At 42.6% G+C, this 121,896-nt stretch overlaps 2 protein-coding genes across 4 annotated transcripts; both read left to right on the top strand.

Moving 5' to 3' along the window:
* The first annotated feature begins 1,829 nt into the window (after positions 1 to 1,829).
* On the top strand, positions 1,830 to 87,281 carry PPP2R2A (protein phosphatase 2 regulatory subunit Balpha). 3 transcript variants are annotated; one of them, XM_060250465.1, is made up of 10 exons: positions 1,830 to 2,112; positions 4,575 to 4,652; positions 66,043 to 66,140; positions 78,973 to 79,138; positions 80,436 to 80,548; positions 80,952 to 81,129; positions 82,992 to 83,156; positions 84,128 to 84,297; positions 85,265 to 85,356; positions 86,239 to 87,281. In XM_060250465.1, the coding sequence occupies exons 1-10, from the start codon at positions 2,106 to 2,108 to the stop codon at positions 86,516 to 86,518; spliced, it is 1,347 nt and encodes a 448-aa protein (XP_060106448.1). In that variant the 5' UTR covers positions 1,830 to 2,105; the 3' UTR covers positions 86,519 to 87,281. The 3 variants fall into 3 exon arrangements, with proteins under 3 accessions (XP_060106448.1, XP_060106446.1, XP_060106447.1); XM_060250463.1 differs by lacking the exon at positions 1,830 to 2,112 and adding an exon at positions 3,689 to 3,914; XM_060250464.1 differs by lacking the exons at positions 1,830 to 2,112; positions 4,575 to 4,652 and adding an exon at positions 50,919 to 51,065.
* Positions 87,282 to 91,302: 4,021 nt separating this feature from the next.
* BNIP3L (BCL2 interacting protein 3 like) lies at positions 91,303 to 118,609 on the top strand. Its single transcript, XM_060251877.1, has 6 exons — positions 91,303 to 91,580; positions 98,071 to 98,251; positions 101,534 to 101,606; positions 108,223 to 108,326; positions 108,999 to 109,148; positions 116,276 to 118,609. The coding sequence occupies exons 1-6, from the start codon at positions 91,496 to 91,498 to the stop codon at positions 116,322 to 116,324; spliced, it is 642 nt and encodes a 213-aa protein (XP_060107860.1). The 5' UTR covers positions 91,303 to 91,495; the 3' UTR covers positions 116,325 to 118,609.
* Positions 118,610 to 121,896: the final 3,287 nt, after the last annotated feature.

The following is a 121,896-nucleotide window of genomic DNA, read 5'->3' as shown; positions in this document are numbered from 1 at the left end:
TGATCATTTGCTTTCAGATGTAATGTACATGCTGTGCAAGCAGAAAGGCAGTGTGATACAGTGGTTAGTGTTACCCTAGGCTTGGGGAGGCCATAGGCTTGTTAGCAGACCCAGAGAAACTTATCCTGTGCCTTTCACAGAAGTTTAATGTATGGAAATGGACAGTTAAAGCTTTTAAAGGGATTAAAAGGGATTAATTATTATTAAATAGCATTTTTCTCCAGGCTTACTGGCAACCATAGAAAACCAAGGTTCAAATTCATGCTCACTGAGAAGCTTCCTGGTTGATATTTAGGTTCATCAGTTAGCCATGATAATTAACCACGTTCAGTGGCAGTCTACCTCTGAATTACAGTTCTGGGAGGGGGAGGAACTGGCAAGGAAGGCTATTTCTTTCATGCTCTGCTTATGGGCTTCACTGGGGTGTCTGAAAGACCACTGTTGGAAGCTGGATGTTGGTCTAAATGGAACAGAATCAGCAGGGCTGTACTTTGGTTCCTTCTTTGTTCAGAAAAGCTTAAACACTTTGAGACCCTCCAAATGGGTAAGATTGCTGCCTGTATGCCTTCATTCTCTGTTGTGGGTTCCACTTTGCGAAATAGCCTGCCTGAGATGATCAAGGAAGGCTCCCATACTTCTCTCATTCTACATTATGGTATGTCATGGTTTCTGTTTGCATTGCTTTCTGATCCCTCAATCGCTGTCCTATTGCATTGTTTACTGGCTATTTTAAGCAGTTTGGTTGAATCTTCAAAAATCTTTTGTAATCGTCCATGAAGAAGGAAAATGGTATGACATAGCTTGACCCCAGAAACTAAGCAGCGTTGATACTTTGATGGTAGACCTCCAAGGAAGGCTTTGCAGAGGAAGACAATGGCAAACCACCTCTGCTTTCTGCTTGCCTTGAAAGTTCTTTGCTGGGGTTCCTGTAAATTGACTGCGACCTACATTTAATCTTCCTCGAGTCTCAAAAAGATGAGTTGTAAATGAACAAATAAATGCATTACTGTGTCTGCTACCCAGATTAGTGAGGAAATAATCATATTTTGTTCACTGTTTCAAAAAGCATAGTAGCAAAATGCTAGCATTCTCCAGAGCCTCCATTGTTTTATGTTGGGCTTGTTAAATCTTGGGACACTGCTGAAATTACAGCTTTTCCTTGTGAAAGATGTGATTCATACGACAGGGGCATTTATTAACCAATATGGCAATGCTCTCTCAAGTTCATGATTCATCTTTATAATATGAATACAAAATAAATACCTGTTTTGCCTTAAAAATATGGTGCACAGGGATTTGATTTAGAGCATTTTATTTGCAGAGCTACAAAAAAGTACATTTCTGGAACTTCATGGGGAAATCTAGGAAGTTTGCAGTGTGCTCATTTTTAATGAACTTTCATACAATTAAAAGTGTTCTTTTAAATGATTTTTTTAAAGTTAAGCTAGAAGCACCCCACAAGTAATCATTATCCAAGAGAGATTTTTTAAAACATAAAATCAGCATCGGGTCATTATCAGTGTCAAATGATAAAGTGGCACTACACAGGCCACGCCCCCCTTCCCCCGCTTTAGATGCATGCAATCACTGAGGTACGACAGGATGAAGACAGGCAAGGCGGCCCAGCTGCTATTGGCTTCCATAGGTATGCTCTGAGCTGCACGCACCGAGCGACTCCACCTTTCGATCACCTGGAGAGGGGCGGTGAGAAGTCAGGAGCGGGCGCGGCCCGCAAGGAGCCGCCGCCGCTCAATCAGCGCTGCCCTTTCCCCAGAGGCCCCGCCCCCTTTCCCACTCCCTCCTCCCCCTCGGGCCTTCGGGTCCCGCCTCTTCGCTACCCGCCCTTGCATCCGCCGGTGACGTCACGTTCGGCTCAGCCGGCGCCATTTTGGAAAGTGGAACCTTAGGGGGGGGGGGTTGGGTAAGGAGAGGAAGCCAAGAGCGGGGGAAGCCCTGGAAGTGAAGCCGGCTTTACCCTTCCCCCCCCCCCCCGGGCGTGATCCGCTGCCATCCTTCCTCTGCGTTCTCTTTGAACCTGGCACTGGGATATTTTTGGAAAGCGAAGAGGCTGCTGCAACCCACCCTGACACCACTGGGAGCCGAACATGGCAGGTAAGGGCGAAAATCTCCTCTCTTATGCCGGGGCGGACCGGCGCCTGACTCTGGAGCCTCCGGGGTGGTGGCAGGTGAGGCTGTTGCATTGGCATGCAGAGGAGCTTGCAAAGCTGAACTGCTGTGGCGTGCAGCTCTTTGCAGACTGGCCCTAGGGGGGGGGGGTGTCTCCGCTCTCCTCCCTTCGTTTGCCTATTTATTACCTTCTGCAAATTTCTTACCGCCTTGTCGTTCCCCGTTGCATCCTTATCTGCAAGAATGTAACTGACCAGGCAAGTGGGAGCTTTTATTTCCCCTCTTCTAATTTTCCCTCCTTTTTTACATGCTCATCTCCTTTTGCTTCCTACTTGGACCAAAAGGAGAGGAAGGGCAAAAAAGCTTCACGTGTGATTTAAAAAAAGAGAGAGAGAGAGAAAGAAGGGAGCTCTTCATTTCTAGGGGGGACAAGTTGAGGGAGTCACGACTGAAAGGCGGGTTATTTTTTTTTTTGCAGAGATGGGTCAAGGGTCTCCTCCGCTTCTTGTCCATGGAATGGCTTTCTGGAGGGGTCTGTGATCGGGCCAATGAATTACTTGGTAGAGTAATTCTTGGAAGTGTAGATTTGGGAAGGGAGAGGATGGTTCTTACTTGACGAATGTTTCAGAAAGTGCCATTGCTCTGGTGAGAGGAGAGGTGCAGTTTTGCCTAACCTGTAGGCAAAGCCCAGTCGGGATATGTTGCATGCGGCTGCCTTTTTTTTTTTTTTTGGAACCGTCTAATTCCTTTGCATGCGGAGTGTTTTTCCGAGCGGCTTCTACCGGGAGAGCTGTCCCACGTTGCAGTTTGTTAGAGGTTGCATTCCGGCTCCTTAGGTGCAGAGACCAAAAGTGCTTATCCTTGCATGGGGCATGCATGTTCTCATTCTTTTTGGGGGGAATGTCTTCACGCGCGTTCTGCTAGTGGCATTGCCTTTCGGGTGCTTTACATTATGAAGAGTGGCATGTGAGGCTGGGTTTAGGATTTTCCCCTTCTTTCTCTCCCCCCCCCCCCCAACTCCTGATGTATTATTTCCTTCCGTTCTGTCCTTGCCTCATTCTCCTTTTTTTATCAATGGAAGCCAAGCCTTGAATGTAACAAGTTGTGTGGGTGGGTGTGGAGGGGAAACATGCCTGAGTTTTCATGCAACCTGTTGTATTTTTTGCAAGGCATCTGTGGCGGAGAGAAACATAACTGAGACCTAGGCCTTGGGATGGCACATTTCAATCATGTGCTTATCAGCCGGCATCCTTCCGCATTCCCATTCGGTTCCTAGATATGGTAAAATGATTCTGGGCGAGGTAACAAAGGGAGATTAAAATAGAATGCTGGATTGTTTGGGTTTTCCTGTGCTCCCAGGCTGCTGTCTCTGCTGTGCTTTCAGAGCTCTTTCTGTCTTGAACTCTCCCCCCTCTCCTTCAAACTTACTTAACCTTGTGTGGGGAGGGGAAACTTGTGTCCGTCCCCTCCCTTATCCTTTGCCAAGATGAAACTGTTGCACTGCCCTTAGGGAGGGGGAGAGAGAGAGAGATTGATTTCTAGAGAAGTGGATTAGAGGGAAAACTCCATTTTGACACCGTGTTTCACAAGTCGTTCTGGAGTTAAGAGTTGGCGTTCTTCATCCTCTTTTCCTGTGTGAACCCAGCCCTGTGACTTGCTCTGAATGAAATGCCAGAAAGATGGGTGGTGTGTTTTGTACATGTTCTGGTGCCAGGGTTCAAATGATTCATCGCCTTCTGCTGAACCAGTAATGTTCTTGAAATTTTCTCTCCGGTCCGTCTTCTACGGTAGTGTGTCTGAAATTTATTTCCTTAAAAGAACCCGTTTGAGTTTCTGGGTGGTGTTTTTTTCTTTTGTTATTCAAACTTTGTTGACTATACAGTAATGTACTTAAGTATAATTTCTGTAGCTTCCCTAATGAGAACTGGGGCACTTTTAGGATTTGTTTTAAGAAGTGGCATGGTTTCGTTCCTGATTTGAACATCTGGTAGCCATGTTTGAAAAGTTAGCTTGGAAAGTGAGTATGGTAGGAAGAGGTGGTGCTTAAACTCCTTGGGAAGTTACAAGCAGGCATTTGTGATGTATTTTCTAAAATATGTTTTGTGTCTTTTAAAGTTTCTCTATGTGTTTTGAATGTGGCAGCAGAGAACCTGAAGATTTAGTTGTTGTTTTCTGATGTTATACTATTTTGGCATGGGCTGTTTCTCATTGACAGAAGGGTGTGTGCGTGCCCATGTGTTTTGAAGCATGGATGTAGGAAGGGACTGGCAGGTGGGAGAAGGCCAGTTTGCCGGTAGGGTGTCTTGTCTACCTCAGGTCTGGAAATGTTCATTTCTGGTGGGTGGGCAGGGATCGCTATTTACTACAGTGGAATGCCAGCAGGAGTGTGCCAGGCTTAATGAGTAGGGCGTGGGTCTATTTTTATTTAACTTCTGTTTTGTTTCTAGGAGCCGGAGGAGGAGGGAATGACATTCAGTGGTGTTTTTCTCAGGTGAAAGGGGCTGTGGATGACGACGTTGCGGAAGGTAAGGAAAGGTGTGGTTGCAACACGACAGCCAAGCAAAGCATTTCTGAAGCTTCTTCCCTGCTACTGTACATGACCAGCTCATTCCGAAAGCTTTGATGAACTTTATGCCAAAGTGGGCTGCGATTGCAAGAACATGATGGTCCATCAGCACCTGCAGAGCCGGTTTTGCTCTAGGTAGCATTTAGCCCTTGAATGCAGCTTGAGTATCATTTAACACTGTGTCTCAGATGAGTGGATACTGGTATTTGAGAATGTAGAATGTTCTATCCTTTGCACCGGAACAGCAGGATAAAGGATGCTACTCATGCACCTCATGTAGCAATAAATCTAGAGACAATCCAGTGGTTTTTCAGAATGCAAAGCGACTTCTGCCTGGTCATCAGAATCCCCAAGTAGGAATGATTGACTTGAGTTTGTGTGCATTTGATTTTTGTCAAGTTGTTACATTTTTCCTGTTAAAATGTTGCAGATTCCCATATGGTCTGTTTGAATGAAAAACGTAGAAAGCAACCTTTTCATGAGTGTCATGCACGCATCTTGAGAATTCAGGCATGTACAGGACATTGAATGAATTTGGCCTTACCCAAAGTAAATGTTGTATCTGCTTACCAGCTGGAATAAGAGTAGGAATTCTGTGGCACCTCCCCCTGGGATAGGGTGTCTCTTAAACTTCTGATGCTCAACACTTTAATCTACAAAAAAAAAATCTGTAATTCGAAATTCACAGTGACATTATACTAAATTAAGAGGCAGTTCTGTGATCTGGCTGAAGAAGTTGCCTTATTCTTTTCTGTTCCTTGAAAAGGCTCAGTGTGAGTTCATGTTGTGGGGAGTCACAGGGGTACTGCAGAAAATGGCATGACTGTGTTGAATTCTCTTATACACCTCGGTTATGAAGGAAGGAGGGGGCCTTAATACACTCAGACCATTTTCAGCATTGCACCACTGAATTGCCCTGCCATGGAGACAATCAATATGAAGGGGTGGGGTGAGGATTGTATCATTTTAAAAGTGGCATGATGATGAAGGGTAAATATTTTTGTTACTGGAGCAGTAAGATTATTGAACACAGGGATGTCATATTTAGTCAGTGGCATCCCCACCTTTAATGTGTCATTCCACCAGTAGCACTGCGTGTTTTCAGTAGTAATGCGTCAGTCTTCAGCTATGTTATGTTGTTGAGTTTTTAAATTTTACTTAGACTTTGGAAGGAGGGCCCCACTATTGAACAACACAGCTAACTGTGCTGTTCATCTCTGTTTGGTTTCTCTCTTTATTTCTCCCTCTCCGGCACCTTATTTTATGTGTCCATGTTAGTTGCACAGTTGACAAGACCAGTGTGTGATGTCTTTGCCCCTACCTCTTTTTCTTTAGGTGCTTCTGGTGTCTCTGTCTGTCTCTGACCTCATAAATTCTTACTTTGACCTTATTTTGGCATAGCAGTGGTCAGCAGTCTCTGTCAAAAGTACATGGGTACAAGAGGCTTTGGGATCAGGCTTTTTAAAAAAACAGATGCTACGCTCCCTTTTGCTCTATCATTTTTCCTTAGACAGTAAAACAGTATGATTCATGTAGGCTTAGGTGCATGAAATAGCTGTTCTTGCTTTGAGTATACTAAATTTGCACACGCTGTGGCTTCATGAACATAAGGTCTCTTTCGGTTTTTAAGTCTTTAATGTTTTTCTTGGTGTGTGGCTTGTGGCACCATTCCTAGCGCCTATCAAGTGTTTTTAAAAGCAGGTGGGGCTTTCACCCAGCAGGGCTTCCAATAAGCAAGAAAATGTTCTAAAACAATACATTCATTTTAAAGCCGAGAATCTGCCTAAAATGTTGAAGTTGTACTCTTAGAGTTATGTATAATCTCACTCCCTGATTTTTTGTGGTTGGTTTTACCTCCTGAGGCAGACATATTGTGGTTACATCCATCACCTGTGTCAGTATTTGAAAGGTACCCACAGGCTAGAAAAGGTTGGGGACCCCTAACTTACCAGCTGGTAAACCTGAATAAAGTGAAAGTAAAGGCCTCTTTCTGTATTTTTTGACTAGCTGTGTCTCTTTAGGGTGTTGGGCAAAGCTAAGTCTTTCTCAGCACCAGCTACCAGCTTTTAGCGGAAGATATCATGTACTGAACCTAGTACCTTTGGCATGGAAAGTGAGTGCTGTTGTGAGGAAGCCAGTCAGAGGCTTTACTTGGGAGGGCGGCCACTGTAAATTTATCCCCGGTCACCTTCCCTCCGTAACACTCCCAGAAATCCTGTCAGAACTCTTAATAATTGGCACCAGATGATTTTAAAGGCAAAAACCACAAAATATTTATTAGGTAACAAAAGGCAAGGAGGGGGATGAAATAATATTGGTTATAACTGCTCAATATTAAAAGGCAAATCAGTTGGCAACAGGTTGGCAGAATAATTCAATTACAGAGTAGAGATTTTTCAGGCTGAAGTAAAAATATAACACTACTATGGCAGAATATCTTTAAAATAAACAATAAACCAGGCAGGTTTCAGAGTCCCACTAGACTCTACTTCACACAGGCTGTCTGTGCCTTCTGGGCACTCGGAATGCTGTTTCTTTAGATGTTTTACCCTAACTTAGGCAGTGCCAAATCATATAAATAACAAACTTCAATCACTCTTACACACACACACACACACACACACACACAGAGCTCCTGACTGGTGTCAGTATTCTCCCTCACAGACCCTTTCACACTAACTATCTTCCAGGACTTGCACCCCTCAATACCGATGTGTCTCAGCCCCACAGCTTGTCCTCTGGTCTGAGTCTTGGGTGCCTCTGTTGACCCCCAGAATCCAGTTCTTCCCTCAGTGTGTAATTGTGTGATCTAGTTTGTACTTGGAGATTGCCTGATGCGCTGGCAAAATCTTCCTCAGAGTTTTAAACCGTCTGAAAACTCTCTTTTCCAGACAGAGTCCACTCAGCTCTGTCTGCCACAACGAGCTCAACCACTCTGGCCGCTCTCAGCCCCTCGTCCAGTTGGTTTTACAACTGCCCAGCCTAAGCCCACTGTCTTCACTTCAGACTGGTATTCTGAAGACTTCTCTCGAAGACCCCCTGGCTAAGACTCAAAGACCTGAGGTGATTTTCTGCTGAGCAAACCTCCAAAAGATACTTTTCCATTGCTTGGGCAATGTTCCAGCCAATCACTGCAAGCCTGTTTCTCAGCTACTCAGGCTAAGGGCCTGAGTCTGTCACAGCTGTATTGTGGGACATTGGTCATTTACTCAAATAGTTGTATGCTGCATTCCTGTCAGTTTGGTGTAGTGGTTAAATGTGTGGACTCTCATCTGGAAGAGCTGGGTTTGATCCTCCACTCATCTATATCCACCTTGAGTCAGTCACAAGTTCTCACAGAGCTGTTCTGCTCAAGAGCAGTTCTGGGAGAGCTCTCTCAGTCCCACATACCTAACAGAGTGTCTGTTGTGGGGAGGGGAAGGGAAAGGAGATTGTAAGCCATTCTGAGAGTCCTTCAGGTAGTAAAGGGCAGAGTATAAATCCAGTATCTTCTGTTGTTGTAGAGGTGGATGGAGTTGCTTACTAGATGCTGTATTTTTTGCTGCAAGGGAAGGCATGTGCTACCCCACTGAAAGGTGATGGTTGAAGTCTTTCCAGTGGCCTGGAAATACTAACATTAGAGTGTGCAGAATATTGATCAGGACATCATATGCATGTGGAAACTGGATCTTCAGAGTATCCACATGACCTGCTCCTCTATGTGATGTGTTCCATATTCAGTAGGATTTACTTCCAAGTAAATATGCTTGGAATTGCAGCCTTAATCTTGTAAATACTTAAGCTTCCTTATACCTCTCCCCCCTTGATTCAATATGCAGTATTTGGCACTCACTATGAAGTGAAGAGAGAAATAAAAGACATTGTGCATTGAGCAACACAGTAACTTGTTCTTTCTTCTGAAAGTGAGCATCACTTTAAAGTCAGCTTCTGAAACAGTTGTTAAAGTGACTCAAAGTGATACTTCTGTATCAGCCCACAGCGGTTAGAGTTTTGTATACTATATTGCCTTATAGTGACTTTTCTTGCTTGTGTGTTAATAGTTGCAGCTGATTTAACATGTCTTTGTTTTTAATGTTGGATGTATTTCTTCCTTTCAAGTGGATTTTTTTCGTATTTGTCTTCTTGGAGTCATTTTGGGCTAAAAATAATTTCAAGGAGGAATAGACTGGTGCCCCATGTGCATCCACAGAGGATCATGGCCAATGGCAGCTTTCAGTTTTGTACCAGGTGTTCTGGCTGTTTGTGATGGCTGAATTGGACCTTGCCAACTACTCCACAAATGCCGCTGGAGTGATTTTTGAATTAAAATTCCTGGGGGTCAGGAGCTCCTGCACTCATTCCTTGTTTTTCTTTCTGCATCCCCTTCATTCCTAGGTGGCTTCCAGAACTATAAATAAACCTGTCTAGGAGATGGGCCTGTGGCAACAACGAGGAGAGGAAAGAATGGCTGGGGGGGAGGCTTAAACACATTCTTCCACCTGCTACTTCTCTGCTTGAAAGTAACAATATCTCACCTCTGTGCTGGCAATTCATTGCTTTCTGCATTGCACATTCCTGAGTGCTACCACAACTTCTTGTGGTCTCATTATGGCTTCCAGTAAATATTCCAGCATGTGGTTTAGTGAGCCCTATCATAAGGCTTATAGCATAGATAAATAAAGAATGTTTGTGACCAGGATTTTGAGATGTTCTATGCCTGAACCACCAGCCTGAAGAACAAAATGAGATGTTACTCCCATGAATAGTATGCAGCATTGCTCAGAGATAAACACTGATCATGGCTGGAAATAATTGTCACAGCCACATTAGCCAGAATGTAAACAACCAGGGAACATGACTAAATTTGCTTGGGCCAGAGATGTGTAATATATTACCCCAGTTGCTTTTCTATGGCCAAAATTAGTTCTTGATCTGTACATGTACCTAGGGGGCTCCAAAGGAATTAACATGTACCTAGGGGGCTCCAAAGGAATTAAATCAGCAGAAAATCACCTCAGGTCTTTGAGTCTTAGCCAGGGGGTCTTCGAGAGAAGTCTTCAGAATACCAGTCTGTCTATCCATCCATCCACAAGGAATAAATAAAGCCCACTGTAATCCAGGTATTTACAGATTTGTGCCTGACAGGCCGGGGCGAGGGGTGGTAACTTGTCTAAGAAGCCCTGCATAAGGGACATGGAACAGTGTAGAGAGGAAAATGAGGATCAATCTTCCTGAGATCAGGGCAATCAAACTCTAGTCAGATTCTGGGATGTGATCAGGGAAAATAATGTCTTAATAAGAACCGAGAATATCTTATTGAAAGCATACAGAAAGAAGCTGGGTGGGTTTTCAGCCCTACACACAGACACCGCACAGATCATGTGCCTGTATAAGAATATTTGGGCCAGCAAAATGTGCTAGCAAACTGGCTAGGGAGACAATAGGTGAACGAGAGGTCTATCAAGATGGAGATCTTCGTACAATTTGTGAAATGCTTCTGCAACCCACTTGAATTGTGAACCTCTTTGACTCAGGCCTTAATTACTGTGTTCCCAAGATTTCAGATGGGGGGAACAGAGCAAACATTCTCTAAAATGGCCATCCGGCCTCCTTAAGCTTTTCCACTTATTCCACTAATACCAAAGATGCTGAGGAAACTGACACACAAAAAAGTAATCTTGTTCTGCATAGCCTTCAGTCGGCCACTCAGGCACTGGTTTTCAGCATCAATGGAGTTATCATAGAAAATTCTTGGCAGATTCCCATTAATCTGGACATACTTCAGCAAGGACCACTGTGGCACCCAGACCCAGCATGGCTACACCTGACTGCAGGGAAATTGAAAGGGAAAGCCGCTCAAGACCAGACTGTTCTGCAAGGATCACAAGTATCATGCTAAACTCTGGAAGTGTTTCCATGTCAGGAATTTATGACTCTTCACAGAAGACATATTCCAGACAGTGCAAATGTTAGCAGCTACACCCATCCCCCAGTGTTACACTATACCCTGGAGTTCCTGCAAATGATATCGACCAAAATATGCTACACGCAAGTAGCAGCTCTGGATACAGTGGTCCCAGAGGCTGATGGATGCTCTGTTCCTTTTTATCATCTTTTTAAAAATCAACTCAAGAAGGGTCTTGAAGTGTTTCTGGCAAACAGATTTCTTTCTTTTAAATTCTGTAAGTGTGAGAGAAGATTGTTGTTCATTTAGCTGATTGATGTTATATGCCTAAGATTATATGGTTGAGGAGAGAGAATACCTCTTCATTGCAACTTGTCTGTAGTACTGGGTCATAAGCAAAGGAGAACCTGTACAGGTTATAGTAATAGTGCCAGAAACCCCAGTTAAGATTCTTTTAATGCTGTGGAGCTCACTGGGTTCTCTTTGGGTGAGTCATTATCTCTGTACCTCATATGAACATCTTGAGGTTATAATGAGACAACTCTGCTTCTCGTTCTGAACTCACAGAGTTAGTGGTCAGGCCTGTGCTTTTGGATGCAGAAGGTTCCAGATTCAGTCTCTCATTTCTCCAGTTGTAAGGTGGCTTAAAAAGACTAGACAGATTCATGGAGTATAGGTCTGTCAGTGACAACTAGTCATGGTGGCTAAAGGGAACATCAATATTCAGAGGCAGCAGACCTCAATGCTGGGAGGCAGCATCTGGGAGGTCCTTGGCCTATATGCTCTGTTGGCCATCCAGAGTAACTGTTTAGCTACTGTGTGAAACAGGATGCTGGAATAAATGGCCCACAGGTCTGATCCAGAAGGGCTTTTATTGTGTTCTTAAGAATGGTAGGTGTTGTTTGGGAGAAGTACTTTTGAGATACCTGAAAGCATTAGGCTTGATTGATCAAAGACAAATTGCTGTGTGAAATTAGATATGTGACTCTTTTTCCACTTTCCATAGAGAGCGTTGAGGATGCTGTTGATGTAGCTGTTGACCACCTTTGGAAGGGACTTTGCTTGATACAATTGCACCATGCTGTTTTGTTTGCAGAACAGCCGCCACACCATTATGGCCAGGCCTTTGCCATAGAACTTGCTGAGTCTCCTTGGATCCAATTTCCTACTTGGAGAACTGTATTGAACATTGCTTTGTAAATAGCAAAGGCACTTGAACATGGTTCTCTTCTTAAATGAACTCTAAGAATAACTTCTTTTGTTTCTAACGCACTATCATTTTATTAAACATTAAATAATTACTTCAAGATCAAAGCCTGTATCCTTATTGTACTTTGTACTCAAACTTTCCAATTATGTATGAACAAGAAATAGTTAGGCTTAATGAAAGATGACATTATTTTTATTCCTGGAGGCTGCATGTCAGGTTTTCTTTTCCTCCCTTTGAGGCATTGTAGCTTGAGGAGACCTCACTCCTGTACCTTATGCTAAATATGACCAGCTAATGGCAATGCCCAAATGAACTGCTTGTGTGCCTATTTATAAAAAATAAATAAGGACTTCTGGGGGTATTTCCTTCCTCTTTCTATTACTTTGAGAGTTTTAACCCTCCCATCCATCTCTCCCTTCCTCATTTCTCAGGTTGGTAGGTAGATCGGTCTTGTCTGTTCATGGCTCCAGTCTCTGGATTTAAGTATCTGCAGGTTTTGCTATGTTGAGAATTGGATATATTGATATATTTTATGCAACCTTTCAACTTAATCAGGGCCCATGTTTGTTTCTTAGCCATAGGGTATAGACGTATTCCTCTCCCCCCACCAAGTATAACTTGATATTTTATTATTATTTTACTTCATTTATAACCAGGCTTTTTTCTAATGGGGACCCAAAGACACTTATGTGGTTCTCCTCTCCTACATTTTATCCTGGCAAGTGGTCTTCTAAATCCTATTCTGACATCATTGGTTACACTGCATTGGCCATGACTGCCTCTAAAGTTGGTTGACAGACCTTTTTAGGGTGAACCTGGAGGGTGAACCTGGTGAAGCTTCTCAAATTTCTCATACCTTGAGTTTTGGATTGCAATGGACTGTAGAGAATCAGTATTTCATTTTCCCTTCCCCCTTTTCTGCATATTTTTAAGGGCTGAAATCCAGGTGTGTCACTTCCTGCTAAATCTGCAGATTTTTGCTGTCCTTGGACATTGCATGGAGATCTCTTGCCTTGAAAACCCTATGGGGCTACCATAAGTTGGTTGCAACTTGATGGCACTTCCCACCAACTACGAAGTGTTTGATCAGCAATCTGGTTTATCTGTGGATAACTTTCCTTTGTGGAGTAAGTGAGCTGACATGTTACATTGTGTTTTAGAAGACCTGCCTGTCTACCTCTAGGTTTTTGGAAAGAGAATTATCCATGTGATAAAGCAACCTGGGCATTTTGTGCTACAGTGTCCCAATTTGTACAATAAAAATGCCCACATTTATTTAATAGAATGAAATTGTGTAGCTAGTTCAACTTCAGGATGGATAGACATGAGACTCAAGCATCCCTTTTGTGTTTTTCAGAGCCAATGTATTGCTTTGAGTAGAGTGGTGGACTAGTGCTGGGGGAACCAGGTTCAGTTCCTCATTCTGCCCTGGAAGCTCATTGGGAAACCCACTTCTCTCACTCTTAGCCTAACCTGCTTCACAAAGTTGTTGTGAAAATAAAATGGAGGAGGGGAGAATTAAGCTCTAAGCTGTGTTGGGTCCCCATTGGAGAGAAAAGCAGAGTATAAATATCTGAATAAATAAGTAACGGTTCAGCCCTTCACAGGTCTGAGCAGTTGTATACCTTTCAAGCAGACCGCTGGCTTGCTTCATCCTTCATGTACCTGAGAGGAAAGGACAGAGCCTTATGAGCAGGGTTGAGATCTGTGGAACTCTGAGAGATGTGAATTTCACCAACTCTGCTTGGCTGCAACAGTTCTTTCAGAATCTGATCTGGTGGTATCATTGATGTGTTTTGTAATCTAGAGTCAGGTATGATCAGGGGTGGAATTCTAGCAGCTCCTTTGCATATTGGGCCACACCCTCCTGATGTAGTCAGTCCTCCAAGAGTTTACAAAAAGCCTTGTAAGCTTCAGGAGGACTGGCTACATCAGGAGGGTGTGGCCTAATATGCAAAGGAGCTCCTGCTAGAATTCCACCCTTGGGGATAATGCAGTCCACTTTGTGGGGTGGAGATGGCCTTTACCATTTAGAGCAGCTGTGGCTGATCTCTTCTACCAGGAAGATCAGAGTCTCTGTGGTCAAGTTGCTTGGGGTCTAGCCATGAAGGCCCTGCTGTCAGAAAGGCTGGTCCTGCAGGGTGAAGAAGCTGCCATGTGCATGTACAAGATAGCTGCTGAGTCAGAAGCAGTGCCTTGCTGACTGAGCCACTGTTTGTAATCCAAGAGGTGTTTTGTGACACAATACCTTGGAGGCCTCTGGGATATCCTTTCATTTCATTCTGCTGCCTGTCAGGTTAGAAGTGGCATCTCACCTGCCGGGCTGAGCAGCGTGTTGCTTCTTCTGACTCAGCAGCTGCCCAGCATGAATGGGGAAAGAGATTTCTCAGAGGCCACAATTAACTTGGGCACCTTTCTTTGTCATGCATGAAGTGCCAGCACAATTCCAGGCGGCACCAGGGATGATAATAATAATTTTAATCACTTTGTTGTATTGTTTTAACTGATTTATTGTTTGGCATATGTTGTATATCGCCCAGAGCCTGGTGTGAGCTGAGATTGGAGGACTAAGTTTAATAAATAATAACAACAACAATAAATAGGGAGGTGTAACTTACACTTGATGGGTGCTCTGTGCAAAGTTACAGGGTTCTGCGCCAATTATCTTTCTAATGTGCTGAATACCATTAGGATAGGTACTGGATGTGTAGAAGGACACCCAGTGATTTGCCCCAGTTTAGAAGTTTGTAGTCCATCTTTTTCACTGAGACTCAAGATAGATTATAGACTGGGGATGTTCCATTCAGTTGCGGTTGATTGTGTTTTTAATAAGTTGTCCTTTAGCTGTGATTTTCCTTTATGGCTTATCTGTGTTCTTTTGCAAACAGAGGGCAGGTTTTGGGTTTTTTTTGTTTTAAATTGCTAGTGGTGGGATTTAGTTCTCTCCCTCCCCCCCCCCCCCCGTTTCTCAATACTTTTTTCAATATTTTCAAGCTGGCGGTCTTGATCAGAGGAGTTACTTGCTTCTGAGGGAGAGATTCGTACTGGTGTCTGTCTCTGTGCCATTTCCTTTCTGTTCTCCTGAATGATTGCAGACTCATTTGAGGGAGGAAAGGGATCCCAACAGCTACTTGCTCACATGAGCAGCAGTTCATGAGATGTGTTCCTATTGCTACAGTGACCACTCTGGTCTGTACAATGTGTCACTTTCCTTTGATTGTGTTTTCCTTTTTGAAAAGGCATCTTGATAGGTTGTTGCCTTCCTCTCTGTTCAAGGAGGTTCTGGAGCCAGCATAGCCTGAAATGAAGGCCCTGAACCGACATTGGCATGCATGCTGAGCAAGGAGTAATATTGAAACAGCAAAAATATTAACTTGCTTGCTTTAAAGCCGGACCAAGAAAAACATAAGAGAAAGCTATGGGTTGATCCTATTTGTTTACAATTGTCGTTCATGGTCAAGATAGAGTTCAGCTTAAGTTAAAAATGTTAAATGTAGGGAGACTAAAATTCTATGGACCAGGGGACATTTTGTAGAAAAAGAGGTGCTGGAGCTCATTAGCACAACTCATTTGCATAACTCAATTCCATATGCCACACACCCCTGACATCACAGGAAGGTGTACTAAATTATATCAGCTCAGCATCTGCTTTAAAATGCTTCTTGAATTATAATTGTCATACTAAAACCTTACACTCATCATATTTTTAAAATTACTTTCTCTTACGGCTACAGTGGGATGATGAAGATTTCCATCTGTCTGCTTTATGTGTTTTGGTTATTTTCCCTTTTATTGTGAGGAAAAATATTAGAGAGTTTGTCAAAGTTCAGCAAAATTCTCATAGGAGGTTTGAACAATGGAGTCCAGAAGCAAGTATTTGAAAGGGGGGGGGGGTATTAAGAAAGAAAGAGCAGAATAAAATTTAGAGGTTCCGGATCTCTGCTTCTGTGAGCTCCTGCTCAAAGTGAGGCCTGCTATGGATAATGCCTCCACCTGGTAGTCGAAAATAGACTACTTTACAGAAAGATCTTCTGAATTGATTTACACTGAATATATGGACTGATCTTAAGTTTTGACAGAAACTCAAGCTATAGGTAAAAAAAAGCAATCCAGTCCCTTCAGCATCATTAATGCTTTCACTGTAGCTCAGAATTCTTTTCAACTCTTGACTCAGCTGTTCCTTCATGCTACAGAAGCTTTTGCACTACATTGGTGCAGGAGTGTGACTGCCTTGCAAATTAGGAAATGCTGTGGCTGCAGTCATGGTGTGTGTGTGTTTGTGTGCACAGATGCATCCATTCACAAGTGGGTTTCCTCCTATTACCCATCTCTGTGCAGACAGTAGATGAATTGCTTTCTGGGTTCAGTTTTTGAAGTCCTAGAATGACTTTGGCCTAGTGTGTTTAGGTGACCACTGTCTTTCACCCCTATAATTCACCATGTCATCATTCATCCTTTTAAGTTCAATCGAAAATGTGTTCTGCCAAGACTTGGAAGGGATGACCAATAGGCACTTTTGTTAGCTGACTGTCAACTTTTAAATTCTTTTCCCTGGAGCATCACTAAAGTGTAAGCCTGTGCATTTTCCAAAATGGTGTAAGTCTATTCAAATTAGGTGTCCATGGATAGGGTAGAATAACATATTATCTGAAGTGGGGTGGGATTCACCATTCCTGGAGGAATGTGAGTTAAACTGATGCCTGATTGACAACTTGTTTATTTGGCAGTTGGCAATCCTCTCTGTGAAAAAAAATAATTCGAAGTATGCTGCATGTGGAAGGGCACTGCATTGTGGAAAAATAAGGTGTGATAATGCTGAGCATATTGCAGCTGCCTACTTGAATTGTGCCACATGGTTCAAGTTCCCAGGAAACTGCGCACAGGGAGAAGAGAGTTGTCATTTTCATGACAGCTACAGTTTATAACTGGTTTACCTTGCAAAACAGCATATGATTTTCTGTGCATTTTGCTGACTGTTCTCATTTTATGAATGGGGAGCTGAGGCTGGGGGCAATCTTCTTGGAGGTCCTTTGATTCATGGTAAAAATGGGATTTGTACCCAAGTGTGTCCAATGCAAGTTCCTGGCTCATTAACTGGAGAGCTGTTTACTCCATTCTCAATTAAGTCCTACTGCAGTGGACTCAGCAAGAAGCTATATAGAATACTGACATTCGATCCTCATTCCTTGTACTCAGCCCGTGTGCTTTCAGACTTTTGTTCCACAATCATTAAAGTCACAAGCATTATTTAAACAACATAATCTGGTTCAGGTTGTTGAATTACCAAGCTGTGCATGAATACCTACAGCTATGCTCTGGAACCTGTGTAGAATGTGTGTAGCCTTGCCTTCAGTATTGAGCATAGTGCATGTTTTGGTGTGCAACGGTGTTTATATGAAATGGGGACAAGTCCAGTGTTCTGTAAAATAGTTCAATTTTGTTTTCCCCTCTTGAATACAAGGGCCAAAGTGGCCCTACAAAAATATAAAAGTAAGGGGGGGCATGAAAGAATGGCTTGTAGTAGCTTCTGAAAGCTAGCTTGGGAGGGGATGCTGTTCTCAGTACCTCTGGTAGCCCATTCCTCAGGATTCCAGTAATGACGGACTACAAGCAGACTAGGGATGAATATAACCCTTTCAGGTTGTACAGTGATCAATTTGTGCTGGAGCTGCAATGCTGGCCCAGAAGTCTTTACCAGTTGTGCTTTGAGCATCAACTCTAATACGCTTGCCGTGGATATGTACTTTATTTGAATCCCCTCAATTACATGCAAGGTGAACTGCTCAGATTGCTGCAGTGTTCCTTGGCAAAGTTTGTGCGACGCCAAGCAACTTTGCACTTCTGCATTAGCTGCTTGTTTGGTGGCTGCATTTACCTAATTCAAGAGTGAAATCTCATTTACTGGAGATGAGGCAGCATTCCTTGGCATCCTGATTGTTCTGCTTGGTAAATATACCACATTTTGTAAAGTGGGAATCTCTAGCTCTTTGTTCCTGCTTTGCACTTGTGCAGCTGAATGCATTCTTGAGATGTCTGAGCAGCTAGACTATATTGCATTGAGATGTGCATTAGGTATTTTATTATGTAATAGCTAATTGTGCAGCCACTTGTAAAGTAGCTTGTAAAGCCACTTGTAAAGTGACCAAATACTGAAAGTGCACCAGTAACTATTACTTCTCAAGTCAAAATCCCAGAATGATTCTTAATTTTTTTCCAAGTGTTTTTGAAAATTGGAGGTGGCAACAGTGGCGGGGGGGGGGAGGGGCAGTAGTGATGGAAAGAAAGTGAGGTCTAATCATGGGAAAAAACAGTGTAATGATGCAAACAGGCACATCCAGCTTCATTTGAACACATCTGAATTATTCACTGAATGGTCTGCTTACTGCTTACAACAAGAGAACAAAAATGTGCCAGTGGGTATTCAGGCCTGTCCAGGTAATACCCAGAAGGACAAGTCCTTTTAGATACTTGATGTGTTGAGTGAGGTGACCACAATTTTTTCCATTGGATCCCACCACTTCTTGGCAAGCTTGGTATATTAAGACATCATCTGCTGCCATGTAGAGCTCTGAATGTGACATCTCTTCTACCAGCAAAAGTGGCCTTGTTGGTTTTCTCCTCAAATATGAATTTTGGGGAACAACTTTTAAAATACCCCCCATTAAAAATTGTAATTTCTGTTTGGTTTAGCCCCATTCTGTTGACCTTAATGGTGTAACGCTTTGCCCCCCCCCCCCCCCTTACTGAAATTAATCCTTTTATTTCCAACTGAGCTTTGTCTTAGCCCTTCTTATAAGTTCCTTGGGACAGGGAACTGTTGTCTTGTATATTGATAGTGCTGTATAAATAATTTTACTGCTTTATTGTGACCTGAAAGAAAATAGAATGCAGTTAAGCTCTAAGGTCTGAAAATTGACATTTTCTTAGGGAAAGCAGGGATAGGTAGAACCTCCATCAATAGTAGTATTACTGGCATTTATTACAATGTTGCTGCAGCATCAAAATGATGACCCTCCCTCCCTTGAGATGGATAATAATTTTAGCTGAAATGCTGGGAACTGCTGCAAGCACTTAGTTCCTTTGTTGTACACTGAAGGAGAAATAATTACCTTGCTGAGACATTTTTTATAAAAATGTACTTTTCCATTTAGAAATCCACAAGTGATGGGCTGGTTTGCCTTAAAATGTTGCTATTTGGGTTATTCGCCAAACCCCTTAGGCGGCCACACTGATGTCCTCATTTTAGAACCACAGAATCATAGAAGGGTTTGAAGAGCTGAATTGAGGCTTTTCTTTCTCTTCCCCCCACCCCAGGAATGTAAACCACATTACTTTATAAGGCTTTCAATTGATTCTGCTTCATCTTGGGGAACAACCATTTTTATTGGCTAAGGTAGTTTTTGCAGCTAACTCCTGGAAAGGGGCAGGCCAAAGCTTAGTGGAGGCATATGGCTTTGGTCCCAAAGGTCTTAGTGTTGGTTCGTGGTAACTCCAGTTCAGGTGTTGTGGAAGATTTCTATCTGAGACCTTGGATGCTAGTCAAAGTAGACAATACAAATTTGGTAGACCAGTGGCCTGGCTTGATATAAGTGTGCTCATGTGAGTTACCAACCCTCGGTTTTTTCACTTGCCCATCTGCTTTTACTGATCTGTGAGATCTGCAGCTTGGATTTTGTGTTCACAAGCTGGCATGGCAGACTGGTGACACACAGGCTTCATGCAGTCCTCAGAGCTATTTTTTATTTTGGTGACCCTGTCACATTTTAAACAAGGATACAATGTTTGTCCAGCAGTTACTTCTTTGGGCAATTGTGTGCTGCTTTTTGGTGTCTGGGCGGCAGACAATATAACATACATAACATTCAGACATTAGAACCTTAATTACATGCAACAATGTATATAATATTCAAGACATTAAAGCCTCATAAAATGTTAACGCATCATTTGTAATCATAAGAGGTAAAATGATTTTGAGTTGAGTGTCTCTAATTTATTAGAAATCCCCCCACCCCCACCCTGGCTGAATAGAAGCATAGGATTTTTGCCTCCCTACAGATGCTAATTTTCTTCCCCCAGGCATTTCTCTGCTGCTCTTACCAAGCTGAATATATTGTACCTTTGCATCCCAACTCCACTCTTTGCAACACCCTCTCCTGCCTTCTGACCCAGGATGTAAAGACACCGTTCCTGCTTGTGTCTGATGAAGGGATCTTTGACACAAGCTTCTACCCTGAAAATCATGTTAGTCTCTGAGATGCTACAGGATGCAGATTGCCTCTTCTACTGCAGACCATCATGGTTACCTTCTGAATCTAACATGTTGCTTTTCAAGGTGCCCCTGCTATTTCTGATGTCTGGGCTGTTTAATTCTAAAGCTCTAACTACTCAGTAATATCATCTTTGGATGGGAGTCTGACCAATAGCTGGTGGGACAGAATGCATTCCGCTACAGTTCAGGTTGTAGAGCACAGGGGGGCAGTCCCTCTTGTGGAAGAGGACACATTTATTTGGCTTCAGTTGCCAAAGAAAGGGAGAGAGCTTGTTCCCAAAGTGGCTATGGGAGAAAGTTTTCAATCTCAGAGAAAATGAGAGCTGGTGCCTGCTGCCAAGCTGAGGGCACACACCTTCCTGGAATGAGTGACTCATTTTGCTAGCCTGTCTGCTGGTAAAGAGCAACCCTTTGTTCTTGTTCTGGTAAAGATTCTCATTGTTATAGAAAATGGAGCACAGAGATGAGGAAAGATCAGTCCTGGAACTCTCATCTTTGCTACGCCCCATTGTTGGGAACATTTTTTCCCTCCTCAGAGCCTAATTTCAATATTGGAAATAATCTAGGCAGGAAGAAAAATGCTTGAAGCACTTTGGACCATAGCAAGATAAATTGGTGGCACTGGGAGTAGCCCAGTATCTGCATGCTCTAATCTCTGAAATGACATACAGTTTCTACCAGTTCCTTCATGCTGCAGATCCCTTCCTGTGTCTTTCCCGAGGGGTCCCTATGATGGCCTAAGCCAGTTCCCTCCCTCGGAGGCAAGCTTTTTTCCTCAGTTTTTCTGGCCCTTTCTGAGCAGCCTCATCTATCAATTTTCTTCAATTCTGAAGAACTCTTGAGACCAAGAACAAGAAGAAAGTCATGCCGATCACCTGTAAAAGGGAGGACAGAAGGCAGAAAAATTATGGTTCACAGGCCTTTCATTCTTACAGAACTCTTCTACGATTTAGATCAGACTCCAAGTGGCAGTTGTGGACCAAATCCGAGCCTAACTCCAGAGCCACAAGTCAGTACTACAGTTCAGCCTCCAGCAAGCTTTCTTCTAAACTCCCTTTTTAATGTGTTGTCCATACTGTCCCCACTCCTGCTTACAGCAGGAAGAGACTTCCTTTTTTTGTGCTATTTAGGTAACTTCTTTTTTATTAACTGCTGACTTTTTAGGGGGGGTTGTGAAAGGAGATTCACTTTTTTGGGGGGGAGGGAGCTTCTGGTATTTCTCAGAATCTGGTTTGCACCCTGCACCATTTAATCAAATTAAGTCTGGAGGAGCAACCATGGGCTAGTGGAGTTACCTGTGATCTCTATCTTAACATACTCATCTTGTGGTTTTATACACTGATAATAAAAAAGATGTCTGTATAAACATCAGCGTCTCAGACTGGAGCATCAGATAGGAAAGCGATATTTGGGGAAGAGGGGGGCATGTGTTAACATAAAAACATTTCTGTTCTTAAATCCAAGGCAGCTAGCTGGGCTGGTTGCAGTGATGCTTGTATAAGTTGTTCCATACTGTAGTTTTCCAAAATTCTTTTGCAGCAAGTAATTGCTATCTTAAAGCTTTTTACCTTGTTTGAACAAGATTTTTTCCCTTAAGGTTGGCATAAGAATGGGTTTCATTTAAACCACTATTCAAAACACTTGATTGAATAATGGTTTTGTGCATAAAAGTGCATTTTTGTTATTCTAATACATAGTCAGAGTGAGATGTAGCTTTCATTTTTCGAACAGACCACCTTCTATACATTTCCAAACAATGTCTGATATATTGGAGGCTTAGACCAAAAACTGAGTTGACAGGCTTTTGGTTCAACAAAACTTGATCCACTATGTTGTTACTTGTGCCTTAACTAGTATGAGCTGTTGGTTGTTTGGTATTCTGGGTGGCCTATTGATATTCTGTCTGTGTTTGCAGTGGAAGGTTTCTTTCCTCCCCTTCCCCCAGAAATAGCTATGTACTGCTGTGGCAACCTGCCTTTTGAAAAGAAGCAAAGGATTTTCAAGGACTGTTTTTTTTCCACTCCATGCTCTTGGTATATCTAGTCATGTTCATACAGTTTATTCCACAGATTAGTGAGGAATCTTATTAATTTAGGACAGTATTTGTACCTTGTCTTTCTATAGATATAAAAGGAGTACTCAGTATGACTTGCAATATTACAGTCCATTCAGATCAGATAAAAATAGCAGTCATTAAACTGCTAATTTATAAGTGCATATTTAGCTTTAAAATGCTTTTTGGAATTTTTTTTTAAAAATTAGCTGATGCTGGAATGTTTCTAAAGAAGGTTCTATCCTCAGTGAAGTCTTCATGCAGATGTCCACAGATCAGATTTATTTAGAGAGGGTGTGAGGGACATTTCCCATAGTTAGGCTTCCTAGGCTAACCTCAGAGTATGATCCTCTGTATGTGGCTGGAGATAATACACCTGGAAAATTAGACCCAAGTGTTTTAGGACCTTAATGGTCCCTTTTGTGATAGCTGTACTTGTTTTGGACTTGGAAAAACCCTGGCTGCCAATACAGTTGACACAAGATGGAAGTAGTATGTTCTCTGCAGCCATTCCATGTAAACACTTTGGCTGCAATATTCTGAAATGTCTTCAAAGGTGGCCCCATGTGTAGTGTGTTGCAGTAGTCCAATTTGGATGTTTTGTGTGACTATAGTCACTAATATGCATGTTTGAAATTAAGATCTGTTGTGGTATAGTGGTTAGGGTTAGACTAGGAGCTTGGAGACCCAGGTTCAATCCCTTCTCTGCCATGGAAAGTCACTGAGGAACCTTGGGGTAGTCACACACCCATTCAGACTAAGCTTCCTCACAGGGTTGTTGTGAGGATAAAATGGAGGAGAGGTGAAAGATAAAGGCCGCTTTGGGTCTCCATTGAGGAAAAGAGAGGGATATAAATGAAGCAAATGAATTGAGAGACCACCAAGGAATGATGAGGCAATTTCTTGAAAACTGGGGAAAAAGTAGGGGGAAATAAAAATATAAAGTAATAGGTTACAGTTTCACCATGATCGGTATGTTTGCATTTTGTACTATGGAAGCAGAATCCCAGGTTAGAGATCTGTTTGGATCTAGTCTGCAGGAGGAGGTGGACTGCTTGATGTCCCACTGTGACTATTTTGTTCAAACCTTGCCAGATAAAATTTCTTGCATCCTTATTTATATTCCCTCTAAGCTGTGGAGTCTTGTGAGCAAAAATTCTACTTTGTGAGCGCTCCTGACATTAAAGTTGTGAGCTACAGCATAAATTAGGTTGTTCTGGAGCCATTTTCCCTGAGCTAAGGCAAAAATGTGTGGGCTAAAAAACTATGAACTAGCTCACACTAAGCTTAAGAGGGAACACGGATCCTTACTGATCCTTAATGTCAGGGTCAGATGATGCCAGGGGGTCTAATTGTTTGAGGTGCTTTTCAGTTTATTTAGTCTAAGGATGTGGACAGAGTCCCTTGAGTTTTGTATAACCTGGTTATATGACCCTTGCCCTTCCTGGCTACTTTGCCAGGGGTTGTGGCTGACTGGGTTCAAATGTTGGTTAATGCATTCTTGAGAGAGGGTTGGCTGCCCCAGACTTAAAAGGCTATGATGCATCCACTACTAAAGAACCTTACTCTGGACCCAGAAAATCTTGGTAACTATTGATGAGTCGCATATGTTCTATTCTTCAACAAGGTGATTGAATAGGAGGTGGCTGGACAGGTTCAAACATTCCTGAATGAAACAGATTGTTTAGGTCCATTCCAGTCTAGTTTCAGGCCTGGTTATGGGGCTTAAAAAGTCATGGTCATCCTGATAGATCTCCAGCACTAAGAGATGGACAGAGGGAGTGAGACTCTGATTCTCCTAGACCTCTTAGTGGCTTCTGATACCATGAATCATGGGATACTTCTGGAGCATCACCGGGAGGGCCCATTTTGTGGTGGTGCTGGTCCTACCTGGGGAGTAGGTTTCAGAAGGTGTTGCTGATGGGCTGCTGCTCATCCCCTTAGCCTTTGGACTGTCGGGTCCCACAATGTTCCATCTTGTCCTCTTATGCCTTTCACATCTACATGAAACCATTGAGGGAGGCCATCTGACAGATTGGTCTGGGTTGTCACCCATATGCAGGTCAAGAAAAAAAATGAAGGGCGGGGAGGGGGGGGAGAACCCAACCCTGAAATGAATTAGGTAGCCAAAAGGTTGAGGAAAAACAAACCAAAATGAAAAAAATACTAATATTAATATGAAAATAAAATAAAATACTTGATTTTTAATGGAATGTACAACAATAGAAGAAAAAGATTACTACAAATCTATATATACGCAGGCCTCAAATTCAGTGGGAGCTCACAGGAGCACAGCTCCTGAACCTTTCTGAGAGTTCCACTTCCTCCTTTTGAGAGTTCTGCCTCCTTGTCCATTGAATAGTAGGTGCAGCTGCATAACAATCCCTGGATGAGCTCCACCACCTGTTTTTCTACAAAATGACCCCTGTATATACATAACAGTCCAGTGTAGTGTCTTCCCATTGTATTGAAAAATTATTTAAAAGGATAATGACGAACAAGAATATCTAACAAAACACTCTCAACTAGCAGAACAGGCTCTCTAACTGACAGATGATATGTGTTTCAGCCTCTAAAACTTCCTTCTGTGGTCATTATTAAATTGCTGTACACCATTTATCTAGTTATTAGATAGAATAGACCTGACCATTGCAGAACACACCAAAAAATACTATAAGCAGTCATGGGTTAATATAAATCCAACCTTCCATATATAATAAATGTCTGGTCCAATAGATACACTTACATTGTGAAAAGAAGAGAAGCTGCTCTTTCTGATATCCTCTGTAGCTTTCTATGCTTGATCAGGGCAAAGTGTGTATAGCAAAGTTGATTATAGTGGTTAAGAATATTGGGTTTCTTTGAATGCAAACAATATGCTGAAGAGTTTTTGCTGTTATCCCGCAGTGGCCACCTCTATCTAGCTAATTTTTATGGGCTGGAGATGGCTGCAGGTATTGCAGGTTGCCAGAAGGAAAAGCTTAGCCTATGGTGATAGGTCTGGCTCTGGCAGTTGCCTCGGGGTTAGGTGGCAAATAGCATTCACTGTTGTCCTCCCTAAGAAATGACACCCTAATATAATAAGAGAGAAACTAGCATATGCACCGTTACATGCCATTTTATAGAATGTTTGACCAGTCGATTGACTGGCGTGTTAATCTGATGCTCTGAAAGATGGTTTATATGTAAATTTAGGCAGATTGTGAATGGAGGGGCAGGAAGTATTGTGTTCAGTTTTGGGCACCACATTTAAAGAAGGATATTGACAAGCTGGAACAGGTCCAGAAGACAGTGATGAAGATGATGGTGGGGCTGGAGATCAAGCCCTATGAGGAATGGTTGAAGGAGCTGGGCATGTTTAGCCTGGAGAGGAGGCAGTTTAGAGGTGATATGATTACCATCTTCAAGTACTTGAAGGGCTGCCATATAGAGGATGGTGCAGAATTGTTTCCTGTAGCTGCAGAAGGTAGGACCAGCACCAGCGGGTTGAAATTACATTGAAAGAGTTTCTGGCTCAACATTAGGAAGAATTTCTTGACAGTGTTCCTCAGTGAAACAGGCTTCCTCGGGAGGTGGTGGGCTCTCCTTCCCTGGAGGTTTTTAAACAGAGACTAGATGCCCATCTGACAGCAATGCAGATCCTATGAATTTAGGGGGAGGTATTTGTGAATTTCCTGCATTGTGTGTGGGTTGGACTAGACGAATCTGGAAGCCCTTCCAACTCTATGATTCTATAAAAGGCTGACCCAGTATTTAGCTGTCATGGCCTTTTTTATGTTCACAGGGTAATGTCAATCACTTCTGTGGAATAAGGAAGGAATTTTCTTCCAGGTCAGATTGGCCCAGGCATCCTGAACGTTTTTGGCCTTCTTCTGAACATAGAGCTGGAGCCACTGGAGGAATGGAGGGAGGATAGCTGTGAATTCCCTGCATTGTACAGGGGGTTGGACTAGATGACACCTCTGTATTTCTCTATATCTGTGATACATGTCTTTACATATAGAGAGAGATGAAATATATACATTGTGCCTGTCCTTTGATGCCTCATGAAGTATAACAACTGACTGTGCAGTTCTCTGGGCTGCAGACAAAATTTCCCTCCTATCTCAGTTGGGTATTGGCTCAGCTGCTACAGGGGGTGAGATGGGAATGGGTCACATATTTTTTCATAGTTCTGCTATGTATTAAGCATTTAGCTCTAAACTGCCCACGTGTTTCTATCCATGATGCAGCAGCCACAAAAGGATCAGTGGGGCTATATAGGAGCACTTGTTCCTCTTTGTACACAACCAGCGTGATTGATACTGTTCCAGGGATCTACCATAGGGCTTGGATTGGATAAGCCCTGGTTCAAATCCCTGCGCTTCATTGAAGTACTTACCTTACTGTGACTGTGAGGATGAATGAAGTGAGACTTACAGGACCTGTTTTCAGTGTACATTTATTAATATAACATTTTGCATACCTGACATCTGGATAACCTTTTTATTGTGGTATATCTCCAGGCTTTGAATCCTACTAGGCCAGAAGAGGATAGCCTGCAAACTTTCAAGAAAGTACCTCCTGGCAGGATTTTTAAAGTTTGCTTGATAAACTTTGCTATTTTTGCAAAAGCCCGAAACCAGGGTTTTCCAAAATCCACCCCCCCCTCGTGACCCGGTTATTTTTATACTTCTCCTTCATGGCCCACCAAAATTTGGGGGTGGAGCCAGGAGACTTTGGGGGTGGAGCCGGGAGACAGGAAATGATGTACAAACAAGCCTAAAACTCTTGCAATATTTTGTTTAGGAAAGGTAGGAGAATAGTGGGATTTTGCAATGCAATTGTAAAAATAAAACATTAAGAAAAAGTAGAAGGACCACACAGCAGAAAACTAAAAATATAAAATGCTCTCAGCCTGGGAAAACATGAAATGGCAGGGCATTTAAAGCTTCTCCCCCCACCAGGTCTACTCTGATTAGCAATGGCAAGGAAGGAAGGAAGGAAGACAGGGGAAAAGACTGACTGACAGAAAGAGAGAGAGAGAAAGAGAGGAAGGGAGAAAGACAGAAAAAGACTGAAAAAAAGAGAGAGAGAAGGAAGAAAGACGGGAAAAGATGAAAGAGAGAAAGAAAAAAGGAAGGAAAGAGGGGAGGGAGAGTTCGAAACAAATATAGAAAACAGAAAGAGAAATAGGAAGGAAGGAAAGGGGAGGGAAAGAGTGAAAGAAAAGACACTCTCGCTGGGAAATCCAACCACAGAGCCCTCAATGCTGACTGCGGGGCCTCCAGTCCCCTGGCCACTCCCCCGCCTTCCCCCGCATCATGCCTCCCCCCCCCCGTTGTGTGCCTCCTTCTCCCTCCCTTCCCCACCTCAGGCAGGTCAGTTTCATGCTGCACAAAGCCCTTCCCCCCCCCCGACAGCTGGATTGCTTGGAAATCGGCGCGGAGCTCATTCCACGCCGGGCCAAGCTGGCGGCAGCTCAAACAGACCGCAGCTGAAAAGGTTGTGTGGCTCCTCCCTCCCCGGCACTTCCTGGATGGGAAGACGTGCTGAGGAAGGAGGAGCCACGCACCCTTTTCGGCTGCAGTCTGTTTGAGCTGCCGCCGGCTTGGCCTGGCGTGGAATGAGCTCCGCACCAATTTCCGAGCAATCGGGCGATTGGGGGGAGGAAGGGCTTTGTGCAGCATGAAACTAACCTGCCTGAGGTGGGGAAGGAAGGGAGAAGGAGGTGTGGAGGCGTGTGACCCAGAGGAGGGGGAGGTGCGGCCAGGGTGCTGGAGGCCCCGCGGACCGGCATTGAGGGCTCTGTGGCCCGGTGCCAGGTCGCTACCCTGCCTTTGGGAAACGCCGCCCTAAATCTTCTTCCATTCTCAACTTGCATGTTTGCTGCTTCTCTGTATGTGAAAGTAAAGCACCCACCCTTCATTCTAATACTTTAAGCTCAGTGTGAGTGCTTTGTGAAAACTTTAGGGGAATTTTCTCCTTTCTTCAGACAGTTATTATTTTCTTTAGCCAAACTGATAGCTTAGTCACAAAGAACAGATGCCTCAGAGATGCTTTCTCTCCTTGGTTAAAGAACTGTTCATCTCCTGATTGGCCAAGGGAAGAACCTCTGTGATTCACGTGCAGGGCATAGATCAAATGAGACTTTAGGTAAGGCTGGTATTTTTCAAGTTATTATAAAGCTGTTGCATAACATGTTTGAATAAAATTTGGATCTTTCTAATATCTCCTGGGTGGCCCCATGGCGCAGAGTAGTAAGCTGCAATATTGCAGTCCAAGCTCTGCTCATGACCTGAGTTCGATCCTGGCAGAAACTGGGTTCAGGTAATTGGATCAAGGATGATTCAGCCTTCCATCCTTACAAGGTTGGTAAAATGAATATCCAGCTTGTTGGGGGCAAAGTGTAGATGACTGGGGAAGGCAGTGGCAAGCCACTCCATAAAAAGTCTGCCATAAAAAATGTCATGATGCGATGTCACCCCAGAATCGGAAACAACTGGTGCTTGCACAGGGAACTACCTTTACCTTTTTAATATCTCCCCTCCCCTGGCCTTTCTTTTATAAATAGCAGTGTGTTGATCTCATGGATGCACATTCGAATGTCTCTGATGATGGGAGCTCTAATTCCAGAACAGGTTCTTAGTCTTTATATGGTGCCACTGGACTCCTCTGTTGTATTCGGCTGCTATAGAGTAATAAGGCTATGCCATCTGAAATGAACCCATTGTGGGTATATATTTAAAATATGAAATGCAAATGTGGTGAATAGGTATCTGCAAGGCATGGTGTCTAAAAGCTTAGATTGGTTTCAGCTCCGTTAATGGCAAATCCAGGTGGTGTTCTGGTAAATATATGAAGTGAGCCCAATAAACACAGCCTCAATGCTTGTCAGCCAGGTAGCATTAGAAATGCCTGGCTGTCTTGTTTTTCTCTGGTGGCTGTTAGGCGAGGTTTTTGTTTGGTCCAGCGGGGGTGCTTTAAATGCAGTGGTTTTCCCAAGTGGGAAAACAAGAAGTGCTTATAAGATGCCATGAGATCCATTTGCCTCCCTTTGGTGGTGAATAATTATTCTGGTGGATGGTCCATATTCCCTTTGGTAAGGTTGTTTAATGGGGATGTAAGAAGCAAGCCCCAGAGTGCTGCTCATGCTGAGTCTCATGCACATGATATTAATAAACTTGGTGTCAAATGTCCTGGGAATGGGTGATGTGATTTGCAAGGCCCTTTCCTACCAACTAACAATAGAATTGAATTACTGTGAAGGCAGAAAGCAAACAAGCACTTCCTGTCATTTAATGAGAGAGACTTTGGGGCTTGGAGCACGGCATGGGGAGGCAGGAGCCATTTCAAAGGGTTTGCTGGTCAGTATTTTGAAGAGTATAGATATCAAGGACACAAACCTTTTTAAAAGCAGCCTAAATGAAGGATGTTCCTGTTGGCATTAACAGCAAAGCCAAAAAGATATCCCGCTCAGAACTGTCTGAGTTGTCGTGATTTTTGTTTCCTTTTGTTAGCAGCTGGATAGATTCTAGGGCTTTTGTAACTCCTGTTGAAATGAACTTGTTAGAAGCCTGGAAAAGAAGTTGTGTTACCTGTCGCAACTGCCTTGTGTGGACAGCTTGCTATGGTCAAGGAATTGTAAATGGGGAAGTGATAGCCATACATCCCAGTTTTGATCTGCCCAGTCCTTATGTAGGTGGCATTTTTTTTTTTGCTCCTAAGGCACAACGACTTACCAGCATTGGCATGGGGCTGCAAATTATCATACCCACATGTAGCTTCTGTTCCCCAAGCAAGGGTCTCTGCTGTCTGTTGCTGGAGCCAGGGCTAGAAGGTCAAATAGAAGAACATTTAAAACAGAGTGGAATACTAAACTCAGTTCAGGAAAATCACCAGGGTCTTCTGATTGTTCAGACTTGCCCAGCACAATTTGACACTCACTCAGCCAGGTGAAAAGCCTGTTGGAAAAGCTGCTTCTCGCAGCTGTTCCTGGAGATAAATTAAAGAATTTTGACTTTGCCCTAAGGAAGGTAGTTCCACAGCCTTGGGGCAAATTGCTGTACAGACACTTCTTTTAGCCATTGAGGTTTTCCTCCTCCCACACTGTGATGGAATATGAAGCAGGACCTGATCTGAGGAATGCAGTTGGTGTGGGGGAATGGAATGGAATAGAATGGAGATAAGCAGAATCATTATATAGATGGGCTGCAGGCCATGGTGTGTATTAGAAGTTAAAAGCAGCACCTTGATTTTTTAATTTTATTTACTTCCTTTATAGTCATGTTCTTGTTGAGATTCAATGTGGAATGCACAATTTTAAGGAGACAGTGCATTTAAAAATTATAATACATATCAACTGTGAAAACTGGATCACAGAATTGGAGAGCAGTTTACTAAAACGGTGTCATACAGTAAACCAGGAGTCTGCGTTGTGGTGCCTTTGAGCACAATGGCACCCATTTACACTTTTCTTGATGTTCATCTAGTGTGTTTAGTAAGTGGGCAGGGCCACATGCGGCTGTTGCCCTGCGGAGCTTTTGATTGGCCATTGGAAATCTGACAGTTCCAAATGAGTGTGCCAGTTGAGTGTATTTTACTCAATATCTATATTTGTGTATGCAATAAAATATTTTTAAATATATTCATTTTAAAAATAATTCTGTTAAACAGAGCTTCTGCCTGAAATTCTAAAGAGCTGCAGTCGGTTATGTATAATCTCGTTCCCTGACTTTTGTTGTTGGCTCTGCCTCCTTTGGCAGCCATTTTGAAGTTGCGTCCACTGCTCTGTGTCAAATTTCCAAAGGTGCTCACTGGTTCCAAAAGGTTGGTGACCCCTGCTTTTAATTTCACAGACTTTAGAGCTACAGTATTGTTGCTTTTATAAAATTAGCTTCCTAAACATTTCCATTTTACATATTCTGTATAATGATAGAAATGCAAGAACCTTTCTCTGACCTGGATAGCCCAGGCAAGCCTGATCTCATCAGATCTTGAAAGCTAAGCAGGGTCAACTCTGGCATGGAAAACTTCCTTGGAATACCAGCAATCAGGAGGGGGCTGCAGGCTTTATTCAGCCACCTCCCTGAATATCCTCCAAGCCCTCAGTAAGGGGGTCAGTCACCAGAGGTTGCTATGACTTCAAGGTGCACGTGAACACACACACAGATATTAAAAATATCAAAAAAGAGAGAAAAGGAATGCAAGAACCTTCATGATCTCCTCAGGTCCACAACAATGAATTCTGGGGTACAGGCAGTTGTCAGCGTTACTCATTTTCTGGATGGTGAATTCAGTAGGCTTTGCTCAGGTGACACAAGCTGCTACAACAAAGCATGCTGGGAGAGGTAGGCCATGAAGTGTTTTATAGGTAATATCGGCTACCTTGAATGGAACTTTGAAACAAAGGGGTAACCAGTGGAGCAAATGAAGGTAGGTAATACACATTCTCTGTTTAGTTTCCTGTAGTAGTGAGAGGCAGGGTTCCACACCAGCTGGTGTTTGAGTTGCTTCAAGGGCAGACCCTTGTAGAGTCAAGATTATCATAGCATGGTTTTACATGGACAAATTGACTGGGTCAAGGTAGGGAATGGTCCTCATGGCCAAAGAGAGATGGAGGAAATAAACTTCTGCAGCTAAATTAATTTTCTCTAGCAGTCATACGGGATCAATGGTGTCACCAGAACTCTTGACTGAGTCATCAGGGGTCAGCTGGACCCCACTGAATGTGAGGAGTACAGCCTTCCTGACCCATATCCCCCACACTTTTGACAAGATTCGTGTTCAGCTTGTTTTCCCATAGCCATTTAACCACAGCATGGAAATAATCCAAAAGAGAATCATGGAGAAGAAGCTAATACATGAACAAAACCCATGAAAAATAACTAAACACGATATTTCAAAGTTCTTACAATAAAGTCTTTTCATATAATCAGTGTAAAAATTCATATATCAAAGTCCACAAAAGATATGATTCCAAGAATACATTCAAAGAGACTATGTGACACATAGTGCTTCTCAACTCCTATTTCTTAATGGAATTAAGTGCTTGTTCTACAGTGCCGAAATGTTCAAGATCTTATCTCCGAAGAAGCGTGTTTGTGTATGAATTTGTGACATCTTTAGTTGGATTGAAAGAAATTAGATATTGGGCTGCATTCGAGCCCCTCTTTGAGAAAGTGTATGATAATGGACTTTAAAAGGCCAGCAGGCTCCATCAGAGGTGGCATGGGGTCCTGTCAACAACCCATATTTGGAAATTGTTAAGTAATGAAGGAGTTTTAATATCGGAACTTTGCAAGTAATGAATATTCTTGCATTTCAGCACAAGCACTTTATTCCATTTAGAAATAGGAGTTGAGAAGCATATGTCGCATAAACTCTTTTGAATGCATTCTTGAAATTATATCTTGTATTGTGTTGGACTTTGATATATGAATTTTTGCAGTGATTATATGAATTAAAACTTTATTATAAGAACTTTGAAATATTGCATTTAGTTATTTTTTACAGGTCTTTTTCATGTATTAATGTACCTGCTGCAGCCATCTAGAATCATATGGAATCTCTCTTGCTGGCTCTTACATGGTATATGAGGGCAGCAAAACTGGGCCTCCCGTAGACAAGGTAAGTTCATGTGCTAGTTGGGATGGGATGGTGAGAGCAGCTGGGAGTTAGTTCAAGGGAAAAGCATGGGGGAACAAATGGGCTTGCTCAAGCCCCTGACATCTTAAGGAGTCATGGAATGGGAGAAGTTATATGGTGGGATCTCCCTCCTCCCATGATTTCTCAGTTGATGTTGCTCTGATCAGGAAAGAGCAGAAGCCCTGGTAACCACATCAAGCTTGTCCAATTGGGTGACATTTGTATAGCCTGCTAACTTGAGGGGATAGTGTTGCACACCCTTGCCCCTTTCTGTACCTAAACGGGGCTTTGAGGTTCTTGGATTCAGAAGCTCAGGTTTCTGCCAGTGCCATACCCCAAGCAAAAGACAGTGGCCCGAACTCCCTGAAATCCCCCATTTATGCTATGACTAGCTCTGCTCTTAAATGCTTCACAAGCATTTAACTGCAGTTAGAGCTTCTCAGACCCCTGCTGCGGTGGTTGCCTTATTGAAGTAAACACTGACATCTCTTGGACATGGCCACACTGAACTTTATTTTGTGTTTTCTGTTTAGACTTGTTCCAGGTTATCATTGCCTATCAGCTTCCTGTGCCCATATTCCAAGTGAAACTGCAATCATGTTCCTTCTCCAGGTTTTAAATATAGAAAGCAGTTAATTGGGGTGATGAGGGTTAATTGTTTTTGTTCAGAAACTAAATACCACTGCATTTGTTTGGGAGCAGCACTACTTGGTATGTTTATATTTCTTATGTGCTGTCCTGTGCACTAGGGCGCAAAATGGGAATGTGTATTGTTTGCATCCAACCATGACACAGGAACTGTTCCCCAAACAGGTCACATTTTCAAGCAGAGTTAAAACAGTCATAGTTTAGTCAGTTGTATATACAGTGTATTAGGGTTTATAAAAATGTGAACAACATGTTTGATCAGTTGAGTGTGTGCATAAAGATTCCTTGACCCAGCTGGCTCAGTATTGCTTGCTGACTGGCATTGATTCTCTAGGACCACCTCAAAATCTGCCTCAGATCCTTTAACTGGAGATGCTCCAGAGTAGACAGTTTACATACAGTGCATGATAAACTTTCAGATAAACTTGGCTCTTGCAGTGAGAGAATATTAGGATCATTTTTTTTTTTAAAGGGACTATTAATTGAAACATGTCCAATGGGTAAGTTGCAGATTGATATATGGTTCCTGTGCAATTTCTAGTCTCTTTAATCCAATAAGAAAAAGGTAGTCCCCTGTGCAAGCATCAGTTGTTTCTGAGTCTGGGGTGATGTCACATCATGAGCTTTTCATGGCAGACTTTTTTACGGGGTGGTTTGCCATTGCCTTCCCCAGTCATCTACACTTTACCCCCAGTAAGCTCATTTTACTGACCTTGGAAGGATGGAAGGCTGAGTTAACCTTGAGTCGGCTTCATGAACCCAGCTTCCACTGGGATTGACCTCAGGTCGTGAGCAGAGCTTGGACTGCAGTACTGCAGCTTACCACTCTGTGCCATAGGGCACATTGCCCTTTTATCCATAACCCCCCTCAAAAAAATGCTCAGAGCAGCGTAAGAACAGAACACCCATTTGTGGTATCTGGTGGATCTGCTTGAGAAAGTAATGACTTCCCCAACTGCAGTTAAAAATGCAGTCCAGGCTTCTGGAAAGGGAGGTGTGAGGGCTTGGCCACAGCTCCATACAAAGTCCTGTAGAGTTTATACCAGGGGTAGCTAAACTTGCTTAACATAAGAGCCACATAGAATAAACATCAGATGTTTAAGAAGAAGAAGAATTGCAGATTTATACCCTGCCCTTCTCTCTGAATCAGAGACTCAGAGCGGCTTACAATCTCTTTATTCTCCTTCCCCCACAACAGACACCCTGTGAGGTGGGTGGGGTTGAGGGGGCCCTTACAGCAGCTGCCCTTTCAAGGAAAACTCCTACGAGGGCAACAGCTGACCCAAGGCCGTTCCAGCAGCCGCAAGTGGAGGAGTGGGGAATCAAACCCGGTTGTCCCAGATAAGAGTCCGCACACTTAACCACTACACCAAATTGGCTCTCTTAAGAGCTTCATGACATGCACATCAGATGATGGAAGGAAGGAAATAGAAGCAAATAGATGAGGGAGGGAGAGGTGGAAAGAAAGCAACTTTAACTGTAAATGCCACTGGCTGGGTTGGCTTGGAGAATTGATTTAAAGAGATAAATGCCTTCTCCAAGCTGGTCAACATGGTAAACCTGGCTTCTGCTGATTTCAAACTCAGGTTATGAGCAGAGCTTGGAGTGCAGTACTACAGTTTACCACTCTGTGCCACAGGCCTCCTCTTTACAAGTGTAGTCCATATATATCCAATTTCCCCCATGATATTTTCTGTTGGACTGTTGGTTTAAAATGTTTGTAGCTGTGTGTGTGTGTGTGGGGGGGGAGGTCCTTTAGACTTTTTCACTTTGTTTATATTGATGTTTATTTAGGACCCTGAGAAAGCCACCTAGAGAGTATATCTCTAGGAGTACAGGATGTATGCCTGCCAATCAATACTACCATCTGTCTGTCATTCAGAGCTTTTGCTTCTAAGAAGCTAATCAATGAAGAGTTTACCTAGATGCCTACAAATTTTGGGTTGCGCTTAGTATCCAGTCAGGTTTTTTAGAACCTTTGTTTCCTGGAGTGCATGTTTTATATCCACTGCCTGACAAGTAGATTTTACCAGGCAGGAACATTGAGCAATGTGTGTATATCTATGGCAACGATTCTTCTCCAGCGTGTTAACTCTGGTGGGGTGACTCAGCCTGGTGCCACTTGGAAAGAGGCTTCCTCTGTCTCCGTGTGTGGTGGTGACTTTTTCAAAAGATTATTATTCCTATGATGGAACATATTAGGTTTTCTTTGAATGACACCAGCATTAAATTTATGGTGTCTGCTAGTACTTGTATTTGTGGAGTCCTCTCTGGACACGTAAACTTGATTTTAAAACAATACTGAAATACAAGTAATTTATTTGTGTGCAGGGGAGTCAAACTCATTTCTTATGGGGGACGGATCTGACATAAATGAGACTTTGTTGGGCCGGGCCATGTGTGTCATAAAATGTAAAGTCCGGTAGTGGAGACATAAACGTAATAAAGGACACAGACGAACACAATTAAAGATTTTTTTAAAAAAACACTTTAAATAAAATACGCTTAAAAGATTAGCACTCGTGAAATATTTTATTTAACAATCTCTGATAATCGAAGGAAGCAAGAGAGAGTGAGAAGGGAGCAGACTTGCTCGCAGGCCTGAGAGGAGCCTTCCGGCCTGATTCAGCCCTGGGTTGCACATTTGACACCCCTCAGTTAACTTCAGATTTGTAAACATGATTAATGCAATGTGCAGAACCAAATTTAGGTATCTGATTTCAAGGTTTCAGATTCATGCAGAATTCACATTCAGCAGCAGATGCTGAACTCCCTGCATTTACAGAAAGAAGATTGAAAACTGGCATGGTGGCTTCCACATGCTTGCAGATGTGAGAAATGCTTTCAGTTTGTGAGAAATCAGTTCTCCTCCCCCAAAGCTCTTACTGGCATAGTTCAGGTGTAATAACACACTTATAACTCTCCATTATGGGAGGGCAGGTGCTTACATGTAAAGCTGGTAAAAAGACTTCAACATTTGTGATAGACCATAGCTTATGTCTAGTGGAGCCCTGCAGGTAAGCTGCAGTACCACAGTCCAAACTCTGCTTGCGAACTGAGTTCAGTCCCAGCAGAAGCTGGGTTTAGGTAGCCGGCTCAATGTTGACTCAGCCTTCCATCTTTCTGAGGTCGGTAAAATGAGTACCCAGCTTGCTGGGGGTAAAGTGTAGATGACTGGGGAAGGCAATGGCAAACCATCCAGTAAAAAAGTCTGCCATGAAAAGCTCATGATGTGACATCACCCCAGACTCAGAAACAACTGATGCTTGCACAGGGGACTACCTTTATCTTTTTGAAAATAGTTTATGTCTAAACCACAAGCTGTGGTTTGTGCTTTCCTCTACAAATGACTTTAAAAACCAAATGACTAAAAAAACCTTTTATATTTTATTTTATTTAGATTCTGGCTTGTAGAGATATAAGCAAACAGCAGCTTGTGGTTTGGAAATAATGGCAAACCATGGCTTCTGAGAAAAGTGGAGGTCTTTCACTAGATTACTGTGCACTCACAAACGTGAAAATCTGCTAGAAGAGCTGTAGCACAAATGATACTTAGGAGGCAGTTGAGACTGTAAAGTTGTAGCAGGTTTGTAGACAATGTTGAAGGTGTCAAGTGCAAAGACAGCCCTCCCCGACCTTTCCTTGGGCAGAAACTCCACCACTGCAACTCTGCCCTCCAAAGATGGCATCAGGCTGGTGGCAGGCATGCAGAAACCTTGCCAGGAAGGCAGCCGACAACACCCTGGTGCCGTCCTTCCGACCTGACCAGCCCAGCATGCCGACTGCCACCAACAGCAGAAGAAGGAAGGGTCTCCTCTCCTGCTTGGAGCACCAGGGGAAGAGGCAAGTGGGGGAGAGGTAAGGAGGGTGCTTGCAGAGCAAGAGGGGAGGAGGGCTGCCCTGTGCATCGCAGTGCACCCACGCGCAAGCAGCAGTGATGCTCTCTTCCTCCCCTCCTGCTGGCACTTTGGTTGCCTGACTGCTGCCGCTGCTTTGCTTGCCTTCTGGTCAAGGAGCTCACCTCACCCTCCCACCCCACCCTCTTAGGAGGGGACGGCTCTCACAGGCTCCAGCTGGGCCACAAGCCAGCACTCTTGAAAGTGAAAGTGCCAAGGACAATGCTGCCATCCTCCTCTTGGCTTGTTGCCCCTGCAGTGTCCCAGGGCGCCACAGCAGCCCTCCTTACATCCTTCCTCACCACCAGCAGAGTAGGCTTTGACCTAGTGCTGGATTGGGGGAGCATTTGTGGGGGAGTTTTTACTGTGGGGAGGGGGTTATTGGTGGCCCACTGCCCCCCCAAACAAAAATGAAGCCTCTGCCCCACAAAATTTGTGTAGCTACTCTGGTCTTCTGGTGGTCTTCCATTCCAAATACTAACCAGGGCTAATCCTGTTTAGCTTTTGAGATTTGATGAGATTGAGCTAGCCTGAGCCATTCTGGCTTCTATACTGAAGGGAAACAATAATAGACTCTACTATTTTGCTTTTAAAATACAACTGGGGAAACTGTAATAACTATGTTATTATATTACTATTGAAATCATTCATAGTGGATCCCCCCGCCCCCCGTGGGAGGAACCACTCTACTATTGTGGTTGAGAGAAAGTGGTTTGGATGCCTTCTGGACCATCTAGTGTGAACCGTACCAGAGGCCAAGAGCATTCATTATAAACACCACTATCAGCATTTGCATCAATTGCAGAAGGTGGAATTTACGAGAATAAATTGTTCTTGAGTATTTCAGCTTTAGATGGGGGAGTGGTGATAGTGGAGAGAATTAGTCTGAACTGGAAAGTGTTTTTTGCATGTCTGAGTCTGATCGTAACTGGTCTGACCTTACTGTACTTGAGTGTGCATAATGTTCTCTGGAATTCATCCAGTGTTTGTCGCCCTGGCTGTTGCTGAGAGATACTTAAAAGCTCTCTCTGTTAAAGGCTCAGAAAACCTGACTGGGTCTGGGTAAGGTTTGTGGTTGTTGGAGCTGGAGACGTTCCAGGCATCTGGAAACTGGATGCTAACCTCTAGGAACTGTAAAGATTTCTCAGCACTGTTAAAGACTTGAAACACTGATGGTGCTGCTGACTCCTGATTGCAAACATCTTGTGTGTGACACAAAACTGATTTATTATTTGTTTATTTTATTTTTCAGATTTATATTCTGCCCTCCCCACATGCAGGCTCTGGGCAGATCACAGACAATAATGAGGCCATTTGGTGAACATACACAAATTAATAAATTATTAAAATATATTGCAAAAAATTTAAAAACAAGCTGCATCATTTGTTGTGCAGACAATCTCAGAACTGATGCTGCTGGATTGTGGTGGTTATTTAGTCTGGGCTGCATAGAAATGGTGTCTTCAAACAGGGGAGTCTGACTTTTTTATTGGACATCCACCACCTTAGCCAAAGGCCTGGTGGAACAGCTCTGTTTCACAGGCCCTGTGGAACGGTAAAAGGTCCTGCAGGGCCCTGATCTCATGCTGCAGCATGTTCCACCGGGCTGGGGCCAGGGCAGAAAAGGCCCTGGTCAAGGCTAAGCAGACATCCCTCAGGCTGGAGACAACCAGCAGATCTTGCCTGATAGAATGCAAGGCTCACGGGGGCACATATGGAGAGAGGTGGTCCTCAGGTTTGTTGGTCCCAGGCCACACAAGGCTGTAAATTTGGGCTGATCTGTAAATTTGTGAAACTCAACTGTTACTACCAAACAGGAAGAATCTCTGACATAGTCAAGATGTTCTACACTTAAAATGTAAACTATATTCTGATTGAGAGAGTAATGTTAGCGGAATGATATTTCTGTAGCACCTATGGTTGTTGCATCAAGCATACATCATTACTTGAGTAACTGATGCAAATTAAGTAGACAGCACTTCCCATATGTACATTAGTTTGATCTTCGTTTTCAGAATAGATTTTTATTTGTTTTGTAGGTTGAGGAGAGAATTATGGGTATATTGGATGATAATAGGCAGGAAAAAGGGTGCAGCACGAAAGGGGATGATGAACATTTGTTCTTGAGTAACAAATGCTCGAGAAATGTTCTTGAGAAAGAAGTGCTTGTGCTGCAGGCATCTTCCTTCAATTTGCTGTTTTTATAATCTAAAACCAAAATGTTCAGGTTTTACTCTACCCTTAGCTAAATTGTTGCTGTGATGCAACTTGGTAACCTTCCAAAGTATAATTGAAGGCCCACTTAACTTGTGTCACATTCACCAGTGATGCAGTATGTTCTAAGATCGTGCAGGCGACATGGTCCTTTCCAGGGAGGGTCCATAACTTGTGTCACAGTTTCAGCATTTTGACCTCCAAAGCTTTGGTAATAAGACCAGGAATGACCTCTGCCCAAGGCTGGGTTGAGGTCCTGTCAGTCAGAGTACATAGTGTTGACTAGATGGACCAGCAGTCAGACATGATTGTTGTTCTTGCCAGTACTTGCTAAGGCCCTGTGTTACTTAGTAGAGAAAGGAAGGATTGCTCCACTAGCGTGCACCATGCCAAGTTGACTGCAACATGTTTGGAGTGAAGGGAAGGTTTGTAGTTCACAGTAGGGATGCAGTTAGAGGTCTGAAGATGTTGTGTGTGAAGCCATTGAGTGAACAGGGCTTGTGATATTTCCCCATTGCTTGATAGTAGCATGGTATGTTTGTTTACCATGAGTGCAGGCTTTCTTTGGCTGTGTATCTCGGGTGCACAGATTTCTTCCTCCTACCTTCCTGTGGGTAGGAGCGGGAGTTTGGTATAAACTGAGTAGATAGGCTTTCCATGTGGCAGCTGTTAAATTTCCTCTGCAGTCTGGACAAGAATAGCTGTTCACATGAGGTTAGAAAGCCTCATTATACTGGAACACTCTTTCATTGGAGAATCTGCCTGCTGTCCAAGAACAGGCCACAAGTTTATCTGTACTTCAGTTTTATCAGAGCATGTTCCCTTGATCACATTAGTCATTTCTCAGGATTTTTTTTTGTTTTTTTAAAGCTCTTACTGTCCCTGCTTCCTTTTTAAAAATTGCTCTGTTAAATGCCTTGCACTGAAGCCTCTTGCTCAACAATGGTCTTACTGTTGCTCCTCCTGCCATGTGGTCCTCCCAAAGTTTCTTTCAACCATTCAAACATTGCCATTTATGGCATTCTGTCCTTTTCTTAATGCTTCCCTCCTCCTGTTAAAACAGCTTAATTCCTTTTGCATAAAAATGCTTTGGCAGTGAGAGACTGGTGAATTACATGTCCCAAGTGTGTTGCATTTCTTAGGACTTCTTTCAATTCTCTATGCAAGAAGCTTAAGGTTTAAACAGAACTTGGTGACAAATATTTAGGAGCCTGTGCCTCTTGTATTTTGCTTTTTTTAAAAAAAAAAACTTAAAAAAGGTGGGTGAACAACTTTTTAAAAAATTGTTTGGTCCTTTGTGTCCAAATTTAGAACAAAGCACCAGTATTGGAAAGCCCGTTTGTGTATCTGAAAATATGCAGCTTAACATTACTGACATTTGACACACTGATTCATAATCCATAAAGTTTCTGCAGCCCAAACACTGTGATTGGGAGTCTTTTATTAAAGTGGCATTCATGTAGTCTTACAAAATATAATCCTGTGTATATTATTTACTGTGATTGTTTTAGTTCACTTGCATAAATCTGTGCATGGTTTATAGGGATTACTGGCAGCTGCTCACCTCTTTAATTTCCCTTGCTGTAAAGCATCTTTAAAAAGCCCTTTGGTCCCATAAACATCTTTGCCTTATATAGTGGTGTGGGTTTTTTTAGCCATTTCCTTTACCCCTCCAATATACCTTCAGGCACCTGCTCTGAAGGGCCCAGCAAAGCATTTTAGTTTTTAATAGTTGGCACTTCATTTTTTCTCCCAAGTGCAATGTGGTTTATGAAATGTGCGCCATAAGGCTTATAATTACTAGAATAAAAATAACGCAAGTCGGGGTGGGTAATGTGGTGGTGGTCATGGACTCAGTCAGAAGCATGCATTTCTTCTCCAAAGGATGAAAAAAGCTCTTGTAAAAAGTACTGCTTTATAAGCTTTCCTGAATGTTGATAATGATAGCATCCCTCTGAATTGTTCTGGGCAGCCATCCCAGAAAGCTGGGTCCACAATAGAGAATGCCTGTGACTTAGCCAAGAGGGTAAGCCCTGGGGGTGGGGGGGAGTGAACAATATTAATACTTGGTCATGTATGGAGAAGTGGACCTTCAGGTAAGATGTCCCAGGAGGGGTGTAATCATTTTCAACATAATTAGTTTCTCTACATGGCCGAATCTGCGGATAGTTAAATCCATAGACATGAACTGACAAGACACATATTTTTGCTAACATGGGGTGGGGTGGGGAAAAAGCAAAAACAAAAGCAGACAAACCCTGAAATCTAAAACAAATTAGATTGTGGAGGTTAACCTCCCCCTCAAATAGAAGCAGCACCCGTAGCTTTTAAGAAACAAATGCCTTCTCAGTGGCCAGTGTGGTGGTTGCTAGGCAACCATGACAGAATCGCCAGCCTTCAAGCATTGTTTTTTTTTTTTAGTAAAAGGCAGTGGGTTAGGTCCTTTTCAGGGCTGTTTTGGCCTTTGAGGGTGGACTCATTGGGACCAGGGCCCAAGAGCAGCCACCAGGTGACTTGCTACCACCTGACCTGTGGGACTTATCCAGGCCTAGCTGCTTGCTTGCTCAACAACATCCATCCCAGAAAAGGTAGTATTGGTTACAGTGCCAAACTAGGATATTGGATGACTGAGGTTTGAATCTCCACTCTGATGCGGAAACTTGCTGGGTGATCGTGTTCTAGTCTCAGCCTAAACTTCTTCTCAAGAGGAGAATGATATAAGCCACTTGGGGGTCCACCTTGTGGATAAACCTGGGGTATAAAAGAAGTAAATGAATAATATGACAGAAGATCAGGTCAGGGCAGATAAAAGTTAGGTTGATGTATGAGAAGGAGAGAAAGAATGAGAGAAAGGCTAAAGTTACAAGAGTTGCCAAGAGGAGGGAAAGAAGAAATAATGTGGGGAGTGGGATACAGAGGAAACTGAGGTGTCCCCTGCAAGGCTGTGTGGGTTCTTCACAACTTAACTGGGTATTGGCTTCCAGGGGGAGGGAAGGTGGAAAATTGAACTGAGGGGGGAAGATAAAGGGAATTTGGCTGGTGGGTGGGGAGGTAAGAAGGAAAAGGGGAAAGGCTATTGGAGCTTTCAAGCAGAGGAATGAGAAAATGTTGAAGGAGGCGGTCCAGGTCCTTTTGGGTCCTCTACTTGTATGCTTTTAAAGAGTTGCCCCATTCAAGATATGCCACTGGTTTTTGTACTACTATGAAACCTCTGAGATGTCTGCAAGAGTATCTTCATGCAAGGTGCACTGCAGTAGTCAAACCTAGAAGATAACAGTGCAGGTCAGTGTGACTAGTTCACCCATGTCTAGAAAGGGGAGAAGAGCTTGTGAATAAGACTTTGTTGAAAGGAAGGCAGTCCTAGTAACTCCTCAAGAACACCCTCAAGCTCTTCACATGAGCATGAGTGAAAGCATCACACTATCCAAGGTAGGCAAATTGATTCTTCTAGGCACAGGTTTCCCACTGGTTCAGTCTTCCATCATATTCGTATTCCATCCTTCCTACAAAGAGCTCAAAGTGATATACATGAGTGATGTTATCTTTTCCCTCCCTTACGGCTACTCTATGGGGGTAGATTGGGCTAGGACAGGGACTGCCTCAGGGTCTTCCATTGAGATTCATGACACCAGTTCTAGTTCAGTAGTTGCACTATCTTGTATTTCCTCTTATTTGTATCCTGACTTTGTTCAGAGCAACATGGGAAAGCTGTCCCCTCCGTAACATGCTATGAGGTATGTTAGGTTTCCCCACTGAAATGTTATCATTAATGGATATGTGACTTCTGCACTCTTCCTCATGCAACTGCTGGAGTGACCTTGGGTCAGTCATAACTCTTTCAGAGCTGTTCTGCTCAAGAGTAGTTCTTGGGAGAGCTCTCTCAGCCCCATCTACCTCTCAGGGTGTCTGCTATGGGGAGGGGAAGGGAAAGGAGATTGTAAGCCACTCTGAGACTCCTTTGGGTAGCAAAGGGCAGGGCATAAATTCAATCTCCTCTTCCACCTGTTCTTGATTTTCATAATGTTGATGATTTCCTGACAGTTGTTGGGAGGTAATAAATACTTATAAACTGTTGTATACCTCAAAGAAAAAACTTTATGTAAGAGAAGTCCCCCCCCCCAAAAAAAAATCTTGTGGCACTGCTAGTTAAATAATTTCTAATGCTGCAGTTCTTCCAAAGTGTGGAAAGTGAAATAAGCCCCAGTGAGATGAAGTGGACTTATTTCTGAGGAAATGTAATTAGGATGACAGTCAAGTTGCAGTTGCCCTTTTAGGCTCATCCTTGCTGCCTTGCTTCTGTGTGAAATTACAGCTTTGAAATTTTAGAGTTGGAGTAAGCACACTGGTTACTTGAAGGAAAGAATGGTGCTCAAACAATACTTTTCCTTAAGGAAGGATGACCCAAATTCACATAGGATTCAGCTCTCTCTTGTGGCAGTTGGAAACTGTAGGATCCAGTCCTGGGTCACATTTTTGTACCATGATGATGAGAGCAGTGCCTTTCAGATGATGATTCACCTGGCCAACTTCTAATAACATCCTGTTATGTTAACTTCCAAGCTGAAAATTGGGGAATGGGGATATGGGGGAGGGGAGCAAATCCAGTTTCATAGTTATCATATATCTATAAGTTATGCCTTCGCAAAAGATGTATTCATACTCATTTTTATGTGTATGTTTAAAAATACTTTTCTATGCATGTGTTAAAAGTATAATGTGGAAAGTAGTTAGCAGATGATTGGTAAGATTAGTGTGCAGAATCACTTTTCTGAAGGGTGAGGCCTCAGCTGATGTTTGTCAGTGTCAGGGGCAGAAATATTTAGACAAGGTAACCACCTGTCTCCCCTTAGGTGTTGCTGGCTGCCCTTTCTGGGTGGTTCCTGCTTATCTTGTATGCTTTGACAGTTTTAATATTTTGTCAAGTGTAGGAGTTAGACTGGATTTTGACTACATCTCGGTTCAAATTCTTATATAAAGCCTTTTGGGCTTTCTAAACATATCAATCTCTGTGTTGGCATATATCACTCATAAGTAGCGATGATTTTCAAAAATGTGACTTGAACATAGGAATGTTGGCTTGTTTACTAGTTGCCAGTAACCAGTGAAGATGGCAGTGATAGTTGTAGGAATGTGGATCTGTATTCCTTTGCCATATACTTTGATTGTTTGTGAAAAACCAGACTGCCCTAACTGGTTTAAGTCTAGTCTAAAGCCAGATATATGTAGGGGTTTTTTTAGTGTAAAGGTTTACAGGATATTGGAGTCTCAGCATGCTCAAAAAGTATTGTCATCATAAAAGTTTACTTTAATTTGGAAAAATGCAGTTTGTTATTGAGAGTCTGTCCTTTGGTTATATATGTGGGTGGATAGGTGGTGGGAGGTTATGGTTTTCTTGTGCACATTGATTTCTTTTTCTTTTGTGTTATGTTTTTGGTTTTTTATTTGTTATTGTTGTTTGATTCACAATAAAGTATTTTAAAACTTAAAAAAAAAAGAGAGAGAGAGTCTGTCCTTTGGTTACTGGCAACTCTGTTGCCCTCTTGTCTGTGTGGCAGAACTCCTGCTTGAGAAATAGAAAACCACAGTACGTAAGATTTGCTAATGTTGGGCTCATTAGATGCATTTCTCATTATTCTAACTATGTTTTGGTGTAAGGATAATTTGGTTTAATATGGGATGTGTGTGTCTATGGTTCCTGCTTGGGATAATGCTGATCAATCTTTTGCTAATTATTATTTGAATTGATTGTTTCCTGCCAGCTCACATAATTAGAACTTGGATGGTGACATGTAGATTCCAAACCAGGATGTCAGCTGGTAACAGAAATACATGTGTGGTCTTTCTCTGAAATGTAGCGTACTGAATAAAACAGACCAAAGTTCATATAGAGCCTGGCTCTCTGCTTTTTGCATGTATAAGGAGATAACCCTGCAATGTGGGTAGCCTAAGGCTGAGACTCTAGACTGAAAGAGTGCAGGTGTGATAGTGGTGAAATTGGGGAGGATCACGGTGGTACTAATGTGGAAGAAGACCCTGAGGCATGTGAATAGTCACAAAAACAGCTACTGGCCCTAGATAGGGGGGTCTCTACATACTTGAGGGACTTCCTGGGTATGTACTGCAGGTAAGCATTTTTTTTAAAAAACCCAACCAGATAGAGTGATGATGACTAAATATGCCTCTGAAAGCATGGAATGTTTAGAGCCCATTAAAGAGGAGAGAGAAGAGGGGAGTGTGAAAAAGAAAACGAGCCTCTGAGCTAGTATGGAAATCTAGAGAGGGAAGATTCATAACCTGTTCATCCCACCTTTGATTCTTTACCATATAATTTCCAGATTGGAACTGGTATGTTAAATCACTCCTCCTGCTCCATCTATGACCAGGCCTTAGAGCAGGAGTGGCCAAACTGTGGCTCAGGGGCCACATGTGGCTCTTTCGCATATATTGTATGGCTCTCGAAGCCCCCACCACCACATTGGCCAGCTTGGAGAATGCATTTGTCTCTGTAAATCACTTCTCCAAGCCAAGTTAGCCTGGTGGCTTGGAGAATGCATTTAAAGTTAAAGCTGCTGTCTTTCCATCTCTCTCCCCTCATCTGTTTTCCTCCCTCCCTCATCTGACATTTATTCTCTGTGGCTCTTACGTTAAGCACATTTGGTCACCTCTGTTTTAAAACATACCTTATTACTCTGTTTTATTTCTACTTAATGTCATTTTCAAACTGTAGGTGAACTTTGCTGTACTCCAAAAAGACAGAGGTGAAAGTTGTTATGTGAATCATTCACTTCATGGAAACTTTACCAAACATATTCTGATGAAATGACTTTTTATTCTGATGAAATGACTTTTTATAAGTTAGTTTCGATAGCCAGCAAGTTTACTTTTTAATCATCAACAGATTTGAAAGTGATATGAATGATGAAGTATCTTTTTAATGATACTGTGCATGCTATAAAAACACTTCAGCTATTGACAGCATAATTGTAGGTGCTCCTATAGCCAGTTCTGGTCCTTGATTCCTTGTTTCTTTATTACTTCCTTAGCATTGTAATTTGGAGTCTTTCATAGAATATCTTTGTTTATGTTTAGAAATCAAGCACTCTGAAAATATATAATCAAAACAGTAATTATAAGCCAACCATAGGAAAGAACAGTTGTTGTGGCTGCATGAGGCTAAAAGGATGCTGCTTCCTTGAAAGATACAGATCTTCCCAGCTTTTCTGTGTGCATCTGGGTGGTGGGTTTTTTGAATGAGAAACCTGTTCTTTCCACTCAACTCAACAGAACATCCAAGGGATATTGCTACTGAGTCAAGGTGTAGTTTCCATTCACTGTGGTATTTCTTGACTTGTATGAACCTGGCACTGTTGCTTCTAAATTTTCTCAGGTCTTGAGAAAATAGGAGTAAGAAAAAATCTTCAGCTCTCTGAAGACCTTCCTTTCTCATGACATTCTTCCTTTCAGGTGCTCTGCACCTAGGCTGAGAACCACAGAATATGTAACACTGCCAGGGTTTCCTAGAAAGAACAGATAGTTGTAGCACCACCACAAAATGGCCATGGAGTTTTGCCCCAAGCCAGGCACCTATGCTTGAGGTGACTGTTTCCACTTCTGCAACCCATATTTAATGCCTCCTGGGCTCTTCTGAAGCAGCTCTTGTGCCACTGAGGTAGAAGCAGCAGCATTTGTCTGTTTGCTTCAGGGAAGAAATGGTTTTTGGGAAGAGGGCACCTGGAAACAATGGAAAATGGAATCGCACGGCTGAGCTGCTCCGTTTCCCTGTTAACCTGCTAATATTTTATTAGATGCTTTCACTCCACATTTCCAAGCCCATCTTCTGAGCCATAATTTAAAACCAAAGCTACTCCCTTTCAATAGTTTAGTGCATATCCTGCTTTGGACATTGTACTGTCAATTATCTATTGCAAGGGGTGTTAAACACATTTGTTATGAAGGTGGGATTTGACATAAATGAGACCTTGTCGGGCCAGACCATGTGTGTCATAAAATGTAATGCCAGGTAGCAGAGAGAGAAACTTCATAAAGGGCACAGACAAACACAATGAAAAGATTTAAAAAATAAATAAATAAAACATGCTTAAAGCATTAGCATGTTTGCAATATTTTAACAGTTTCTGATAACTGACACTTCTTGCTCTGAATTATTGCATCAAAAACTGGAGACAATTCCTGTGCTATAGCAATCTTGAGTATGCTGTTCACGTGTTGTTCAGGTGTGCATATGTAAGTTGCAAACCTACTTTTGATTTATTGACATTCATTACAGAAACGTGCTTTGAGCTTAAGACCCAAAGGAAAACATGAAATGGCTGGGCATTGTGAGCTTTTGTACATAACAATTGCTTCATGAACATGTGAAGACACCATGACACAGACCGAGGGCTATGTGTTTGTCTACAAAATTATAGTCTTTCCCAGAAAAATAACTGCAACTCGTATGTGGCAGGGCAAGAATAGAGAGACAGCCATGTATAGTGATCAGTATCAGTCTACTGTCTGGGTCAAACAGTACAATCCTAAAGAGACTTACTCCAGTCTAAGCCTATTAAAATGAATAGACGTAGACTGGTGTAACTCTCTTTAGGATTGCACTGAAAATCCCCAATCAATCAAAGGAAAATCTTAAAGGAAAATTAAAGAAAATAAGCTGGGTGAACTTGGTCTGGACACACTCTCAGCCTAATCCTTGGTGGTGGTTGTTATTCTTCTTCGGGATCATGAAGGCATGAATACAGTGAAAAGGGGGAGGCAAATCCCGTTGCACCCAGGAGAGCCCTGGCATAACTAGTCAACAAATCTGCCTCTCTCTCTCTCTCTCTCTCTCTCTCTCTCTCTCTCTCGTGTGTGTGAGTGTGTAGCAAGGCAAAAAACTCATACCTTGAATAAAACACTATTGGTCTTAAAAGTGCTTTCTTTGTATCTCTCCCATGCGATCGATGGAGGGAACTGGGCAAAGGGAGCTCTGGCTGTTTCCCTCCCTCCCCAAGGTACAAGGAGGGAGAGGAGGAGGGAGAGGAGCCTTTGTCAACAGAAGAAAGAGAGGCTTGACTGTAGCTCTGCAGTGTGATTGAGGTAGTCTGGCAACCCAGGCACTTTCAATCATACAGCAGAGCTACAGAGCCAAGCCCCACCATTGGCTGAGGCTCCTGCTCGCTCCCTTTGGGAAGAGGGAAAAAGGAAAGAGCAAGAGCCTTCCTTTGCTTGGCTGCCTTGTTACAGGAGAGAATTAAAAAATGGTGACTGAAGGAAGCAGACGAGGAAGAAGGAAGCAGGTAATGGTCAGTTTCTGGCAGGCCTTATTGGAGCCCTCTGGATTAGGCCCATGGGCCGGACATTTGACACCCATGATCTATTGCATAGGATTGGCTTTACAGTATAATTATGGCATTTACAAGCCTGTGTAAGTGTATTAACACGGCAATCAAGACTTTGATCCAATTCCATTGAAGCCGTGCAGAACAATGAATAGGCAAATCCATACATAATTTCTTCTTGGTATTTTTTTTGTCGTGCAGGATTTATTCTAAGCTACAGCTGACTTTAATAAGGGTCCCTGATAATCCTGTTAGAGCTGTTGTGTTGTTGGATGTATTACTCAGTATCCATACTCTGTAGGCATGCAAAATGGAGATTGTCAACAATGTTTAATTTAGAGCAACCACCCTGTGATCTTTACTTTTTTAAAAATGAAAGTAATATAACATCAAAGCATGTTTAGATGATAAGTCAGCTGAGAAAGGGGCAGATGAGACCTTTCTTTCAGTGATGTTTGAGTGGTCCCACAGTGAACCTGTTGCAGGGATGCAAACAGAGCTTGATCTAACAGACAGTAATGGCCAGTACTGTCAACACTGATTGGGCCCTCTTCTCCAGAGACTTTTGCAAGGCGATTTCCCTGCACTGCAGTCCAGTCTGCTTCAGAGCCAGCTTGATGTAGTGGTTAAGAGCAGTGGACTCAATCTGGAGAATCAGGTTAGTTTCCCCACTCCTCCACATGCAGCCAGCTGAGTGACCTTGGGTCAGGCACAGGTCTCTCAGAGTTCTCTCATCCCCACCTACCTGACAGGGTGTCTGTTGTAGGGAGAGGAAGGGAAGGTGATCGTAAGCCTCTCTGAGACTCCTTTGAGTAGTGAAGAGTGGGGTATAAAACCAACTCTTCACCAAACTCGAGTTAAAAACATCTCAGCTAGAAGGACCTTTCCCAGCCTGAGGGCCAGTCAGACTAGAAAGTATTGAGCTAGATGGACCATGTGGGTTGCTGTAAGCAGCTCTGTGTTGACTTCTGTGATATTTTTAGGGTGTGGCTGTGTGCACGTGCAGGATAGGAATACTTCTTCCTGCCATAAACATCCATATAACCCCACCAAGAAGTCTTACTGTGCAAGTGATATTATTATGCAGACTGGCTGGCATAACATTGGAATATATTTTAGCAAGAAGTGATAAAGCCAGTGGGGGTGTGTCTGGTTACAATCTGGGAGACCCAGGTTTTGAAGCCCTACTTTGCCATGGAAGCCTTGTCGGCGACCTGGAGAAAGTCGTTCTTGCTCAGACTAACTGACCTCCACAAGGTCACTGTGAGGATAAAATGGAAGATGGTGAGGATGACATTAAGCCCCTTTGGGACCCCATAGGGAGAAAAAAAGCCAAGATATAATTACTTGAATGTAAGAGAGAAGAAAGTGATGCATGGTTGGGGAAAGGAGAGATAGGAGGATGGGGGGGGGCGGAGTTCTAGGGATCATGAAGAAGGGCAGAGAGCTGTAGAGGGTACAGAAGCCTCCTCCAGCAGCCAGGGAAGCTTCCTTAATTCTTAAGCTCTTGCTGCACGCATTGTTTGGAGTGGGGATGGAGGAGTCACATTCCAGCCTTCCTGCAAAAAAAGAAACTGGTGGCAGGAGAGACTAGGGGCTTCTCAAGGGGCAGATGGATTGTGCGTGCTTTTTTGATGTGACTTTCGATGAGTCTGTCAGCCGCTTGCTTTGACCTTCTCTTCCAAGGTATGTCAGATGTGTGCAGTGCTGGATGGCTGCATGTCTGTTCCAAGACTGAGGAGCAGTGTTCTCTTCCATGTGATCTTGGGTGCTGTGCATATGTTTGGGTCTGTTGTGGCAAACCCCTAAGCTCCTTTTGCTGCTCACTAGCAGCAGGGATCATTCTGCAGCGCTACTGACCATGGCTGTGAGCAGCAGCTTTGTGTGCTTGCTGGCAAAGGCCCCCCACCTAGGGATCGTAGCAAAAAATAGCACGCACAGAGGGGGAGGAGGTGCTAGGAAGCGGCACGTTCTCTGGATGCTCTGTTGCCCGTTGCAGCGCCCGAAGGACAAAAATAGACTCCCGTGTAATTATCGCTGAGATACCAGTTTACCGTTTCAAAGAAAGGACTCGCATTCATTTGGTTTGGCAGCCAGGGTGTTAACACAGATGAAAATACACAAGCAAATCGGTGTCCTGCGGAAGATGAAATGCTTCCCTTGTCCATTCTCAAACACAATTAAGTCCGCCCAGTCCAACACCAGTGCCTTGATGTCTGCTTGTTTCTTTGACCAAGGTATGGGAATGTGCTAATTTTAACGGTGAGTTCTTTGCTTTCCAACGCTTGCCCAGTTGCTTGGCTCTTGCCTGCTTTATTTTTATATTTATGCAAAATTGCACTGAATTGGCACTGTGTTTGCAGTTACTAATCAGACATCCTTCTGTTATCCTTGCATATGTATTTCCTTTCCAAGGAACTGGCTGAAGACTCCTCTGTTAAGAAGAAGCAGAGCTCCTTTTGGACTTCTGTTACTAAGAACTTAATTTCCCCCCTCTGTATTAAGTTTTAGCTGTGGCGTTGCATAAAGGTGTTTTTCAAAAATTTATTTGAACCACTTTGTTTAAAAACACAGATTGTCTGCAGAACTCCACCAAAAAAATTGCTATGAAGGGAGCATTTTAAGAAGCATGCTAGGTTGTAAATTGAGGGTGTGGGGATGCTAACATGGGAGTTTCTGCTGATTTTGTGATTGGTAAAGGAAATTACTTGTGCACTGCTTAAAAATGCATACGAATCTTGGAGGTGGAAGGTGGTACGTAGATTCCAAGGCTTGCAGTTTGAATCAAAAGCATGGTAATGAAGATTTAAGATGTGTGCACTAACAGCATTTTTGCTTCTGAGCAGGACACTAGAAGTTTCTGCAAATCTTAAAAGACTAGGTAGATTACCAGCAAATTCAATCTGTCCTCCCCTCCCTTTTAGTTCTTGTGTGATGATGCATAAAATGTACATCCACAACTTCCGCTGGCTCTAACCTTCAGGACAAATATACATTTTGGGCTGATGAATTGACATGTTTGTGTGTGTGTGTGTGTGTGTGTGAGAGAGAGAGAGAGAGAGAGAAAGAGAGAGAGTGTGTGCTACAAACAATCCCGCCCCCCCATGACAGCAAATTAGCATTATAGAATCTGTGCCATCTGCATTAGGTTCCAAAGCCAATTCCTGCCCCTTTACAGTGGGATGCAAAGTGGCAGTTCTACAGTGCTGTTTTCCCCTTCCTCTGCACCCAGATTGGCTCCGTTCTTCCAATGCAGACGGTTGTATAGCTCTGGGTTTCCAGCCAGTTATACAGTTGCATTTCCAGGCAGGATTGTAAAAGCACAGAGTTTTATCGTTTGCCAGCAGTTTGCAGCAGCTCCATGAAGTTAAGATTTTACAAAAATTTGGTTGCAAAGCCCATCCCTTTGAATAACTGTTATTTTTCTGGATACCTTTATTAAATTCGGCATATCAGTTGGTACTCTTATCCCTATTCTCTCTGCTTTTGAGAATAGCTATTGCTGACTCCTCATGGCTGATGACACTTAGCCCAGGAAAGGCAAAAACCTTTCTTAGTGCTGCTGTTTCCTCCTTTTAAAAAAATCTGGCAGTGCTGGGGATTGAACCTTCTACCATCTTCATGCACCATAGGTGCTCTGCTAATGAGCTATAGCCTTATCTGTGTGTATTTGGGTTGCGTGAGGGTGCAAGCTCTGTCAGACAATAGGATTATTAAAGAGACCTGCAAATAGGCTGGCCTGGTGGATTTGTAACAGCGCTGGGAAGAATCCATGTGAGCAGGTGACAAATAGAAGGGATTTAACTCTTAGAAACTCCTTTCTACCTTTGTATCTTTAAATCTACAACTTTTGACATTCGATGTGGAAATGGAATTCTGAATGTTAGGAGAATGTGCTGGTGGCAGCCTTGTCTGCAAAATTTACTTTGCAAAATGTACACCTTTGATGACAGTATTCTATGAGGTTCTTCTCTAGAAGGCCCCACCCACAATTGCTGTTGCCCTGCTTTTGGCTCAGGAGGCTTCCTAGGTCTCACACCAGACAAGGAGAGGTTTAAATGCCCCTCTAGCTTAGAGGTGTCAAACTCATTTCTCACAAGGGCTGGATCTGACACAAATGTCACTTTGTTGGGCCAGGCCATGCTTGCCATAAAATGTAACACAGGGTACTGGAGATAAAGATGATTCCAGATGCTGAATGGCAATAACAGGTGAACGTCAATAGCAGGTGTGATTGGATTAGATGTGATATCCAGAGGGTTAGTAAGTGCGGAGATACCAGGGTTGATAATAAGACAGGAAACCAAGGTCTCAACTCTATTCAGGAGGATTCAAGTCCAGGAGGATGCAAAGAATAAATGGACATAAGTCTGATATTTAGAACCAACACCATTCGGTTGCTGGCCTAAGAGGTATGCTTACACCTGGAATAAAATGTTGGTCTTACAGCTGCCGTGGGACTCCAACTTTGTTTTCTCCCCCTCTCTCTTTTTCCTCTCCTTCCATGATGAAAACGATTCTTTAGGGCCTCTCACCCAGGGCCTACTATTTGACCTGGTGATTGAAGAGAAAATTCTTTATTTTATTTAATTCATTTCTATCCCTTTCTCCACAGTGGGCTCCAAAGTGGTTACATAATTTCCCTCTCTTCCATTTTATCCTCACAACAACCCTGTGAGGTAGGTTAGGATGAGAGAGTATGCCTGGCTCAAGGTCACCTGGCGAGCTTTCATGTCATGAGTGGGGATTCAGGCATGGGTCTCTCAAATATCAGTCTGACACTCTTAATCACTATACCACGCTGGCTGTCCACTGCTTGCTACAACCACCATCATCACCTTCTACTCTCAACTCTGGAAAAATGGGTGTTCTTCCACTGAACCACAGCCTCTCTCCCCTTAGGGCATCTAAAGATAAAGGTAGTCCCCTGTGCAAGCACCAGTCATTTTCGACTCTGGGGTGATGTTGCTTTCACAACTTTTTCACGGCAGAGTTTTTACGGGGTGGTTTGCCATTGCCTTCCTCAGTCATCTACACTTTCCCCCCAACAAGCTGGGTACTCATTTTACTGACCTCGGAAGGATGGAATGCTGAGTTAACCTGGAGCCGGCTACCTGAACCAGCTTCTGCTGGGATCAAACTCAGGTCGTGAGCAGAGAGTACTGCAGCTTTACCACTCTGCATCATGGGACTCTTTTAGGGAATCTAGGCATATTTAATTTATTTTTAATTTATTATTTATGGTCTGTCTTTCTCACAGGTACTCAAAGTGCCACCTGGTGAGTCAGCACAGTTAAGAAAATGGGACATTTCATTAGGATTTTAGAAATCTGGAACCACCAGAATGAACTGAAGAGCATAGAATAGGTTTTTGCATGACGTATTGAGCAGTACAGAAATTACATAATAGGAGCCTACTTACACTATGCACAGCAACATAGACCACAGACCTTAATTGTTTTTCTGAGTAAGTTTAACTTTGTCCGGTATGCTGCCAATCCTATTACCTGGGCAAAATGATTCTTTTCTGCAGAGTTTTAGAAAGACAGGAGAAGATGGGAGCTTTCCTGACCTTCCTGGGTAGGCCATTCCATAAGGTGCGGGCCACAGGTAGTTGTTGATTTGAACGTTGGCACCTGCAAATGCCCCTACTGACATGAGTGAAGATATTGTGACAGATCCTAGAGGGAGAGAGGTGGTCCTGCAAATAAGATGAACCAAGGCCATGAAAGGCTTTGTATGTGATTGCCAGTACATTAAACTGAGCCCAGTAACAGATCGGCAGCTAGTGGAACATCTGCACAATGGGAATAATATGCATGGTCTGTCTAGCTTCCACTGATAGTTGAGCTGAGGCATTCTGGACCAGTTGGAGTTTCCAAGTTATTTTGAGGGGAAACCAATGTACAATACATTACCGTAGTTTGGTCTTGATGTTACTGTGGCATAGATCAAGATGGCCAGCTCAGTCATATTAAGAAGATATAGGATTTATATCCCACCCTGTACTCTGAATCTTAGAGTCTCAGAGCGGTCACAATCCCCTTTACCTCCCCCCCCCCACAACAGACACCCTGTGAGGTAGGTAGAGCTGAGAGAGCTCTTACAACAGCTGCCCTTTCAAGGACAGCTCCTACAAGAGCTATGACTGACCCAAGGCCATTCCAGCTGGTGCAAGTGGAGGAGTGGGGAATCAAACCTGGTTCTCCCAAATAAGCGTCTACGCATTTAACCACTACATCAAACTAGCTCTCAGAGTGAGGAGCCATCTTAGGGCTAAGCTGAGTTGATAGGAAACTTTTTTTTTAGCTGCATTAACTTGCTTCTCTAGTAATAAAGCTGGATCTTCATTGTGGTCTCTGTGCAGTCCCACACATGGGTTTTCCACCTGGAAACGAATCCGACCTCGGAGAATTCAAAGCTAGCTTCAGACGTTTTATTTTGACACGCATTCCCTCTTGATCTGGGGAACAGGCATCCACTGTGCATGCCTGGAACGAGGGGGAGGCGCTCCACCCACCCAGTTTCTTCTTAACCGCTGCCCGGAATAGACCTACCTCATTGCGTCTCCTCGATTCTTCTCCACAGGACTCTTCTTCCTTTGTTTTCTACGAATGGTATCGTTACTCATTTTTTTCTTTTTTCCTACCTACAAGAAAAAAATACTTTATCTTCTGCTTTACCACTCCCCCTCCCCTTCTCCCCCCCAGGTGTATGGAAGGGAAGTACAGCAAAACAACTTTCAAAAAGTGCATTCAGAGTGGGACCAAAATTCCCTCTACTGACTGACACTCTTTATGCTTATTTTGTTTGGGGGAGGCCCACAGAGTCGACACTTGTATCCACTGCAGCCAGTTTGGAAAGCAGGCCAAAAAGAGTCGAGCTGCTCAACTCAAAATCCACCTTTTGGAATCTTCTCCTGTGATGCCCCACAACTCTGGGTCTCATACCTCGCCACCTTCCCTAACTGCAGAAAGGGACGTGGTTTGATCGGCAGCTTCCATGGCACTGGCTCCCAGCAAGCATAAGTCCGAAAAACATACCAAAAAATCTAACGACTCCAAGAAAAAACACCAATGGCAGTCGTCTTCAAAACATCGCTTCGATTCAACTGCATTGAAATCCAAAGCAAAGACCAACTATAGGTCTTTGGATTCTAGACCCTCTGAGCATACCATGTCTTCGACCTTCGCACCAACTTTGCACTCAGCTTCGACCTCACAGCAGCCATGACTGCGGTGTCATCGACATCTACTATACTAGCTTTTCCAGCAGAGCTCTCGGCTCCCATCGATGTCATTACCGATGCACTTTTGTGATCTGACATCCGCATCCCATCGCAATCTCCTTCTATCCATGGATCCTTTGCCTGACAAGATCCTTGCCACTGACTCTCTCGATCCACCACCATTTCGACCTTGAGCACACTGGACTAATTTCCTTGGATTCCATTGTTTCTAGGAAGTGTCGGCGCCCCACACCATTAAGGATTCAGCCGTCTCTCCACTTGATCGAGAATCTTCAACCCAGGTTCATGATTGACGTCCACTGCACCAGTCACCAACATACAGAGACTTTTCCACTCAAGTCTATGCTGACCCACGATCTCCAAGCTGGCACACGGATCGCTACCATTACAGCCCATCGCAGTCCAGATCACCCTCGCCTCCACGTCAGTACTGACAACACTATAGTATCTTCCGATTGCCTTCCTACAAGTTCCACCAACCTTGGTACCATGAGGAAGCCTAACAGCCTCGGTACCGTGAAGAAATCTACCAGCCTCGGTACCTTGAGGAAATCTACTACCCTCGATACCATGAGGATTTATCCACGTAGATGCAGGTGCTATGCCCAGGATTCAAAACGGCGATCACTGGTGGCCTCGACTTCTGCTGCCCAGTCTGCCCCATCTAAACAACAACAGATAGAACAACCTGGCCAACCTATCCTACCAGATAAGGTTATACTGACCAAGCCTTTGGACGACCGTCCGACCACACCTATGGACGCACCTGAAGATTCTGACTCTGAGCACTCCAACTCTTCTCAGTCTGTGGGGTTTGCACCCGTGTCACCTATTTCTGACATCACTAAACTGGCTGATCTTTCACCATCGGAAGGCTCCAAGGCCTATTTAGACCTGCTAACCAACATGGCTAATACTCTAAACATCAAACTCACTGCTGATTTGCCTAGAGTATCAAATGTGGTCCTTGACCTAGTTCACGCTGACTTACTTACTGGATCCTTTCTTCCGATGAGGCTTGGGATAAGCCTGCATCAGTTCCTCCTATTTCTAAGAGAGTCAAATCACTATACAAGATCCACGCACCAGACTCTTAAGTTTCTGTTCAATCATCCTGCACCCAACTCCATGATTGTGCACTCTTCGTCAAAATCCAAACAGACATGACACCCGGTTCCACTTGAGAAAGAAGGGAAAAAACTCAACACGCTAGGAAGAAAGATTTATTCCCTCACTACTGCTACCTCCAAAATTCATAATTATTTGGCATATTTTTCAGCTTATACCCTTAATTTAACTTCACAATTGACTACTTTGTTCCCTTCTCTACCTGATTCTGCGCAGAAGCAAGCCTCGCAACTCTTACAGGAAATCCCCCATGTTAGCAAACAGCAGATTAACACGGTCCGTCATGCTGCTGCTTGCTCTTCCAGGACCATGGCCACATCCATCGCCCTACGTCACCATGCCTGGCTTCTGTCCACTTCATTGCAACCAGACATCAAATTTAAGATTGAGGACCTACCACTTGACGGTCAGGGCCTCTTCATTGCAACAACCGATGACATCGTGACTACGTTCGATGACGGTAGAAAAAGGGCTAGGAGATTGGGAATCAGTCAACAGCAAGCTCACCAGTCCAATCAGCAGAGAGTCTGGAAACCGTCCTACTACAAATGTCTCAATTCACCAAAACAGGCCATCTACTGGAAACGCAAAGCTCCACCAGCTAAGCAACCTTTCCATCAGCGGCCTGATTCACAGACCACAAAAAAGACGACTCCCGCTTCAAAGCAGTCTCTTTGACTTCCTTGTACCATCTTCTTGCTCACTACCACCACAGCATCCATCCAGTATCACAAGACTGTTTCCATTTTACCCCAAATGGGAATCCATCACATCAGACTCATGGGTTCTAGTGATAATCCACAGGGGTTACTCTATAGAGTTCGATTCTCCTCCAAAGTTCCATCGATTTGTACGTACCCCTCCATCTCTTCCACTTCAGTTGGAGATCTGCGTCCTGCTCAACAAGGCAGCCATAGAACCAGTTCCACCACAGTTCCATCGCATTGGGTTCTATTCCCGATACTTCCTGGTACCAAAGAGAGATGGAGGGTAACGTCCAATCCTGGACCTCTGCAAACTGAATCGTCATGTACAGTACAGAAAATTCCGCATGATTACCCTGCAGTCTAACCTTCCGTTGATCCAAAAAAATTCTTGGATGGTGTCAATAGACCTTCAAGATGCCTACTTCCATCTCACCATCACCAAAAATTCCTGAGGTTTGCCATCAGGGATCAACAGTACCAGTTTTGCTCCCTCCCCTTTGGTCTCTCCACTGTACCGAGAGTTTTCACAAAGTGCATGACGGTGGTGGGGGCAACACTTTGCCAGCAGAAAATTTCCATATATCTGTACATAGATGACTTACTCATTGTGGCCCAATCCAGAGAGCAACTCCAACAAGACATCTCTACCACTCTGCTTATTTGTGGCCCAATCCAGAGAGCAACTCCAACAAGACATCTCTACCACTCTGCTTCTTCTTTCTTTATTGGGCCTTCAAGTCAATTTGACAAAGTCCAATCTGACACCAACGCAGGACATTCAATTCATAGGCGCACGCCTGTCCATGATATCCCACAAGTCCTACCTTTCCATAGACAGAGCCCGCCGCATCCAGTCTCTGGCCTCCACCATCATATCACACCCTACCCAAATAGCATTCATTTTTCAGCGCATGCTGGGACTTATGGCTGCTAAGACCTCTGTCCTGTGTTTTGCAAGACTCCACATGAGATCTCTGCAACTATGGTTTGTGCGGACTTTCCACCCGCATCGACAACACCAAATGACTTTACTCACTGTTCCATACCACATTCTCATATCCTTCGAGTGGTGGAAAATAGAACATTGTCTTCTGACGGGAACGCCGTTCATACAGATACCTCCGTCGGCCATTATCATGACCGATGCTTCGAAGTGGGGTTGGGGAGCCCACTTAGGATCTCTGATGGTGCAGGGGCAGTGGATGGACTATGAGAAGTCTCTACACATCAACTGCCTAGAACTCTTGGCGGTCCACAGAGCACTCAAGTCTTTCCTACCGTCCTTTCGCGGTCTGCATGTCCAGTTCACCTCAGACAATGTGGCCACTGTATTTTATGTCAACTGACAGGGGGGCACTGCTTCCATCCACCTTTGCAGAAGGGCCTTATCCCTCTGGCATTGGAGCATTGCTCACAACATATTCCTGACAGCTGTACACCTGCCGGGAATCTAGAATGTTCAAGCAGACACACTAAGCCAACATCTTGTGAACGATCACGAATGGGCCCTCAACCGCACCTACCTTCAAGAAGTCTTCAGGACCTTTGGGGTTCTGGTGCTAGACGTCTTTGCCTCTTCAGCCAACGCACAATGTCTGCGCTTTTATGCTCGGGGCCCTCCGTCCTCGCAATCCCCAGGAGATCCCTTTCTCCTCTCGTGGTCGGGACCACTCCATTACTTATTCCCTCCGATTCCACTAATAACCAGAACTCTTCAGAAAATCCAACTGGATTGGACCAACTGTATCCTCATCACTCCCTGGTGGCCATGTCAACCATGGTTCACCACCCTCGTACTTCTGTCAAACAGTGTGTTCCATCGTTTCCCTCCAGCTTAAGACTTAATCTCCCAACAAGAAGGGAAAGTTCTGCACCACGATCCAGCTCTTCTGCGACTGATTGCCTGGAAAATCAGTTTATAGAACCCCCCCCCCCCGAAGTCCAACGGGTCCTACTCAATGCCAGAAAACCGTCCACTAGAAAATCCTATTCCCAAAAGTAGAAACGGTTTTCAGTATACACTGCTCATCACAAGTTCCTTCCTGAATTATCCTCTATAGCCCAAATCCTGTCATACACTCTGTCTCTATTGGACTCCAGCCTGGACTACTCCTCCCTGAAAGTTCACTTGGCTGCTATTTCAGCTCTTCATCCACAGTCTTCTCTCATTCCACAACAAAAGCCTTCCTAAAGGGCATTTTACATCTTCACCCTCCAATTCATCAACTACAACCGACAGGCGCCTGTTTCTTGTTCTGAGCCAGTTGATGAAACCTCCTTTTGAACCAATGGCATCCATTCCACTGCATCTCTTGTCATGGAAGACGGCGTTACTGGTGGCACTTACATCTGGCAGGAGAGCCAGTGACATTTGTGCCTTCAGGACAGACCACCCATACACTGTTTTTCACCACAACAGAGTGGTGCTACGTTTGGACCCTGCTTTCCTACCAAAGGTGGTTTCCCCTTACCACCTAGGGAAGTCGACTACACTTCCTTCCTTCTTTCAGAACCCCGGTGATGCTGGACAAAAGACTATACATAATTTCGACGTACGTAGAGCCCTTGCATTCTATATCGATAGGACGTGCTCTTTCCGTAAGGACTCTAGACTTTTTGTAGCCTATGGGACACATAAACAAGGGTACAAGATCTCAACTCAGAGATTTTTGAAATGCGTTGTGTCTGCAATTGCCTTATGTTACCAGCTGGCTAAACAACCCTTACCTGAAAACTTGTGAGCTCATTCCACCCGAGCCGTTTCCACATCATCAGCCTTCTGCAGAGGCGTACCAATGGAGGACATCTGTGCCACTGCGGTCTGGTCCTCTCCATCTATGTTTGCCATGCACTATGCCCTAGAAGTTCGTGCATGGCGTGACATATCCTTCTGGCAGGCTGTACTTTGCTCCATTTTTGACTGACGCCTTCAGCTCCATGCCCTGTAAGTACAATGTTTCATGTCATTTATATGCATGTTTAATATGTGTTCTTTTATTCTTTGAACCAGCACCCACAAACTGTGCACTTCAGCTTACCAGACACCCATGTGTGGGACTGCACAGAGACTACAATGAAGAAGAAGAAGAAGATATTGGATTTATATCCCGCTCTCCACTCCGAAGAGTCTCAGAGCGGCTCACAATCTCCTTTACCTTCCTCCCCCACAACAGACACCCTGTGAGGTGGGTGGAGCTGGAGAGGGCTCTCCCAGCAGCTGCCCTTTCAAGGACAACCTCTGCCAGAGCTATGGCTGACCCAAGGCCATGCTAGCAGGTGCAAGTGGAGGAGTGGGGAATCAAACCTGGTTTCTCCCAGATAAGAGTCCGCACACTTAACCACTACACCAAACTGGCTCTGAAGATAAACAGGTTGCTTACCTGTAACTGATGATCTTCGAGTGGTTATCTGTGCAGTCACACACGCCTGCCCAGCCTTCTGCACTGCTGGTTTACTCTCCTTTCCTAATTAAAATTTTCCCTATACAGCGACTAGAAGAAACTGGGTGGGTGGAGCACCTCCCCCTCGTTCCAGGCATGCACAGTGGATGCCTGCTCCCCTGATCGAGAGGGAATGTGCACAAAAATAAAATGCCTGAGGATAGCTTTGAATTCTCTGAGGTCAGGTTCGTTTCCAGGTGGAAAACCCATGTGTGGGATTACACAAACCACATGACCACTCGAAAATCATCAGTTACAGGTAAGCTACCTGTTTATCTGGTATAACCCTAAGGTTTTTAACTGAGTCAGCAAGAGTCAATTGAACTCCATCAAAAGTGGAGAGAACAATGTCCTTCTAGACCTCCAACTTCCCAATGAGCCTTACCCTTCTGCCTTTTCAGAATTTAGTTTTACCACATCACCAGGAGATTTGGATGAGTATATATAGACAGTACATCCTCAGCATATTGATGACAACTAACCCCCAAACTATAATTTGTCCTAAGATTGAAAATCATAGGAGATAAGACTTGCACCCTGTGGAGCTCCATAAGATAGGTCCCACACTCATGACACTTGGATTCCAATAGCAGCCCTTTGAATCTCATCCATGAGGAATTGATTTGAACCAGTTCAACACACATCCCCTAATACCTACTTCTGCCTCCAGATACCTTAACAAGATGGCATGTCTACTTTATCAAAGGCTGCAGATAAATCCAGCATGAGTAACAGGCTTGGCTTTTTTCTACACTCATATAGAGGTCATCAAGTGAAGCTAGCAGAACCATCTCTGTCCCATGGCCTGAAGCCAGACTGAAAATGCTGTAGAATAGATGAGTTAGTCTTGGAGTTAGTCTGCTACTGCTTTCTTAATAACTTTGCCTAGAAAGGGTAGATTGGCGAACAGCTGATAATTAGCAACATAATTTTTCTATGAAAAAGGGTTTTTTTAAAAAAAAAAAAAGTAGTGGAAGTATAACCACCCATTTGAGTGGCCAAGGCATGGTGCCTGTTAGTAACTTATACTATAATAAAGGTTTGTTGATGTAGTCCTTACATGATTTGAGCAGCCAGGAGGGCAAAGATCCAAGGATCAAGTAGTGGTTTTCACATGTCCCATAATCTTGTCCTCATCCATCATGGAAACTGGGTTAAAATGATCCCTAAATAGCCTAGGCCTTTCTTCTAGTGTACCTGACATCTAGATCAGAGCATATTTTTGATATTTTATCTGCAGAACACTTGGCAAAAGTATCACTGCTAATTTTCTGTTCCTGGTACATTGGAGGCTCAGATTTAGGCATCAGGGGATGCTGAGCTACCTTGAATTGGGATGTCTGCGAACTAGCTGATTTATTTATTTTGATTTAGATTCCGCTCTCCCCGCAAGCAGGCTCAGGGTGGATTACATCAGATAATATGGAATACATCAACATAATCAGTAAGTTAAAACAGTTAAAATATAAACAGTTACATTAAAATATAAATATTTAAAATAGACAGCCATCGATTAATAGCAGAGAAGTGACCTTTCTTTGCCACCATCACTGCCACTTTGTAGGTCTTGCAGTGAGCTCTATAGCATGATCTGTCAGATTCAGTACAATTCCACCAGTGCCATTCTAGAAGTCTCCCAAGCCTTTTCAGACCAGCCAGCTTCATGATAAACCAGGAGGCTGAGTTTTGTCGCAAGGGTGGGAGAAGTTGACAATGGGAAACCTTGTTGATAGTTTCAAGGAACTTCAAATTCCACATTTCCATGGCAGCCTCAACAGAACGCATGTTTGGAATCCTAAAATCCCACAAAGAGTTCTGGAATCTAGTAGGATTAATGAGCCTCTATGGGCAAACCATTTTTACCGGACTGCCTCTCATGTGGGGCATTGGAGCTGGATTCACCTTGGCTTTAAGTAGGTAGTGGTTCAGGATAAATCTCCATCCCCCAAACCAAACTTTCTTTTAAGGCTTAGTGCAAAAGATTAAGTCCAGGGTGTGACCTCTTTCACATGTTGGGCCAGTCACAATTTGGGAGAGATCCAAAGTATATCAGCTGCTGGAGATTAGTAGTACTTTAGGGCAGAAGGTGTCTCCTGGCAGGTCAGGAAAAGAACCTCTATCTAGTACCTGAGAGCACAGATTGAAGGATGAAGTGTGAGTAGGGGATCTCGAGCCCAAAACCAAGTAGTAGACATTCTAGAGGTGGGCCACCTAGCCCTGAGAGTTTATACTTCCCAATTGTACAGCATGGAGACTAAAATCCACATAGTTTAGGCTAAACTTCTAAATCCTGCATGTCATTCATACCTTGGTTTAAGTGGGCACTTAAAAAAAACTGCTACAATGTTAGAACAACGTAAACAGTGTTCACCAAAAATGCCCTTAGTTCTCGCACGTTTCTGAGATTGGTATGCCTCAAGAGAGGAGGACTGAGCTTTGAGACTGCAATCCTTCTAGGGCAGAAATTCACTTGGGATGGCCCAGGCAAGCCCTGATCTTGTTAGGTTTTGGAAGCTAAGTAAGGGTGACACTAGTTGGTACTTGGACCATCAAAGAAGTCCATGGTTGCTGTGCAGAGGCAGGCAGTGGCAAACTGCCTCTGGACATCTCTTGACTTGAAAGGCCTACAGGGTTGTTATAAGTCAGCTGTGACTTGACGAGACTTTACACATACATATTTGTGAGGTTTGCTGTTCAGTTTTATCTGGTGGATTGAGTCTGAGTCACGCTTCTCTTTGTACTCGTAAGGGAAGGCATACACTAGTTAAGGCCACCTTCCAGGTCATTGCAATGAACAACAGAATGTGTTCTTACTGTTCTCTGATCCCTATTCCCATTCCTGCAGCTCTACTGATGTTAAACAGCTTGGGCCAAAGGGGGAGGGAGGGAGAGGAGAATGGAGGCAAAATGTGAAGTTGGTTGTTTCCATGGTTCTCAAAGTGTATAGTGGGTTATCCCTTGCGATGCTGGCACATTTGCTAGGAAATGCTCCAATTTTTGTTCTGTTTGACTGTTTTCTTTTTGTCCTGACTTGAAAGGGAGAGATACTCATCCCATCCCCATGACAACAGCAGGCTTTGGGAATTATCCCAGGAAATAGCTTCGGTGATTGGGGATGGCAAGCCATTTCACTCTTGGGGTTACAGTCCTTCAAATGAACCAACTGTATTTGAGTGTCTGAACACCACATAACATTTTGTTGCTTGACCTGAGAAGGAAGACCTCTCCCCACCTCCCCAATGTTATTTCATGGGTTCTGTTTTAAAAAGAGTTGTGATCACAGTATTTTACCAGGTAAACCTCCCACCAATAAAATTTGCTTTCTCTAGTACAGGGGTGTCAAGTGTTTAGCCCGCGGGCCAGAACCAGCTCCCCCCCCCCAGGACTTTAATCAGGCCCACAGGGCTCTTTTCTCGCCCCTCTCCTTCAAAGGTCCTCATCCTTTGAAGCTCTGAAATTCCCTGCTCTTTGCGCCTTGTATTTGCTGGCTGCAAATCCATTCCACATTGTCCTTGCAACTTTGTCTGTGCTGCAATGTGTTTTACTGGAGTGGAGATCAGTTTCACTTTCAGCGTTCCTATGGTCAGCTGAAGCTCATGCTTCCTGGAGTTGTGTCCTTGCAAATACAGAATTGATGCTTTGAGCCAGCTTGTCACTGCTCAATGGACCTGACCTAGTGATTACTCTAACCTGGAAGCCCACAGCCAAAGGGGAAATATTACCCTAGAGAGCCATTGCCAATCTGATTAGACCCGTGGGGGGGGGGGCAGGGAGGGAGAGAAGCTTGCAAGGCCATTTCATTGTTTTCCTAGGCTCAGAGCATTTTATATTTTAATTTCTGCTGTGATCCTTGAGCTTTTTCTTGATGTTTTATTTTAAAAATTATATTGCCAAATCCCGCTATTCCCCTACATTTTCATATTAAACAAATGAAATTGTATTTTAAGTTAAAACATATCTTTGTGTTTGACTGTGTCCTTTATAAAGTTTATATCTCTGCTGTCTGGCATTACATTTTATGACACACATGGCACATCCCCACAAAGTCCCATTTTTGTCAGATCTGGCCCTCCTAACCAATGAGTTCAGCACCCCTACTCTAGTAACTTCTTCAACTGTAAATATTTCCTTCTCCTTGAGCAAAAGAAATAGAACCTAGGGGAATTGGGAGATGTTAAGGAATTTGCCACAAGTGTGCTGAGAGACTATGTATTCAGTCTTTATGAAGTGGACTGAGGATCTTAAAGACTATTCGAGTAGATGTTTTGGTATCATGGTCAACACTACTAGGGCCTTCTTCTGTTCAAGGCCATAAACTATTTCCATGCTATTGCAAATGGGGAAGAAGCTCTTTCTATTCCTGAGTGAATGGATTGTTCTATTGATGCATCTGCCCTGCAGAAAAGTTTTAAAGACCTTCATGTAGCAGGTGTTAATCAAATGAAAAGTGCTAATCAATGAAATGATTTGTTAATTTGGAGAGTGACAGATTAGTTTGTAAAACATATTGGTGCCTGCTTTTAAATACACAGTTTGTGCTTCCAAGGTGTGGCAGCTAGAAAGCTTACTTTTGAGGAATATTACCGGTAATTTCAAATGTGGAGGTATGGCTTATTGTAATAAGATTGCTGCTTTGATTTTTATGAAAAAGTGCACAATAATATTAACATGTTTTTGTTTTATTACACAGCGGATATAATTTCTACAGTAGAATTTAATCATTCTGGAGAATTGCTAGCAACTGGAGACAAGGGAGGCAGAGTGGTCATATTTCAACAAGAGCAGGAGGTGAGTTCTGTAATGATGTTCTGTGAGAGGTGGGGCTCAGTGGTTTTGCCTTGATCACAAAGAGTCCTGTGCTCAGTGATATGAAAGGCATCTGTTTGAGACCCTAGAAAAGTACTGTTACTCAGTAGTCCAGTGTCCCCAGCCTTTCTGATCCTGCAGGCACCCTTAGAATTCTGACAGAAAATGTCTGCCTTAGGAGGGGGAGCCAGTCACAAAATAGCTGTAGCAGCTTACTTTTCAGTAACACAGTGAAGATCCTTGGGCTGTTGTGTCAACTGCTGACAAAAAAAAAAAAATCAAATCTGTATATCTAATTAAATCTCCAGTGGCTAATCAGAAGCATTGCTGGGCAAAAGCTCTGCTGACTGGGTTCCAGGAAACGAGTTGGTGGGCACTCGTGCAGTAGACCAGGGACCCCCAGCCCCCGGGCCGCAGACCGATACTGGTCCGTGGCCTGTTAGCAACCAGGCCACAGCCTGGCCACCCCGCCCCACAACCTCACTGCCCCGCCCCGTCCTCGCAGCACCTCTTCCCCCTTCATTTTTACAATTTTAAGGCCAGGGAAGGGGCGGTGAACCACCACCTTCCCCCGGCTCTTTAAAGGCTGACCCCCACCGCCAATCAGCTGATTGGCAGGAAAACTGCCACAGCAGTGGCGGGCAACCCTGAAGAAGTGCCACCACCCTTGCCTTCTCCTCACTTCCTTCCCATGCCCAGGAAGGAAGTGAAGAGGAGGCGAGGGTAGCGCCACTTCTTCAGCAAGTCACCCACCGCTGCTGTGGCGGTTTCCCCCGCCAATTGGCAGCAGGGAGGGGGGTCTGCCTTTAAAGAACTGGGGAAGGTGGCGCTTCATCACCCTTTCCCCGGCCTTAAAATTGTAAAAACAAGGGAGGAGGAGGCACCGCGGGGGGAGGCGGAGTGGCGAGGCTGCATGGAGCCACGGGGGGGAAATTCGGTGCCCCACCCTGGTGGCCCTGGGGCCGCAGTGGGCAGGTGCCGGTACCTGGTGCTGAAAAGGTTGGGGACCATTGCAGTAGACAATACTGACTTTGATGAGATCAAAGATGTGACTCAGTATAAGAGAGGTTTGTGTGTTTCTATCCATCTCCTTTAATGTCTTCTCCTGGGAGCTGTATCTAGCGGTGTGGTGTGTTCATGGGATAAACTGAGCCAACCCCTCACCGCCCCCATCAAATACCTTGCCAGTATTTATTGAATATTACTTCAGCTGGATACAGACCCGAGGATCTGATTTGGCAACTGATATATCTGAGCCCAAACAAAAGCTAATTTTTTTGGCTTTTAATCAGGTTAGCCATACCAAGGAGAGGATCATCAGCTGGGATAGCAGGAGCAGGTCTGCGTGTAGCAGGAAGAGAGGTCCCCACTGCACATGCATCCTGGGGCCAGCATTAATGCCTGCCTTCTCTAAACCGCACAACTCTTGGCTTAGCTCTCAGTCACTTTTATGTTATCATGCACCTATACGTATTGCTGGCCTATTTTCCCTGGATTTAAGTATGTGAGTGGCTGTTCCCTTTTATTTACCAATCTCTCTGTAGTCAACAAGCTTCTGTTTTTAGGAGTCCTGTATTTTTAGCTCTACTCTGATAGCATAAAAGCAAGCCTGGTTAGCAAAACCACAGAATCCTTCTGCTTTCGAGTTTGACATGTCTTTGGAGAACAAAGTGGGTCATTGTGGTAGGTATTGGGGACTTGTTCTCAATTTTAGATGCTTACATACAGAGGCTTTGCTCTACTTTGACACTTGAACTAGAGCATGTTTTGGGGGCTTCTCCTAATTGTCCTTTTTGTGGGTTTTTGCTGCATTCTCTCCCAGTTCACAATCAAAGTGCCTTTGCATTCTGTGTGGACTAGAAACTGCCTTTTTTTAAACAATCCATGAACCCTCCTACCATTTTCCTTTTCTCAGCTTCTGCAGCTTCCACCTTCCCACACGCACACATTATGCCAAAAGATGGCTTGGGGGTGGTGGTGGGGGCTTTTTAAAAAAAATCAGCAGTCAGTATATATTGATATAGCACAATAACATCATAATGATCTTTTGTCACATCTACTAGTGCCAAGAATTTCCGGCTTTTTTTTTAAAGTAGCTGTCTTGCAGAGATTAAAATACATTCTATAAATAAATAGGAAGTTGGGACCTTAGCCCATGTTAAACACACAATCAGTAGTCAACAATAAAGCCAACAACATATTTGGAAATTCAGCTAATGTTGAAAATACGTAAGTGAAAGCAGATAAAATGCATCAGAGCTGGAATAAAAGCACCAAATCCTTTCCAGAATAAAATGGCTTAATGGGTCTTGGGAACACAAGGAACAAGGTAACCATCTGCACCAGAGAGTTCCACAGTATTCCACAGCACAATTGCAAAAACTCTATTTTATGAACTTCTCAATCTAATTTTGGTGATAGTTAACTGGCTTTTTATGTGTAATAAGATATGTTTGTGAGCAGTTCCTACCAGACAAAGCTAGGAGAATTGTGTATGATTAAGGCTGTCAGTTGTTCTGGGTGCCTTGTTCAACTTCCTCCTTTTTTCTCCTTGCCAGCAAAACTGGAATAAATTAGGCATAATAAAGGGATTAAGAATATTTGCATAATGTTAAAACCCCCTGCTGTATATAATTAAGATTGCCTGAAATAATAAATATTTATTAAAGTGTTTACATTGCCTTCCACTCCACTTAGGAAAGTATTCATGGTGCCTGCTGCTCCATGAGTTTGGAACTTCCTGCAAGAATCTGAGCCTGCCTGAAGGATGATTCAGCAAAATCATTGGACATTTATTATAATATTTCATTTATTATAATACTCAAAATAACATAAGGATCAAGAAACAATTTGATAAGGAATTTTTTTAGGATTTAAAAGCAGTAGAACTGTGTAATCAGTTCTCAATAAAAAGATTGTGGCAAGATGGTGGAAAGCAAAGAATGAGGAAGTGAAAATGGCCTTCGTGGGAGAAAAAGGGGCTACCAGAGCTCAATAGCTGAATAGTCTTCCCTGTACACTTAGTCGGCTTTAGAAGTTGGGGGCTTAATAATAGAGCTGAGAAGCACCCAGTGAAGTTGATGGGCAGTTGATTCAGGATGGACAAAGAAAGTGTTTTGCGCTCAAAAATTAATTGTGGAATTGACTACAGGGAACCTTTACTGTCAGAGGTGTAAAACCTCTGAATTCCAGTACTAGGAGGCAACATGGGCTCTATACCCCGTTGGCTGGCCCTTCAGAACAGCTGCTGTTACCACTGTGTGGTTCGGGGTGCTGTACAAAATAGACCACTGGTTTGATTCAGCAGGGCTTCTTTTGGGTTCCGTCCTCTTTTATAGGGAGACACAGAGGCTCTAGCTGAAGTCCTGAGATAAGAACATAAGAGAAGCCATGTTGGATCAGGCCAGTGGCCCATCCAGTCCAACACACTGTGTCCCACAGTGGCCAAAAACCTCAAGTGCCATCAGGAGATCCGCCAGTGGGGCCAGGACACCAGAAGCCCTCCCACTGTGCCCCCCTCCCCAAGCACCAAGAATACAGAGCATCACTGCCCCAGACAGAGAGTTCCAACAATAAGCTGTGGTTAATAGCCACTGATGGACCTCTGCTCCATATGCTTATCCAGTCCCCTCTTGAAGCTGTCTATAATGCAGGTCTGCGTAAAAGGAGGCTGTGTCTAAGATACCCTGGTCCCAAGCCAGGTCATTTAGAACATGAGAGCAAAACAGGAAGCCAATAAAGATGGTACAGAATTGGAGGAGTTCTGTGTTGGTTCCAGGAAGTTTTTGAGGATGGGACCAGCTCGGGATTCGAATATCTCCTATGGAATGAGCAGGGCGTTCTTAATGGCTGACCCTTTGATCACAGAATGGTGAAAACACAGTTAAAGGTGACATAAGTTATCTGATTAGGGGTGGATGAATTTTATACTATATTATGTTTTTGCCCTTTCTTTAATGCCTTTTATGCATTGATACAATAAAATGATTAAATTCTGCATTAAATGCCTTGAAACGGATCCATTGAAATAATTGAAACGGATGCATAATGACAATTCAGATATTAGTGGCTAACCATAGTTTTCTGCTTCATGAACAATTATGGGAAGGTTCATATTCAACCAAATAATTTACATATTTCTGTTTCCATGGAAACCCACTGGGGTGTTGTTGTTGGGTTGTTTGGGTTACTTCTCTACTGATAAAGTCCGCTGATTCAGAATGTAAACAACAAACCATGATTTTGCTGTGGAAGCAGAAAACTCTAGTTTTGTGTTAGGGTAGAACAGAGTGGAAAAGGCCCAACCATGTTTGTCAATATAGTGGCAAACTGTGGCTTGCTGGAACCTCTGGAACAAAGCTGCTGTTTGAGCATCACATTTGAGACTCCTTGCATAGTTATTGCTGCATAATACAGTTTGATCATTTAGTGCCATCTAGTGGATATATGGTTGAGAACAGCAGACTAATTTTTAAATTTTTGTGTTGTTACATGTATTAACTGAAGACAGCCAACAAACAACATCTGAAATATAGTTGAGTTACTGCAAGCTGCTAATGGTAGCATTGTTGTTTTTCCTTACCCTCTCCTGCTGACTAGCAGGTCACTGGTTAGAGTCAAAAGGAGAGTCCCTCATGGCTCGTTGGTTTGGCATAAGGTTGCTTTTGATTTTGTGAAATGCACCCATGCTGTGCAAGCTTGTTCTGTAAAATTATCTTTTCAGCAAGAGGTTAGAAATTATAAGCAAAGCTGCGATGAAAGAATGTTTATATTTGAAAGTTGTAAGTTCAGGAAAATCTCCCCACAGGGACCAACTAGATTATACCAATTTGAACTCTTACCATTACGTTTTGCTTTGACATCCAGTGTGGCAAAATGGCTGGACTAAGTTCAGAGTCATCTGACTTCAACTCCCCACTCATCCTTCAGGCTTACTGACTGATCTTTGACTAGTCTGAGGGGAAAAAATGGAGAGCCACTTGAAGGAAGGATAATTGTTTTTAATCATGCTACCTGGTTGAGAGTACATTTAAAAGCATTATTTACTCCATTTATACTCCACCCGCCCCAGTGGGGGACACATAGTTGTTTACAATATTCTCCCCTTCCCTGTTTTATTCTCACAACCCTGTGAGGTAGGTTAGGCTGACATAAACAATGTTTATTATATTTATGCATGTCACTGTTCTGAGCAGATACATCTCTGCCACCCGTTTGAACTGATTTCAGAAGTGAAATCTTTTCCTTAGCGGGCCCAGAGATCTTTCGCTCTCTATGGCAGGGGAACAAGGATTTCTCATACAGTTCTCCACACACTTGCCAAACTACAATTTTCAGGACCCTTTGGAAGAAAGCCATGATAGTCAAGGTGTACTATAATACGAAAATAAGATTTTAGAGAATATGAGCCTTCTAACAACTATGTAGGCCAATATTCAGAAATGTTTCTTTGTCATAACTAGTCTTATCACTTGGTTAATAACATCCTCCCCCCCCCCCCAAGAATACTTATAAATTGGTTTTATTAAACTTTCCTATCCTATAAAACTGCATAGGTTGGTTTGGTTCCTGTTTTGCAAAATAGAACTATGGTAGAGGGTGAGGTCACCAGTGTTCCCTCTAAGCTGAGTTAGTGTGAGCTAGCTCATAGTTTTTTAATCTCTGGCTCCCACATTTTTGTCTTAGCTCAGGAAAAATGATCCCCAGAGCAAACTAATTTATGCAGTAGCTCAATAATGCCAGTAGCTCACAAAGTAGAGTTTTTGCTCACAGGACTCCACAGCTTAGAGGGAGTATTGGAGGTCATGTTCAGCTGAAACAGTAGCTGTCATCTGATTGACTCATTTCCCTTAGTTGATCCACAGTTCCTTGTATAATTAAGAGCCAATCATGCCTGTCGCCTAGTCACAGGTAACTGAGATGTGATTTCCTATCTGATCAGCTAGGACTGATGGATGTTGGCAGCTAGCAGTTTGAAATAAGCCTACATTCCCATTTTTTCTGGTTCCATTAGAGCAATTAGTTGTGGCCATATATCATTGACATAATGGAAATACTGGTAAAAGCGGCAAGAAGTTTATAAAGGGCACTGGAACTCTACACCCTTAAAACATCTTAGAAACCTCTTCTTGTGTTCATTTCTGAGCTTTCTTGTGTTTGGTGTAGTGGTTAAGTGTGCAGACTCTTATTTGGGAGAACCGGGTTTGATTCTCCACTCCTCCACTTGCAGCTGCTGGAATGGCCTTGGGTCAGCCATAGCTCTGGCAGAGTTTGTCCTTGAAAGGGCAGCTTTCTGTGAGAGCTCTCTCAGCCCCATTTACCTCACAGAATGTTTCTTGTGGGGGAGGAAAATAAAGGAGATTATGAGCCACTCTGAGACTGAGTGGAGGGCGGGATATAAATCCAATATCATCATCATCAGGGCTCTTTTTGTAGCAGGAACTCCTTTGCATTTTAAGCTACACAACCCTAATGTAGCCAATCCTCCAAGAGCTTACAGGACTTTTAGTACAGGGCCTACTGTAAGCGCCAAGAGGATTGGCTGCATCAGGGGTCTGTGGCCTAATATGCAAAGGAGTTCCTGCAACAAAAAGCCCTGATCATCATCATCTTTTTCGAGCCTAGATTTCCAGGCTTTCCTCTACAGTCATGATGACTTGAACCTTGCTTTATAAAAAGTGCAGATGTTTTCAGGAATGTAAAAATCTGTTTCCTGCAGCAGATTCAAACCTAGCCAATGAACCCATGGAAGCAGGGAATTCAGGATAGGGGTGTGCATTGGGATCTACCTGAGCTGAAAATCTACCTGAAAAATACCTTACTGGCAACACTCCCTCTAAGTTGTGGAGTCTTGTAAGCAAACATTCTACTTTGTGAGCTATTGGCATTAAAGTTGCAAGCTACTGCATTTTGGGGGTGGGGGGTGGGTGGGTAGATTTCAGCATCACAAATGTATCCAGGTTTTCACAGGAAAACCACCTCTCAGCTGTTTGTTGGGCTTCTACTACAGTCCCTTTAAAGTTTAAAGAGACTGCAGAATACAACCTGAGGATCAGTTGTATTGGTAGGGAGCAGACTTCCCACAGGCTTGGCTTGGGGTTTAAGCTGGACTGCAGGAGAAGCAAGCCCAGTCAGGATTGGCTGTGCTCGTGGGGGACAGATTGTTCCCTGCTGGCTCAGCTTTGCACCCAGAATCAAGCTGGCTTAAAAAAAAAAAAAAAGGATCAGGGAAAAAAAATCAGGATTTCTGAAAAAATGCTGGATCTAAATGCTGTTATTGGGATCTGGGATTTTTCAAAAATTCTGAAATTTATTTGGGTCCAATTGACCCAAACAGAAAACTATGGATTAAAAAAATATTGCTTAATATTCAGGAGTTATGTATTAAAAGCAGTTGTCTCTGTCTCCTTTTGACCATCAGCAACGGAGAGGTCTAGAGCATAAAATCATACTTAACAGTCTTTAAGGCCCATCAAGCAGCAATAAAGGAGAAAATAGTCATTGTTTTATTATCAACAGTGAAACACCATCTGAATTATTTTGATGCCCACATAGTACACTGTAAACTGGGTAATTAATGTGTTAATGTTTTGCTTTGTTCTCATTTTAACCTTTATTTTAAAATAAAATAAGACTTCATACTAACCCTTTAACCCACACGTAGGAGGGTGCTCTACAGACCTCTCAGACAGATAATTCCAGATGTGAGGCTCAAATGAGATCTCACTGAGGAGGACAGAATCAAACCTGCCTACAAAGGGGACAAAAGTACTTGAGAAGAAGAAAAGGTTTTCATAGCCTGCTTTCTTCCACCTTAGTGAGTCTCAGAGTGGCTTACAATTGCCTTCCCTTCCTCTCCCTGCAACATACACTTTGTGAGGTAAGTGGGGAAGAGTTCTGAGAGGACTGCGGCTGACCCAAGGTCACCCAGCAGGCTTCATGTGGAGGAGTGCAGAATCAAACCCGGTTCTCCAGATTAGATTTTGTCACTCTTAACCACTACACTGTGCTGGCTCTTGAGCAGGTGGTAGCTTCACAGCTTTTGATGGTCTTGGCGGTGACAGATTATCTGGACCAGTTTCAATCTGGATTCAGGCCTGTCTTTGAGAAAGAAACTGCTTTGGTCACCCTAACTTAATGACGTTTGCCAGGAGAGTGACAGGGGAGTGCATCCTTGTTGATTCTCATGGACCTCTCAGTGACTTGATACTGTTGACAGTGGTATCCTTCTGGAGAGACCGGCTGGACTAGGAATAGGGGGCACTGTGGTTCCACTCTTACTTGACCAACCAATTTCAGAAGGGATGCTGGGGATCTGCCTGCAATATTTATGCTATGGAGTTCTGCAGGGTTCCATCTTTTCATCCATGCTGTTTAACATCTACAGGAACACATTGGGAGAGGTCATCAAGGGATGACACCCAACTCTGTTAGCCAGGTATGTCTGAGGAAACCCTGAATGACTACCTTAGAAAGGTAATGAGATGGATAAGTGCCAGAAAACCAAATCCAGACTGAGGTGTTGTTGGTCAGTGGAGAAATTACTCAGGAACTGCAGAGCCAACTTGCCGTGGAGGGGGTTGCACTCCCCTGAAGGAGCAAGTTTGTAGCGTGGGGATGTTACAAGATCCTGGCCTGCTGTTGGCTGTAACTCCTTTTATCAGATCTGGCTGGCTTGCCAGCTATGGCTGTTCCTTGAAAAGCATAATCTGGCCATAGTGAACCATGCTGTCATCACATTCAGGTTAGATTACTGCAATGCTCTCTACGTGGGTCTTTCTAAAATGCAGGGGTTGGTTACAGGGAACATATCACCCCTGTACTGAAATACCTGCACTGGTTACCCATCTCTTTTCAGATACAGTACAAAGTTCTGGTTCATACCTTTAAGCCCTAAACAGCTTTGGGCCAGCTAGCCAGTAAAGATCTGTGTCTCAAGTTCTGTTCTCTATGCTTCCCACCTTTAGAGGTGAGGTGTGTGGTGACTAGAGACAGGACATTTTCTGTTGTAGTACCTTGCCTTTGGCATGCCCTCCCATTTTTAAAAACCTTTTTAATGCATCAGGATAAAACACATCTTTCAACCCAGGCTTTCAATTAAGAGTTTAATATTACCACTTTTTAATGGTCTGCTTCTGTTTTATACACCTCTTACTGGTTAAATTCTTTCCCAGCCTGAGCTATTTGCCATGAGGCATTGCAGGGACAGACAGTTTGAAGACTTTGTAAGATGGAGCTTTTCCAACATTCTTTTGGTGCCTTAAGCTGTGCTTTTACATATGCTGACTAAATCACTTTCAATCCACTCTCAATGCACTTCAGTGATAGCTTGCGAGTGGATTTTGCCATTTCACACAATAAAATCAAGTTTCAAAGTGCATTGAACATGGATTTGAAAGTACATTATTCAGTGTGTGTGAAAGCATCTGGAGATCAGTTGTTATGATTGTGGAAAAGGTAATGACTTCATTCGTATTTCATTTTATTTGTATTGCATTTTTGTATGGTGAGATTTGTAGTTAGTTTTAATGAGGTAAGCCTTTTTGAATCCGGTTGATCAGGAAAAAAGGAGGATGTAAATATTTCAAAATGTATGATGTTCAACTAGAAGTTTTCTGGAAAGGTTAACTACTGGAATCCCCAGTTCTCCCACCAACTAAAGTTGAGGGAAGAAATTATGGAATCTAAGGCAACACGATTTAAAACAGGAATGTCAGATAGTCTTTTGCTCTCTCAAGACATATGAAATTCTCTCAGTCTTTCCTGGGGGCTACCTGGCTCTCTGTGGAGAGGCAGCTGCAGTAGGTTACCACTCTCTTCAGGTTCCTCCTTGGGATACCTTGTTCTCTTCACAGGACATCATTCTTAGACAGCTTTCTGTTCTTCCTTTTTCCACAGACAACCTCACAAATTCCACCAAAACATACTTCTTTGTATGTATTTCAAAATAACATGACAGGAGAGAGTGTAAACTCATAGCACAGTTTGAGAAACGTGTTGCTGGCCATGTGAGAGAAGTTTGGAATAGAAGCTTCTAGGATTTACTGGAGCTGTTTGTAACTCTGCATCACAGTTCTTTGAAAATATCCAGGGTGTGTAATACCGCCCACAGGATACCATTTGGCCTATCTATAGCAACTTGGGCTCTATTCACACTGGTGCTGCCCTATTCTTTCATCTGCATTGAGGAGAGCTCCCCAGAGCAGTGAGGTGTGTTTGTTTTGTTCATAAACCATGCTGTATCAGCAGGCTGGTGCACCGAGTTCCATTCAGTTGTCAGGGAGTCCCACAGAGTGTTGCTTGAAACATGATCCCTGCATAGAATTTCTTTGAGCATACTCTTTCATTCCTTGCTGAGCTGCTATCATTTCAGGACTGGAACGTGGTAGTGACTGAACAGTGCAAAGCAATGTGGAGTGGTTTAAGAGGCAGGAAGTGAGCACCATCTCTAATTGATGGCCCAAGGAGGATTCATGCTGGCACAATGTTAATTACACTAGGCTGGGCTTTGGCTTTAAAACTCCTCCTGACATGGACCAGTTCCCTGAGATTTTTTGTCAGTCACCTGGTCCCGTGCATGACACCTGTGCATATTGCATCACCATGTCTCGATTCCAGATACAGGCAAGCAGGAGTCAGGGTACTCTTGAAGGGAATACGAGTCATGACCAGAGCTTCTTGTAGTGCAACAGCTGTTCCTGGTTCATTCTTTGGCATGGGTTGTGCTCAACCTTGCTGTTCTTGTCAGGTGGGAATGAGCAAGTGCACAAGATTTTGCCCTCCTTTCTAGGATTTGAATGTCACAAAAGTGTGTACAATAAATTATTCTAGCTCTTTAAAATTCAAGGTTATTTCTTCTTTTAAGAAGAAGAGCCAGTTTGGTGTAGTGGTTAAGTGTGTGGACTCTTACCTGGGAGAACCAGGTTTGATTCCCCACTTCTCCACTTGCACCTGCTGGAATGGCCTTGGGTCAGCCATAGCTCTAGCAGAGGTTGTCCTTGAAAGGGCAGCTGCTGTGAGAGCCCTCTCAGCCCCACCCACCTCACAGGGTGTCTTTTGTTGGGGAGGAAGGTAAAGGAGATTGTGAGCCACTCTGAGACTCTTCGGAGTGGAGGGCAGGATATAATCCAATATCTTCTTCTTCATCAACTTCTTCTTCCTTTTGTAGTATTGGCCAAAGATGTACTATAAGGCTGGAGGGATCCTGAAGCTCATAGGACACATTAGGTCCCCTTCTTGTTTTACATCTAACCCTCTGCAACTCTCTTGTGGCCTCTACCCATCTGTGCACAGTCCACATTAGATAGGGTCTCAGATGCATTTCTGTGGCACCTGTTAACACATTTTTTTCTTGTAGGAGGGGATTGTTTATTTAATAGCCTAAGAAGTTGGAATGTCTTGTAAATGCGAGACTGCAGTTATTCCTTTGAAGACTGTTGACCTGCAGGCTTAAAAACTTAATCTGTTCTGAATTGCTTAAGTTTTGCTAAAGAAGATCTGTTTTAAAAGAGAAGGGATTATGTGTAGGTGAATCCAACATGTATTGACTCAACCTACATTCTTTTTAGAGAGCATTTCTAATTCCTCTTGAAAAGTCTGAAATCAAGACATCGATAGGACTACCTGAATAGTCTTCCATATGCGTGCATCATTTGAACTGTAAGGTCCAGTTGACACAATAGCAAACCAAGCCTTGCCACATTCTCACTGGGTATACGAAATTTATTATGCTTAATTTCAAATACTCATTAATTAAATTAATGCATCTTGTTTTGAAGTGTGCCCTTAAGAAGTTTTAAATGTGTGCCTTTTTTAAAAAAAGGGCTGAAATGCCTAGTCCAGGGGTGTCAAACCTGCAGCCCAGGGACTCCTATCAGGCCCAGAAGGACTCCTATCAGGCCCACAAGCAACTGGCTGTCATCTACTTCCTTCTCCTTATCTTGCTTCTTTCTGCATAACAGCTTGCTATGCGAGGCTTTCTCAATTACACAGGAGCTACAGAGCAAAACCTCTATTTTCTCCATTGGCTGAGGCTCCTCCCTTGCTCCTCAATTACACAACAGAGCTACTGAAGCAAGTCTTTCTTCCTTTCCTTCCTGGTCCCCTGGGGAAGGAAGGATGGAAAGAGCCAGAGTTTCCTTTGCTCAGTTCCCTGGATCCCATGGGAGAGATACAAAGAAAGCACCTTTAATACCAAGTGCTAATGTTTTAAGTATGTTTTAAGGGTTTTTTTAAATTAATTGTGTCTGTGTCCTTTATAAAGTTTATGTTTCTGCTACCTAATCTTAAATAGGTATACACATGACCTGCCCGACATGGCCTGGCCCAACCTGACATGGCCTGGCCCAACAAGGTCTCATTTATATCAGATCCAGCTCTTATAACAAATGAGTTCAACACCCCTGGCCTAGTCCGTTTGGTTGATAGGTTTATAAGGTATTTCTGACTGAAGAGACAACATTTTTAAAAGAAGGAAACTGTTTTTAATTCATGTATTTAATAAAACTGTGGGCAGCAAGAACCACACTGGAAAAGTATTTTTGTCCTCTCACGCAGAAGGGAATGCCTCTTCTAACAAAGCACCTACGGGAACCAGTGTGAATCATCTAAAAACTGTCTTTTCTTTAGAATTGTAATTTCAGATTGCACATGAACGCAAACTTAGTCTATTAAACTGGTATGGGTTTAATTGCTTACTTATTTCACTGAATAGCAGTCCACAACCAGTGTGTTGCATAAGGTGGGTAGCCCTGTTGTAAATTGTAGTCTGCACCTACAGCCAGGCTGCTCACTGGATCTGTGTCCTCTCTTTCAGAACAAAACACAGTCCCACAGCAGAGGAGAATATAATGTTTACAGTACCTTTCAAAGCCATGAACCAGAGTTCGACTACTTGAAAAGCTTAGAAATTGAAGAGAAGATCAACAAAATTAGGTGGTTACCCCAGAAAAATGCTGCTCAATTTTTATTGTCCACAAACGGTAAGGCTTTCTAAATTTGGTGTGGGTTATCACTTTATGGTGTACAGGGTAGGAGGGTTTCCTGTAATGTGCAGTCCCCCCTCTGCAGTTACTTAGCAGACTGTTGTGCGATAAGCCAGTATTACAAGGCATATCCTCTGCTATCCTCCTTTTCTTTAAAAGAAAAGAGACATCTGGCTGGCCAGGGCTGCATGCAGAGCATTGTACTTGGGCTTAACTTTTACGTGATCTGTTTGGGCTGCACTTAAGTTCTTATTCACAGATATTTCTTATTCATAGATATTATTCTTATTCACAGATATTAAGTAAACTTATTCACAGATATTAAGTAAACTTATTCACAGATATTTCAAACTTGGGACCAGTTTAGGCATGATAGAAGTGGGAGCATGTTTATTTTCACACTAATATATGAAACAGGTTTGGCAGGAGACAGCATGGTTATGTCCTCAGCGATAAAAAGAGTACAAGCATGGTGCTGCATATCCCCCTCTCCTCCATATTTCCTATTAATTCTGTTGCACCATCCAATTCTTGCAATTACTGGCTCCCTTTTTATATGTAGGAATTTAGAAAGGAGAGAAATACTTGGAGCATCCTGCTGTGTGTATGTTTTTGTGGGGGGGAGAAGGTCAAGGCCTCATGCATATGTTTCACTGTTAAGACCCTTTTATATATGAATGGGGCAAACATGTAAAAAATAAGTCTATCATATCTCACTGCCCTCAGACTAGGGTGGTGGAGACATAAAACTATCAGGGTCCTTGAATGTGCTATTTGTAAATTGAGCCCATTCACATCTTGAGCTTTATGATTATCAAGATTCTCCTGTTTCTGTAAAGAAGACTTCTCTCTAATCTCTTGTTTTGATGTTGTAAGCCACCTTATTGCCTGTCTGTAGGGTTCCACAGGCATGTTGGGACCATCCTATGACCAATTCTGTATACCTCACTAAGTATCCAGATGTGTATACATGAGTAGCTGTAGAAATGTTACTGGTTTGTGGGCCTCAATGAGGGCTACTGGGCTACAATAGAGAGGTCTGTTGCCTGCACCTGGTTTCAGTTCATAGCTATTTGCCTCTTCTAGAACAGAAAAGGGTATGGCTTAGTGATAGAAAATGTGGTTGTGCGTGTAGTTAAAGAGACTCTGGAGAGCCACTGTTGATTTGAGTAGACAACACTGAGCGTGATGGACTGATGATATAAGGCAACTTATATGATCAACTGAATTTATTGATAAAGATCTGAAGCCTTCCTATAATGCTACCTTGTTTGGTTGCTGAAATATATTTCAGACAAAACAATAAAACTGTGGAAAATCAGTGAAAGAGACAAAAGACCTGAAGGCTATAACTTGAAAGAAGAAGATGGGCGGTATAGGGACCCTACTACAGTCACAACATTACGGGTGAGTAGCTTCATCCTTTCTCATGTTAACCTTCCTACTGCCTCCACCACCACACAATGCAGCTAGTCTTTTTACTGACTGCTGAAGCTTTTTGGACAAGCAGCTAGAGGATCAGCATCCTGTCTGGCCTGCCTAGTTTTGCAAGGACCAGTGATGCGATGGTACTTTGCTTTCAGAGATCAAGCTTTTTAGTGATTATGGGTACCATGTCTGTAACAACACTGAGTGACGTGTACTTCTAGTTTCCCTGAATGGCCTTTTTTAAAGCCTGTCACTCCTTGTCTCTCTTTGCATGAGGGAACATTGGCTTCCTGTCTCTGTTGCTGAGCGATGCACAGGAAAGTTTATTGTCAGCATTTGGTCTTTCTGCATTATTGTACATGTATCTATTCTGTGCTTGCAGGTGCCAGTATTCAGACCCATGGATCTCATGGTGGAAGCCAGTCCACGAAGGATATTTGCCAATGCCCACACGTACCACATCAACTCTATCTCCATCAATAGTGATTATGAAACGTACCTATCTGCAGATGACTTGCGGATTAATTTGTGGCACCTAGAAATTACAGACAGAAGTTTTAGTATCCTTTTTTCCCTTCTCCCCTTCCTTCCCCCCCTCCCTGAAAATGTCAAGGTTCAGCATAACTGAATTGTTCACTGCCATAGTGTTGTCCAATGAATGACAGATGTTTGTTGCTTATTGACTATTGAAGAGGTAATTGACCAGACTTAAGGTTAAATAATGCTTACAGTTACACTTTCTATTTACCAGTTTTATCAATTTACCAGTTTTGGCAAATTGTGTATTATGAAAAGGCACAAAACTTGCAAAAGGGTTTGGGGAGGGTTGTTGCTGTTATTTTGAGACACCAGAGGAAGGAGACAGGAAGAGTCATCTTGATTTTGGTCGTCTTGTTCTGTAGCTATATCATATGTGATGCCCCTTTCCCATTTGCACAAAGTGCCTACTACTGTCGCTCAGGTTATGGGTCACACGTAGATCAGGACATCACATTTGCCACCTTTCTTGTGTCTTTTAAAAAACAGAGCCATGATTATTTCACACCTCATGTTCTCTCTCACTCCCAGAGACATCCACAGACAGAGTAGCCCAGCCCAGAGTAGCCCAGCCCTCTTTAGCCCAGCCTTCAGTCACACAGAGCTATTGAAGTTGGGACTCAAACACTGCCACCATTTATAATTTATTATTAATATATGTATAGGCCAAGTTATTAAAGTGTGTGCGAGCAGTCTAAGGTTAAACAAAACAAGAAATTAGCTTCTATTTATGGTATTAATGTAACACTGAGGAAAGTAAGGAATAAGTAACATTTCCCGTCCATTGAACTTTTGAACAGAGGTTCTATTCCTGCAACTGAAATCCTTTAGTTACAAACTGAGTCTTCAGTCTGCTTGAAGCAGCGCTTCCACACAGTTCCACTCAGTCTCTCCCCCCCTCAAATCCCTAGTTGCTAACAGCCATTCTTAACTGACATTTTCCTACTCTCCCTCTCTCAGAATTCTGTCAGCTCTCATTGGCTATTCTTAGAGAGAGGCAGAACCTACCCAGTCTGTCACACCATCCAGCTCATTATTTTTTAGCTTTTTAGCACATCAACACATCTTTGTTGCCCGTATTTTTATTTTGTATTCTTACTTATCTAGGTATTTATACCCACTGCTCTCTTCATTGGGGACCCAAAGCAGCTTAACAACACTTTCCGCCCCCCCCCCGAGTCTTTCCAATATTACTCTCCTTCCATTTTATCCTCACAACGACAACTCATTGAAGTAGGTGAGTTTGAGAGTCACTGATCCAAGGTCACCAACCAAGCTTCCATGGCAGAGTATGGATTTGAATAAGGGTCTTCCAGATCCTGCTCCAACATTACGTGGCTGGAGGAAGAAAAAGTTTGGATCTGCAGACAACATGTTCAGTTCTGAAAAGGTACAACCTTCAGAGTGACTAAAGGAGAGATCAGTCTTCTCATAAATTCTTGTTCCAAATTTTGTAGGACAAAAGATTTCTGCCACTGAAGCTGCATCCAGTGTGCTTCTTCCAAGGCCCATGTGTCCAGATGCAGAACCTGTGCTAGTTCATAGCAATGGCAGGAGCTGGCAGAAATCTTGTATGAAAATGGTAAACCTGAAAGCTGGGCTGTTTCAACTCTGGGTGGATAAACAACATGGAGGAAGAGCAGTGTTCCTGCCACACACTGTGGGAAGGCAGCTTCCCCCAACTCCTAGCCAAACAAATTGATGAGATGGCACTAAAGAATCCGCTTCTAAAACAGCTGTGAACAGCTGAAGATTAGCCTGGTCCAGTCTTGCTGTCATAGTGTTCACTTCCAAAATTCCATTTTCCTCTTCATGCTATAAGAGCTATATAGGCAAAAGGATCCTATGAAACCTGATGAGAGTCCTTAACCTCAAAAATCTTTAGATATTGTAGATATTAAGCCTGCCAACATGGAAGAATTAACCGAGGTGATAACAGCAGCAGAATTCCATCCAAACAGCTGTAACACATTTGTATACAGCAGCAGTAAAGGAACAATCCGTCTTTGTGACATGCGGGCGTCGGCACTCTGCGATAGGCATTCAAAACGTGAGTAGTTACAATCCTGATGAGCACATTTTTGTTTGCTAGGGTAGACAAATAGTAATGCTAGAAGAGAAAGAAGTGCTTTTTAAGCTTCAAACACCGCCCCCCCTAAAAAAAAAGAGCACTGTAACCTTGCAAAAAGTAGCTTGGAGTTGTGAATATACTTACCTGTCCCCCTCATTGCTATGCAACATGACAGGACAGCACCTGACCTGCCCAGATTTTGCTGATTGTAATACAGTGGAATTGAGTAATGCAAATCTGGATTGGGCTTTGAGGTAATATGCATCAACCAAGGCAGTACTCACGCTGAGTTGAATGGGTGCATGAGACCTTTCCATTCTATGATTGTGTGTGTACTAGGATTCTGTGACTGAAAAAAGTGTGGAACTTGGTATTGTGGTTGACCTCTGCCCCCTGTTTAGATCACAACTTTCATGACTTACTTAAAAAAAAGTTTCTTAATTTTTTAGTCCATATGATAGCAAAGATATGTTTGAAAATGTGCAAAATCTTGGAGGGGAATAGGTGGCAGAGTGAGACTTTTTAGTGGTTGAGGATGCAGGGCTCCCCTTCCATGAATGGCCCTGTGAGTAGCAAATGGCAAAGTAGATCATGCATATTACACAACAAAAGTGTTTGTTTGGTTTGTGTGTTCCATACAAGATACCAGACATCTGTTTTTCTTGGCATAAAACCCATGTTGATGCATTTGTTTTTAAAAGTCATTTTACTCACCTTAGAATGTACCAAGGCTCACTTAATACATCTCCTGAAAACTGTCAGCAGGTCCATAGGGAGGTCAGCCTCCACCTTTAGGAATACTGCTTCAGCCTCTTGAATTGCCGTTAAGTGTTTATTGGGCACAAGACCTTATGGGCTTCTTAGTAGTCGTTTTGTAGCTTAAAAAATCTGCATGAAATTATTTACCTTGAATAAATTATTTACCCTGGCAAATTGTCTCATACTTGCAGTTTTTGAAGAACCTGAAGACCCCAGCAACCGGTCGTTTTTCTCTGAAATAATCTCCTCCATATCAGATGTCAAATTCAGCCATAGTGGCCGATACATGATGACTAGGGACTATCTCTCTGTGAAAATCTGGGATTTAAATATGGAAAACAGACCTGTGGAAACATACCAGGTATGCAGATAAAATGCTCATCTGTACATTCCCCTCCCCCTCTTCTTGAGAGTAGCACTATAAGTTCAAATGTCAGGTATTACCTTTAAGTGTCCTTATTTAACAAATCAAGATATGTTTAGTTGCTTTGGGGAAGTTATTTATTTAGTCAATTTATAGCCCTTCCTCCCCATATAACAGAACTCAGGGTGGATAACAATGTTCATAAAACAATTCCATACAGTTAAAATTTAACAATTCTGTAGTTCACTAATATAATAGCAACAAGTCACAGCTAATAGATAGCATATTCATAATCCAGAAAGGAGATAAATATCTTAAAATCTGTCTAATATGGAGTAAAGGAAAGGGGAAAGAGGAAGGAAGACCAATTTAAATGGAAGACTATCGCTGCCCTCGGTCATAGGCCTGGCAGAACAATTCCATCTTACGGGCATTGCGCAACTGCATTAGTTTCCACAGGGCCTGAATCCCAGATAGCAAAGAGTTCCACCAGGTCAGAGCCAGGGCCAAAAAAGCCCTGGCTCAGTTGAGGACAGCAGAACACTCTTTGAGCCAAAGATCACCAGTAGGTTGTTACCACTAGACTCCAAAGTGCTTCCAATACATTACTGCATACTCCTTACAACAGTGCTGGAAGGCAGGCCTGTGTTATCCACATCATATTCATGAGAGGTGGGGCTGAGAGAGGATCACTTGTCTAAAGCCACCAAGTGGGTTTGTGAGACAGGTGACATTTGAGCAGGGGACTGACTAGACCATAGCTCATTTTCAGAACCAACAGTCTGCATCAGTTTGTGTGACTGAATAAGGCTTTGATCCTGGAATTTCACAATCCAGTGTTATGCATCTTGGAACAAAAGTGTGTGTGGCATGGTGGACCTCCTTTTTTCAGGATTCAAAAGAATTATTTTGTTGAATTGATCTATTGATGTCCCTTCTCCCTTCCCCTCCCAACTGCTTGCAGGTACATGAATACCTCAGAAGTAAACTTTGTTCGCTATATGAAAATGACTGCATTTTTGACAAATTCGAATGCTGTTGGAATGGGTCGGACAGGTAAGCCTAACTTAAGAGTCTGGTTTGTAGTTGAAGGAATCCTTTCTTGGTCCTGTAATTTAGAAGTTCACTGAGGCTGAAAGGCTTTCTGCTCTCTGCTTCTCACTTTACGCCTAAACCAAGTTCGGAAAAAAATTTCAGTGGTGAAGGGGCAGGATACACTTTGGATGCTCAGACAACCAACTGTGGTCACATTCTTGGACAAGGGGCACAGAGGGGGAAGATGATATATCTGTACTGTACACATGGCATTTTTCATGGTCCATATATATTTACTATGCAGGTAAATTTGTATAAGAATTAAGTGTATATATGTTAAGTGCTGCATTCCAGAGGCTTGGAACCTGCTGTAAATCTACAGAGATTTACACTTCTTTGCCTGCCTATCCTGCTACAGCCCAAAGTGATTCCCAAAATGCTGTCCAGTGGGGAAATGGTATCCCACAGGAACAGCTTGAGGGGTAGAGTTGGAGATCTGGGGCTTCCAAGGAGAATTAGCAAAAATAATTCCCCTCCCATTAGTAGAAACTTCTGCATGATCCAAGCCATAGTTACCATAGTGTAGTAGTGTGTTCAAAAAGGTTGAATATTTTACTAATAAAAGTGGTCAGGGTTTTGTTTTGTTTTTTAATGAAAACTGCATAAAATAGCTAAGTTTTGACATTCATGGGATACAAAACATTTTTTAAAAGCAGATGACTCTTTGGAAAACTAAATTTGACACACTGCTTAAATGATAGACCTGTTCTTAGCCTCTAGTAAATAACAATAATACTTGACCCAATGGAATGAAGCTCTGTAAGAGCAGCTTAATGCAGCAGATGCATTCAAGTGATGCTGAACATCTTTTGTTTTGTTCTTTTCTCTCTCCTTTTTTTAAAGTGTTGTCATGACAGGGTCCTATAACAATTTCTTCAGAATGTTCGATAGGAACACCAAGCGAGATATCACTTTAGAAGCATCGCGGGAAAACAACAAGCCCCGCACTGTTTTGAAGCCCCGGAAAGTCTGTGCAAGTGGCAAACGGAAGAAGGATGAAATTAGTGTTGACAGTCTAGATTTCAACAAGAAGATTCTACACACAGCCTGGCATCCCAAAGAGAACATCATTGCTGTTGCCACTACAAACAACTTGTATATATTTCAAGACAAAGTGAATTAGGGCTAGCATTCCTAGCAGAGGAGTCCACTTCCTGCATAGTTCAGATAGATGAATCTAGCATTTGTAACTGTTAAACAATAGAGGGATGAAAATGGAGAGTGAGAGAGAAACAGAAGTCCATTGTGGTGAACCTTTTTCCAGTGTTTTTTAAAAAAACAAATGTGCCATATTGACAACACACTTTTATCGATAGCTACATGGGTGGTCTCTGACTGCTGGGAAATTCTCCATGTCTGCTAGCCACTGCTAGCCATTTTGGTGAGGGTAGGGCACTTTTTAATGACTCCACCATCTTGCCTAATGGACTAGAGTTTGACTGTCTCGACACTTGGTTCCTCCAGTTTTTATGCCTTCCATTGTGATGACGTCAACCACAGGGGGAGAAAAAAGCCTTCAAGTCATGCTGTGGGATTTAATTGTGTAACCTCATTACTGTATTATTTGTGGCCCCGTTTTATTATTAAATAACAGCTCATTCTTGCTGTGGCTTGTAGCATTCCTCCTCCACCTCCCGGACTCCTCCCCCTTCCTTTAAACCTCATTCCTAACCCCCCCCCCCCTCCCCAGCCCTGGTGGTGGTGTATAGAGAAAAGAAAAGCACATGAAATGGGTTGGTGGTAAAGGGGGACTGCATTGCAAAGAGCAAAATGTTTTAATAAACCATTTGACTGTAATCACTCCTTGCCGTATCTGGCATTAAAAAAATGAGAAACTCTAGGGGAGAAGAAAAATCTACTGAATAAAAGTGACAAAGAATGGTGAATCTGTTTTTTTTCTTTTTAATCTACCTCTTTATATAATTTCTCATTTTTTAAAATTTTAAATGCATGATGATAAAATGTTTTGGCAATGGTTTTAACCAGTATTATTTTTCATAAAGGAGAAGGGAAGGTTTTTTCATTCTATATGAAAGCTCAAAAATGTCACTTTAGTATTTATTGTGTTGGTTGAAAAGTTCTAAAGGATGTTTTTGGATTCTGCTAAAATATTGAACAGTGTTTCATGCCATCTCAATAATAAACCTTCCTTTCTTTTATTTTTCCCCTCACATCTGTTAACACTCAGAATAGGGGTGAATTTGTAGACTACAAATAAGGTTTTATGGGACTAACCATTTTCCTTTTGTTTAACCCCTAATTTCATTTAATGCCATGTTTAGGATAGAGACTTACATGCATTTTGTTCTTTTTAAAATGTCATTGAAATTTCTTGTTGTTAAACAGTATGTCATATAAAATTTAATATAAAATGATTTAAATAGATAAAAATCTACTCTGCGTTCTGAGTGCCCCTATATATATTTTTTTTGTATTTTTGTTGCTACTGGTAACTTGAATGGAAATGTAGTTTTACCTTTTTATGTTTCTTTAATTTGACTTTTCAAACCTCTTGCCATTAAAGATAAAATTAAAGTCATGGTGATCAGAAAATGCTTCAGGAACAAAAATCACTTGAAAAGATTTTGGTAGTATACAAAGTACCAATTGTATCTGTACAAACCATTAAAAGAGTAAAGGCATTGGCACCGTATTTTTCATAGTACTCTTCATTCAGTCCCACTTGTTGCATTTGGCTGCATTCAGACATCATGATAAACTTTGATTTGATTGAATCCTAGTTAATTGTGACACTCAAATGTGTCCCATCTATCAAACCATTTGTTTGGAATAAAACAGATTTCTAGCTAAGATCTCTAGCAGCTTATTCACATTTTCTACTAATCCCTTTACTGGATCCAGCCAACCTTTTTGGTGATGAAAAAGAGGTGGCATCTTTGATCATGAGACCTCCATAGACAAAAGCCATGTGGGACTGAAGTAGGGAAAAAATTAAGAATGATAGAGTGAAAAGGCTTTTGTTTGTTGTGAAGCCTGAATTTGTGAATTTTGTTTGTTGTGAAACCTGAATTTGCAAACCACAGTAGGTTCAATAGCACTACAGCTTGTGACTGTGTGGCCACATTGAAGGCAATATAGGGAGAATATGCTTCCTGTTGAAAGGCAGAAGAATGGCAGAAAGCAATGTGGTGATGGTGGTTCCACAAGCTAGAATTGAGGTGTCTGAAAGCAGCCTTCATAAGTGATGCAGTTTCCACTCAGAATCCATACTATCTGCATGGTCCCTTTGTCTAAAGTGGTGTCAGTGTTTTAAGGTAAATATGCCCTCTGACCTTCAGTATGCAAATCATTTTCTGTTTATTTGGGCATTTTCAGATGAGTCTATGTATTGCCACAGAGATGGATGAAAAGTTTTATGAATACAACACACCAATGTAACAAGGAATGTTTTTCTACCTTTGACAGATGAAGAATGATTGCAAGGCCAAATGCAGTACTGCAGATTGAATCACCCTGACCATCTTCTAGGAATGATTTAGGCATGATGGTCATGTTGTTGCTGTTGCCATCAAATCACAGCTGACTTATGACAACCATGTAGGGTTTTAAAGACCAGAGATGTTCAGAGGTGATTTGTCATTGCCTGCCTCTGTGTCAGAAGCCTAGTGCTCCTTGGTCTCCTATCAAAATATTAGCCAGGGCTGAAACTGCTTAGCTTCTGACATCTGACAAGTCCAAGCTGGTCTGAGCTATCCAGGTCAGGGGATGTTGGTCATAGCTGTAACTTTTTATGCTAAAATTTGGGAATACCCTGTGCCAGTCTTCAGAAGCACAAAAGGCTCAGGATCGTTGTTCCTAAGAGGAGGTGGATCCAGATGACTGCCCAGTTTCCAGAGAACAATAAACTTTTAGCCTAGATAATGTGTTGGAAGATATGTGATACAGCAATCTTGCCTGATGTTAAGTAGGTCTGATGAGTGTTTGCCATCTTGAATTCCATGATGGAAGAGAGATAAAAATGTAATCAACTGCAATGGCAAAAATCACTGCATTTCAGCTAAGTATCTTCAAGCACAATTATCTGGGAGCTGGCCCCATTAGTGGGGACTCCAAACAAGCATAGTCCAGAGCTGTAAAGCTGCCCCATTAAGTCGGATCTTATTTGAAAGTCATCGACAAGCCAGGTAATTGTAATATTTTAGGGATGGCACATAGTGCAGCCGTTAAGAGATTGCTCTTAGGGATCTACTAATTTCCCTGCAGGTGAAAAGCAGATTGATTGGTAAGAATGGTGGAGTTTTTAGCCTCGGTGCTATACTGGTTTTGACCCTGTGCTGCAAGACAAATAACTAGAATGTACAAAATTTGTTATAGGAGAAGGTGAAAAGGCCTGGATAAGCATATGTGTTGGCTTTGAACTGTGTTGATACAGCAATAAACATGCCAGGTGTTTAGAAGCAGAAAAAGGGCACAGTAACCAAGGTCCTTATAAAGACTTTTTAAAAAATAATGTCGCCACAAAGGAAGATATGGTTTCCTTGTCAGTACTGATCACTAAGCAAGTAGGCGATTAAGACACTTGCATAAAAAATAAGGGACTGATGATTTGCACATCTCTAGTCATAAAATGTTTAGTGCTTGTGAAATCCCTGTTGCAATATTGCTGCCTTGAATGAAGATGCCTGTCATTTTGCACTACAAAGGGCAATTGCACATTTACAGTACTGTAAACTGATTAGATAGAAAAGGCTTGGATTATTGGCCCAACTGCCAATTGGTCCTTAAAACCTGCAAACCAAGAGAGTATAAGCCTGTTCAGCTGTTCTAATTAGACATGTTTTTAGCTCTGTGGCACAGAGTGGTAAAGCTGCAGTAAAAAAGGTAGTCTCCTGTGCAAGCACTAGTCGTTTTCGACTCTGGGGTGACGTTGCTTTCACGTTTTCACGGCAGACTTTTTACAGGGTGGTTTGCCATTGCCTTCCCCAAAAGCTGCAATACTGCAGTCCTAACCTGCTCACAGGTGGAAGCTGGGTTCAGGTAGCTGGCTCAAGGTTCACTCAGCCTTCCATCCTGCCGAGGTCGGTAAAATGAGTACCCAGCTTGCTGGGGGAAAATGTAAATGACTGGGGAAGGCAGTGGCAAACTACCCCGTGAAAAAGTCTGCTGTGAAAACGTGATGTGACGTCACCCCAGAGTCAAAAATGACTGGTGCTTGCACAGGGGACTAACTTTTACCTTTTTTCCCGTTATATGAGTGGTTTTTTTGCTTAAATGAATGCTGCTTCTATTTTGCTGTATACATATTTGTCATTAGTTTTACTTGATGTTCACCCATCTGATTACATAGATAGGTTTTGCCAGATGCTGGCTTCAATCCCAGTGGCTGGATTTTGCTTTTTGAAGGCCAGTGCTTCATATGCCTTGATCAACTCCCATTAAGGTACAATAGGGAAATACTAACCCAGTGAATTATCTGTTGACTTATTGATAATCCTATCCAATTAGTGCCATATACAAATAAATATGTGGCATCATACCTTTAATGGTGAAAACCTAATGAAAATGGAGATTAATGGAAAAGCAAGCTCTTGCGGCAGAAACATATTGCGGCTATCTTTAGTCAACAAAGAAAATCCTGTAACCTAGGAAACGCTATATTGACCACAAAACCCCTGGAACAAGTCTTTCCCTGCCCCCAACCAAATCCTTTGGCGCGTGCGCAGTAGGGCCGTAAGGACGCTTGCAGGCGCACGCTCCGTTTGTCGGTTAGCGCATACTCAGTACGTGTTGGCCATCTCAGCTCTGTGGGCGTGTGGGGGAGATGGTGGAACGTTGGCGAGACATGCGCATTCGCCGCCAAAGATGCCACCTCCCCCTCCTTTCTTTCTAGCGGACGTGAGCAGCGTCAGGGAGGAAAAAGAAGCTGAGGCAGTTAAGGGGCGGTGCTTGCGTACCGGTGCGTGGGCGTGCCCACTGGCGCTAAGAGGCGGGGCGGCGTGGGGGCGGGGTCGCTGGCTGGGGCTCTTCGTGCACATAGCTTAGCTTCGTCTTGTTTTTGTTGTTATTCTCAGTGCTGCTGCCTCAGACCTGAGAGCTCCTCGTTCGCGACAAGGCGCTTTCCCCCGCCCCTCCCGTCGCCATGTCCTCCCCTCAGGACTCGCCTCACCACAACAATAACAACAACCTGCCGCCTGAGGGGACGCCTGCCGACCCGGGCCTTAACAGTGAGTGGGGCTTTCTATTTTTCTTTCGTCCTTCTTTCCCCCTTCCCCTCCCTCTCTTCAGTGGTTGTTATACTGCAAAAGTGAATGGGCCAAAGCCGTATTCAGAGTTCGTTTCCCGTCAAGTGGCGGCGAAGGTACCCCTCCCTGTCTGTGTCCGCTTGATGGGGATTGGTTCGGAGCTGGGCCGCGCGAGATGCTATTGGCCAATGGGTGGTAGGGGGCTGACTTGGTTTGCTTTGTTGGGGAGGGGGAATAGAATGTCGGTGGCTGGGGCCGTTTCCGGGGGTCGGGAGAAATTATTAAACCGCTTTTTATACCCGTTTTTTTGTTTTAAACAATTGATTTAAGCGCGAGTGGTTAAAATCCAGAATAGGAAAGGTGACAGGATAACGATGGGACCTACAGCTGGGTGAGGTTGCGATTTGGGACTGGAATTTGGACCTAGGAGTTCTCCAGGCAACTATACTGCTGTTTAGTTTTTATTTTATTTGAAAGTTTAACATTTTATAGTTCCACTTACGATTTCTGAGATAGTATCCTTTTTTTAAAGTAAAGGGGCAGACTAATCTTTTTAAAAATCATGTTTATAGAAACACTTTTCTGGTCGGAAAGGTGATCAAGGTGATGTGTAGTTCATAGAAAAACTGATGTAACTAAAGTATTTAATATAAAAGTTCTCATTCCATAGTATCTAGAGTTTTATCAGCTGCTGTGGATTTTATCATTTTACTATGGTGGGGTGTTTCATGGCAGTTTTCAAAACGTATAGGGAAGAAACTTCGTTGCTCCCCCTATCTAGACTTTTCTGAAATTTGGGAATGGGGAATTGGCGTTTAAGGGTAGGGGATGCTGATTTTAAAAACGTTTAAACTATTGGGTAGTCGTGGGAAAATAAAAAGGAATCCATAAAACCTGATACTACAATAAAAGCTTGTTTAAATGCAATGAGAGTCTATTTTTGCTTAATTAATAGATAATTAAATGAAAAGAAGAAAGTGTGTATAATAGTGGTTGGACACTACTTGGGAATCAGAGTTTTTGAAATAAGAAAAGTGATCGGATATTCAGGAGTTAAAGGCAAAAGTGGACTGGGAAATGGATGTATTGGGGAGAGCACGATTGGGTTTTAGAAAAGAAGGGAAAATTGAATGGTCTGAAGGTTTTTGTACGGAAGAAAAGGTATTGGGTGCAGCAGCTGTATTTCTGCTTGAAAATATGGCTAATTAAAATTGACTTCTGTGTAAACTTGGTTAGGGCTGGGTTTCTAATAGTTGGGGCAAGATTAAGGATCTGATAGATAATTAATAGTATTTTAAGCATGGAAGTAAGACTGAATGGAATGAGATAGGAGTTAATAGCTTGTTTTGAGAAGAGGATGTGTTCCATCGCTTGCTGCTTCTGTTAGCAAGGGTAGAGCTACAGCTGGGATGCTTGGGAGGAGCTACAGTGTTTGAGAGTTTATCCAGTGGCTGAGCAATATTACTGACGTGTACTGTTTTCTTTTGTATTGGGGTTTGTCAGCTGGTTCAGTACAGCTTTTTGTTCCCTGGATCAGGTTGGAAGGGGATCCAGATAACTCTAGTTTGGATTTTGTAACTGAAATGATTCAGTCATCTCACACATGTAACTAGTTAATATATGTGCTGTTGTGCTTGAAAGAAACATTATTTCCCACCACATTTAGCCATCACCTGATGCAATGAGACAAATATTATTAAAGCTGTTACTTTTAAAATATTTACCCATAGAAAATGGGGTCACTAATACTTATAAGGTTATTTCACAGTAAAGCATTTGAAGACTGCTGTGTTGCATTCCTTGAGACTATAGTCTAAATCAACTACTACATTCTCATAGCTTGAGGAAAAATTCTGCTTAACTTGTTATTGTATATTGCATTTTGAACACTAGTGGGTCTAAAGGTATAGTGTGTTGCAAAAATGCCCTTGAAATTTATCAGTGTATCAAATTATTTGCTTACTGTGTGTGTCAGTTGTTTAATTTCATTGTGGCTTACCACAAAGAATTTAAACAACATTCTTGGTTTCCTAAGATCCCATATTGCAGAAATCCTGTGAAGGCCTGCGGTGGAGATTATTGAATTGGAACATTTAAAATAATTAGATTTCATTGTGCCAGGTTTGTGTATAGGCCTTAAACACATGAATAAAATTCTCATGACTGAGGACTGCAATACTAAATGGTTACATAAATAACTGTAAGTAGTCATGACATTATAGGAGTTCTTTGTACACACGGTACTAGGTTGGGAGGATGTGTATAGCTAGGATTTACATTAGGTAGAGTGGTGAAATGAGTAATTTCCCAGATAGATAAACCTTATATTTTTGTAGTGTTTAAAAGGTTCATCTTCACTACAGATCTAAAGTTCTTCAGAAAGTATTGTGAATGTTGGAATATGTTTTAGCTATTGCACAGTATGCACACATATTTACATGCAATATTTCATATCCTTGTTAATAGACTTTTCCATCTTCCCTATAATCTGAGAAAGTTGTTGTTCTTCCTTTCTCCTTTAAAATCTGCAACTTTCTGAAAAAAATGTGCATACAAGTTGGTTGATAGAGCAATGCACTTAGAGCCTTTTTTACAAATATTAAGCAAAATAGTTTTTAAATTATTTTGCAAGAGTTGAACAACTGAAGTGTAATAATGAAGTGAATAAACTTAAAGTATACTGTCAGTCATCTGATGTACCAGTAATAAACATTCTTCTTTAGCACCTGTCTACACTAATATGAGCATTTCTGTGCAGTGGCCAAGAATAATATCCTGTTTGTCAGTCCACAAGTGCTGAATTACTAGCTTTACTTCAGCAGGAAGCACTAACTGCTTTTAAAACAATTCAGAGAGTTTTATATTTCTTGTTTAAGAGGTTTTTAGCCTGCCTTTCTCCCATGTAGGACTTTGAATGTTTGACAGTGATAGCAAAAAAAAAAATTCTCACCAGTGTAAAAACAACAAAAAAACCCAGCCAGAAAATACAAAATATTCAGTATTGAGCAGCAGCAGTTTTTATTCACACGCGACAGGACAGAAAGACTTTGATTAAAGGATCAGAGCCACCATACAGGTTTGTACAGGGAGAAATGATTCTTCAAATATGTGGGCCTCAGGCTATAAATGACTGGTCAGCCAGCAAAATCTCTGGAATTGGTTTCAGGTTTTTTTGTTCATCTGCTTGATCACAGCCAGGCCTCATTTTGAGCAGGAGCTCACAGGAGCGGAGCTCCAGAACCTCTAAATTTTGTGTTCTTTCTTACCCCCTTCCTCCACAAATACCTGCTTCTGGGCTCCATTATTCAAACCCCTATGAAAAGTTTGCTGAACTCTAAGATTTGACAAACTTTCTACTATTTCCCCCCCACAAAAAAATGGGGAAATAACCAAAACATAAAGCAGACATGGAAATCTTCATCATGCCACATGCCACACTGGTCTAGAAGACAGATGGCTGCTTCTCGAGGCTTGAGAAAATGTATAGTTAGATGATACTGCCCTTCAGTTTTGAATATTCTCATTCTGTGGTCCTGCACAGAGATGAAAATATATGGGCAGTGGTAGCGAGCTTTGTGGAGCACTGCAATTCCATAACCACTGACTCAGAATCACTGGCCTGACTTTCTGTATTGCAGTACTCCACAAAGATAGATTTACGGTAAATCTTTCATGTACTTAATCCCTGTGGACAGTTGCAAGCGACGCAATACAATTGTGTTCAACAGTATGGAAGGCAGCTGAAAGATGGTGCAGAATAATGATAATGTGCAACAGTACTATAAAATTGCAGAATTCATCAGTAAAGAATAGACATGTTCCCTTCCCTTCCTACACCAGTGATAATATAAATACATGTTTCAGCTAAACATTTTTATATAAAGTTGTGCATGAGAGAGCCATGGGCCTACCAGACCAAATGAATTCTGCCTCCTGTTATTGGAGTCCAAGATGGATAAAAATTGAATCAGGAAATCTTAACTAAATCTACACTAATAATATTTAAAGATGAATGATTACAAGCAATGTTAAAAACTTCTTCTCTATGTAAAAAAGGAATGATGGAGGAAATCTGATTTTGGAGACTAAGGCTAAGCAATAAAAATTACATCAAACTCACAAATTGGATGTATTATTTATTGTGGGGTTCTTAGTGGACTCAGGAACAAGAACACTAGAATCCAAGGTGCATCATCATGCTTACATCACAAATTATACTTTACTCGTGATTTAAGCACTCCTGTTACCAAAACTCTTCATCACTTTCTGTTTTTTAATTATGAATATATAAAACTCCATTAATAGCATATACTTTTAATTTGCCTCACACTGGGAAACATGTCATCTCTTCCTTGTGAATAGTTTTGGACACTTCGCCTGATCTTATATAATACTTACATAGAATCCAGTCCTATTCTTCTAAATACATGTACTTAAGATTCAGCCTTCATCTTCCATTAAGTGATTTTACCTTTCAGATAAGATTTGGCAACATATGTAGACATCATTGCCAGAGGTTTTGGATTAAACTGAAACTGTATAAAAGCTATTTTTTTTCTGAATAAAATTTGACAAGGTGAAACAATACCAAAAGATTTAAGCACTGAATACTTGTATGGATAGTTTATACCTGAGGTATATAAAAGAGATGGAAAGGATGGAAAAAATAGTTTGCAATCCCCAACAGCAGAAAACTGAAGTCAGCAATCTTACCTCATGAATTAAGAAGGAAACAAACACATCACCTAAGAAATACACTGAAGTCCCTTTCCTTTAAGATACAGTCCCAACTGCTAGAAACCAATCCCCATTTAAAAAAAAAAAAAAGCTGTTACTGTACTTCACAAATGTTCTGGCTTTGGCAAATCTTCAGGAAAAAAGGGAGTCCAATCCACTCAGAGTTTCACTTTGTGCCAGCTGTTTGTATGGCCTTTATGTGCTGATGTTATCATCAGGGCCATCTGGCTTGAACTTGGGAAATCATGACAGAACATAAAGCCAAAGACATAAGAACATATGAAGCTGCCTTATACTGAATCAGACCCTTGGTCCATCAAAGTCAATATTGACTACTCAGACTGACAGTGGCTCTCCAGGATCTCAAGCTAAGTTTTTTCACACCTATTTGCCTGGACCCCTTTTAGTTGGAGATGCCAGGAATTGAACCTGGGATCTTCTGTTACCAACCAGATGCTCTACTGCTGTGCCACTGTCTCTCACCGAACGACATCTGATGTATACAGTGTTGAAAGCACTTAAGTTAAAACTTAATATGTTCTGATGGTACAGCACTATTATGTGATTTCAGCAGACTTAAGCAGTCTTGCCTAAGTACTGATTTGCTGTGATGGTTACACACTTCTTGGTCACACTTTTGTTGAAATTAAATGAACACATGAAACTATCTTATGCTGAGTCAGATTGTTGGTCTGTTAGGGGTCAATATTGTCTACTTTGAGTGAGGGTGGCTCTGCAGGGTCTCAAGTGGGGGTCTTTCACAACACCTACCATCTCATATTTTTGACTGGAGATGTGTTCTGAATTTCATGCATGCCTGGACATATTTCCATCTCTTTACATGTGATTTGAAAATGCATTGTGGCAAAATAATACTGGAAATTGCCTTTAATTCTGCACAAGAACTTGAACCCAGGTCTATCACTATAGTCCACTTTAATAATCTGTATACTGGTGTTATGTTTGTCTTGAAATAATATATACACATATATTGTCAGAAGACATGAGACCTGGGTGTAGTAGAAATCTGCAGGGAATCAAGGAATTTGTTCATAAGTATATTTTAAATTATTTGTCTTTGGCTATGCTAACTAGTATATTAACTGACAAAGTGAAGAAGTATATTCAGTTAAAATATACTTAGCCTTCTATTTGAAAAGCAGAGGTTGACAACTTTGCCTTCATTACACTCTAGACATGACACAAGACATTCTCTGGAAACCTTTTGAACTAAACACATTACTCAGCATACTGACGGGACAAGAGTTGATAAAATTGTATCTGCAAAATAGGCTCTGTAGGCAATAATGAAATGTACTTCTAACCAAACAGCATCCAAGCATACAATGGGAGATGCAGAATTAGCTTTTTAAAGCAGGGAATTCCCTAATGCGCTGCTCCTCACCCCGCAACATAAGTTGTTGCTGGGTTTTCCACGAACGTGCTTTTCCAATATTACTGCTCAGACCACTGAGACTCTTTGCACAACCTTTTACTTAGCCAACTCATTATATTTGAATTGATGTGGAAAAAACAATAAAATCAGTCTGTCAAGGTTTAATTCATGATGTTGTTACATTGTTCTGAGAATAAATGAAGAAATACTATTCACTGTCTTTGCATACTTTTTTCCTGCTTATCGAACTTTGGTGTGGCTGCATATTTCTGCAAGTAAGTGATAAGCTTTAGCTAGGTTTAGTTTCAGTTTCTGACAAACCCTCTGACTGTTCAACAGGCTCCTGGGTAGAGCTTCAGATGAATGGAAATGGCAACGACAATGGCAATGCAAAAAACGGGGGGCTGGAACATGTTCCTTCTTCATCTTCCATTCATAATGGAGACATGGAAAAGATACTTCTAGATGCTCAGCATGAATCAGGGCAGAGCAGTTCAAGGGGTAGCTCTCACTGTGACAGGTAAGAATTAAAGCTCTAAGTTCTTTAAAGAAGGATTGCCTTTTCTTACGCAGAGTGCTGCTAATTAAGTTCTCAGGTTAAATGAGAAAGGCTATCGGTATTTAAGTTCATTTTTTTTTTTAGGGTTTCAGAATTACTTGCTTTTGTCTGAGTTGTTTGTGACACTGAAATGATACCTTAGACAGAGTGGGATCTGGCAATCTATGCAAGGATTTCAGACCTTCCCCTCACCTGAGCAGTCTCTTCAGACCCTACATGAGTTGATTTCTGGCATTCTGGGGGCTACGTGGGTTGCTTCATTGTAAAGAGAAGGAACTGAAATCACTCCTATTGAGACAGCTTTGCTGACAAGACAGTGCTTTTTACCACTTTGTTCTCAATATGGTCCATCAACCCACATGGCTGACAGGCCAAGTGGTGACACTGACTCCCAAAAATCAGCTTTTGGGGGGAGGGGCTCTGCAGTCTCAGTGATTTTCACTGATGGACCTGACTTCAGTTACTCAGGCCTAGGTAAGGGCTCTGTCAAGTTACTTGAAAATCAGCTCTTACTAATTTAATTTTCTTTTCCTTAAAAAAAAACAGGGCTTTTTCCTAAAGTTGCTTCTCTGACAATATAATTAGGCAGCAAAACATAGCAGTAAGCTAGACTGGACAGAAGACTGCCTAGACCAGGTTTTTTTATCTTGAGGCAGGTTCTTCAGTCTGCTGAACTACAGCCATATCTTCTATTGACCTCAACCCCTTTTTGGTTACATTAAGCAGGAGGGAACTAGTTAACCTGTGGTTTCAGGTATTGGTTCCAGTCTGGACAGTTTAATCAAGCATTTGTGCATCATGCTTGAGGGAAAGGCAGAAAAGCTATACTTACTACTTAGTATGATCTAGAGAGAAATTCCTTCTTGATTTTGTTTGTGGTGTGAAGCAGAGCTCATCTGTAACGTAATTTTGTACATCACCTATAGCTCTGCAATAGTAGGGATTAGGCGATTCATACATGTAATAAAATAAATATAACATTAAGCTATCTGTGGTTATCTTGCAGTATATCTTAAAAATTAGTTTATTTTACTTCTAAATCAGAATTGTGGTAGTTGACTTGCTTTTTCTGTACTCTTTTTCTTTAAGTTCTCTAGAACGAAGTTTTACTTTTTCCCCTAAAACAATTACGTTTTATGATAATTCGGAAATAGTTGTTCTGAAGACGTCATAAGTGGTAACAAATCTTCTGTGTATGTAAAGTTTAATCTGTTCTTCATTGATCTTAATTGATTGAAGATTCTCCAAGATGGTTACCTGTGTCCGTTGTCCTAATTTCAATTCTCAATAGGATTTATTTGAAACTTTACTGAAATGTTAATATCGATGAGTAAACTATTTTGTATTAAATTGTTTGTAGTCTGAAATATAAAGTGGACCCTTATGAGGAAGTCAGAAGATACTTTGTGTCAACTTTTTATCACCTGCATCTGGCTTAATGTGGATCTGTTTAATCTAGCTCTTTATTTATTCACATAAACTCAGAATTGATTTTCCTAAATGTTTACTAAAGAGTAACGCCAGTAGTCTGCTAGTAGTTACCTGCTTGTTCACTTTTATCCTGATAGTGAAACAAAAACCACCTCTTGCGCTTTTGTGCTGTCCTACTTACAGCAGTCACTGTCTGCTTAGCAACTAGCCCACATTTTTGGGACCCCCTGATGTGATCTAACCTTTGAGTTGGGAACCTAAGACTGTAATTCTAGGCATTCTTTCCTCGGAGCGTTCCCTGTTGTGCGCAGTGGGATTGACTTGAGTAAACATGCATAGGTTTTGCCTATAAACCTAATGTCTGCCTTCTTTTCCACTTCTTGCTTGTGCTAAAGTATGTAGAGATTTTCAGGAAAAGTGATTTCATCTTGATTACTATATTTCCTCTTCAAAAACAGGGAGAATCCCATTCTAAAGTATTTCTTTTTTCCAATAGCATCTTATTCTAATAGCAGAGTTGGCCAAATTTGGGGTACTTAAATCTAGTGATTGGAGCTATGACTGGGCAAAACAGAACTTTCTCCAACTCTAAAAAGGGAGCCAGGTTTGCAGAAAAATATGAAATCTAATATTTTTTTTTGCAGTTTAAAAAACTAAAAAAAATGATAAAAGGACTTTAAAAATAGATTCCCTCAGTGGCTGTTACTAGGTAATCTCAGTTTTACAGGCTGGGTGTTTGTGAGTAAAATAGGCAGGGGAGGGGGTAGGCCCTTTTGAGGCCTGAAGGAGGATTCATTGTGGCCAGGTCTGACTAGGGTGGCCAGGTCCAGGTGGAGAAGAGATAGGGTTATGAACTCCAAGTTAGGAAATACCTGGAGATTTAAGAAGTGGAGTCTGGAGAGGGTGGGGTTTGAGAAGGGGAGGAACCTTAGAGGTGTTGTAAAGCCATAGATTTACTCCATAGGAATGAGGGTGGCCAACCTCCAGGTGGAGGATGGAGATCACCCAGAATACAACTGATCTTAAAAGAAGGCAGGAAAAGGGGAGAGTTGATGAAGGCTTTCAGGAAAGGGAAGGGAAAGAGGAAATGGGGGGGAGGAAGTGAGTTGCCTCCCAGAATTCCTTGTGGGTTCTCACATGTATAGCAAAGTTGGCCAAGTGTAAGGATACTTAAATGCAGTGATTGGAGCTGTGAATGCACAAGACAGATCTTTTCTACAAACCAGGAAAATGCCCCAGGTTTGCAGAAAAATCTGAAACCTAAAAGAGTGTACAAGGGGGTGGGGATAAAAGGAACACCTATAGCTTTAAGAAATGGAAGCCCTCAGTGGCAGTTGCTAGGCAACCACAGTATTCTGGACTTGATTCAAAAGGCAAGGTGGGGGGCAGGTCCCTTTCCAGAGTTGTTCAAGAGAGGTCTCATCAGGGCCAAGCCTGGTAGCAACCACTAGGTGACTTGATACCACCTGACAGTGTGACTCACCTAGGCTTGGCTGTTTGCTGCTGTTCAACAGCAACCATGCTCTAAAAGCCTGTGTGGTGTAGAGGTTACAACTTCAGAGTAGGGTCTGGGAGACCCAGGTTTAAATCACTAGTCTTTCATAGAAGCCCAGTAGTTGATGATGTGCCTGTCACATACTTTCAGGCAAACCTACTTCACAGGGTTGTTGTAAGAATAAAAAGGAGGAAAGGAGAATGATGTAAGCTGCTTTAGTTCCTGCTGTGGAGAAAGGGAGGGTATGAATGAAGTAAATAAGTTTATCTAACTAAATTCCTCAGCAATAATCATTACCTTAATTATTTTTCTTCTAGCCCTTCTCCTCAAGAAGATGGACAGATAATGTTTGATGTGGAAATGCATACAAGTAAAGACAATAGCTCTCAGGTATATTATTTTTATTCATATAAAGTAGTGGTGTTTTAATTTCAATTAAATATGTTTGTTCTACATATGAGGGTAATTGAATGCAATGAACTATACTTTCTGTAGAGGGTTAAAATAAGCAGTAAGCTTTCATTTTAGTGGGCTAGCATAGCACTGTTTAAACAGTCTTCTAATCATGTTCATGTTGATCCAGAAAATGAAATGTTTTGCATTTCAGGGCTTCTGAATAAATGAGTCATTTGAATTGTGCACATAGTTTTTGTATGCTTTTTAAAAGATCCTTTGCTCACATAAACAGTTCATCTATAAATTTGTTGGGTATTTTTTATTTTTCATGTGTGAAGGGTGTCTGCACCTTGAGGTCATGTCAACCTCTGTTGATTGACCTTTGTTGACTGACCCCTTCTGGGGGCCTAGAGGATGTTCAGGGAAGTTGCTGAGTAAGCCTGCCCCTGCCTTCTAACTGGGTATTTCAAGGACGATTTCCTATCCAAGTACTAACCACAGTTGACCCTACTGTTCATCTGTATTCTTGATGTTCATGATATTGACTTGTCAGTAGCTGAATATAGATGCTGCTTCAAATAGTTTGATACTTGTGATAGAATAAATGTGGATTCAAATTTTAAAAATAGCACATTGTATTAGCAGCACTGTGAAACTGGCTTTTTAGGAAGTGTGGAGTGTCTTTAAGGTTTTAAAAGAGGATAATGCAAGGCTACTTTGTTTGCTGGGTCTAAGCAATTGTAGACTGCAAGCATTAGAAGGTGCATGGGTTTTTATTTTATTTTGTATATTTGAAAATTTGGAATCTTATGGCACAAAGGTATCAAGATATTTTGATTAATAAAGCTTGATTGTGATGCCAAAAGGTAAATTTTAAAAGCAAATTTTGATCACACTTGACTTCCAGATTTTCATGTTTTGGGGAAGATGCTGTAACAAATTCAATGTGTAAGGGTTTTTAGCATTCATGTAAGAGACATACAGTGTCATCCTAAGCAGAATTGCATTCTTGAAAGTCAATGGATTTAGAAGAATGGATGTTTTCTTAGGATGGCACTGTGAGGGAGCAATCCTTGAACAGTTCTATTCAGATGGAAGTCCCATTAATGGAGCTTACTCCCAGGAAAGTGTTCTTGGATAGAGGTTTTAGTCATTCACAGTATATTAAGTGCTATGTAGGGTTTCATGGTATTTCTCCACAATAAGCCATCTCACAGGTTTCAGTACTAATCAGCAGTATTAAGTAGACTAAATCACTAAGCAAAAAGTTCAACATATTAGAGCAGTTTATTGTTTTTAGCAGTAACCTATGTTTTGCTCAGTTCCGACTTCAATCTTCAGAGCTCTGTAACAATTAGGATAGCCTTAATTCCATTTGTGCAAACTTGAGTGATATCTTCCATATATATTACAAAAACTTGCACTTCCCAGTTTAGTTGAATGAACTTAATTTTTCTGACATATGCCATCAGCTAGTGAAAAATGAAGCTGCTGCATTTAAGTAGCCTGTACTCAGGTCACATCCTGGTCATTGCTGTGAGGATGAAACATGTGTTTTGGTTTTTCACAGTTACTGTATCCAAGCTTGTCTTTCTGTTTGGAGTTAGGTTTGGAATATGGACTGCTTTATCAGAGCTGAATTTTGCTAATTTGTATATACATACGTCCTGTTTGTATTAGTTAATTTTATTACATGAAGCCATTGTATTAGTTTATTTTATTACATGAAGCCATATATATTATATATGCCATATAATAGTTATGGTATAGAAGGATGGTATAGCTACAGATCTTCTTCATGGTCACTGTGCAGTGCTACACATGGGGTTGTGCTTGTGCAGAACCCAACCTCAGAGAAATATCAGAGCTAGTCTTTGGTGATTTTTTTGGCTTGCTTTTTCCTTGGAGAGCAGGCATCCACTGCACATGCCTGAAGCTGAGGGAAAAGCAGCCTCCTGCTCAGTTCTTTGACCACTGCCTGACCTGCACCTCATTGCATTTCCTCTTCCTCAGAGCTCTTCAAGTTTCCTCAAGTTTCTTCCTCAGAGCTCTTCATCTTCATTCTTCTGAATCCCCCTTTTACTGTCCTTTGTCTTCCTATAAAAACAAAAAAATGTTACTGAGTCCCCTCATCTCCTCTCCCATGCCTTCCCAACCTTTCCCCTGCTCCTCAGTCTATGGAAAGGACAACCTTCTTTAAATGTCATGGCTGTGAAGCCATGCTTTCATCAACAGATGGCCACAACCTCTGTCTTTTGTGCTTTGGAGAAAATCACTGGATTGTCTCTTGTACCCACTATGCTTGCCTAACAAAGCAGGCAAGCAAGAACAGGGTAACCTGCCTTCAAAGTCATCTTGTGGAACTTTCCCTCAGACCTGCTATGTCTCTTTGGGCTACCTGATCTTGCCACCTTCCCCTCCACTGAGGGGAGATTTGGCTGTTTCAAGGCTCTTCAACTGCTTCCTTTTCTAAAAAGCATAAGCCCAAGGGGTTTTCAAAGTGGACTTTGTCATCCTCCGCAAAGGGACCAAACCTCAAAAAATTGACCCTGGGTCAGACTCCAACATTGATACAACTGCACTTCTGGATCTTTGGTACTGACACCTACATCAGAGCTCATACTGCAGCCTATACCACTAGCTTCCACCTTGGTGGTTGTTCCATCTGGATCTCTTGTACAACTGACTCCAACACAACTAGTCTGTTTTGTCCCATTTTGATTGCCCTTGGTGTCCAACATCATTCATTCGGCAACGGCTATTTCTGACTCACCATCACCATGACCTGACCTCGCATCGTGGCCATTTCTTGACAACCCATGCTTCCTCTACTACTGATCAAGACCAGTGGTCTTGCACTTATTCCCAGTCTTGCAGTCGCAGCCGTCAATCCTGGTCTCCCAGTTGCACTCATCAATCCTGCTATTCCAGATCTCTTTATGATCTTGCCTCGTGATCATTCTCTACACATGGATCCTATGCCCTCTTGCCATTGGTCCTGATCCTAATATTCACAGTCTTGTTCTCATTGGTATCCAAGTTCTTCCCAGCACAGTTACAGACCCCTCACAGCTCACACCTTGATTGCTGTCACCTCCAGTACATTGAGGTGTGCTGCTACAGGGATTGTCACTTCCTACTCACCCGGTCTCATCTGTACTTGAGATGCCTGTACATCACTCTGCATCCACATCTGGTACAACTTCAAGCCCAGTTCCCATTGCTCCAAGACCTCCACCAGCTTTTGCTACCTTACTGCCTGACTTATCTGCCTTGTGACCACCCTCTGTAGATCCATGGGACCTCAGGATCAAGGGTTTCTCTTATCAAACCTGAAGGTCTACTTTATACATCTCCGGATCCTGAGCTTGCACATCTGAGTTCTTTATTACCTTCTGAAGATTGGAATGCATACTTCTATTACTGATATTGTTCACCAACTTGTACAGTCTGACCTTTCACCAGCCATGATTCTCCCTGTCCTTCCCGTCCCTCTGGAAGCATTGAAAGAAGCCTGGACCAACTCTTGCACCATCTCTTTAGCTTCAAATAAATATGAAACTCTATAGGGTTCAGCAATCTAAATCCAAATTTCTGTTTACTCATTCTTCTCCAAATTTTGTCATTGTCCACTTGGCTTCCAAGGCAAAACAAGCATGTCGTACTCCTCCAGAAAGAGAAGGATTCAAGGCTAACACTCTTGCCAGGAAAATTTATTAAGTCACCACTTCAATCTCAAAGATGTTGTTACCTCTCCTGTTTCTCTGCATATAACTTTTATATAGTTAACTAATTGTCACCTCTTCCTCAGGAACTGTCTTCAGCCTCACAGCAAGTTGTATCCTTATTTTAGAAATAGGATGGGTCTCAAAACAACAAATAAATACTTTGAGAAGTGCTATCACCTGCTACTCTAAGACACTGGCCACATCCATCACCATTAGGACACTATCATGTTTACAGTCTACTTCCCTACAATCAGAGATTAAGATAAAAACTGAAGATCTTCCCTTTGATGGGGTATGGCCTTTTCCACTCCACCACAGATGCCATCCTTACCACTGTAGATGACAGCAGGAAATGGGCAAAGAGGCTAGGTGTTACTCCATCTACGACCCAACACCCAATTAAACCCAGTTGCTGACAGACAACCTGTTCCAAACATCAGCAGTCTCTCCCACCTTCTGACAATTGGAAACAGAAATCCACCTATTTAAAGCAACATTATAACATCAAGTCCAAACTATAACCTTCTAAGAAACATGAGCAGCAGACCAAACAATCTCTCTGACTTTCTCAGTGAGGGAGAAGCCCCTCCACAACTCCTCATCATCCAACCTGTCACTTACCTGTAACTGATTATCTTCAAGTGGTCATCTGTGCGGTCACACATGCCTGCCCAACCTTCCTCACTGCTGGACTCTCATCTGCTTACCTTTACTTGATGGGGCTTACCAGCAGCAGTCCAAAGGAACTGAGCAGAGGCCACTTTTCCCTCAGCTCCAGTCATGCATAGTGGATGCCTGCTCCCCAAACCAAGGGAAGAGTGCATCAAAAAATCACTGAAGGCTAGCTCTGGTATTTCTTTGGGGTCGGGTTCTGCGCAGATGCAAATCCGTGTCTGTGACTGCCCAGATGACTTCTCAAAGATCATGTTACAGGTAAGTAACCTGTTCTTATGTCATCTTCACTGGCTTTCAGTAGGAAGTTATTAGTTGTCAGCTTTAAAGCCCTGCATGGCTTAGACGCAGAGTACCAGAAGGACCTCCTCTAACCCTTTCCACCCATCCAAGACTTGAGGGCCTATGCTGTGCCCTCCTTTGGGAAATCAACTTCAGCAGCAGCTTGGCTGGTTGAATTATAGGGGAAATTTTTGTTTTGTTGCTCTATGATTTTGGATTTTCTTCCCTTGGCAGTTAAACTTTGAGTCTTACTGAATTTTAACTGCATTTCGATTGTATTACACAGGCTTATTATTATGTTACAAAACATCTTGAGGAATTTATAGTTGAAGCAATCTAAATTAACTAAACTAACGTCACAATATAATATTTACACTTTTATATATGCATGTTAAATATATATATATGTTTTTGCCTCTGGATGTTTTATTCAACCAATAAACTCTTTTAATCTTGGAAATATCTTTATTTATTTTGGTAGATTTATATTCTGCCTTTTCCCATAACGGGCTCAGGGCAGATTACAGACACAATAAAAGCAGTTAAAATCCAACAATAAAATAGTAATATACAATCAAAAACAAGCCCGAGTATAATAGTGCAGATAGTGAATCATTGTATGGGAGGACAATAGATGGTATAGGCAGTAGGGTAAGGACGCTCGCTTGCCTCAACCGAAAGCCTGGCAGAATAGCTCCGTCTTGCAGACCTTAAGGAATGGTAGTAAATCCAGTAGGGCCTGAATTTCCATGTGGAGCTGATTCCACCAGGTTGGGGCCAGGGCCAAGAAAGCCCTGGTCCTTGTCGAGGCAAGTCGGACGACCTTTGGACCAGAGATGGCCAAAAGGTGTTGGTTAGCAGATCACAACAATCTTCAGGGCTCATATGGGGAGAGGCAGTCCCTCAGGTATGTTAGTCCCAGGTCTCTGGTGGCAGTTTGTGGGGAAAAGATTTTATGTGAATGGGGGGATGCCTTGTTCCCATTTCTTAAATTCCAAACCAAGGGTGGCCAAACTGTGACTCCTTCACACATATTGTGTGGCTTTTGAAGCCCCCATTGCCCCACTGGCTGGATTGGAGAAGGCCTTTGTCTCTTTAAATCACTTCATGCCAAGCCAACTGGTAGCTTGGAGAATGCATTTAAAGTTAAAGTTGCTTTCTTTTCACCTTATGTCCCCCCTCCCATCTATTTTCCTTTCTTTCTTCCCTCCTTCCTCCCTCCAACATCTGATGTCTTGTAGCTCTCAAATATCTGAAATTCATTCTATGTGGCTCTTACATTAAGCACATTTGACTACCCCTGTTCCAGACCATAGGGATGTTTGCTGAGGTCCAGGAATATTCATTAGAATTTATATATTTTGTTGTTGTTTTTCTCAATACCAAAGTGCTCCCAAAGTGGCTAACAGAACACATGGGCTCTAAACAAAACCATGATAAATCTAAAAGCAGCAAATGCAAAATTCAATAAGGTGGAAATGGGATAAAACCAAATATTTAAAACTGAAATATATTTATTTAAGCTAACAATGCAAATTTTCTTTTGAAATGATGTAAAGGTTTTAAAGACATTTATTTTTACTTCGATGGAGTTTTTTGGCAGGGTCAATTTTTAGATGGCTACGCCAGCATATTTTGATCAAAGTTTTCCGTTTCAGCATATGTTCAAACCTGTTTATAAATATTTGAGTCTGTTGAAATAATATTTAGATATTGCTTGTGAATGTACTTTCATTCCAAATAGATTATAAAAATAATTGTTGCAGTTGTGAAGTATAGTCATTTTGATGCCCTTTCCTGCTCTTGACTTTTACACAATAACAGAAGAGTGTCAGAACAGTTATCATGGTTTGCATAGCTGCTTGTCAACAAAACCACAAGGAGGAATAGAGCTAATGTTATAAATTGTAACCTATGTATATTTTCAGTCTGAAGAGGAAGCAGTAGAAGGAGAAAAGGAAGTGGAAGTTTTGAAGAAAAGTGCTGACTGGGTATCCGATTGGTCAAGTCGACCTGAAAACATTCCTCCCAAGTGAGCTGAAACCTAATAGTCTTTTCTCTTATAAGGCGTTATATCAGAACATCAAGCATAGTTCTCAGAAAGGATTGTTGTAGAAAGTGCTTTTGAAATACGAGTTTTCTTGTTAAGGAAAGCATTCTAAATAAGATTGGTCTGTCATAACTGTTGGTGTTGTTTAGAATCTGACTGTGACCCTGCTTTCCTGTCCCTCAACCCTGTGTTTGTGTACCCACTTGCTTATTTGTCATCTTTAGATTTGCTCTGCTTTACCTTTTGAGTAGTTTACAGCCACTTTTAGAAATTCATGTAATTTGCTGGTGGTTCTCACAATTGGAGTTACATTGTGTAGCAGCTCCTCAGGATTGTAGCAAAACTCACCCTTCCTTTCTGTGGTGCTGGCAGGAGAGTCACTGCTGTGCCAAGAACACTCCAGTGCAGCAAGGCAATTTCCCCTCAGCCCACTTTCCCAACTTCAGTACTCCTAGTAAGTGAAGCTTCGCCCAGGGACAGGATCCAGAGAATGCCTTGCTTGAGCTTCTTTATTTTGAAAGTGATCTTTTTTCAGGCCTGTACGAATGGTCTTTCAATAATGCTTTGCTTGCTTCCTAACACTTAGATTTTGGGATTATTTTAATTACTTGAATTTTGTAACTTTTGTATTGCTATCCATTTTGTCTCCTTTAGGGAGTTTCACTTCAGACATCCTAAACGAGCAGTATCTTTAAGTATGAGGAAGAGTGGAGCCATGAAGAAAGGTGGCATTTTCTCAGCTGAGTTTCTAAAGGTTTTCATTCCATCTCTGTTCATATCACATGTTTTGGCTTTGGGACTAGGGTAAGTTCCAGTAAAAATATCAGTGGTTGTGTAAAGGGAGATATTTTCAGCAGCTCATAGAGAATTAGGGAATAGAAATTGTCTTTAACCATTCCATTAGGAATCTGATCTGCTGTGTTGGAGATTTGATGGAAGAATGTCATTTTGCAAAGCACTACTGTAATTTTACAGTCTGCAAATTTACAAGTGATCACCTGGAATGATGATACCTCCCTGAAGGCCTGAAGAAAAGTTGAGATAAAAATGATAAAATTAGTGAAGTATTACGAAATCAAACTCAGAATAAAAGGGGGGAAACTATTGCAGATATATTTTCAGAATATGCTGTTGTACATCAGTACTATCTGTCCCTTAAGTAGAACAGTGTGTTTTGTTTCTCTTTTATAACAATAACCAAAGAGCATTTGGAAATTTGAATTTCTGTAATCTGCTGTTTTCCTTCAATGTTCCAGTAGTCTTGAGTAGCTGATACTATGTTGACAGTAGTGTAACTGCTCGCAGAATGTCAATTTAGTGTGTAATTACTGAGTTTACCTTACCAGAGAACTTGAATTGCCTTGGTGGTTGGAAGGGAGGGCAAAAGCATTAGGAAATAAAACAATCATTTTTATCAGCAGACGAGTGCATTCAGTAAACATAATTTCCAATATTCCATTGCTGGTAATAGGGCAACTTGTTCACAGAATCCTGTGACCAATTGGCTATCACAACATGTTTGAATATAATTAGGCTCCTTTGAGTTGCTTTGGCAACTGATGGTGCAATTGCACATTTTTGTCTTCCTAATAAAATTCTCAGTCTCCCCTTAAATATATATAGCAAATGGTGCTAAACTGGGCCTTTTCAAACTGTCAGACCTGAGAAACCACAGACTGCAGAAGTCAATGAGATTTGGTTCAGACAGTGTCATACTAGAGATCTTCTTCGTGGTCTCTGTGCAGTCCCACACATGGGTTTTCCCGTCAGGACGAACCCTACCTCGGAGATTTTAAAAGCTAGCCTAGGCGTTATTTTTGGCGCGCACTCCCTCTCGCTCTGGGGAGCAGGCATCCACTGCGCATGCCTGTAGCGCGAGGGAGGCGCCCCACCCACTCAGTTTCTTTCCAACCGCCGCCCGGGATAGTCTTACCTCGCTGCGCTCCTCACTTACCTCAGATATCTAGCCTCCCGTTTCTTCAGTATCCTCTTTATTTCATCCTTCACTATCTCCTTATATTCTTATCTTCTTAAAAAAAAAAAATATATATATATATAAATATCTTCCCCGCTTTTACCTCAGACCTCCCTTCCCCCACCCCCCCTCCCCGGGCGTATGGAAGGAAGAGACAGTAAAATAACCTTTAAAAGGTGTTCCCGCTGTAGGGCGAAAATCCCTACATCGGACGGGCATTCGCTTTGCCTATTCTGTTTGGGGGAAACCCATAAAGTGGACGCCTGTGCGCATTGCCTTCAATTCGGCAAACAGGCGCGCAAAAACAGAGCCGCTAGACTCAGAAGTCACTTAATGGAGTCTGTGCTTCACCCTGAAATGTCGCAATCTTCGTCAGCAAGTAAGTCGCCTCCCCTACTGACTCCCCAAGGGGACGGCGCACGGTCGGCAGCTTCAGTGGCCATTGTTCCCAGCAAGCATAAGTCCGGCGATGCCGCGAAAGCCGGCGACGGCGCGAGAACGTCAGAACAAACGGCCGCGGCGACTAAACCGAAGGGCGGGAAGCACACCAAGAAACATAAGCACTCCGACCCGAAGGGCCCGAAGGATTCGAGAAAACCGTCCGACCCGAAGGCCCCGCGGAAACCGTCCGACCCGAAGGACCCGAAGAACCCGAGGGACTCGAGAAAAACTTCGGAACAACAGAACGAGCCCGACAGGCAAGGTGAGCCCTCCACACCCGGATCCGATACCCAGGAAGTGGCCACCCCGGCTTCGGAGTCACCGCACCAGCAGACGGAAGAAGTCATTCCGATTCCGTCCCGATCTCCTTCCCCGCAAGGATCCGTACTAGACCCTTCGCTGGAGCCGATTCGAGACCCGCTGCAGTGGACTCGACAGCACATCAACCCTAGATCGTTCCGTGATATGTCGAATCCCATCCAGTACAAACATGACGCTTACAGGTACCTTGACGCGCATCGGCTCCCACCCAGATCCCCCAGCATCGATAGATATCGGTACCATCATACGCGTTTCCCGGAGAGATCCCCTAGTAGAGGGAGGGACCGCCATCGCTACAACCCGAGATCTCGGTCCCCATCCATGTCCCCGAGGCGACGCCATTATGCTTCAAGGTCTCCTTCTATCGATTCCCATGCATGTTGCGGCTATCACCACTCTCGGTACCGTACCGATTACTACAGAAACCAATCCAAAGAAGCGATTCCTGTCCAACGGAGCAAACAACTACCAAAACAGCAGTCTCCGACTCCTTCCACTTCGGCCTCTAAGCCTAGAGGTGCAACTCCAACGAATCCTAAAAGCACGACTCCAACCAGGCCGGACCCACCTGAACCTGAACCTGACTCTGATGCTGAATCCGACGCTCAATCATCGGACTCGATACAGTCGATGTCCCCTGGGTCCCCTGCCTCGGATATCGCCAAACCCGCGGATTTGTCACCTTCCGAAGGGGCAAAGACATACCTGGACTTGATTGCCAATATGGCCTCTGCACTTAACGTTACCCTTACTTCAGATGCACCCAAGGTAACAGACGTGGTACACGACTTGGTGCACTCAGACTTACCTGCCGGTTCCTTTCTGCCGATGTTACCGGTACACCTAGAAGCCATCAAAGAAGCTTGGGACAACCCAGCCTCCATTCCCCCGACTTCAAAACGAATTGAATCCCTTTACAGGATCCAAGCACCGGATTCAAAATTTTTATTTAGCCATCCAGCACCGAACTCTCTGATAGTGCATTCATCCTCTAAAACTAAACAAACCCGCCACCCGGTACCTCCCGAGAAGGAAGGCAGGAAATTAGACACCCTAGGAAGAAAAATGTATTCAATTTCTACGGCAAATGCCAAAATCAACAATTACCTTGCATACTTCGCCGCGTATTCCCACAATATCTCCTCCCAACTGAATACGCTCGTCTCTGCCCTACCTGAACCCTCCCAGAAACAAGCCTACAAGCTGCTTCAGGAGCTCAACAGGATTTCAAAACAACAGATAAATACCATCCGCCACTCTGTGGGGTGCACTTCCAAGGCGATGGCTGCCTCAATTGCCCTAAGACGACACGCTTGGCTTCGATCCTCTTCGCTGCAACCCGATCTTAAATTCAAAATCGAAGACCTTCCTTTCGATGGCCAAGGTCTCTTTAATGCCACAACGGACGATATACTGTCCACCGTGGACGACAGCCGCAAACGAGCAAAAAGGCTAGGGGTAGCTCAACAGCAACAACAACAGCAGAGCTATAAGCCAAGACCATGGAAACCAACGCCCTTCAAACGTTCCAGATCTCCTCGACAATCTGAGTATTGGAAACGTAAGGCTCCTCCTCCAAAGCAATCCTTTAATCAGAGACAGCAGAGACCACAACCACCTAAAAAGGCTGCGTCTTCATCAAAGCAGTCTCTTTGACTTAATCCCCAGAAACTCCTGGATGGCACTGGTAGATTTACAGGACGCATACTTCCACCTGACAATACACCAATGCCACAGGAAGTTTCTGCGCTTCGCCGTCGGCAACAACCACTACCAGTTCCGAGCTCTACCCTTCGGACTCTCCACGGCACCACGGACATTCACGAAATGTATGGCGGTAATTGCAGCATACCTCAGACAACGCGGTATTGCAACATATCCATACATAGACGACTGGCTCCTCGTGGGAGCTTCAAGAGCGCAGTTGATGAAGGACATTTCAATGACACTTGCGCTCCTAGCAGAGCTGGGCCTCCAGGTCAATCATCAAAAGTCACACCTTATCCCGACTCAAGACATTCAGTTTATAGGGGCTCGATTGTGCACGAGAGACCACAGGGCGTATCTTCCTGTAGACAGAATATCCTCCATCCAGACACTGGCCATACAAATAATTCAGCAACCCAAACAAACGGCCTTCAACATTCAGCGCATTTTAGGACTTATGGCAGCCACGACGGCAGTTCTGACACACGCAAGATTACGCATGAGAACCCTACAAATCTGGTTCGTCCGCGCGTTTCGACCCCAACGCCAATCTCAAGGAACAGTCCTCACGGTTCCAAACCACATCCTCCCCTCACTCGAATGGTGGACAGTACGAGCTCACCTGCTTGCAGGAAGGCCATTCTTACAGCCAAGCCCATCAGCGGTGGTTACAACAGACGCCTCGAGGTGGGGCTGGGGAGCCCATCTCGACGTACTCACTGTCCAGGGGCAATGGACACCGTACGAACAGTCGCTCCACATCAATTGTTTAGAGCTTCTAGCTGTTCACAGAGCGTTAAAATCGTTCCTTCCATCTCTTCAAGGCCGACATGTACAAATCGCCTCAGACAATGTGGCGACGGTTTTTTATATAAACAGGCAAGGGGGGACTGCATCCACCCGCCTTTGCAAAAGAGCAATGCACCTTTGGTATTGGAGTATTGTTCACCGGATCCACCTCACTGCGGTACATCTTCCTGGCGTACAGAATATTCAAGCGGACAGGCTGAGCAGGTATTCCATCAACGACCACGAGTGGTCACTCCACAGGTCATACCTTCTGCCAGTATTCCGGAAATTCGGAACCCCGTCAATAGATGCGTTTGCTGCACCAGACAATGCACAGTGTGCTATCTTTTTTATGAGAGGTCCGCCCTCACAACAGTCTGCAGGGGATGCCTTCATACAGACATGGACCGGTCCACTACACTTCCTCTTCCCTCCTTTCCCACTGATAACACGGTGCATACAGAAAATCCAACTGGACAACACAGATTGCATTCTAGTGACGCCATGGTGGCCACGCCAGCCATGGTTCACAACCCTTCTCCTCCTGTCGAAAAATACTTACCATCACTTCCCTCGGGCACAGAACCTCCTGTCCCAGCAAAACGGCAGGGTTCTCCATCACGAACCGAACAGGCTTCGCTTAACGGCTTGGAGGATATGTTCTCAGACTTTCCTGAAGAAGTACGCAACGTCCTCTTAAATGCAAGGAAACCATCAACAAGAAAGTCATACTCCATGAAATGGAAAAGGTTTTCCATCTACGCTACCAAGCATAATTTCAGACCTTCATCGGCGTCCATGCCTCAAATTTTGGCATATACACTGCATTTGTCAGAAAAGGGCCTCACGTACTCCTCTCTGAAGGTGCACCTTGCAGCAATCTCGGCTTTTCATCCGCATGTACAGGGTCGAACTGTTTTTTCACATCCTGCTGCGAAATCCTTCTTAAAGGGAATCTTACATTTACACCCACCACTACGGCAAATGTATCCTAGCTGGAGTTTGTCACTAGTGCTCAGCCAACTAGTAAAGCCCCCCTTCGAACCTATGGCTACAATACCACTTCACCTCCTTTCATGGAAAACGGCACTATTAGTCGCACTCACCTCTGCTAAGAGAGCAAGTGATATTTGCGCGTTCAGAGCAGACTCGCCTTACACCATTTTTCACCATGATAAGGTGGTGTTACGGCCAGATCCCGCTTTCTTACCCAAGGTGGTCTCCGCGTTTCATTTGCATAGAATCACTACCTTACCTGCCTTTTTCCAACGGCCTACGGACAAGGGCCAAGAAGCTCTACACTGTCTAGATGTGAGAAGAGCACTCGCTTACTATATAGATAGAACGGCAACATTCCGTACGGACTCCAGACTTTTTGTGGCCTACGGCCGCCCTCATAAGGGAAAAAAGATATCTATACAGAGACTGTCAAAATGGTTGGTTGCTGCTATACAGCTGTGCTACAAACTCGCAAAGCAACCAGTCCCATATGCCATACGAGCTCATTCTACGAGAGCTTTGTCAACGTCATCTGCCCTTGCCAGGGGTGTATCCATGGAGGACATTTGCGCTGCTGCCGCTTGGTCTTCCCCTTCGACCTTCGCCACGCACTACGCTTTGGACGTTCGTGCTAGGCGAGATGCATCCTTCGGACAGGCAGTTCTCCGATCCATCTTCGACTAAGAAGCTGGTCCCGGCTTGGTGAGTAATTACTTACCTTATAGCCTGTTATGTGCTGACTGTGTTGCACTAACCTTTGCATTATTCTTTTCTCCAACTCTAGTGCCAGCACCCACCACCTTGCAGGTCAGCTCATCAGTCACCCATGTGTGGGACTGCACAGAGACCACGAAGAAGATAAACAGGTTACTCACCTGTAATTGATGATCTTCGAGTGGTCATCTGTGCAGTCACACACGCCCGCCCAGCCATCCCCGCTGCTGGCTACTCGTCTTATATAACCGCTCACCTACTATGTCAGCGGCGGGGAAAGAAACTGAGTGGGTGGGGCGCCTCCCTCGCGCTACAGGCATGCGCAGTGGATGCCTGCTCCCCAGAGCGAGAGGGAGTGCGCGCCAAAAATAACGCCTAGGCTAGCTTTTAAAATCTCCGAGGTAGGGTTCGTCCTGACGGGAAAACCCATGTGTGTGACTGCACAGATGACCACTCGAAGATCATCAATTACAGGTGAGTAACCTGTTTTTCTCTGCTGTGCAAGTGAGCTATAGCTAGCTTGCATAACTTCCCACACAGTTGCATGCAGCAATTGTAATTAACTGTGCAGCACATCAGTTTGCAGTCTATGGTTTGCACTTGCCCAGTGTACCAGGCTTAAAAACTCTGTGTTAGAAATGCTGGGGCAAGCAGAAGCCATAGTTTGGTGGAATAAATATAATGGTAAACTATGATTTGCTGCAAATGACTAATTATATTACCATATGTGATGGAGGAACAGATTGAGCAAGTGAGCACTGGGCTTGTTCTCATAATGCCAAGTCAGTATTTGGCATTGTGTCTCAACCACACCCAAAGATGTTCTTTCCCATTTTCTACTCTGTGTTAGAGATGGGTTGTGTGTAGTTATACTACATTTATTAATGAATATGGTTGCTTATTGAAAAAGTAAACTAAAGACCAAAAGTTCTTGTAAACAAAGAAGCATTTCCAAGTTACCAACGTGGTTTGTGTTTCTTTCCAGCATCTACATTGGGAAACGACTGACTGCACCTTCAGCTAGCACATATTGAAAGAAGCAGTGCACAAGCCCTGGAAATCCGTGTGATGTGTGAAGGTGTTGACGTCACACTAGTACATTTGAACTTGACCGTTTTGAGCATGACCCTTCCCAGCCTCCACCTTGTCTTTACATATCCAGGTTCCAGTAACTCTTGGAATTCAGTATTGTATTGGAACTCTGTGGGGGTATTTCACTAGTTTCCCCTCTCCCTTTTCCCAGCCCGTCCCCACACCCTGCAAGACACATCAGAATTGCCTAACAGAGTTTACAATTGCCTATACGTTGCAAGGGCTTCTTTCAGTGCAAAATGCCACCAGCAAATTATAATTTTATCAGTGAAGCTGTTGCCTCCTCTCTACTGCAGCAAGAACTAATCTGCACAGTGTATTATATGAGTGAACTGTTTATAACACTCTTAATTCAGTCTCTTTTAAAGAAACTGAAAATTAACTGAAGTTGGTTGCAAAACAAAGTCATTGGCAGTTTTAAAAAATGTAGCTTATTTACAACTTGACTGTTTTCAGTCTTCAGGAGGCAAAAAACTGCATAAACATAAAAGCAGGATAAACATGAATTCATCAGCAACTTTTAATACTGAATAATTGTCACTATCTTGTCTTTTCTATGAAGTAGTGAGTTTATTTCTGGTTTTGAAAAACCCTTTCCAACATCTAGACATTCTTTTTAAAAAGGATCGCATTCTTTGCATGTGAAGAAGCTTTTTAGTATTCCTTAGAATTTTATTTAATGAATGTTTTCCTTTTAAAGTAGTCTGACTTGAAGTATTTCTTGAAGTATTTAGGCTCCATGTAAAAGGAGATTCTGCTTACTATGGAACCACTTACAATTTATGAAGAGATGGTTCTTTCAGCAGCTATTGGGGGCATCATTCCTGGAAATAGTCTTATAGTTGTGTAAAACAATTGTACAAAGCTCTAAAATGTTGAGATTCATTATTACCATTTTTCATGGTTTACTGTTGAATCTCCCTTGGAGATAACCTGAAATCTTAAGGATCTTAGTGACATCTGACATCTTGTATAGCTAGATAGAAATTTCACTAATGGGAACACTCAGCCTTGCCCCACCCTTCAGAGACTTCCCCCCAAAATGTGAAGCTTTAGTCCCAAATTGTTTCAAAGCAACTGGACAAAGGTCCCTAAGTAGATTTGTACTGGATTTTGAAACATGTAGCGTGACTCTGAAGGATTAGAATTCTGTTTTATATATAAATAATAGACTTTAATACTATGTATTTAGAGAACCATTATTAATAGTAAAATTAGCAAAATGCCATTGAACTAGAATGCATTAGACTTGCAGGAAAAGGTTGGCTGTTCTGTGGAAACAGATAACTACTTTTTCTGTTTTCATCAGATTTCTGAAAGCTGAAGGGGTTTGAAATAAGTAAAGTTTGTGAAGCAGAAGTGATAAACAGGAAATCCATTTCTAAAGTGTATGTGTGTGTTTAATCTTTGATTATGGCAACACTTAGACTTCTTTTGGCTGAGTCTGGCAACATCTGGGGTGTCCCCCTCCTATTTGTTATAGTAGCACCTGTATTGCTTGCAGCTATGTATTTATTTCTAGTGTGGTTATTGGAATGGGTTTGAGGTGATTAAAAACAGTAAGGATTTTAAGAAAAGAAAATCAAACTATAGCTAACCCAGGTGAAGCTAAAAGTCTTGCTTTCTTATTCAACACTGATTATTGTACTTCCTTTTGCAAAACAAATGGAATGTGGAAATGTATATGAAATTGGGAGCATGATTGTCAAAAAATAAAGCTTCACACCTTTCCAAATTACGTGATTGACCTGCAAAATGCTGTATGATACACTAATTTATTTTCATGCTTATAACTACACACCATTGCTAATATTTGAGATAGTAGTGAGATTATAATTACCAGTGGGGAAAAAATTGGTCTTTGAATACCTGATCACTGTTGAGCTTGTTGCCATGAAATGATACAAAGCAGTATTTCTTGAGAAATGATCATAAGTTTGGAATGAAAGACCATGACTTTTTGTAATACTATGAAATGGACCGGATTTGTTACATAAATTTGAGCGGGGGTATCTGCTATAAAGCTGTGTTAAGATAAAAACCTTGTTAAATAGCTTTATACCTGTTTATAGTTTGAGGTGGGAATGCAGGTCTTGTTTCCTTATGTTGAGTGGGGGAAAACTGGCTTGAAATATTTGTACATAGGATCAAGCAATGCATAAACTCGCACATTAAAGAAAGCAGCAGGCTGAACTGCAGGAAAAATACCCTTATTTACTGCTAAAAAGTGAAAACCGAAAGTCTCTGGACATCACTTTTTTTTTTTTCAAAGACACATTGCTGAAATTATTGGACTTAACTGAGCCAAAGTGATATGCATTCTTCATATTTAGTTAGCACTTTGTAACATTATATACAGTTTACAGTACATGTATAAGTTGTAGCTATAAACATTTTGTGCCATTAAAACTGTCACAAAAACTGGTTCTACTGTTTGCTTCTTGCCACTTTACAGAGGATGTACAGAAGGGACCCTTCACATTTAATTTTTGATGCATCTAAAAATGTTTATCTGACAATATATGATTTGGCCATGGATATGCCATATAGATATGCCTCAGAGAGCAATTTCCTTGTTGAGTGTAGCCTGGACTTGCTGCTGCATAATGTGTAAACCCTGGTGTTCTGGGTTAAGGGAATCTGAAATCACCACTTTACCTGGGTCCCGGTTGAATTAAGATAGATTAAAATTAAATATTTTGCACATGTGGATTGAGTTTCACTTCTAGATACAATTGTAAAGAAATAATGTTCTTAAAAATCAATCTTAAATGGTTTTGAGAAGACTGCATCTACAGTGCAAACACTTGCATAGACATTTAAATGTAGGCTGCTTTATCAGTTTGGAGTTCAAAAAGTTCATGCCAATAATATCAATATGGAAGATTTCTGTGGACAAAGAAAACAATACTGTTGTATTATTATCCTTCAGATCTGCTACCTGAGATTTTTAAACTGGAAATGCTGGAAATTGAACCTGAAATATTCTGTATACGAAGCCACATGGTATAGTGGATAAAGTGTTGGACCAGAATCTGGGAGACCCAGGTTCTGTTCTCCACTCTCTCTCGGCTTGGCTTCGCGAACGAAGATTTAAGAAGGGTGCAATAGTCCACGTTTGCTGCAGGCTCGCTGGTGGCTGACAAGACCAATGCGGGACAGGCAGGTCCGGCCACAGTGGCTGCAGGGAAAAGTCTGATTTGGGGTTGGTGCTGTAGCAGTGCGATTCTTCCTCACTGTTATGAAATTCACTGTGGGATCTTGAGCTAGTTAATCTCAGCCTCACCTACTTCACAAGATGCCTCTGAGGATAAATGAGAAGAGGGACTACAGCCCTATAAACGCCTTGGATTAATAGAACAAAGCAGTAGACAAGTTCCACCTTTGTGGAATAAAGACATACTACATAAACCAGGTACTCAGCTATTGAGCCACAGTCTTCCCATCTCCATTGTGTAGCTGTGTTTGGATCATCAAGATATAATTATAACACTAAATTTTATCTCTCAGTGGTAAATGTGTCAGATGACCTCTTCATTTTGAAAGGAGATACAAATGGAGTTAAGTGAAGTAGAAGAGGAAATTTCATATATGCCAATTACATGAGGATTTTCCTATATCAATAAATTCTTAGGTTTTCCCCTCATCTTGTTCTGGTGGGTGCCTGGCAGAGAGGCTTTTTCTTTATAGGACCTTCTCTAAAAATGGAGGAGGTTGTTAGGGTATTCTTGATGGTGGTGAGCAGACAATTTCATGAAACACCAAATAGTAAAGGTGGAGTCCCCTGTGCAAGCACTAGTCGTTTTCAACTCAGGTGATGAAATAGATGGTAGGCTCATTTAATTTTTAATACAAACCACAGGTTCAGCTGATGAAGAATTGGTGAAAGACTACAAGCTACAAAGAGTTATTTTCTTGTGTGTCCTCAAAGTTAAATCTGCTCAAAAAACAGAAGCTATTATCTGGGCTGTGATTCAGACTTCCATCAGCTTTTAAGGACATGGAAGGGAGTGGGGAGAAGCAGGCCAAGGATTTCTTTAGACAAGCAAGTGAGGTGCCGATTCAGGTTCTTTGGATCCTCAGTTTACATTCTAAGGAGGCCAAAGGTTGTGTTCACAAATGACAATGTCAACATGGCCTTTACTTTAAAAAAATACACCCCTGAAGAAACACCTAATGTTTATAGATTGTTAGAAAAGGCTGGGTGTGTTAATTATTTGGAAGAAAAAGAAGAGGAACGACAATCTAAATGTTAAGTAGGGTGCAAGGAGGTTTTCTGCAATACTTGTATCTTTAACCTGTTCAAGGAAGCATCCGTTTCCCCAACCAAAACAAGCATATAGTAAGTTACCTTTATCAAGGAATCTTACCTACACCACAATATTTTTTCCATTAGTGTAAGATCTTAATACAAGGGTTTAATGCTACTCTAGTTTTACTACTATCTAATTTTATTTGCAAGTTTCAGTGGAGGTTTTTTTGAGAAAAACATTGAATTAATTTATATCCATGCTTCCAAGTGTTCATAAGAATATCCTGTTTTACTGCATTGTAAAATCTGGATTTGGTAAAGTTTGGAATTCTTGGTCATACTTTGTTTTTTCATACTTCTCTGAAGACTAGAACCTTGGTGCTTTATACATGAAGCCAACTATTGGGGACAGGTGGCATATTTTATGCACTTTTTATGACATTCTTCTAAATTCATTGCATGTGTACTTTCAGTGTAGTTTATTCTGTATGCTCTTGTATGTGTGATCTATATGCCCCAACTCAATCCCCTTTTATGTTAAAACTAGAGATATAACTACATGTACAGATGAAGCAAGCTTATGTTGAATCAGATCATTGTTTGGGTCTAGCTCAGTAATACGCATTATGCAAAGCTGTGGCTTTTCAGAGGTTGTTAGAGACCCAGGAAGCAGGAAAGACCTTTCCCTCACTCCAGATGTTGGATTAAACCTGGGGACCACTGAATGTTAAGCATGTGCTCTTTCTCGGAGCCACAGTCCCACATCAGGCAAGGCACAACCAGCCTCAGCTGTGTGCTGGATGATTGATTTATATATGCATCCTGTCTGTCTTCCTCCAAGGAACGCGCAACAGCATACATGGAGTTCCAGGACGTCTGACTTTGTCCAGCCCTAGACCTGCTTAACTTCATCATGTTGTTAAGGCATGTCCCTCTGAACCATACCCTGGATTTTGAATAAATTATAGTTTATAAATTAAAGAACTGAGATGGCAATTCTGAGTTGATCACCCAGAGCGCATTTCCTAGATTTTTTGAGAACTGGCTTTCCCTGTTAAAGTGGGTTGGGTGAACAGGAAATGCCTGCCATTCTTTTTAAATTTCATACGATTTGGTAGGGTTGGCAAATGCACAGGTGCTGCAAGGCTTAAACACGAAGGTATATATTTCCCTGGATGAATTTCCAAAGGTTGTGCCCTGGCATTTACTAGGAAAGTTCAGCAGAGGCCATTGTTTCCTCCCCTTGTAGGAAGAACATAAAA

This window comes from Heteronotia binoei, chromosome 12, assembly GCF_032191835.1.
Source record: "Heteronotia binoei isolate CCM8104 ecotype False Entrance Well chromosome 12, APGP_CSIRO_Hbin_v1, whole genome shotgun sequence".
In the NCBI taxonomy this organism is placed as follows: domain Eukaryota; kingdom Metazoa; phylum Chordata; class Lepidosauria; order Squamata; family Gekkonidae; genus Heteronotia; species Heteronotia binoei.
This window is presented reverse-complemented; position numbering and strand designations above follow the sequence as displayed.

Coding starts and splice junctions, on each gene's coding strand:
- PPP2R2A (XM_060250463.1), top strand. CDS start 3,791: ATGAAATGCCAGAAAGATGGGTGGTGTGTTTTGTACATGTTCTGGTGC. Junction 4,653..66,042: donor GGATGACGACGTTGCGGAAG/GTAAGGAAAGGT, acceptor TTTATTACACAG/CGGATATAATTTCTACAGTA. Junction 80,549..80,951: donor CTACAGTCACAACATTACGG/GTGAGTAGCTTC, acceptor CTGTGCTTGCAG/GTGCCAGTATTCAGACCCAT.
- BNIP3L (XM_060251877.1), top strand. CDS start 91,496: ATGTCCTCCCCTCAGGACTCGCCTCACCACAACAATAACAACAACCTG. Junction 101,607..108,222: donor GTAAAGACAATAGCTCTCAG/GTATATTATTTT, acceptor GTATATTTTCAG/TCTGAAGAGGAAGCAGTAGA. Junction 108,327..108,998: donor CCTGAAAACATTCCTCCCAA/GTGAGCTGAAAC, acceptor TGTCTCCTTTAG/GGAGTTTCACTTCAGACATC.